This window comes from Cnephaeus nilssonii, assembly GCF_951640355.1.
Source record: "Cnephaeus nilssonii genome assembly, chromosome: 1".
Lineage (NCBI taxonomy): Eukaryota > Metazoa > Chordata > Mammalia > Chiroptera > Vespertilionidae > Cnephaeus > Cnephaeus nilssonii.
Genome location: NC_137072.1, coordinates 105,884,777 through 106,028,955, shown reverse-complemented (window position 1 = coordinate 106,028,955; position 144,179 = coordinate 105,884,777). Strand labels below are relative to the sequence as shown.

At 42.6% G+C, this 144,179-nt stretch overlaps 1 protein-coding gene across 2 annotated transcripts; it reads right to left on the bottom strand.

Annotated features, from left to right (window-relative positions):
* Positions 1 to 24,880: 24,880 nt before the first annotated feature.
* On the bottom strand, positions 24,881 to 140,620 carry ADGRA3 (adhesion G protein-coupled receptor A3). Of its 2 annotated transcripts, XM_079775202.1 has the most exons (19): positions 140,106 to 140,620; positions 107,896 to 107,967; positions 100,947 to 101,018; positions 94,114 to 94,185; positions 92,043 to 92,114; positions 88,685 to 88,845; positions 84,604 to 84,817; positions 80,418 to 80,582; positions 76,237 to 76,438; positions 74,947 to 75,102; positions 63,709 to 63,870; positions 62,548 to 62,751; positions 55,843 to 56,056; positions 55,426 to 55,634; positions 45,316 to 45,440; positions 44,053 to 44,176; positions 31,501 to 31,646; positions 26,927 to 27,022; positions 24,881 to 26,800 (listed from the first exon to the last, which is right to left on the bottom strand). In XM_079775202.1, exons 1-19 carry the CDS (start codon positions 140,345 to 140,347, stop codon positions 25,555 to 25,557), a joined length of 3,954 nt encoding a protein of 1,317 aa, XP_079631328.1. In that variant the 5' UTR covers positions 140,348 to 140,620; the 3' UTR covers positions 24,881 to 25,554. The 2 variants fall into 2 exon arrangements, with proteins under 2 accessions (XP_079631328.1, XP_079631329.1); XM_079775203.1 differs by lacking the exons at positions 100,947 to 101,018; positions 107,896 to 107,967.
* Positions 140,621 to 144,179: the final 3,559 nt, after the last annotated feature.

The window sequence follows — 144,179 nt, the reverse complement described above, 5'->3', positions numbered from 1 at the left end:
TATCTCTTGAGCTTGGGAATCAGCAGAATTTCCCATGTGCAGTGTGTGCTCCTCTGTAGGTGTGCCGGTGTATGAATCACAGCCTCAGTTATTACAGAGAAACTGCCAAGGATAAATGTCAGACTTTTCAAAATTTTACTCTGAGTGGGCCCAGTGCCCAGGAAAGCAGGTTAAAGCATTTATAACATTCCTTCGATGCGAAAAGACATTTCCAAACAATAAGGTCACCAAATAAATTTTGTAATAAAATTGATTTATAATTTGGGACTTGCCTATAATACTAGAGACTTAAAGTTTTCAACACAAGGCTAATCACTGGCAAAGCCCTGTTCTGACAGGTATACTAGGCAATTTATGGGCTGTTTACCTGGGTTTTATAGAAATATGGGCAAAAGAGGAAAGTACCTGCTCGTGCTTGCCAGTGCATAGTAAGAGCCCTGGCAACAGGAGCTATAATTTAGGAATGACAAAGGCCAAAGACTGTGGGTGATGTCGAAAACCTAAGCTAACGATGGTGGTTTTAGGAACTGCACTCAATAAAGATTTCAAATTGTTGCCCCTTTCGGTTACTTACTAGGTAGGTGTATTTTTCTTCTATGCTTTCAATCTCCTTTTTGGTCTTAACTGTGGCCTCCTATGAATCTGTATTCTCATCCACATTTCTGAAGGGATTCTGAGGTCGCCTACGATGTCTTTCCAGGTATGTTATTTGCACAAAAGAGAAGAGGTTTTCTCCACGCCCTCAAGTCTTCAGCCATAATAAACACATCAGATATTGTCCTTGCTGCCCAGTCTTAGAGCTGGAGGCCCCCACCCTGGGAACTGGTGAGGTGCAGAGTGACTGAAGGGTCCGAACCAAAACTATGAGCTGATCTTACTCCCCTCTCCCCCATAGTGGATGTTTACACCTCATCGTAATCACAGGGCCCCACAAGACCCTTCTCGACTTAAGTTCCCCTTCCCTCCCCTTCCTCTGATTCCTGCATCTCTAATGTGCATGTCTGTTCCCTTGTAACATTAGAAAGGTTGCTTTATGTGAACACTAGGGACCCAGTGCACGAATCCATTTAACCTTGAAAGGAACTGTGGCCCGCAAGGCTGTGGTAGGCACAGGGGTGGGTTTCAGCCCATCCTCTGCACCCCCACCCATCTAAGCAGTATAAGGAATTATCTCATTACTGTTTTAATTTACATTTCTCTGATCATTATTGAGGATAAGAAACTCTCATATGTATTAAGACATTTAGGTTTTCTTGTTTGTGAATTGCTACTTCGCATCTGTTAATTATTTTCTATTGTTTCATTTTAATTGCAGATCACCAGATATTTCTATTTTGGTGTAGATAATAACCTCTTGGTTTGTTGTAGGTGGTGGCCCCCAACTTCTCAGTTGTTTTGTTACTTTCCATGTCCTTTACTGACAACAATCCTTAATTTTGTGTAGTCAAAATCCAACTCACTTTTTAAAATGAGATCTCGTATATACTTTTTTACATTATACATTTGCATCATAGAAAGATGTCCACAATGTATTGTTTAAGGAAAAAGGAAAGTTATAAAACAACATGTACACTATGGTTTTATTTAATGTAAAATGATTCATGAGATCAATAATAAGTCTGCCCTCTTCATTTGACTTGGTATAAAATTGTCATATTTCTTTTACTGTTCAAATTATAATAACTCCAATCCTATTCTGCTCAGTTAAGCAGAAAATATGGTTTTCCTTCTTGGGACTCCTGCCCCAAGATTCCTCAATGACATTCCTCAATGTCTGTTTTATTGCTTTACAGAACCAACTCTTGATTTTGTTCATTTTTTTCCTCGACTGTTTTCTTTGTTGAACTTATCACTGCTTTATCTTTATTATTTTCTTCTCTTTGTTAGCTTTGTTCAACCTACTTTTGACTTTTAAGGTATGTGCTTTAGGGTTTTATCTAAAAATAATATATTTAACATTTAAATTTCTAATTGGTGTAGACTTTAAAATTCCAAATTTAATTTTTCCCACATAATAAAACAATTTCTTCAGCAACATTGACTTAAAAGTCCTTCCTTTCCCCATGGTTTTTTGTGCAACTTACATCATTTAAAAATAACTAGATTCTGAGTTCTCTAATATATTTCATGGTCCTTCTGAATTTAATTATTCTATTACCAATTAATTCATTTAACAAATATTTATTGAGCACCTACTATAACTTAGACATTATTTTATGTGATGGGAAAACAAAATTTCCTGACTACCACAAAGCTTACCTTAGAGGCAGATAGTGTAGAACATTAAAGGCCAGTATAAGAATTTTAGTTTTTCTAAAATAACAATATCAGCTGACATATATATTTTATTACTATTTGCTAGACACTGTTCTAAGGGCTTTCTTTATACATGTTAAATTCTCAAGTCCTCTGAATAACCTTTTGAGATACCACTATTATTCCTATCCTACAGATGAAGAAACCATGACACAGATGGCTTACGTAACTTGCCCGAGATCATACAGGTGATGAGGGATAAAACTGGATTTCAAACGCAGTTAGTCTGATTCTAAAGCCTTTGTTCACACACAGTGCCCTGTACTGCCTCTGAGTGGGATGGGAAACCACATGATGTTGGCAGATGTTAGGTTTACTCAGGAAGCTATGTTGAAATTGGGCTGTAGATAGGGCAAGAGTAAGAGAGAGAGAGGTGGGGGGTGGGGAGGAACTCCTTAAGGAATATTCCCATAGTTTAAATAAGAGATGATGGTGATTTGGACTAATTAGTAGCCATGGATGAGGGGATGAGGAAAGGACTCAAATTCTGATTTGTTGACAACTAGACAGTGGAGTATGGGAGAGAAAGAAGGATCATTGATAATTTCAGAGTTTTTATCTTGAATGACTTGAAGAATGAAACAGCCATTTACCAAATGGGGAAGACTACCTAAAGAATAAATTAAGGGAAGAAAACTCCCTCCATCTTTTAGATGTCATTTTCAAAAGGTATCTAAAAGATCCCTTTTAAATGTCATTAGATGCTCAAGTGAGATTTGAATAGACAATTGTGTATGTCAGTCTGGAGTGCAGAGGCAAGATCTGTCCAGAAGGTATACATTTAAGCAATATTATAATATAAACTTAAAAGACTGGAATAAATCACCAAGAAAAAGAGAATAGGGGCAAAAAGTGGTTCAAAGACTGATACTGGTATACTCCAACATTTCTCCAGAGATGCTGAGAAAATGAACAACAACAACAACAAAAGATTAAGGAGAGGAGCCAGGGAAGGTGGACTAGACCTAGGAGGACACAACTGTATGGAAGCCAAGTGAATAGAGGTTTGGAGGAGGACGTAGTCTACTTTATCAACTACCAATGATAGGTCAAGACAGAAAAGACTTGAGAACAAACTACTGGAGGACAATAATCATCCTGGAAGGAATGGTGAGAGATTGTGGGATCCAGAGACAACTATAGGAGAGTAATTGGCGACAATCAAAACTGACACTCTATCGAGGAGCTTTGCTCTTAAGAGTGACAACAAAATAGGGTAGGAGCCAAAGGTGGCTGTGCCATCAATAAATAGAGGATTCTCCTTAAGACCTATAAAATGTTTGAGTGCTGATGGGAAATATTCCAGAATGAATAAAAATGAAGAATTCTAATCTGTTTGAATAGGTGAGAAAGATTAGAATCTGGTTCTGAAGTGATAAGAAGCATAAAAATTTCACCCGAAATAACAGGAGAAAAGGCAATGGACATGAACACAGGTGATGTTTAGTGCTACTGTTTGTTTTTATAAACCGATAATGTATTCACCAAGATTGCTACAAGATCTTATTAGGTATAATAATGTGGCTGTTGCTTTTTTGTATTTCTTGTTCATTTAGGGAAATACTCATAAATCCACAAAGAAGAAAAGTTTTGTGTCTTATCTTCTGTTCCAATTAATATGCTTCTGCGGTCGTCATTAGTAATGCCCACCAATATTTCCACATCTTCCCCTTTCTGGGTCCATATTAAGATCTGACTTCCTAGCCCGGCCAGTGTTGCTCAGTGGTTCAACATCAACCCATGAACCAGGAGGTCACAGTTCAATTCCTGCCAGGGTTGCAGGCTGGATCCCAATTGGGGGCATGCAGGAGACAGCCAATCAATAATTCTCTCTCATCATTGATGTTTCTTTTACTCTCTCCCTCTCCCTTCCTCTCTGAAATCAATAAAATATATTAAAAAAAAAAAAAAGATTTGACTTCCTAGCTTCCCTGTTCTTGGGTAGACTATGTGACTATTTCAGGTCAATGGAGTTTTATGTCAAGTGACATGTATCATTTTTGAAACCAGCGGATGCCAGGCCCTCCCAGCTTGTCATTTTCCCTTAGACACAATAATTAGCAATGCTGAGGATGGCGGCTACTCCACTAGCCTACCTCTCTGAGTGATAGTGAGTCCAGTCCCTCTGCCAAACCATGAAGAACGGTTAACATGAGCCAGGAAATAAACTCTTGTGGTTGAGCAACTAAAATGTTTAGTTTTTTATGAACTGCAGCATAAGCTGGCTCATCCTGACTGATATGTCTCTTATTTGTTTTTCTTATCTGGTTGCATTGGTCAGGATTTCCAACACCATGATTAAGAATAATGATGGGAGTGGGGTTCCTTACATTATTAAATGGCATTAAGTAATGTTTGGACTAGATTTTTTTTATCAAGTTAAGTAATTTTCCATTTATTTCTAGTTTTATGCACATATACAATATATCTCAAATACATTTTCTACTTCTATTTAGATGACACATAGTTTTTCTCTAATTTATTGGTGTAGTGAATCTTTGTGATTAAATGATACTTGAATTCCTGGGGTAAACCCTACTTATTCTTAACATGTTACATGGTAGGATTTTATTATTTGCATTTTAGCAGTTCTATTTTAAGTACAAAGGGCCTAAATTTCCTTTCTCATATCTTCTTCATGTTTGGAAGAATGATTTTTCTAGCTTCATAAAATGAAGTAGACATATGTCTCTCTGTTTCCTGGAAAAAAAATTAGTTTGGTAGGGATTATCGGTTTTATGATGATTTTATAGAACTTAGAAAAAACGTCTTATTTATTTTAATTTATTATTTTAAAATAATTATTTTAACTTTTGGTTTGATTAATGTTCTCTATTATTTTTACTCAATTTCATTGAACTCTTCATTTATCTTTATTATTGTGGATCATGTGAGTTAAGTATTAACAATGCCTGGGCCAATAAAATTACATATATTTTAATTTTCTTCCTTATTTCTTATTTGCTCTTAACTCTTGTTCATTGTTAATTATTTTGTTAATTGAATAACTGGTTCAATTGACTTCAGTTTTTATTAGAGTAAATGTCTTTAATGCTATATATTTTCACTGAATACTGCTTTAGCTATAGTTCATAAATTTTATGTAATAATTTCCTACATCAGTTCTAATTATTACATAATTTTAGTATTATTTATGTTTTTACCCACAAGGTTTTTAATAGTATGATTTTAGTTTCCAAATAGGTTACAGTTTTCTAGCTTTCCTTTTGTCATTGATTTCTAATTTTATTGAATTATTCTGTGTGATGTTGATTCTTTTATTTATGAATATTCTTTATCACAAAGTATTTGTTCAGTTTTATGAATGTTTTATGGGCATTCAACAATACTCAAAATTTTCTATGTATATATTACATATCAAGTTCTGTAAAAACCTATTATCCTGAGGATATTAATTATGTTATTCAAATTTCCTATTTTGCTTAAAGTCTGTTTGATCAATATGCCTCTGAGAAACATGTGCTAAAACACTACTGGTCTTCTTACATGCAGTGTGGCTGCTGGAACTGACCCCTTGGCCCGCTTCTGATGGTCAATGCTCCCAAACTGACTTTCAGCCCCACTTAAACTTGACTCCATGAACTCTGGCCAAAGCTGAGCTGAATCTGTGGGTTTGGGGCCACACATTGATTCAGGCATAGACAAGCCACCAAAATTAAAAGTAGAAACTGAAGAGATTCCCCAGGCTCTTTCCCTTGCATATTACCCTTTAGTTTCGCTTCTGTCTCCCAGGTCACATGGTCATTAATCTGGTCACGTACGGCTCCTGGCCCTCCATCTGAAAGCAGGTGATTTGAGAGCAGTTTAGTGTAGACCCTGAAACCAGATTTCCTGGGGTCGGAATCGTGGCTCCACCCCCTACCTGCTGAGGGACACGCAGCAAAGCATTCCACCTTGTTGTGCTTCTGATTCCTCATCCATGAGATGGGGGTTAGAATGGTAACACCTGGAACACAGGAACACAGAAAACGAATGGTAATGCCTCAGAGTTGTTATAAGGAGTTAATAACTGCGAAGCCTCAGAAAAGTATCTGGCGTACAACCCACAGCGTACAAGCAAGCCCTGTGTAGGTGCCAGCTATTTTATGACTGTTATTATCACAATGATGATCATTATCATCATTATTATTATTTGTAACTGCATAATGCAATGCCCCTCAATTAAAGAGAATGAGTCAATCTTAAGTATTACATAACAGGATTTTAATACAGCACTTGTTCACCTGATTCTATAGTTTTAACATGGATCAAACCACGAAGACATGAGAGCCATGATCACCTCAGCTCAGAATACTGTAAGTCCCCAATCCTCCTCTCTCATGCTTGCTTCTCCCTTCCCCTTCCCCTCCATCCCCACCTGTCCTTAGTTTTTGCCCTTTGAGCTTCATCTCTCATGCCCAGCATCCAAGAAGCCATAGAACTGATTAGAGTTCTCCTGGGTCATTTTGGGGGGTCAGTTCTCTGTCTCTCACCTGCCTCTCCATCTTATGGTAGTTTCTCTGCATTATCACATCCTGGACTTTTATACTAGGGGATCAACTACTAATCAATACAGTACAAGAGCATCTACTACACAGTAATACTATAGAGCTACAATCAGGATTCACAATGTAACCCCAAGACACAGGATGTGTCTACTACTGTATTTCAAAAAGACTAAGAATGAGAATATAACTTCTCTTCAACTGAAATCCTCTCTCCCCATGTCTGTTTTCCTACGAGTTCAAGGAATTTTTCCAGGTAAGGTACCCCCATTCCATGCCAGCGATAGTGAGTCACATAAGTAGGATTAGGATACTGACTTGCTATCTAAGGAAGGTGGCTAGAGGGAGGAGGGAACAGTTGGTTTGCAAATCATAAGGCTTACTGAACTCTATTTATAGAATACAAGACATATGTATGACCTGGCCATTTGTGGGGGTTCCACACCATCACCCATCTGGATGCAGAAGAAACAGCCATCATTCAGAATGTTACCTGAAACAAAATGTGGGATGTGTTTAGCAGAAGGCATGGAACCCGGAAAAATAATCAGGATTTAAACATGAGACATTTCTGATGTGCTAAAGGTGGAATGATGTGCTTACCCATGGTCCTGCTGGAAGAGATGAAATGCTGGGAAATGAAAGAAGGAAACTTCAATGTTTTTCTCATAACATACAGCATGGTAACTAATAATACCGTTTTTGCATATTTGAAAGTAGCTAGGGGAATAAATCTTAAAAGTTCTCATCACAAGAAAAAAAACTTGTAACTGTGTATGGTGACAGGATACCTGGATTTATTGTGGTGATCATTTTGCATTATAAACAAATCTTAAATTATTACATTATATACCTGAAAGGAATACAATCTTATGTCAGTTATATCTCAATTACAAAGAATCCTCAAGGTACTATTGAGAGCAAAAGGAGGTAGGAAAATACACTGAAAACAAATTTATTAATGACAAATTAGAGGCCTGGTGCACATAATTTGTGCACGGGAGGGGGGTGTCCCTCAGCCCAGCCTGCACCCCTCCAATCTGGGACCCCCTGAGGGATGTCCAAACTGCCCTCTCACAATCCAGGACTGCTGGCTCCCAACTGCTTGCCTGCCTACCTGCCTGATTACCCCTAACCGCTTCTGCCTGCCAGCCTGATCACCCCCTAACTATTCCCCTGCCAGCCTGATCAAAGCCTAACTGCTCCTCTGCTGGCCCAATTGCCCCTAACTGCCCTCCCTTGCCATCCTGGTCACCCCCAACTGCCCTCCCCTGCAGGCCTGGTCAACCCCAACTGCCCTTCCCTGCAGGCCTGGTCACCCCTAACTGCCCTCCCCTGCCAGCCCGATTGCCTCTAACTGTCCTCCCCTGCAGGCCTCGTCACCCACAACTGCTCTCCCCTGCAGGCCTGGTCCCCCCAACTGCCCTCACCTGCAGGCCTGGTTACCCCTAACTACCCTCCCCTGCCATCCCGATTGCCTCTAACTGTCCTCCCCTGTTGGCCTGGTTGCCCCCAACTGCCCTCCCCTGCAGGCCTGGTCCAACTGCCCTCCCCTGCTGGCCATCTTGTGGCCAACCCCAACTGCCCTCCCCTGCTGGCCATCTTGTGGCGGCCATCTTTAACCACATGGGGGCAGCTATCTTATGTGTTGGAGTGATGGTCAATTTGCATATTACAGCTTTATTAGATAGGATAGTGGCTAACTGTATTGAGTGCTTACCATGTGCTAGACATTAGTCTCAGCCTGTATATATATAATTTATGTAATCATCACAACAAACCCATGAGAGAGGTGCAATAATTTTTGCCATTTACACTAATAAAAGAGAAATATGCAAATTGACCGTACCTTCACGATGCCCACCAGCCAATCAGGAGTGAGTATGCAAATTAACCTCATTGCCTCCATGGAGACTGACAGCAGGGAGGAGGCAGCTCCCAGCATGGCCTCCTTGGCCATTGCTGCAGCAACCCGGGAGCAGGGAAGCGTGGCCTGCAGGTAGCTCCCAGCACGGCCTGCTTGGCCTTCACCACGGTGACTGGGGAGCAGGAAAGCACGGTTGCAGGCAGCACCCAGCACAGTCTGCTTGGCAGTCGCCAAGGTGTGGAGCAGGCAGGCCCTGCAGAGAGCAGAGAACCACGGGGAGTGGGCCTGTCAGTAGGACATCCCCTGAGGGCTCCCGGTTTGGAGAGGGTGCAGATCAGGCTGAAGGACACACACCCCCCATGCACGAATTTCATGCACTGGGTCTCTATTTTTACAGATAAAAACCCTGAAGCACAGATAAGTTAAATATTTTGCTGAAGGTTACTCAGCTAAGAATGGAAAATTTTAATCTGGACTGTCCAGTTAGTTCCAGAGTTTACACTCTTAATCATTACACCGTACTACAGGGATATAATGGCTTTAGTTTTGCTAAATTACCTTTTCTCCGAATCACAACAATGTTTTTGGGTGATATTTCAAAAATAGATATTATTTTTAAATTATTACCATACAGAGAATGATTTTTTTCATGCAAGTCAGGAGATTAAAAATCAAGATTTTTTGGCTCCTATATTGGTCTGGCCACAAAAGTACAAAGTCTAGCTGTTGATGTCTAGTAAATGCAGTCATGCTGAGAATATTTTTTGTTAGAGTCTGAGTGGAGCAACAGTAATTAGTTACATTCATTACACTGATTTACAAAACCACCTATAACTTACTGTGAAAGTCTCTAGGTGGTTGGATCTATATGGAGAAATTTGGAAATTGACAAAATAGATTTGTCTGTTATATAATTTCAATCAAGATTTTAAATAAGTACACATTATGTGAGCAATTTGAAAATCATTTGCATATATATATATATAGCCTGGCTATGTCATATGAGTTCCCAGATAGGCAATCATAGTTACCTCCATAAGTATACTATAAATATCTCAATGTCCAAATGAAGCCTTCCTGAGAACATCTTTTATGGATAAAAATAAAAGAGTTACCGAGGAAATATTAAAAACTGGTAATTATCCATCGGTTTCCCAGAGAAATTCTCTATAGAATTAATTCCCCTTAATGTTGGCAGTAGCTGAAGCAGTAGATCTCAACCTCTAGCTTAAGCATTCAAAGCAGCTAATAGTGTCTTTAGAAAACAGATTCCTGGACACCATTCACTCATTAACTCTGAGTGGGGACCCAGAGTCTGTATTTTAAACAAGTCCCTCTGAGAATTCTGATGCAGATGCAGTTGGCACCTGGACAGAAGGCTGTTTATTTGGCTTTGTTCACTCTTCAAACCAGCCATTGCCTGATGTGCAGTTTGTGATTGAACAGGTGATGTTTTCTTTTTAACCATTGCTGAAGGTTTCAATGACTTGAGATTTTGAAAATCAACATAAGGATTAGTTAAGAAGAACTGAACTTGGAATATAGCACAAAGTATTTTCCATTTATTCAATAGTTAATATAAGCAAACAAGTACAGAACCAATTTTTAGGAAGTGTTGCTAATATCTAATCATTCCTCATTTGAGGACTAAGGAAACTTATATCTAGATAAGGTAAGGGGTAACAGTTTTGTCCTATTACTGCATAATTCATCTCCTTTTAAAGTCTTACTTTAATGAATCTGCTGATTCTCATCGTTTCCACAGGTGTTGATGTTGATCCTGCCACTTGGTAATTTAAAAATAACTTTAGACTATCATGTTCATTCATTAATGTCTTCACCAATTATGCATCTATAACTTCGATTTTTCATGTTTTTCTTAGCTAGTGCACAGATCTGTGTAGAATTAAAAATGTTCTCCTCCAACTTGGTTTGACATGTCCAGTTGTGACAGCATGGGGACAAATATAATCTTTATTATGACCACGTGAAGATGACAGAGAGAGCCCTGTTTTGTCACAGGAAAAGTGGGTTGCCAAGCTGAGTGATGTCTGAGAAAGTTCCCATGGATGGGTAGAAGGTTTTACTTTTTTTAGTGTGTGTCACATAATCCAGCATCCCAAATGGATGCTATTGAAACATTCCATTGCCCTCCTCTGTGGTTTTCATGAGCTTAATGTTACTATGTTGGTTCTATTGTGACAGAGATAGAGGTGAATAAAAATCTACTTGGAGTTGCAGATTGGGGTCGAAAAAACATTTTAAGTATTTTGGAAAAGTTTGGGGTTTTACAGATTAGACTTTTTAGGTGAGGGTATACCATCACATAGGATAGGTCTTTCATGCCAAGACATGTAGAGAGACAGTTGAAAATGTTTCTCAATCACTTCTTCCAGTGATAACATTCTTAGGAAAATGAACAGGTGTCAAGTTCTTTCCATATAGGAACCATTTATTTTTTATTTTTTTAATTTCTTTATTGATTAAGGTACCACATTTCCTCACAACAGCCTTATTTAAAATGTTCCATTAGTATAGTGTTTGTTTTCTAGACAATTAAAATGATACTGCAAATGGTTAAACAAGTTCTAGTTATCACAGGATAAAGAAGGCAATGTTAGCATTTTAATGAGCTAGTTATTCATAATAGGAAGGAGCGAAAGAGAGGCCAGACATTACAAGCATGGTCATTTGGGAAGCTTCACCAGGAAGCCGCAATTTCACACTCCCCAGGGAACCACCAGCCCCTTCCCTGCAGGTCCTGGGGGAAGCGGGAGATGGATGCGTGCCCAGGAAAGTCTGGGTGATGTAGGGAAGTTGCCTGTTAGTCTAACCTGGAAACAAAAAATAATTGGCTAGGGGGTAGAGAGCCACTGCAAGCATGCTCAAATCCTGAAGGCTGAATGGGTTATGCTCCTAGTTTTCATCCTGAGACAAAGGAATTCTCTCTCTCTAGCTCCTCTCTTGTTCCTCTTGGTTTTGCTCCTGCTTCCTCGCATTTGCCCTAGTTCCTGGAAGCAGCATGGCTCACAGCCATTTGGACTCCACATGCACTGGACTGATGGACTACAGCTGGAAACACAAGCTAAACTAGGCTGCTGCAAATATGGAACGGAAACAGGGCAAGGTCTTTATGCCTAGCTCTACTAAGGACACAGCTGGACTTCTTCCATGGCGGGACAGAGGGTTAGGGGACTGTGGAAACTCAGGGATTTAATCCCACACAAATAAATGCCATTCGTTCTCCTGTGTGAGTCTCAGAAAATTCATTTTCTTGTGACATCGCAAAAAGCCCAATTCCACCAGCAACTCGTGGGGACGTGGAGAGCTCCCCACCAATAACAGAAGGATTCCAGAAGTTCAGGATCTCCCAGTCCAGTCTGAGGCTGTGACAGTTATGTTATTGGTCTGGACCTTGACTGATACACTCATGAAGAGTTCCCTGAATTTGGAGCTCACCAGAAGCAGACCACATGGTGTATACAGAGGGGAAACAGGTAGAAAAAGAAAATAATAAAAAAATAAAGAAAGGGTATAAGAAAGGTACCAATAAATTATATCCCCCAATAAGATACATTGAAATCCCATCCCCAGTACCTGTGAACATGACCTTATTTAGAAATGCAAAAGGATCTTTTCCGATGTAATCAAGTTGAGGTCATACTCAATTAGATGCCCATTCTAGCAGCAAAGAAGGCAGCAAATGTAGTTTCTAGATAAATGGCCATGGACCTAGCTAAACTCGTAGTTGCTGCCCTAGACAAGTGGCTCCATTGGTTGAAGTGTCATCCCATATACCAAAAGGTTGCGGGTTCGATTCCCAGTCAGGGCATGTATGGGAGGTCACCTATTGATGTTTCTCTCTCACATACATGTTTCTCTAACCCACTCTCTCTCTCCCTTCCTCTCTCTCTAAAAATCAATAGAAAGATATTCTTGGATAAGGATTTTAAAAAATAGTAAAATGCAAATAAACTCATAGGTTCTTCTACTAAAAGGAGAAATAAGAAGATGGATACCAAAGGACAATTAGCAATCTCTAATTAGCAATCACCAATCTCTAATTAGCTTCTTTCAGTGCTAATTCGCTTCTTTCAGTGCTATTCTCTTCCCAGGTAGGTAAGGGTTGAGAAAATAGGCAAATATTTACTAAATATTTACCGAATAATGCCACAGTCTTGTTTTCAGGGCTTACTGGTACATTATGTAGGCAAATCCTACACTAACAATTCATTCATTCCAAATATTTACAAATGTTGAAGTTTCTTGTTTATTGAACTGAGATTTGCATGAGCACAACCTCATGATCATCCAGGGAAAAATAAGGCCCAGATGCCTCGGAGTAATAGCTCTGCCCACATACCCCTCTTCTTCCTGGATACTTGCATTCATTAGCTTTAGCTAAGGAAGAAATCATCCTCACACTTAATAGCTTATGATTATTTTTCATGATTCCTGGGTTTGCTGGGGAGTGCCTCAGTGCTGTGCTGGCACAGCTGGGGCTGGGTAGTGTAGGGTGGCTTCATTCATTTACCTAGTGGTTGGCAGGCTGGTTGGTATGGCAGAGACCCCAGCTGGGACAGCTTGTGTCTGGTCCCCAGGATCTCTCCTCCTCCATATGCTAGCCCATGCTTCTCTCCATGGTGGTCTAGGGTTCCAAAGAGAAGCAACATCAAGTAGCTTTTAAACCTCTGCTTCTGCCATTTTGCTAATTTCTCATTGACTAAAGCGAGTCACGTTGGTAAGCTTAAATTTAAGAGGTAGAGAAATAACTCCACCTCTTGATGAAAAAGGCTTTGAAACATCATTATTTTTGCAATCTACCACTGTTTATTCTCTAGCCAAAATCACTTTAAATTTTCCCAAAAAGAAAATTATATAAATCCACATCCCTGGGCCCTGCAAAGTCTCCATCAATTACGGCATTAGGCTCGAAGCCCAGGATCTGGAGACCTGCTTCAAGAGCAGATGCAGATGAGGCTCCCTGAGTGCCAATAACCAAGACCAGGTGTTCTGGATCCAGAGACCTGATGAACTCAAAAGAGAAGTTATTGACATCCACCAAAGAACGTGCATTAGTGAGAGCAGGACAGGATGCCCACTATGGACACTCGCATTCAACAAGAAACAATCAGGAGGCAAATAGCCACTGGTGTATAGCAACTCTGAAGTCCAGCCCAGCGTACATTGTCAGGGAGCGGTAAACAGTGCTTTCTTGGGGCCCAGTTCTCTTCTCCCTGGCAGTGGTTACTCTTTGTTCCTCCTTCTGAACTGTCTTCTCCCTCTGAAATAGTCTTACCTTTCCATTAGAAATGTTCCATGTTCACAGATGATCCCATTTCTCAGGCTTCTTCCTGAGAAAGTGAAAATCCCATAGGCCTTTTTTCATTTTCAACCCCCTGTCCTTTTTAGCCCAAGCTGGCTGTACTTTTCCTAGCACAGTTTTCTTTAAAATTCTGTGCACATCCTATGAGAATTACTTGAATTCACTCCATCCCCTAAAAACCACATCCGTCCACAATTCTTCCGGAGAGGCTGCTGTATATTGGGCCACCTGTGAAATGATTGAGTGATTAAACAGTGCTCTGTCTGACTGGGGTAAATTTGCTTCCTGTTCTGATTTTTATTGTTCCTGGATGACTGTGTCCACACTAGTGGCAATAGTGTAAGAGGTGGGCTTTATTATTATGGTCACTCCTTTAAGAAATTTATATTAGGTTTAAGGTGTCGAGAATGGGTATGGCAGTAAGTACAGAATCTGGTGCACTTATTAGCCTTTATTTTGGTTTGTATTTGCTTTGTATCTGTAGCAATATGAGCTCCTTTAACTGAAGTTTCTCCTTGCTCCATCCAAAACTCTGTAGTCTTTTATATTTTCACTTATTATGTGTCTGATATTTTCAAAATCTGTGGAAATTGAATTTCTATACTAAAGATGAAAAGAACCTACATCTTTATCTGGCTTTCTTTGATTTCTCGAAATGACTGACTAATTCCAAATTAATGTTCCCTCAGGGTCTCTAGATAATTTCAAATTAGACAAATTGGTGCAGAAAAATAAGGGTTTCTAAAAGCCATGTAAACAAGAATTAATGGTTCCTCAAAATATAATCAGGTTCAGCCTTTAAAAATGATGAAAATCAATGACATTATTATTAGGCATATGAACAATGGAAAAAATGTTCTTCCAAATTCGTAAGAGGTTAACAAAATTGCACACAGATCCTCAATAAGGATGCTTCCTCAGTCCAACTAACTAATGGTGCTTAATTATGTGGTTTTTGTCTTGTTAACTTAGAAAAACAATTAATAGCAACTGACACCTCCATTTCTACCTTAAGGTCTGTAGTTATCACAATTAGCTCCTCTAATTAACTGAAGAGTTGATAAAATGTTCATTTTATGAATAGGAAATACATTTTGAGCAAACAGTTTTGATATACCTTGGTTATCAAAACTGGAGTAAATTAAGAAACCACATTATAAGTTGTCTTAAAATATAATGGAATAGGGAACTTCACATTCAGCTATTCTAGAGTATCTGAATCAGACTTGTCCACCCATCATAAAGAATGAGAAAAATGGCCGAAACCGGTTTGGCTCAGTAGATAGAGCATTGGCCTGCGGACTGAAAGGTCCCAGGTTCAATTCCGGTCAAGGGCATGTACCTTGGTTGCGGGCACAACCCCAGTAGGGGGTGTGCAGGAGGCAGCTGATCGATGTTTCTCTCTCATCGATGTTTCTAACTCTCTATCCCTCTCCCTTCCTCTCTGTAAAAAATCAATAAAATATATTTTAAAAAAAAAGAATGAGAAAAATGGACAAAATATGTGAAACAACTGTTTTTGGACATTATTGTACATGCAGCAAAGAACTGTGATCCCTAAGAGAGGAGAAACAAGCATTACTAGACAATACAATACCACAGCTTTCTGCCTGGAGGCTCTTACTGACCACGCTGAGAGGGAGAGAGAGAGAGAGAGAGAGAGAGAGAGAGAGAGAGAGAGAGAGAGAGAGAGAGAGAGAGAGAGAATGCATGCAGAGCATAGGCCTGTCACTGAGTCCACAAAGGAAATATTGAAATTCAGGGATGCTCAGATATTTGGAATTTGCAGGAAAGAATCAGAGGTGAGATCAGAGATGAGGAAGCTTTAAAAATAAAGAGCTTCCGAACTATGCACTGGGATCTACTCCAAACTATACTGAATACTAAGTTGTGCACACGTAGGGTGAAGAATAGAGAAATTATAAGAGCTCACATAGGACTGACAGATGTTTGAGACTTAACCAGCCAGTGAGGAGAGGCTGTGTTGCCACCTAGAGTAGAGACCTGAGAAGTATTATTGCTAAGTAGTAGGGTAATCTAGCCTTATAACAAAAGCTACATGAGACAAGACCTCAAAAACAAGCCTATAACATATCAAGCAAATCCCCAAGTAACTTTATTGTCTCCCAGATAAAACATCAAAGCTCCTTAAGAAAGACAACAAACACTAACAACATAAGAATCACAATGCCCAATCTTCAATTAAAATTAATAGACTGAGAAGCTGAAAAATGTGATCCATTTACTAGGCGGGAAAAAATAAATCAGTCAATAGGAAAGAACACTAAAAATGACTTACATGTCAAAATTATCAGACCGGAACTTAAAAAGAGCTATTATAAATGTGATCAATATTTTTTAAAGAAAAATATACACATAATAGAAAATTTAAAGAAGAACCAAAATATGTTTTGGAAATGAAAAAATAAATATCTAAAATGAAAAATTCACTCGATGGTCTTCATAGAGATAAGACTTTGTAGAAAAGATTAGTAAACTTAAAAATATAGCAATATAAATTACCTGAACTGAAGAACAGAGAGAAAAACAGACCAAAAATGAACAGAACTTCAGTGATTTGGAGCAGTATCAGGCTGTCTGACTTATGTGAAAAGAAGAGAAAAATATTCAAAAAAATACAGCTGCAAATTTTATAATTTTAATAAAAACAATAAACTCACAGATCCAAGAAATATATACAGAAAGAAAACCACACCAAACAAAATGTCATAATGAAATTGCTAAAAACCAATAATAAAGAGAAAATTCTTAAAAATAATCAGAATAAAATAAAACTTTTTATAATAAAATTATCAATTCATTAACAGACGTAAGAGTCCTAAGTTTTTATGTTCGCTATTACAGTTTCAGATACAGGAAGAAAAAAACTGATAGAACAGAACGAAGTAGACAGATTCAAAATTATGGTTGGAAATTTTAATACTCTTCTCTCAGCAAGTATTAGAACAAGTAGACATAAATTAGTAAGAGTAACATCTTCGATAAAAGCACCAACCTAATTTGTCTAATTTACACTTATAGAACATTCAATCCAACAATAGCATAATGCACACTTTAAAAAAAAATCATCACCTGAAGATATTTTTTCCATTGATTTTTTTAGAGAGAGTGAAGGGGAAGGGAGAAGGTGGGGAGGAGAGAGTGAAACATGAATGTGAGAGAGACACATCTATTGGTTGCCTCTCGTTTGCATTGTGACTGGGGCTGGGGATTGAGTCTGCAACCGAGGTAGGTACCCTTGACTAGGAATTAAACCCCTGTCCCTTCGGTCTGCAGGCCAATGCTTTAACCACTGAACAAACTGGCCAGGGGTCATAATGAAAATTCTTTATACATGCTCATAAAAGATACAACAAGATAGATCATATGCTGGGCACAAAATCGGTCTCAAATTTGAAAGGATTGAAGACATATAAAGTATATCCACTGATGACAAAGGAATTAAATTAGGAATCAATAACAAAGATATATGGAAAATCTAACACACTTCTAATCAAGACATGTTAGAAAATATATTTAAGTGACCGAAAATGAAACAAAATGGGGATGCAGCCAAAGCAGGATTTAGAAGAAAATTTATAGCTCTAAATTAGGTCTAATGAACAAAGTTTCCACTATAAGAATAGAAGGGAAGCCTGGCTGGTGTTGCTCAGTGGTTGAGTATCTACCTACGAACTACGAGGTTACAGTTTAATTCCAAGTCAGGGCACATGCCTGGGTCGAGGGCTTGGTCCCAGGTGGGGATGTGCAGGAGGCAGCCAATCAATATCTCTCTCTCCCTCTTCCTTCCTGTCTGAAATCAATAAAAATATATTTTAAAAAAAGAGCCCTAACTTGTTTGGCTCAGTGGATAGAGTGTCGGCCTGCAGACTGAAAGGTCCCAGATTCGATTCCAGTCAAGGGCATGTACCTTGGTTGCAGGCACATCCCCAGTAGGAGGTGTGCAGGAGGCAGCTGATCGATGTTTCTCTTTCACCGATGTTTCTATCTCTCTCCCTTCCTCTCTGTAAAAAAATCAATAAAATAATTTTTTAAAAAAGAATAGAAAGGAATAGCTTCAACCTGATAAAGGGCACCTACAAATACCTTATACAGTACCTAACTCATATTTAATGATGGAAGACTAAATGTTTTTTCTCTAAGATTGGAAATGAAGCAAGAAAAACTAAATGAAACACAGAAATTAGAATTAAACCTGTCTTTAATTGCAGGCAACATGACCACATGCAGAGAAAATCCTAAGGAATCTACAAAAAAGTTACCACAATTAAGTAAATTTAAAAGCCTATTGTCTTTCTATATACATATTTTCTACATATAAACAATTAGACTTTTCTCTTTTCTTGTTGATCTTGTTTTGCTTTGTTTCACTGCCAATTGTCAACCATTAATTTATTATCCAGCCTCCTCATATACTTACTATTCAAAACAAAATCTTCCATTAATCATAGCTCAGGAAGAGCCTCAAATTACCTATAGCAGATTGCAAAAATGGCCACTAACTCTTCCCATCCTATATGCACACTCCCTTGAAATACAACTTTGAAGTTCTTCTCATTAAGAGCTGGAGTCTATTCTCTTTCCCTTGATTTTGGGTGTGGCCATGTGACTTACTTCAGCAGACCCATTTAACAGATTAGTAAATGTGTCAGAAACAAAGGCTTCAAAAGCACATGTGCATTAGAGTTAATTTTCTCTTCATGCTCTTTGAAACTCTGTGACCATTATATGAAGAATCCAGATCTAGTCTATTGATGGAAGAGCACATGGGGCTAAGAGGTCATCCCAACTGGGGTCCTCCTGTACCATCCAGCCACAACCAAGCTGCCAGTGGACCACAGAGATAAGCCAACTTGTCTCAGACCAAAAGGAATGTCCACCCAACCCAGATTGTGAGAAACAATGCTTGTGTTGCGCTACTGAATTTTGGAGTGGTTTATTACATAGTAGTAGCTAACTGATACACATTATTACTGTTCTCATTTCAGTGGTGAAAGAAAATAAGGTGCCCATAATTCACTTCAACTTCCAGTATACACAGCAGGTTTTGGAAGGGAGACCGTAATGAATAGTAATGATGTATGCATCAGGTTAGGTTTTAAAAGATGCATCATCTTTGTTCTTTAGGAATATATGTAGATATATTTAGAAGTGAAACTCACATGATGTTTAATTTTGATATAAATTTGGCAATGTAGCAGGATACAAAATTCACACCCAGAAATCTATGGCCTTTTAATACACCAATAATGAGCTCACAGAAAGAGAAACGAAAAAAACAATCCCATTTACCACTTCACCAAAAGATTAAGATACCTAGGAATACACTTAACTAAGGACATAAAAGACTTGTACTCTGAAAACTACAGGACATTGAAAAAAGATAAAGGAAAACATAAACAAATGGAAGAACACACCGTGTTCATTGATTGGTAGAATCAACATCATTAAAATGTCCATACTACCCAAAGCAATCTACATATTCAATGCAATCCCCATTAAAATAACAATGGCATATTTCAAAGATCTAGAACTCTCCAAAAATTCATCTGGAATAAAAAAGACCCTGAATAGTCACAGCTATCCTGAGAAAGACGAACAAAATTGGAGGGATCACAATACCAGATATCAAGCTATATCACCAAGCCACGGTTCTCAAAACTGCCTGGTATTGGCACAAGAACAGAAATATAGACCAATGGAACAGAACAGAAAAACCAGAAATTGATATAAGCCATTATGCCCAATTAATATTTGACAATGGAGGCAAGAGCATACTATGGAGTCAAGACAGTCTCTTCAATAAATGGTGTTGGGAAATTTGGTCAGATACATGCAAAAAAATGAAACTAGATCACCAACTTACGCTATACACAAAAACAAACTCAAAATGGCTAAAGGACTTAAATGTAAGACAGGAAACCATAAAAAGCCTACAAGACTCAATAGGCAGCAAAATAGCAGACATATGTCATAGCAATATCTTTACAGACACAGCTCCTAGGACAATGGAGACTAAGGAGAAAATAAACAAATGGGACTACATTAAAATAAAAAGCTTCTGCACAGCAAAGAAAACCATCAACAAAACAATAAGAAAGCCCACTGCATGGGAGAACATATTTGCCAATGATATTTCAGATAATGGTATAATCTCCAATATTTCCAGAGAACTCATACAACTTAACAAAAGGGAGATAAATGATCCAATCAAAAAATGGGCAAAGGATCTCAATAGACACTTTTCCAAAGAGGACTTACAGAAGGCCCAGAGACATATGAAAATATGCTTAATGTCACTAATCATCTGAGAGATGCAAATCAAAGCAACAATGAGATACCATCTCACACCTGTCAGAATGGCCATCATCAACAAACGACAAGTGCTGGCGAGGATGTGGAGAAAAAGGAACCCTCATGCACTGCTGGTGAGAATGCAGACTGGTGCAGCCATTGTGGAAGATAGTGTGGAATTTCCTCAAAAAGTTAAAAATGGAACTCCCATTTGACCCAGTGATCCCACTTCTAGGACTATATCCCAAGAAACCAGGAACACCAATCATAAAGGACATATGCACCCCTATGTTCATAGCAGCACAATTTACAATAGCTAAGATTTGGAAACAGCCTAAGTGCCCATCAGCAGATGAGCGGATTAAAAAACTGTGGTATGTCAACACAATGGAATACTATGCCGCTATAAAAAAGAAGGAACTGTTACCATTTGCAACAGCATGGATGGAACTGTAGAGCATTATGCTAAGCGAAAAAAGCCAGTCAGAGAAAGATAAATATCACATGATCTCACTCATATGTGGGATATAATGATCAACATAATTTGATGAACAAGAATAGATCCAGAGACAAATGGTAGGGGAGGGGGTGGTTAGAGAGCAACCAAAGGACTTGTATGAATGCATATTAGCATAACCAATAGACACAGACACTGGGGCAGTGGGGGCTTGCCCGGAGTGGGAATGGCTGGGGGGGGGGGGGGGGAAAGGGTCAACTGGGGGAAAAGGAGACATATGTAAAACTTTAGACAATAATAAAAAAAAAATAGATGAAGAATGACATAATGTTGATAATTATTGAATATGGTGTATGGATAGGCTGCCATAACAAAACACCAGAGTGGGTGGCTTAAATAAAATATAATTATTTTCTCACAGTTCTGAAGGCCAGAAGTCTGAGATCAGGTGCCAGCCTGGTAGATTTCTGGTGCGAGCTCTCTTCCTGGCCTGCAGATGGCTGCTTGCTGACTGTGTCCTTACATGGCCTTCCCTGGTGTGTGCCTGTAGAGAAAGATTTCTCTCTTCCTCCCAAACAATCTTAAGGCATTAAGATTCCATCCTTAGGAACTCATATAACCTGAATCACCTCTGACAAGCTCTAATCCCAAATACACAGTGACATTGGGGATCATGGCTTCACATATGAATTCAGGGTGGGGGAACAACCCAATTCAGACCATGAGAGGGGGAATTCATACTATAATTTCTCAAATTTTACACTTGAAAATGATCATAAAATTTAAAAGATGCAACTTTATTTTGTCCCTATTGTCTGTTTATACTTTATTCAGTGAGAGACACAAGTACTCCCAAGAAGAAAATTCTGGAAGGCTCTATGGCCCCTTTACACCATTAAAAATTCTTAATTAGAAGTTCCAGTTCAAGATCGTAAAGCTGTAAACTTGCTTTAATGTCCAATCTTCTACTCTCTTCCCAGAACAACTATGCTTCAAAGCCTGAAATAGGAAAGTGGTGATGGTCAGCTCTCCATTTCTGCATATTGTTCCCCTCATGTATCTGAAGGACAAGTTCTATCCAAATGGACAAGCTGGAGAAAAAAATAAGACACATTTTCCTTGAATTGGAACTGTCATATGTTGGTCTTGAGCTATCTGGGTCCTACTCTGCTGCACCTACTCTGCTATGTCTACTCTGCTTGACATAGATGGATGCTCATCCTTAACAACAGGAAGTCAATGGCAAACCTCTAGAGTCGCGACCCACAGGTTGAGAAGCGCTGCTGCAGAGCCTAAGTCCATCGGAAAACACAGATATTTACATCACGATTCATTAACAGTAGCAAAATCAGTTATGAAGTAGCAATGAAAATAATTTTATGGTTGGGGGTCACCACAACATGAGGAACTGTATTAAAGAGTCATGGCATTAGAAAGGTGGAGAACCACTGGTAGAGGAAGATTCTGCACATGGCTCTGACCTCTGTTCCACCACATCTCTGATTCTGACCCTCCTGCTTTCCTTTCAAAAAGATCCTTGTGATTTCATTGGGCCCACCTGTTTACTCACGATAACCTCCTCATCTCAAGATCCTTAACTTAATCACATTTGCAAAGTCCTGTTTGCCATGTGAGGTAACATAGTCACGGGTTCCAGGGATTAGCAGGCATCTTTGGAGGACCATTGTTTTATCTATTACATCCTGTCTTTTCCTACATTTCTTGAGGGTTAGGGTGAATTGGACCCCCAGTCTCCTTAGGAGCATCCCTGCCACCACAATGGAGAAAAAGGAAGTGAATTCCACTCCTTTCCCATGGATGGCAACAGCTGCTCCTAAGGTCCCTCTTCTCCAGGTTCTTTCGCAAGTCTATCTGACCTCTTCTTTGACCCTGAGCATGTCAGGTGGACATAGGGTTGTAGAACAGGTTCCTCTACGTTTATTTTATAAAATTGGCATCTGATGCTTTCATTCTGTTTGGTATCCGATTATTCATAGAATTGGCACCTTAGTTGAAATTGAGGCAGGGGAGTTCCATTCTAACACCCTGTCTATAACTATTTCCTTAAAGTATAAATATGAAATTATAAAAAGATCTTCATGAATTATTAACTTAAGTATGTCTTCTATTTTGTGACAGAAAAAAAGTATTTGATGAGTCAAAAAGAACTTCACTACAAATATAAATGGATAGTATTCAACGGAATATGAAAATATTTTAAGAATATTTTTGCCTCTGAAAAGCTTTTCAGTCAGTTATGGTATACTGCTGCTTCTTGAATAACTGCCACTCAACCAATCTTCTGTTCATATCAAAAAGAGTAATTTTGGCTGAAGAGCAAACCTCACCTGCAAAATATTAAATATGGCATGTGATTTTGGCATACTATTTACTGCCCCCCAAAATGTCCTTTTCTTTTTAAACTCTCTCTCTAGTAGTGCGATGGTTAAAATCACTTATAAAACCAACAAAATAACGGTGCCAAAATTGTATTTACATTATCAGATATTTTCACTCAAATCATGAGAATTAGAATGTTTATCCAAAAATGGATCAATAGCATTTACTTGTCAGAAGTGATCTATTTCTTCCATCAAAACAAAGATGTCTAATCTCTGAGAACATGCAAAAAAAAAAAATGAGATGAAGGCTCTACTGGCATATTTATTTGAACTCTTGGTATGTAAGTAACAGAAAACATCAGCTTTCACCAAAAAAAAAAAAAAAAAAAAAGTGGGTGATTGGGGGAGATTCAATGATAGGATATATGTCACAGAATTCAGAGGTAGAAAATGTAAGAAGACTTCAGAAATTTCTAAACCCAGGCACTCAAAAGCATTTAGCATTGTTTCTTGTCTCCACTCCCTCTGGTTTTCTACATCCTTCTCTCTGGCTGTAGAGTTACATGGCAGAATACATGACAGGCCTAAGGATCCCGAGTCTTTAAATTACCAATCAAGTGACTAAAAGAGACTGCTTAGTTCAAATTCTGAGGGAACATTTTCAGGAAGCGAAATTTATTACTTCCTATGGAGAAGTAGGAAAAAAAACATATAGGAAGATGTTATTTCCTTATGAGGTATTGACCTATGGGTCAAGAAACAGGTTCAACATTGGAACGATGCATTGCAAAATAACAGAGCAAAATTAAGTAGCAACAAAATAATTATACACTCCACTTCCAATTAGTTTTTCTTCCTCATTAGTAACCATCATCCTGCACATATGCATCGACTCACCAGGGACTCCTGGCCAGGCAGTGGTCCAGGGTACAAGGGGCACATCCATCCATCTGGTCGCCTTGCTTCCCCCACCAAAAAGAATGTCTCTAAAACGAACACCTGATGAAAGCCTTAACTAGAACTACCAGTTTTCTGATTTCAAAGCACGATTTATTCCTAATGCAGTAACCTAATGAAAAGAACCTTTATACTCCAATGGGTGATCCTGTGGTGTCTGTGAGAATCACTCTGGGAAAATAAGCAGTAAATCAGATTTTGAGGTTTATCCAGGTAAGCTTGACTCTTAGCATTTCTTGAATGTAAATTTTTGAATCTGATCCGATTTAAAACTGCAGACTGTTGCCAATAACACATTTACCTGCAATGTAAATAATACGTGATGTATTATAGAATCTTACATTTGAAACCCATATGATTTTATTAACCAATGTCACCCCAATAAATAAATTTAAAAAAGCCAACAGATCTAAGCTGTCCAATCTTTTCAGGCATATCAGAGGGACGGGATGCACAAAGGAGTCAGGGCAGACCCCATCCACCTTTCCGGAGAGTTCCAGGAATGGACCGCAGTGAGACGGGACTGCAGATGGACAAGGACTGTCCTGCACTGATGATCAATGTTAACGTTTGGATGAGACCTGCTTTTATCTTTGCAATGGAATTTAAAAATCAGTACATGAGCATGAACCTAAGGAACTTCCTCTCTTTAAGAACAAAATAATAATCAACTTAACAACAGTATTAAAGAATCCAGAATAAGTGAATGGGAACCTTGTATGGCAGCTCTGAATTTACATTCAAAAATCATATGCTGAGAAAATGAAAAAAAAAAAAAAGATTAAATAAGAAACTTAAGCCCGAACATAAACCATGGAAAAGCCACAAGAGTGGTAATAATATTAATAGGATCCAATTAATATGGCAAAAGTAATGAAATTTAGGAAGACCTTTTTAGAAACATTCTGTGAGCTTTTAAAAAACTTGTAGCATTCACAATAATATTTATAAAACAGCAATCCAAGAGCCCTTTGACTTATATGCCATAATCGGTGGAGCTAATCATGTAAACATCTGATAACCAACCCAAGTATATATCTCATTAAACTATCCCAATGTATAAAAACATCATTAAAAAAAGAATTCCATGCTTCTATCGTAAAATATAAAAATGGAAGATTGACACAATGACCAACACCTATTTATTGTATTAAATACACATCTGAAATGTTAAGTCGTTACTACAGATTCCAAGAAATTACATTTCGGATCAAAATGTCCTGCTCGTAGTCTGACAACTAAAACAATGCTTTTGAGGTTTTCTTCCTTTTCTTTTTCTTTTTTATTCATAAAAAAGCAACAACCGGGGCATATACAATAACTAAAATCCAAAACTTGGAAGTTGATTCAGAATTCTTTAGAAGCCCTAAGGTGGCTGTAAACAGTGTGTTTCCACGCGTCCATAGCTCCAAGGAATGTGACTCCCGGCGTGGGCAGGGCTCTCTCTCGGCCCAGCAGGCCCGGCACGGCTACACGGTGGTTTCGTGCTTCCACAGCCCGGTCCTCACATTGCCGGTGGGGTCCGCCCCCAGCGAGGGCCCCTCCTGCCCGCTGCTCTTGACGGGTCCGTTCTGAGTGGCCAAGTTGAGGCCGTAAGACTTCTGCTGACTTTCAAGTTCAACTGCAGCCGGCTTCCTGAGTGCCTCTCTCCTGCTGCCCCCGGGCGCGGTCTTCTCCCCGTTCCGGCTGCTTTTGGGAAGCGTGCTGGCCGCGTCGCTGCTGTCCTGCTGCGGCGGGTTGTACTGTCGCTCTCTGTAGGCGAGGTAAGCCCGGCGGCTCCTCGAGTGGCCCTCGCCGCTGGCCCCCCGACTCTTGGGCAGGCCGTTCTGCACGCTGCCCTCCACGCTCGTGGGGACGTCGTAGGCGTACTCTCGGAGGACGGTCAGCCGGCTGGCCCGGTGCCCTTTGCTTCGGTTCTTGTGATGGCGGCCCGGGTGCACGTTGGCTCGGAACTGGACCTCCAAGGGCGCCACGTGCATCTTGATGTCGTTGTCCACGGAATGCTCCGTCAGGCTGTTGTCCAGCTGCGGCGCGGCGCTGGCGGGGGGGAGCGCGTTGGCCTGGCACTGGGCCGCCGCGGCCTGCAGGTTGGTGAGCTTGCAGCCCTGGGAGGAGTTTTTGAAGCTGGACGCACTCTTGTTGGTGCACGAGGACTCGGCGCTGCTGTTGGTGCACTTGGGGGCCTCCCCGTTCGTGCCGCTGGAGTTGGGGGGCTGCACGTTGACCTGCACCGAGTAGGAGCTGCGGCCCGGGCAGCAGGTCATGATCCACGCGAGCCGCACATCCTCGCGGTTGACGCAGTGGTGCACCACGAGGAACGCGCTGAGGCTTAAGCACGTGGCCCCGAAAAAGAAGCTGAACACCAAGTCCAAAGGGTAATCCAGGGCGACCGCCAAGGCCCCGAACATCCACAGGGCGACGTAGAGCAGCAGGGTGAGGCCGGCGCCCAGCAGCTGCGCCTGGAACGTGTGCTCGTTTTCCAGCGCCGACGTGGAGGTCAGAGACAAGGACATGGAGTCCTGCTGGGCCACTTCGCCGTTCTCGTTGGCCGCCAACCTCTGCTGCTCCTCGGCGGGCTCCTTCAGCTCGTACTTGCGCTCAGGGTGTCTTTTCAACTGAATAAATATGCTGAGAAAGTACATGCAGTTTACGAAAGCGATGAAGCTGGCAGGCCCGTAGAAGGCTCCCAAGGACGGTTCCCACGCCATCCAGCAACTAGGAGAGAAAAGGGTGAGCCCGCTCAGATGCTACATTATGTCAGCAAAGCGTTGGCGAAATTGCAATAAACTTTAGTGAAACCACTGGGCAGGGTCAGGTGCACAGAGGGCGCAAACTACTCACTAGGGCGCGCTTGGCCGGCTGCCGTAGTTCTTGATGTTTGCTGCCGCCGTGATCCCACAGACGATGATGGGGATACCGCCCCCAATCAGGTAAAACCTGGGAGGAGGAATCAAAGAAGTCACAGGTCATCAATCCCGTTAATTAAGGGGGACACATCTCATCACTGCACCAGCCATTCCTTAAAGACTGTTATTCCTATTACACAGTAAGCTGAAGGTTAACTTTCAGAGGCTGCTGTGTGAGCAATAATGTTTTTTTGTTTTTTGTTTTTTTAAATTTTGTTTTGATTTCCATTTTTCAAAGCACACCAAGTTTTCCAGTGGAGGAAAGCTGGTCATCTTCTGCCACCTTGTGGAAAGACATGGTAACACAGCTACAGCAGGGAGGGTTTTAGTCCATACTTTTTCTTTTAGGGGGAACCTTTGTGTTTTTTTGTTATTGTTGTTTTGTTTTTTAGATTCAGCTGGTGAACTGGAGAGTTAGTCCATTAAAAAATGGACATGAAGATCTCACTGTGCCATAGTGCAGCCAAAACACAGAATGACAAATTATTTATTTATTTTAAATATATTTTTATTTATTTCAGAGAGGAAGGAAGAGATTGGAAACATTAATGATGAGAATCATTGAGTGGCTGCCTCCTGCATGCCCCACACTGGGGATGCCCCACACTGGGGATGGAGCCCACAACCCGGGCATGTGTCCTGACCTGGAATCAAACCGTGACCTCCTGGTTCATAGGCCGACCACTGAGCCACGCTGGCTGGGCTAAATTATTTATTAACTAGAGGCCCAGTGCATGAAATTCGTGCACTGGTAGGTCCCTAGTGCCTGCCGGCCAGGGCCTCCCTCCCTTCCCCTGGCTGGCCCTGCCCCATGGTCGAACTCCCAGACAACTCCCGGTTGAGGAGACAATTTTCATACTATGCTTTTATTATACAGGATGTCCAGCTAAGCCTGTGTTTCCAGGACGTTCCAGTGCTGTGCATGCTTATTCCCGGTCAACTGAGAGTAGGCTAGGAGGGTCCCTGGATCCCAGCAGCCCCGTCTGGCCCCTCCTGGCCCCCTCCCTCAGACTAGCTGGGCAAGACAGATGATGGTGCACTAAGAACTGAGGGGGACAGTGTTGCTGAGCCTAGGTGCACACCTTCTTTTTATGGTCTGAGCTTCTGTGAGCTCTCTGAAAAGAGAAACGGGCAACTTTCCGCCCTGGCTGGATACCCCTGGGCACAGTCAGAGTCTTAATTCTGCACTGGCCACTTCCTGGACACAGCCCCAAAACCGAATTGGCTGGATAAAGGCAATAGTCATGATCCATTTCTCTGTTTCCTGGTCATGCTCACAGGTACTAAAACCCTTCAATATGATATTAAGTAGTGTTGCTGAAAAAGACAGCTAATTATGCTATAAAACCATAACCCTGTCTTCTACTTCACACATTAGAGGGAGGCCAACATTGGAGATCCTCTCCCTTCCTGCTATGCTAATTCCCATCAATTCTTCCCTGAGAAGGAGGCGTCATTTCCCACATAATCATAGGTCTGCCCTTCCCTCTCCCACCACCAGGACTTCCTGTTATCAACTAACCCTTATTTTGCAGCTTTAAATATTCTCCACTGCCTCCTACTTCAGCCTAAACATTTATGTTCACGTTTTCTCCTCTCTTCTAAAACTTGCCTTGGTCTACCACCTTCTTTCTCTCTCCCTTCAGTGACAAACTCCTGGAAATAATACCATCATCATTTGCTTCACCTCTCACCTTATTGTGAGGCTGTTCCCACGTATATGCTACTGAAACTGCCACCTCAGGAGCCAGGAGAGACTCAGGGACCTCTGGCCCACCCTCTAGTGGCCAGGTTGCTGGGGCTACCTCAGGCTCAAGGTCATGGGGAAGGAGGAGCTTGCACTGTCTAAAGGTAAAGAGGTACCTCTGGGTCATTTAGGGACCACATCAGGTTTAGAGGCCAAGCTACCTTTTACTTACAGAGGCAACAGCTGCTTGAGGACAGGATCCCTGTCTCTTAGCCAAACACCTTTGCACAGTTCTTGTAATGCAAGTGACAGAGACGCTAGAGCCCTCACTCCCTAATCTGACTCTGGCTGGGCATGCTGCTGCCCTCATTGTCCTGGGCCACTCTTCCTGAATCGTCTATGCTCTTAGGTGCTCTTTTCAATTCTTTCTTTTTTTTTTTAATTTTTAGAGATTGAAACATCAATGACGAGAGAGACATCAATTGCTGCCTCCTGCATACCCCCCAACTGGGGATCGAATCCGCAACCCGGGCTTGTGCCCTGACTGGGAATCGAACTGGACGCTCAACCACTGAGCCACACTGGCCGGACCTTTTTTTAACACCTCCCCCCCCCACCCGGGCCCATCAGAATACTTTTATTTATTTTTCACATTTTCTTTTTTAATTACATTTATCGGGGTGACGTTGATTAATAACATTATATAGGTTTCAAGTGTCCATTTCCACAATAGATGACTCTTCACCCTTTTATTTCCCAGGGTCTGTCTATTAAACTGGCCTGGCCCGGGAATCATTCTCTTCTCAGCTAACTTCTCCCTGGGGGTCCCATCACAGGACCACACAGGTAAACTTCCCCGTCCCATCTACAGCACGTCCAGCTCCTCTTCTCTGCTGAGCACCAGACTTCCAGAAACGTCACGTTCCAGGAGAAAGCAGCGGTGAGCCACCTTCCCTCGCTTACCACCCCACCCGTCACACCCCTCCCCCATTTACTCTCTTTCATGACTTCCTCACTTGATGGAAGTGCCACCTGTTGGCAGCCTCGCTCACTGAAGTAGACATTAGCAGCCATCTTTGTCGTCTCCCCCTCCCACACCTCTCAAATCTAGAAAGTCATCAACCCTAGAGAAGCTGCCTGGAGTCTCTTGAACAGGTGACCTCTCTAATTTCAATGTCACTGTTGTCACCATTCTTGTTTCAGCCCCCAGGGAACCCCCTAATGCCCTTGGCGGACTACTTCATTCTCAGGCATTCCAATTTACACTGAGTGGCCAGATTATTATGATTTCTGAACGCATAATAATCTGGCCACTCAGTGTATATCCTATATAATTCCTATATAATAAAAGGCTAATATGCAAATTGCCCCCTCGACCAGGACCAGCAGGCAAGCCAGCCAACCGCTCATGTCCCCTCCCCCTGGCTAGGCTGGCCAGACCCCACCCATGCATGAATTCATGCACCGGGCCTCTAATATACAGTGTGTGTGTGTGTATACACACACACACACACACACACACATATATATATATATATATATATATATATATATATATATATATATATGTATGTGTATACACACACACACACAGAGTGGCCAGATTATTATGCGTTCAGAGGTCATAATAATCTGGCCACTCAGTGTATATTCCAGACCAATACATGGTCCTTCCAAAAAGTCACCTAGTCAGGCTCTAATCCCTTAGTTTAAAATCCTCAGTGCTGCCCACATGTCACCAGGGCAGCCAGAGGCCTGAAGCTCAGCATCACCCTGAACTCCTGCTCCTCTCCACCATTCACCAGGGCTGCAGCCACAGTGCATTTCTCAAGTCCCTCGGCTCACCACCGAATCCTGTATCTGAAGTGCCACCTCCACCCTCTGCTCTAGTCACTCCTGAAGGTTCATGCCAGCGGTCTAACAATAATAGCCCCCCAGGCCCCCGCTCATAGCTGCTTGGTTTGCAATTTCAGAAAGTACATCTCCAAGGCAGGTTTTTTGTTGTTGCTGTTAATCCTCACCTGAGGATATATTTTTCCATTGAGAAAGAGTGGAAGGGAGGGAGGGGGAGAGAAAGAAACATCAATGTGAGAGAGATACATTGATTGGTTACCTCCTGCACACTCTCTGACCAGGGCCGGGGAGCAAACCCACAACCTAGGTACGTGTCCTTGACCAGGAATCGAACCAGCGACCCTTCAGTTTTCAGGCCAACGCTCTAACCACTGAGAACACCGGCACACGGGCCAGGGCTCCGCAGCCGTTCTTAGCAGTCACCAGTCAGTCCCTCCCATGCCTGTCACCTCCAAGACTATAAGCTCCTTGAGGCGGGAGGGTTTCTCTCAGTCACATACAAACCCGGCACTTAACAATCTCAGAGACATGGATCAATTTTTACTCATCAAGCACGATGACCCACTGACAACTTTTTTATGATAATGAGTAATAAGGGCGTAACTCCAACACTATCTTGTCTTTTGCAGAGAATATTAAAACGGATGCATACTTGAGCGGAGTAAAATCTGTGACCTGACCCAGGAAAAGAAAACCAGCTGCCATTTACCCATTAACTCATTTCTTCCGCACAACAGCTCTCTCTCTGCAATCATCCCCACCTCACAGATGAGCCAGAAAGGCCCGGGAAGGGTGAGAACCTCACGAAGGACTCCCGGCTGGAAGGAGCCCAGCCCCTACTCAAACTCAGGAAGCCCAGCCTCCAAGTCCATTCTTCCACTTTCCAAACTTCACTCAGCCACGTTGTTATGACGATGCTTCATTAAACGTAATGGTTAACGCTGTTCAGTAAACTGAGGTGTCGGTACCTGAGCATCGGTCTGGGTGGCGGAGGCAGCTCATCGGGATCCTGGCATCTTTTCGCTTTCCTAGTGACCTGCTTGTAGATATTGCGAGCTGTCACTCCCACCCACAGCACTGTGGCCAGGGTGGAATAATGAAGGAGAATTCCAACCTAGAAAGGAGATTGAAACACACACATAAACTAAAAGAAAAAAAAAATAATCCCCCATTCAGTCATAAAGCATAGTAGCTGCTAGCAAGATTTATCAAAATGATTGGTGAGTAGCTTCCAAAAATCTGGTTCAAAAACAGTATGAAGGTGAGTTCTAATGGCCGACTCCTTTGCCTGCTAATGAAACTAAGAAAGCCCTCTAACTGCCTATAGGAGAGGATTGGGTCTGACAACATTCTAAGACTGGATCGAGGATGCCACAGACCACTCCTGATACCCAAGGTGACCCTTAATACACCCCGGAATTGGTTACCAGACAACTATAAATCAAAGGCATGCTTGTCAGAGATGCAATGTTATAGAGTTCGGTGTCTGAAGCCCATTTTAAGGAGTAATAGAGAGGGCAAGGTCACTAACTAGAGGGCAAGGTCACAGCACACAAAATAAGCTTTCGAGTAAGTAGACCCCCGTTCTTATTCAGAGCTTTTGTACACAACCGTGGTGGGAGAGCCGTATTGCATACTGCTGGTTAGGAGGATGAGGTCTAGAGTCAAAATGTTTTGCCCGATCCTCCCCTTGTCTGCCTGACACCGTAGTAAGTCACATGACATCTCAAGCATTGTTTTCCTCATTTGTAAACTGAGAATAACATGAAAGTACTGTGAGGTTTCCATTCAATGCGACAGAAAGCATTTAACACACTGCCGGGCACATGAGGAGCAACCAGAAAAGATCTGTATTTGTATTATTATTTATTAGGGGTGTGTCTTTAAGAAGATGCTACGTGTCTGAAAGTAACTTCCTTCTCTTGAACAGTGGGGGGATTATCAAAACCATCTCTAGGGTTTTTGTAGGGATTGAATGGGCAATTATCTAGAACATAAGTGTTCAATAAAGAGTGGGTAACTGGCCCAGCCGATGTGGCTCAGTAACTGAGCACTGACCTAAGAACCAGAAGGTCACAGTTCGAATCCCAGTCAGGGCACATGCCTGGGTTGCAGACCCGCTCCTCAGTAAGGCGAGTGCAGGAGGCAGTGGATCGATGATTCTCTCTCATCATTGATATTTCTATCTCTCTCTCCCTCTCCCTTTTTCTCTTATATCAATAAAAAAGACATATTTTTAAAAAGAGTGGATAAAACATGTAAATTATTACACTGAGTTTCTTCAAGGGAGATAATGTGGGGCATGTTTATCATATGACCTGTGTTTGAACCAACCCTGGTTAAGGATACAATTCTAAATGAAGATTTATATGAGGCTAAGAGAGTTTTAAAATCTATTTTAAGAAAAATAAATGCATGTGTCACTGAAGCATCAAGGACATAATTCAGCTTTCTTATCAGACTAATTACTTACTATCTCTTTGATCATTTCTTCTCATATAACTATTATAGATAAAATCCTATTACTAACAATCTCCAAGGAAAAAAATATTTCATTCCAAAAGGATGGCTCTCCAATCTCAAGAAAATCAACTTGATTGACGTTATCGAACCTCGGTTAATAATAGGAGCATTTAGACAGCTGCCCAAAGTTCCTTCTAATGAGAACCCTCTGCAGGTGAAACTTGGAGACATGCGAGCTCAGGGATTATTTTTCAGGGCAACAAACTAGGGTTGTCAGTGTCCTTGTGAGGACTGTGTAAGTGCTGAGGGTGGGTCCAGCGTGGCCAGAGGAGAAAAGTCAGATATAGTCCTCCTTAGGAGCAAAGTGGCTCCTTGGTGCACGTTGGCTTCACTGATTGCATTGTAAAAGCAAAACTTACAGACAGAAGTGGAATGAAAAGCATAACATGGCTCTCTGAGTTATCGGGAGCACCCCCCCCCCCCCCCGATATTGCAAGTAAAAACAGTGTAAGTGAATTTGGTCCACAGGAACCAACACCTTCAAGACAAATCGCTGACACTGACGGAATGACAGGAGCTACTATTGCTGGAGTTTTCTCTGGTGCAGAGGTCGGAAGAATGAGACTGTCAAGTAATAAGGGATGTGAAGTAATAAAGGGTGTAAAGTAGTAAGTTAAAAAACAGAAGTTAAAAAGATCTTCAACCCAGTGGGTGCAAGATGGGAACCTCCTTTTTACTGACGTATAATTGACATACAATATCCTATTTGTTTCAGGTGTACATTCCAGTGATTTGATAATGTATACACATTAGTAAATGATCCCCACGATAAGTCTAGTTAGCATATTCTTCCGTACAGAGTTATTATAGCATTCACTACATTCTCTGTACTGTATGCTACATCCCCATGGCTTACTTATTTGATACCTGAATGTTTGTACCTCTTCATCCCCTTCACCTATTTTGACTGCCACCAAACCCCTCCCTCTCTGGTAACTACCAGTTTGTTTCCTAAAAATTTCTTAAATTTGTATGGAAGCATAAAAGACCCTGAATAGCCATAGCAATCTTGAGAAAGACGAGCAAACCTGGAGGTATCACTAGGCCTGATTTCAAACTATACTACAATGCTAGAGTAATCAAAACAGCATGGTACTGGGATGGAAACCAACATACAGATCAATGGAACTGAACAGAGAGCCCAGGGATAAACCTATGTCTATCTGGTCAATTAATCTATGACAACAGAGGCAAAAATATACTGTGGGGAAGACAGTCTATTTAGCGAATGGTGTTAGAAAAACTGAACAGCTTCATGCAAAATAATTAAGCCTGGCCATTATCTTATACCACATACAGAACTTCAAAACGGAGTAAAGTCCTGGATGCAAGACCTGAACCCACAAACCTTCTAAGAGAAAATATAGGCTGCAAGCAGTTCCATATCGGTCTTAGCAACCAGTCTTCTCAGCCAAGAGCAACAAAAGCAAAACTGCACAAATGAGACTACACCAAACTAAACAGCCTTTGCACAGGAGGCAAACCATCAACAAAACACAAGGCACCTCCTCAACGGGAGAAGATATGTGCAAGTCCTACATTAATCAGGGGTTCATTGCCGAACTATATAAAGAACTCACACAATTTAGTATCAAAAAATAACCAACCAACCAATTAAAAAATGGGCAGACGACTTGAACAGACCTTTCCCCAAAGAAGACATGCAGACAGCCAATGGGCACATGACAAGATGCTCCGCATCACTAATCGCCGGGGAAATGTAAATCAAAATCACAGTGAGATAGCATCTCACACCTGTGAAAAATGGCTGTTCTTAAAAAGACAATAAAATAACAAGTGCTGGATGTGGAGAAGTAAAACCTTCAGACACTGTTAGTGGGAATACAGACTGGTGCAACCACTGTGGAAAACAGTATGCGTTTCCTCAAAAAAATTAAAACTACTATACTACTCTAAACTACTATACCTCAAAACTACTATACTATATGATCCAACAATTCCACTTCCGGGTGTTTATTCAATGAAAATGAAAGCACGAATTTGAAGAGATTTATGCACCCCTGTGTTCACTTTACATTACTTACAATAGCCAAGATATGGAAGTAACCCAAGTGTCCATCAATAGATGAATGGATAAAGATGTGGGGGGGGGAGGGAGGGAGAATATTATTGTACTCTAATAATATTGAAATATATACAACTCAATATATACATATACATATATACAATGTAATATTCCTCAGCCACAGAAAAAAAGTTAAACCTTGTTATTTGCTACATGGGCAGACCTAGAGGGTATTCTGTTAAGTAAAATAAGTCAGAGAAAGACAAATACTGTATGATTTCACTGATATGTGGAATCTAAAAAATAAAATAAACTTGTCCTTGTTCCCTCTGCCCCCAGTGTCAAGTGCTGGGAGGTAGGGGAGGCCAGGGGGAGATCAGTGGTGGTGGCGGGGGGTGTGAGAGAGGTGGTGGGGGGGGGGGTGAGAGAGACATATGTACTACTATTTGTAATACCTTAAACAATAAAATTTTAAAAAATACAAAAATAAAAATAAAGAAATAAATAAAACAAAAACAAAAACCAGACTTACCGACACAGGAGAATTTTAGATCTAAGAGGGAAAACTCAACCTTTAGATTTTTGAAGTGTTTTCTAAAACATTTCAAAATTTCTAGATACTTGTTCATATCTGAAAGATACCAAGCCTTTCAGTTAAACAATTATGACCAATAGTGGAATTTTAGTCATTTGATGTCATCAGCCAAGTAAGCAAATCACCAAACATTCCACAGGAACCAGAAGAGAATAAGAAGTGAGATCTAGTAAAGAGGGCATTCTTAAGCTTTTGGAATGAGGTGCTTCTTATTGTATTCCCCATCAGATATCCACCTACACTTCAAATGCAACTATCATATTCTCTTCCAAATAAGCCAGAAATACAAATGAAAAGTTTGTAAATGCTTTGGCAATAGGTAATCTTAATTCATAGACATGTAAATGATATTAAATGCAACAGATGATCACTTAAGTCACCTTACCTCAGGACATCAATTTCTAAAGCTGCAAAATGGATATTAATTCATTATCCTAAAGAACTGTACTGAATATATAGGTATGTAACCATAAACTCTCCTATACTGGATATCAGGAATTATAACAATCATTCTTTTAACCACCAAAAACCCTAAGATATTGCAGCGTGCATAGCCAAGTGTGCAAAAGCGATGTTTAATATTCACATAATCATATATGAATACATACAAAAATTAAAATACTAACAACTTCCACTATTGAATTATTTCTATGTGCCCAACAATGTATTAGACAATTATGTACATGCTTCCATTTTATACTCCCAGCACCACCATTCAGTTAGTCATAATGACCTTGAGTTACAGACAAGGAGGCCGAGTCTGAAAGAAGTTCAATCATTTACCCACCAGAGGTCACAGGGTCAGAGGCAGGGCCACAATTCAAACCCAAGCCTGGTAGTATCCAAAGCCCGCACCCCTGCCAATATGCCGAGCTGGTCCTCACTGAACAGGAAGCACAGTGATGGGAGTGAGGGATGCCTGGAATCAGAGACTGGCATTTAAATTATGCTTCTGCCACCCAATAGCCCCAGTGATTTGGGGCAAGTTAGTTCAATCTCTTAAGACTTTACTTCTGTACTTATAAAATACTAGTGGCCCGGTGCACGAAATTAGTGCACATTAAAAGGGGATTAATTAGAGGAAATAATTTAATATTGCTATTTGCCCTTTTTCTATAATGGAAGTGTCAGAGATGAAAGAAAATTAGTAAAATGTATATGAAAACCTTCCTCCTGTCAGAGTCTGGGGCACACCATGGGACCCAGAGTCAAGTCCCCGCCCACTCACATGCACCTCAAAATCGTGTGAGATCCAGACCTGGCCGCCCCCCCCCCCACCCCATTCAGCTAGATCCAGACCCAGCCAGTCCCACCCTTGTTAAGCCCCACCAGGCAGGGGGCATAGCCTCAGGTCCCCTGGCCCAGCACCAGGACAGGGGGCGTGGCCTGAGGTCCCCCAACCCATACCAGGGCGGGGGGTGTGCGTTGAGGTCCCCTGTCAAGCCCCTCTGGGTGGGGGGCATGGCTTGAGGTCCTCCATCAAGCCCTGACAGGTGGGGGGGGCGCAGCCTCAGGTCCCCCAGGCCAGCACCGGCAGGGGGGCGCAGCCTCAGGTCCCCTGTCAGGGGGTGTGTGGCCTGAGTTCTCCCGACCCAGCAATGGGGGTGCACCTTGAGATCCCCCGTCAAGCCCCGGTGAATGGGGGGCACGGCTTGAGGTCCCCTGTCAAGCCCCACCTGGTGGGGGGCACAGCCTGAGTTCCCCCGACCCAGCACTGGGGGTGCACCTTGAGGTCCCCTGTCGAGCCCCATGGGGGCGGGGGAGGGCATAGCCTCAGGTCCCTGCTGATTGCTCGTTAAGGCTCCTTATGGGAACTTGGCCTCAGCTGTGGGTGCAGCCATCTTTGTGATGGAGTGATGGTCAATTAGCATATTCCCTCTTTATTAGATAGGATAATAGAGGCCCGATGCACAAAATTCGAGCAAGAGTAGGCCTTCCTTCCCCTGGCTGCCAGCACTGGCTTCCCTCTGCAACCCAGGACCTGGGCTTCCCTCCGGCCACGGCAGGTACCCGGGACCTGGGCTTCCCTCACAGCCCTGGCTTTGTCCAGAAGGTCGTCCGGAAGGACGTCTGCTCTAATTAGCATATTATGCTTTTATTATTATAGGTGAGCAATAAGTGTGTTCTAGGGTTAATATCTGAAAGTTAAGATAACACATTTGCAGCAGTTGGCAAGTTGAAAGCTCGTACTATTCCCTGACTAAACTTCTCCCAATGCACCGCCCATGCCATTGCAGCAGTCTGCTGGATAACAGATAGAAAAGGACACCTAGAAGGTCAGCTGGCACTATATTTAGTTGATTAAATCATGAAGTGGTAGAGCAACAAGGTCACTTAAATGAGCCCCAGCCAAATCCTTTCACTGCAAGCTAAGGAAACCAGGGACCAGAAAATTAACGATGCAGCAATTATTTGGTGGTAGATCATGACCCAGAACCTCGATCCCTTCCAACCTCCAGTCAACAGCCCCTGCTAGTCTATCATCACTCATTCGGCTCCTCTGGCAAAAGAGAGTTACAGGTTCTAGTAAGTACCCAAGGTACCACCTGGAACCACAGTGGGAAATAGCTGATTGTTTTCAATCCTTGCGGGGTGGGAACTGTATTAGAACCTGCTCACACTGTCCATAAAATAGGTGAGCTCTAAAAGGCAGACAAGGAAGACAAGACTACACCGATTATGTGCACATATCAAACATGTGAAATACACTAAGTGGCCAGATTATTATGATCTCTGAATGCATAATAATAATCTGGCCACTCAGTGTGTGTGTGTGTGTGTGTGTGTGTGTGTGTGTGTGTGTGTGTGTATATATATACATACACACACACACACATACATACACACTAGAGGGGCCCGGTGCACGAAATTCATGCACGGGAAGGGGGTTCCCTCAGTTCGGCCTGCACTCTCTCCAATCTGGGACCCCTCAGGACCTCTGGCTCCTAACTGCTCACCTGCCTGCCAGCCTGATCCTCCTAACTGCTCTCCCCTGACAGCCTGTTTGCCCTAACTGCTCTCCCCTGCTGGCCTGGTCCTCCTAACTGCTCTCCCCTGCCTGCCTGATCGCCTCTAACCTCCTCTGCCTTGGCCCTGCCAACATGGCTTTGTCGGGAAGGATCTCTGGAAGGACATCCGGAAGGTTGTCCAGAAGATGTTCAGTCTAATTAGCATATTACCCTTTTATTAGTATAGATATTAGAGGCCCGGTGCATGAATTCGTGCATGGGTGGGGTCCGGCCAGCCTGGCCAAGGGGAGGGGACATGGGCAGTTGGCTGCCTGCCTGCTGGTAGAACTCCTGGTGGAGGGGACAATTTGCATATTAGCCTTTTATTATATAGGATATACACTGAGTGGCCAGATTATTACGTGTTCAGAGATCATAATAATCTGGCCACTCAGTGTATGTCCACGTTAGAGTTCAGTTTTAGAGACTGAAGAACCTTAATGCTCATTTCACTTAACTAGCCCAATCCATTGTGTTCGAGAAGAAACATAAAGCCCCTACTGGGTTAAGTGACTAGCCATACTGGCTGTTCTGGAAGACACAGCATTAGAACCTACCTGCTCCTTTATGCGTTTACCACTCCCCTCTCACCAGGCTACCAACTGAATTCAGTACGGATTGCATTAGGAAAGTGCAGCAAGTCATGTCTGAGTCAGAAACAAGGGGGGCTATGTCTTTCAGGAAAGGGGAGGACTTTGTGAGAACAGAAGGACATGTGGAAACATAGACAGACTTGCCTTTCCCTTTTCACGCAAATCTTTAACAAACGGGCACTGGCCAGCAATTCTTCTCCTTTTCTTTCTACAAATGGTAGGAAATACCCTTCAGGACAATGAATGGCAGCCATGTTTACAATGGTTTTTTTTCTATTACCGTCCTTAGGGAACTCAATGTATGTGCCTGCTTCAAGAAAATGACTATTTTTCAATAATGTTGAGACGATTACTATCATGGTGTGCTAAGTACTCTCCTAATAGTTCATGCTCAAAACAGCTCCAGGGGTGAACGATTTCTACTATTTGCAAGCAGAGGCCTTTTCTTCACTCACCCAACAAATATTTGCTAAGCACCTACTGTGGTCAGGTCTCTGGCTGATCCTTAGGTCAAATCAATGTGAGTCCTGCCCCTGCAGAGCTCAGAGGCCAGGACAATGAGTGGGCAAACACCAGCCAGTTACAGGGTTTTGTAGGCACCTTGGAATTTTAATAAGCTCCACAGGAGGATGAGGGAGGTGAAGAAAGTGCCTCTGGACCAGTAACAGTAAACTGAGACCTGGAGGGTAAGTGGAGTGAGCCTGTGAGGAGGGACAGGCTAAGTTGTACTATTGACCTGAGTGACTTCTTACGGGTGCCAAATAAGGTTGTTTTCAAGTGTACAGTAACAGCCTAAAACAGGGAAAGGTTCTGCACAGCTGAGAGGCAATTTCATCAATAATAACAGTAATAGTAACCACTAGCATCTACTGAGCACTTACTGTATGCCCTGTACTCTCTAGTCATTGAATCCTCTCAACACTTCTTACATTGTCCAGACTCACATTTTTTTAAAAAATATGCTATTATTGATTTTAGAGAGAAAGGGAGAGGGAGAGAGATAGAAACATTAATGATGAGAGAGAATCATTGATCGGCTGCCTCCTGCACACCCCACACTGGGGATCGAGCCCACAATCCGGGCATATGCCCTGACTTGGAATCAAACCGTGACCTCTTGGTTCATAGGTTGATGCTCAACCACTGAGCCACAATGGCCAGGCTACACTTACATTTTAAATGACATCTCAGATATACACGATTGGATAAATCATCTGTCTTAGGTTCATGGCACCTGTTAATGATTGGACCAAGCATCGCCTGCCTTCATTTAGTTACTAGAGGCCCAGTGCATGAAATTCGTGCACAGGTAGGGTCCCTAGCCTGGCCAGGGATCAGGGCTGATCGGGGCCTTCCTTCTGGCTGCTGGAAGGGGCCTTCCTTCATTCCGCACTGCCCCCTGGTGGTCAGCACACATCATAGCGAGCAATTGGTCTCCCGGTCGAACTCCCGCAGGTACAATTTGCATATTAGGCTTTTATATAGATACATAGATTATTAACACATTGCGGACCAATAGTTTTATTGCTAGCTTTACCGCATGGCCAGATAAGTTTCTACTGAACGAGTACAAAAAAACGTTTTACATGAATGTTAAAGGCATGCTTTAAAATTAAATACCCAATGCATTTTGAAGTTATTTATTACGTGTTTTTACAAGCTAATATCTTTTTAAAGTATGATACTTTATAAAACACTGTGTAATATGAAGCAAGAATTCTCGTGATCCGTCTGCAATGTGTTAATAAGTATTCAACAATCTACCAGCAAGACAAAAGGTTAAGACCTGGACAAAAACCCGTATCAAAACAGGATCCCCATCACCCAAGGTAACCACCACCTGACATCGTATGTTTATCATCCCCTTGCTTTCCTTTTATGACAGTTTTATTGCACACTTCATTAAAAGTGTAGTTTCATTTTAGTTACCTTATCTTTATAAAAAAAGATAACAGGAAATGTAATTTATGGTACTATGACATATTCATAGTTACACATTGCTGTAATCCATTAGTTTTGACTCTTGTATAATATCACGGTTTATTCATTCACTCTCTCAGTGATGGGCATTTGGGTTGCTTCCAGGTTTCTGCTACTGTGTATAGGGCTGCTATGAATATTCATATGCACATGCATACTCAGATGCACACCAAAGTTACATATGGGCAAGCTTAGTCTCTCAGCCCAGGGATGGGATTGCCATGTCCCAGGGTATGTGAATGCCTAGCTTGAGAAGGTAAAGCCTCCCAGAGTCACCCAGGGACATTCCCACACACAATGGATAAAAAGAGCCTGCGGATCCACATGCGCAATGCCTGGCAGTGTCAGGCTTGATTTTTGCCCCCAGAAAAGGCTAAAATGTTAACTAAGTGTGATCTGAATTTGCATGTCCGTGACCACCAATGGTGTTGAACTTCTCTCTATGTGCATGTTGGCCCTGGGCATTTACAGTTTTACGAAATGCCTGCCTACTCTCCTGTCATTTTGTACTATTGGGCTTTCAGTGTTGGCCTTCTCACTGATTTTAATACATTTTTTATTCTAATGCTGTCTGTGGTATGTATTGAGAACACTGTCTTGTGTTTTCACTTTTGTTAAGGAATCTTAACCAAAAAAGATCTTATTTTTAATTTAGTCAAATTTATCTCTTTTCCAATGTCTTCTTAGTGTCATATTTAAGAAATTCCTCCTTATCCCCCAAATTGTGATATCATCGAATGTGAATTTTAACATTTTGGCTTGGGCATGTAAGTTTTTGATACTCAAGAGTTGAGGTTGTTATTTGTTTGTTTTAAATATGGCAGGAGGTATAGATCCAGGTCCACCTTTTTCTAACTAAACTTTCCCAGCACCCTTTACTGAACAGTGGTCTCTCTTCACCCAACTGAAGAAGCTCGCAACTCTGTCTTCTACAAAGTTCCACACGGGTCTGCTTCAGATCTGTCTCTTCCATAGCATAGGTCAAGTTAATGATCGCTAAACCAAATGCTACAGTTTCATTACAATAGCCTGCTTAGCTCTGATGACTAGAAGGACAGACAACCTCCCCACTCTACTCTTCTACTTCAGAAGTGTCCTGGCTATCTTTGATCCTTTACTTTTTAAAAATGTTTTTATACTATGCTGAGGTAAAAAAGGAGTTATTACCATTTGCAACAGCATGGATGGAACTGGAGAGCATTATGCTAAGTGAAAGAAGACAGTCAGAGAAAGATAAATATCACATGATCTCACTCATTTATGGAATATAATGAACAATATAAACTAATGAACAAAAACAGATTCAGAGACAGAGAAACATCGATCAGACCATCAAACCTCAGAGGGAAGGTAGGGGAGGGTGGGGGTATGGGGGAGAGATCAACCAAAGGACTTGTATGCATGCATATAAGCCTAACCAATGGACACAGACAACAGGGGTTGAAGGCATGAGTGGGAAGGATAGGGGGGGTAATGGGGGATAAGGACACATATGTAACACCTTAATCAATAAAGAAATTTAAAAAAATAAAATAAAATGTTTTTATTGATTTCTTAAAAATATAAAATAAATAGTTTTTATTGATTTCAGAGACAGGAAGGGAGAGGAGAGGGAGAGGACAGAAACATCAATAATGAGAGAGAATCACTGATTGGCTGCAGGTGAGCCCGAAACCCAGGAATGTGCCCTGACCGGGAACTGAACCATGATCTCCTGGCTCAACCACTGAGCAATACCAGCCCAGCTGATCCTTTACTCTTATATAAATCTTACAACCATTTGTGGAGGAGAAACTGGTCCAGATGTGACTGCTGCTGGACCCACGAGCTAAACTGGGGCCAGGATAGAGATTATTTCCTGTTACACCCTCGGAGACTGTGGGATCCTTCCTGGATGCTCTTCTTCTCACATAAACCAGTACCTCTCCTAAGTGTCCCACAGCGTGCTGGTGCCTAGAATAGGCCACTGTCCTGGCCGGGTCATGCATATAAGGCATGTTCCTGTACCTGGTTCTGGTCAAACACCAACACCCCTGCCCATCCTGCCCTGTTCTATATAATTCTTTGGCTACATATATAACTATTTATTTAAAATTAAGAGTTGAATACTTTTTAATTCTTCATATTTACCACACCTCAGAGGCATCTTGTTTTATCTTACAGTTAAATCATTTTCTAACTCCTACTGTTTTCATCAACAAATAAAATAAAATTTTTAAATATATATTTTTATTGATTTCAGAGAAGAAGGGAGAGAGAGAGAGAGAGAGAGAGAGAGAGAAATATCAATGATGAGAATCATTGATTGGCTGCCTCCTGCACGCCCGCTACTGGGGATCGAGCCTACAACACGGGCATGTGCCCTTAACTGGAATTGAACCCGTGACCCTTCAGTCCGCAGGCTGACGCTCTATCCACTGAGCCAAACCAGCTAGGGCCAAATAAAATAATTTTAAAAATCCTACTGTCAGAAAATGTTGACTTCAGTCAAAGTCAGGATTTGGTAAAATTTTTAAATGAAATGCTCAGCATTATAACAGATACAACAAGTAGCACTGAATTCCTAAAGCTACAGAGACAAGACCCTTCAGTCATTTACTCCTTAGGAAATGACAAGTGAAACCTAAAGCATGCTGGCAACTGTTGAAGGGACAGACATTCCGTTCCACTTAAATTAGCTAAAGAAAAAAGAAAACTTTAAGGGAACATTTTCCCTATTATAGTTCATGAAACACATGAAATCACTGTCTAATAGCAGCACTTCTTTTCCATTTCAGATTTTTGCTCGGACTTACCGCTTGGCAAACACTGGCATTTCTGGTTTGGGTTATGCCTCCCACAAAGACCACACAAGTTAGAAAAATATGGAAGCACAAGTTCACAAGCATGTGCCAGCCCTTGAGACTGATTCTGATCAAACTGTTAAAAGAAAAAGGAAAATATCAATATTCAGGCTAGTACATTTGAAGCAGGACACTGCAGTACCTGCCTTCAAAACTTGAGCTTAAAACACCAAATTTCATGTGCTATCAGACAGACAGACACACACACACACACACACACACACACACACACACACACACACACACTCTTTGAGAACTCATTCAACTCAATATCGTTTCTTAACATTTAACTTTACGCACTAAAAAAAGACAAGTCATAAATGAAACGACTGCCCCCACTAAAGGCTAAAGAAATTCTCCATAATGAGAAACATGTGGGCTTTTGTTATTGCCGATGTCTGTGACAGGTGAATGACTTGTTTGCTTCCTAGCGATTTCTGCAAGGTGCCGATCTCCACTTCCCTGACCTACCCCTGCCCAGTGCTTTTCTTCTTGGCCTTTCCTAATAAACGCTGAAGTCTTTCTTTCTTTCTTTTATTTTAATATCAAAACCGCCTTTTGTTTCTTAACTAAATGTCAAGAAATGCCATGCAGGCCCGGCTTGAATAGGAAAGTACATTCTATCAAAACCTCTTCTGAGTGGCTGCTTAGCAAATCCCTTCAGCGCACTGTTTCCTACCATCCAAGTTTCTGTAGCTCTGCCCCCAATGAACAAAAACCATACCTCGTGCTTAAATGCCACAAACGTTCTTAAAAATGCCATCTATAAAATAAAGAATATCGGAACGGAGAAAAAGCCATAAGCCAGAAATAAAGCCCCCATTCTGGTTCTGGAAGACTCGGCTCCAGGGAACAACCTGCACCTGACCTCACCCCTGGTGGCTGCCCCGCCCCACCTCCCAGCCTCCCTCCACATTCTCTCCCAGATACAACTGACCGGAAGCTGTAAAAGCTACACTGACCATCGCATGTACTAATTACGTCGCAGACTACATGAAATGAACACAGCTTGCATGTGTTCTAAAATAATTGTTCTTACTCTGGAAAGATGGCAAAAAACACACAAAAAAACTATATAAACTTTACAACCATTTGTGGAGGAGAAACTGGACCAGATGTGACTGACTGGTCCAGAGGTGACTGTGTTATCCTAGTGCAATGTAAAATAATCTCCTCTCCATCAAAGTCCTACGCGCACCAGGCTTTATGTCTCACCTGTGATGGTACATGTAACTGACGATGACCGCTAAGAGGCACAGGAGAAGAATGACGGCGGTGGTGTAGATCACGGGGTGCAGGAGGCTGGCGGCCTGGGTGTAGAGCTCAGATCCCGTCAGATCCTGAGGGGAAAGAAAGCATCACTGTAGCTGAGCTCTTCTGGACACGTAACCTCTACTGTGAAAACACATTGATTACAAAACTCTAGTCCCTGCAGTTGGCCTCTAGGCTCCTTCCGGGCACTGGCTGCTTCACCTTCCACTAGGACCTGTTCAACACACGTCACCACTTTCTTGCCGGCTGTATAATCTGGGGGCAGTTACAAGTGGAGATGCCACCGATGTCTGGCAGGTTTGGGGTAAGAGCAAGAGGAGGGTGTGAACGTGCCTTCCACAGCCCCTGGCAGAGAGTAACAACACAGGTAGCTGGATATTATCTGATAAGGCAGCGGTTCTCAACCTGTGGGTCGCAGGTTGAGAACCGCTAGCAGGGTCGCCTAAGACCATCAGAAAACACAGATATTTACATTATGATTCATTAACAGTAGCAAAATTACAGTTATGAAGTAGCAACGAAAATAATTTTATGGTTGGGGGTTACCAAACATGAGGAACTGTATTAAAGGGTCGCGGCATTAGAAAGGTTGAGAACCACTGTGATAAGGCATTGGACAAAGCACCAATCGAGTTCCCAAAATATATTATAGATTGTAATATTTACATTGAAAAGAAATGAGTATTTCTCAAAACCAAATGAATGTGACATAGTACACGAAAGTGACGATTCTGAAACAGAGGGCAGTGACTCCTAATTCAAAGTTACCAATGGAGAAAAACACGAGGACTATGTCACTGGTCACTGAGAGCACGGCTCCCACAGGCCATTCCTGGGGGCCACAGCACACCAGCCTGCCCAAATGCCAGGGAAGCCCTGCGGAGACGCAGACCAGGGGGAGGTACAAAGGGCCAGACAGTGAATGTTGGGGGCTTTGCGTGCCACGAGGCAAACCGAGGCCATTGTGTGGGCACTTAAAACCACTAACCATTTAACAATTTTCAAATCACTCTTAGCTTTCCAGCAGTTATTAGGTGTACCAGTTAATAATGCAGATTTTTTAAATAGATGGAGTTACACATATGTTGATATATATGCAATTTGATGTGTATGCTATTTTGTTGTATGGACAGCAAGCTTCAAAACTTCATATGTCAAATTTGCCGAAGGTATTAACAACATAGATATTTTTACGCTTAAAAATGTCGAATATCGTGCCAAAAAAAGAGCATTTGCGGGAAGTTTTAATTCATTACTTTATTTTGAAGAAAAAGTTATCGTATGCTTCAGGAAGCTTATGGTGAACATGCTCCATCTCAAGATACTTGTGAACGCTGGTTTAAACACTTTAAAAGTGATGATTTCGATGTGAAAGACAAAGAATGTCCAGGTCAACTGAAAAAGTTTGAAGACTAACAATTACAAGCATTATTGGATGAAGATGCGTGTCAAACTCAAAAACAACTTGCATAAAGATTAAACGTTGCTCAGCAAACAATTTCTGATCGTTTACAAGCAATGGGAAAGATTTTAAAGGAAGGAAAATGTGTGGCACATCAACTGAACAGAAGACAAATGGAAAACCGAAAAGTCATCAGTAAAATGTTGCTTCAACGGCATGAAAGTCTTTTTTGCATCGAGTTGTGACTGGCGATGCAAAGTGGGATTATTTTGAGAATTCCAAATGCACAAAATCATGGATTGATCCAGGTCAACCATCAACATCGACTGCAAGGCCAAATCGGTTTGGAAAGAAGACAATGCTCTGCGTTTGGTGGGATCAGGAAGGTGTGGTGTATTATGAGGTTCTAAAACCAGGTGAAACCGTTAATACTGATCGCTACCGACAACAAATAATCAATTTGAACCACGCTTTGATCGTGAAACGACCAGAATATGCCAGAAGACATGGCAAAGTAATTTTGCTTCATGATGACGCACCATCACATACTGCAAAACCAGTTAAAGACACGGTAAAAGATCTTGCCTGGGAAGTATTAACCCACCCGCCGTATTCACCAGACCTTGCTCCTTCAGGTTACCACTTGTTCCCATCGATGGCACGTGCACTTTCTGAGCAGCACTTCAAAACGTACGAAGAAGGGAAAATTGGGTCTCTGAATGGTTTGATTCAAAACAAGAAAAGTTCTATTGGGAGGGTATCCACAAATTACCTGAAAGATTGGGGAAATGTGTAGCTAGTGATGGACATTACTTTGAATAAAGAAAGCACTTTTGATGTTTCTCTTGAAATTATCGTGTTTTCTTTGATTACAAAATCTGCATTATTAACTGGTACACATAGTAAAACCAACAGCACCTGACTGAATTGGTGGGTCAAATGCTTGCCAGGGTTTACTGGCCCCTGGTATAGAGAGAACAAACAAAATAAGAAAAGCCTATCCTGATGGCACAAAATTCTTGAGACTATACAACTATTTAAGACAGTTGCGATTAGGATATGAAAGATGTTAAGATCTCAAACAAGAGAAGTCAAGTAGAAATCTGAATCAAAATAATTTTTAATTATACTAGTAAATAAATATAGACTATGATACTAAAAGCAAAACATTTCTAAATACACTGTCCAAAAACGGCCACTAGGAGACACTCGTGAGAAAGAAAAGTGAGACCTTCATTCACACTTGCAACACAGTGATGAGACAGGAAGTCTCCATCTGCCTCCAGTGCTTTCAGGACACAGTCCCTCACCAAAGTGGTGATCGTAGTCACTCTTCTATAGGGTACAAAGTCCAAGAAAAATACTGAGCTCAGAGTGAAAAGTAAAGTTGTCTGCAGACATTAAGCAGTATCAGAACACCCGAAAGTATGTTAAAAATCACAAAGATTATTATTAAGGACACAAATCAATGAAAGAAGTGTTCTTCAAAATCTCTGTTTCCTTGACAGACAAATATTCCTTTATTTTCAAGTTACTTCTAGCCCGAGAATTACTATATAAATTCACTGGCAGTTTTAAAGAGTTCATTAGCATTGGCTCAATAATAAGGATAAGTATAAATCAGCAGTCCTCTAATTTCACCAGGATCTGAACAACGGAAGATAGTAGAGTACATCCTGTCAGAATATAAAGAATTATTTTAAAAAGTTTACCAATACATTCAAATTTAAAAATAGATCTGAAATCAGAAATGTAAAAAAAGACTATGACTTCTCTGATGCTTTTTATATTTCCTCTAAGAAACAAGGCATAATTTAAAGATTTTGCTTCCCTTACATCACACCATACACAGTCCCTTCCAGTCAAACCTTGGACCTAAATGTGAAAGATAAAACACATTAAAGCTTCTTAAAGAAAACAAAGGAGAATATCATTATGATCCTGATATGGGCAAAGATTTCTTAAATAGAACATGAAAAGCTATTAAAAAAACTTCAGAAAAAATTAAGAAACTCCGTCCATAAAAAAGAAAACATTGAGAGAAAAAGAGTAAAGGCATATCCATAGGCTTAATGCTTGCCCCCCGCCCCATTCATATATGTTGAGATCCAACGGCCAATGCGATATTAGGAGGTGGGGCCTTTGGGAGGTGATTAGGTCATGAGAGGGGAGTCCTCACAAATGGGGTTACTGCCCATATAGAGAGACCCCAGAGAGCCCCCTTGTCCCTTCCACCATGTGAGGACAAAAAGAGGGCCCTCACCAGATACTGAACCTTGATCTTGGACCTCCAGCCCCCAGCACTTTGGGGAATAAATTTCTGTTATTTATAAACTACCCAATCTGTGGGATTCTGTTACAGCAGCCTGAATGGATTACATCAGGCACGGAGGAGGAGAAGATATCTGCAACACATAAATCCTACAAAAAGCTCCTGTTCACAGTTCATATCAAGAAGCCCTTCGAGTCAATAAGAAAACAATAGATAACCAGATTAAAAACAGGCCAAGACTTATCCATATATACACAAAGCCAGGAGCTGTTACGAACGAAACAACCAGATGGACGACCGAACAGGCTGCATGGGACGCCCAGGCCGGCAGGGGGGGTAGTGAGGGACGACCAAACAACCGAACATCAGGCTGCATGGGGCGCCCAGGCCCACAGGGGGGTTAGTGAGGGATGACCAAATGACCAAACAGCAGGCTGTGTGGGGCGACCAGGTCCGCAGGGGGGTCAGTTGGGGGCGACCAGGCCAGCGGAGGGGGCAGTTGGGGGCAACCAGGTCGGTGGGGAGGGGCAGTTATGGGAGACCAGGCTGGCAGGGCGGGGGGTTCGCAGTTAGGGGCGATCAGGCTGGCACGCAGAGGCAGTTAGAGGTGATCAGATGGCAGTGGGAGCAGTTAGGGGTGATCAGGCAGGCAGGCAGGTGAGCAGTTAGGAGCCAGTGGCCCAGGGATTGGGCCTAAATCGGCAGTCAGACATCCCCCAAGGGTTCCTTCCCGATTGTAGAGGGTGCAGGCTGGGCTGAGGGGACCCTCCCACCCCCCCATACACGAATTTCATGCACCAGGACTCTAGTCTGTGGAATAAAAAAACAAAAACAAACAAAACCTCATAGAAAAAGAGACTGGAGAAAGAGGGGCAGGAGGTGGGGAATTGGATAAAGGTGGTCAAAAGGTACAACTTCCAGTTATTAAACAAGTAAGTACGGGGGATGTAATGTGTAACATGATGAATATAATTAATACTGCTGAATGGTTTATGTGAAAGTTGCTAAGAGAGTCAATTCTAAAATTTCTTACCACAAGAAAAAAAATTTTTCTTCTTTTTTTTGTTAATCCTCATCTGAGGATATATTTCCACTGATTTTTAGAGAGAATGGAGGAGAGAGGGAAAGAGAGAGAGAAACATCCATGTGAGAAAAACACATCAATTGGTTGCCTCCTGCATGAGCCACAACTAGGGCCAGGGCTGGGGAGGAGCCTGCAACCAAGGCATGTGCCCTTAGCTGGAATCGAACCTGGGACCCTTTGCTCCATAGGTTGACGCTCTAGCCACTGAGCCAAACAGGCCAGAGCAAGTTTTCTTTTTTTTAATCCATATGAGATATTGGATGTTAACTAAGTTTACTGTGGTAATCATATCACAGCACATGCAAGTCAATTCGTTAGGTGGTACACCTTAAATGTATACAGTGCTGTATGTCGATCTTACCTCAATAAAACAAAAAAAGGTCAAAGATAATTTTTAAAAAGTGCAAGATCTGGGCAATAACATCACAAAAGGGAGTCCTGAAACTGACAATAAGAAAAAGAAGAGGTGCTCAGCATCATTAGTCACCGGAGGAAGGCAAAGTAAACCCACAATCATATATCATAATACCACCAAGACTAAAATTAAAGCATTAGAATCCCAAGCACTGGCAAGGATGTGAGCTACTCAAACTCTAATTACGGGTGCGACTGTAAACCAATGCAACCACTTTGGTCAACTGTATGGTATTATCTACTAAAGCTAAAGATAGGGATAGCCTCAATCCAACTATTTCCTTCCGTCCAAAAACATGTACATGAATAATCATAGCAGTGTTTTCTTGATAGCCAGAACCTAGCAACCAAATGTCCATCAACAGAATGCACAAGTCTGAGTATTTTCATACAATGGATTACTATGTAGGAATGCTGCTACATGCAAAAACAAGGATACATTTCACAAATATAAGTAATGAGAAAGACAAGAGACGCACAAAAGTACGTACTATAGGATGCTAATTATACAAGGCAAAACTTCTCTATCATGGTAGTCATCAGAAGGGTGCCTATCCCTTGAGATGGTGAATGAAATTAAATAGAAAGAAACACATGGGAGCTACCAAGTGCTTGATTTTGATGGTAGCTAAATGTGTGTTTTCAATGTAAAAATATCAGCAAGCCATACATTTAAGTGGTGTGCGCTTTGCTCAGTATCTCAATTTAAAGCATTGGTCCCCTTTTCATTGCCAATTCCACTTGAGAACCTATCCTCCAGATTTTCTATTAAATGTGCAAAATAATACTGTATAAGCAAATTACTGGAACCCAACAAAATAGAGGAATATGTAAATAAATTATGGTATGGACATAAAATAATATTCAAAGGTGAAAAAAGGTTGAGGAAGCTCTTTTATACCAATATGAGAAGATTTTAGAAAGATTTAGGAGAGTGATTAAGAACACAAGCTTTTGGCCCAGCCAGCATGGCGCAGTGGTTGAGTGTCAACCTATGAACCAGGAGGTCATGGTTAGATTCCCAGTCAGGGCACATGCATGGGTTGTGAGCTCGATCCTGAGTGTGGGGCGTGCAGGAGGCAGCCGATCAATGATTCTCTCTCATCATTGATGTTTGTATCTCTTTCTCCCTTTCCCTTCCTCTCTGAAGTCAATAAAAAATTTTTTTAAAATATATTTTATTGATTTTTTACAGAGAGGAAGAGAGAGGGATAGAGAGTTAGAAACATCGATGAGAGAGAAACATTGATCAGCTGCCTCTTGCACACTCCCTACTGGGGATGTGCCGGCAACCAAGGTACATGCCCTTGACCGGAATCGAACCTGGGACCCTTCAGTCCGCAGGCCGACGCTCTATCCACTGAGCCAAATCGGTTTCGGCAAAAATGTTTTTTAAAAAATACAAATTTCTGAAGTCTGAATTAAAATCTCAATTCCAACACTAACTAAATTAGTAAACTGGGGCATGGCACTTAAGTGCTCTACGCCCTGGCTCTTCCATCTGCAGACTGGGGGCAATGATAACCGTACTATACTTCATGAGGTTGTTATCATGACCAAATAAATTAATGCATGTATAAAGACTTCAGAAGAGTGCCTAGTACATAAGTGCTTAATGTGAATTAGCCACTGCCATCACCACCATCTCAGTCATTATCACCATCATCATGTCATTAGATGTCATCATCATAAAATCTCTTTTTCCATGGAAACCATCATCATAAAATGTGGTTTCAAGGAAAAAAAAAAAAAAGCAGCACAGTTTAGAACAATGTTTGTAGCTTGGAAGCTTCCTGTAAAAATGGAAGAAAATTTATTCATTTTTGTTTCAATATGCCTGAAAACCTATTCAATAATTGTCAAGAAACTAATTGGTGGTCACATATTTTGTGGAGAATGTGATGGGAGAGAGGGGTGGGAATCAAGGTGTCACTGTACAGTAATGTGCAGATCTAAGTATAACTTTTGATCCATGTGCATGCAGTACCTATTTAAAAATGACATAAACAGAAACATGTTCTCATGTTCAATTACAGAGCAAATGAAACCAAACTTTGCTTTTATTCAGCAAGGTTTATACAAACAATATTTAAAAGCAACACTAGAGTTGTAAGAACAAATGAGTGCTCTCTAGTTTCACATATTTCTAGGTGAAGACAATAACAAAGATAATTCAAGGTACAGAGATTTTATCTTCACTACTCTTACCAATTAAAGTATTAAGCACTACATAAATGGTTTGACCCTAATCATTACCTACTTGGTATTTAAGTTTTGGGTTTTTTTTTTTGTTTCTTACTGGCCCAGCTCCTAGAATTCTTCCTGACCCAACTGGCTTTCTCTGATCATCTAATTCAAACAGACCCAATTTCTGTTTAACTTTTTCTCTGGCTCCCAGAGACCTTATGATATAATGGGTTATGGCAGGATGTCTACTGAACTAAACTACAGTATCTGTTTGAGATTTAAAAACAAATATATTCTTTTTGTCTCATTTTTTAGTACAATATTCTTTAAAATCAGATCAGGAGGAGATTTATGGGCTACCTACAAAAACAGAAATTTAGACTTGGTATAGAAAACAATATATGAAGTTATTTTTCAAGAAAAAGAGGATTTTATCTATTAGTCAAATTAGGATCAGGTAAGGAAAGAAGATATTGAATTCTGATTTTGTTTTTGAATCTTCACCTGAGGATACATTTATTGATTATTTAGAGAGAGAAAGGGGGAGAGGGAGAAAGAAAAAACGAGAATCATCGATGTGAGAGAGAAACATCAATCGGTTGCCCCCTCCATATGTGCCCTGACCAGGGATCAAACTCACAACCTAGGTATGTGCCTAGACTGGGAATTGAACTTGCAACCTTTTGTTGTACGGGAAGATGCTCCAACCAACTAAGCCACCTGGCAAGGACCAACTTCCAATTATTAAAATACATTTCTTCTATTTTAGACATTATTTGAGAATAGGTATAATTTCATTTAATAGCCTTTAATGTTTAATTAGCAGCTCTAAAAATCCCACATACTAATTTTATTATGTATGTTTGTCAACATTTTAGATACATTTCAAGTTGCAGCCTCTAGGTGGCACAATTATATTTAAGAAAAGCAAAAGAACGCATATTCTTTGAAAATAGAACAAAGTCTTAGCACTATATTTTAGCTTTAAAGAATTGTGTATAGCATTTTTTAAAAGATTAAAGTATGAAAGATAAAAGAATAGCTTATTCCTTCTGGAAAGGGATTATACTAATTTAAATAGTTTAGAAGAACAGCTAGGAAGTTCAAAAAAATAGATGCTTAAAACGGGTATTAGATTAAATAAAAATAAAAGTTTCACATGGTACTGGAGCATGTCATTACCAGTGAAGCTTATAAAATGCCTTTTTTGTGTGTGTGTTTTGTGTCTCATTTATTTCCCCCAACATTTTCTACTTAACTATTATATAAATTTCAGACAACGTTGTATCTCTATTGTTTCTCCTCCAGTGCTTCATAGTTTCTGGTTATTTTATAATCAAAACCTGAATGAGAAAATACTTTCAAACTGAAAGGGAAAATGCTTCATACTTTAATCAATGGTTCATGCTTTAATTTGGAAGATTACTAAAAGTTAATAAATTGTGAACTTACAGAAACCAAACTCACACGTACAGAAATGAAACATCCTCTATTTGTGAGGAGATTCCTAAACTGTCAACACAAACTTTACACCCAAAAGGATAAACGACTTATATAAACACAGCTGAGTCTAAACAGGATAGAAGACCCTGCCTCTGGCCCCTGGGATGAATAACACTCGGTAATGGATGTCAGTGGAAAAGGCAAGCCTTATATACTCGCCAAATAATCTATTTACTCTTCCTGTTTGACAGGTGTGCCAGATACTAATGTGAGGGGCAAAGAGACAAATGAAACAAGAGTTGAGGAACATCTATTCTAATTGGAGCTTGCTTTAAGATCATTTCTAGTGGTAAAGGCTCTTTAATTTTTTTCAAGAAAAGAATAAATCACACAAAGCAAAAGGTATCCTATTTCAAGGCTAGTTAAGGCTTTCATAAAATATTGTCTAGATAACAGATTCAGAGCTGGAGACAGAAATAAAACGTGGGCGACCTCACTCCCAGGCTAGCCTGGGGCCGTTCCTGAGAAATGTCTTTCAGGTTCATTAGCCATTCCTTCCACTGCTTTCTAAATACATGTATCGATGCTGCAGGATGTTAGGATCTTATAATAAGTGCAATATAAAATAAAAATTAGCATGATTAATTTAACACTCGCTAGCTCGGGGATCAGATTCACATAAAGAACGCGTTCATGAAAAGACCTGTCCCTATACATTAATAACTAGTCACTTTTCCGAAGATGAATAATGATAAATAACATAAAACATGCGCTCGAGTAGCATTAAAATTGAAGACACGATTTGTGTCAATACTGTTGCTTACAGAGACGAAACTGAAATGATTACTATTCCCCTAAATTCAAAAGGAGACCGAAGGGGAAAAAAATCTCTCACTACTCACTGCTTATCTGTGGGCAAATGAGTCACTTACTGGGTTGAGAGTTGGACTGTATAGACCCCAAGATGTCTCCAGATCTTAAGGTCAAAGTCTACCTAGGTGAACTGATTCACTTACAGAGTTTATTGAAAATTCCTCTATCAAATTCCATCCAAGACGTTGCACTTGGTAGGAACTTGATTTCCCTTTAAAATCAGAATTGCACCAAATGTCACCCGTTACGTAAAGGGAGCAATTTATATTGAAAGTTTTGTGTTTGTTTGTTTGTTAAATCTTCATTTGAGTTTAGTTCTGCATAAGGCAAAAAACGAGGAGACTCGGCGTTTATGCACAAAGCGAGCAGCTGCCATACCATTAACACGGCATAGTTGCTCAGGGAGAAGCACTGGATGGTGGTGATATTTTCATCCGAGTAGAGGATATGGCACCCGTCGGACTTCCAGCCTCCTTGTCCGTTCAGCAGGTCGAAATCCCACTGGGCGGCCACGGCATCTGCTCCGTGCGCGATGCGACGCAGAGTCACATTAACGGGGACGCGGTGGCCGTCCACGCTCACACCATCTGGAGGGAAGGGAAATACAAGCATTTCTGAGACAAACGTCACGAACAATTAAATGTCAACCTATACACAAATGGGTACTGTGCAGTATCTTTCTGCGCTGGTGACTCATTAACACAAGGAGGAACAACAATCAGCATCTGAAGGGGCAGTGAATTAACAAACGCGCGTGGCGCAGCCGCTCCGGGAGAGCATATGCCACGTACAAACCTATTTTGGTGAGAATCACGGGGGTCACCACGGTGCGCCGTTTCCCATCATCAGCCAGGTTCGTGGAGTTCCCGGTGGCTGGAAACAGCTTTCCGTTGCGGAAAGCAATGAGCTGGAGCTTACAGAGAGAGTCATCGGTTGGCCTGACTTCTCTCTTTTGCTTTGGTGAGAAAAGGGACGGTGGGAGCTGAATAGAAGCTTCTACGATAGTGTTCTGAAAGAATATGAACAACAACGGCAAAAAAAGGTTGTGGTATTAGCATGTAGAAACCAGCAAGAGTATTTTACGTAGTTTACAAACGTTTCCCAAATAGATGCTGAATACTTTTTTAAATGTATACATAAAAATGTAATAGCTGAAACAATTTATCAGTTCAGTGAAATGTCTGAACACATATCATCACAGAAGCAAAGACTATAAAATAAAGAGAAAAGAAATTATATTTCAAAGTTAAGGAAGTAAACAAGAAATAATTTCAAACCAGAGTGATTTTTCCCAGGATATCATCTACTGTGGAAGTAGATAGCGTTAAACAGATCAGGAATCTCTGATCACTCTTTATGACAATTTTACGATGACAAAATTTGGTAAATAAGTACAAATGTAGCGTATCACAAATGTGAGTATAATTAATTTGGGTTTATGGGACTTTAAGGTGATTTATGATGAATTCAAACTGTCAAACAGCAAAAGAAAGAAATGGCACAAACATAACAGAAGCTTAGATTCAGCAAATTCGTCTCTTAGACATTTCCCTGAGACTAAGAAACACATAATGTTTAGAAAAACAGAGTAACAAATAGGAACAACAGAAGATGCTGGCTGGTCACTGCATGTTTTTCAGACTGCTTTATTAGGAATTTTAAACTAATAAATTATTCAGCATTCAATAAAAAAATAAATCTATAAACCCAGGAGGCAAATAATAACTATCTCAAACAAAACTCCCTGTTTCAAGAATTCATCACAGTCTTTCCCTTGGCACCAACCAACCTCTCTCTCTCCAATCCAATGTTCATGCTGCCAACGGAATTTCCTCTTAAGAAATAAATCTGATCATGTTCTTAGTTCCCGAATGATTACAGCATACTGCCCCCAAAACCTAACGAAATACACCATATCATTTGGATAAAACCTATGTCTCGAATTCAGCGTTCCACACTCCCTATACCACAACCATAATCTGGCCACACTGAATTTCTCTCTATGTGAGCTCTCCTCCGTTCTGTATGCCCCTGTGAAAAATACTGCCCCGGCCAGTGTCCCTGGCTGAAATGCTCCACTATTCTTCTGTCTGGCAAACTCAAACGTGGCAGATTTGATGTTTTGCAGGATAATTGTGTTGGCAAGGTAAAGGACAGGTCAGGATGAGGAAGGTTGGCAGCCAAGAGAAGGACTTTACAAAGTCCTTTACATAGGGCTCTTTTTTTTTTTTTTTTTGATGATTAATTACCTGAGTCCTCAGTCTACTGCTTTTACCCTTAGTTGCTCCCTCTTCTGGACTCCCGCGCCCTCCTGCACAATCTCCAGCATAACTCACATTGGCAGCCTCACAGGTGACTCACTGTCTGGCCTTCCAGCTAGAGCAGGAGGAATTTTAAGTGCAGATAATCTCACTGGCTTTTCCAGACCCCTCTTCAGGTTAATAATAGCTCCTGGCAGTCGTATTTTATAAAAGTAGCCTATTGTTTATGAAATTAATAGAGCTCCGTGATACATGTTTTTGTTTTAAAAAGGTTCTACTTAGGCAAGTGAATAATTTTGAGAGTTTGTTGTTGACTGCTGTACTTAGAACAATGTTGGAGCACAGCAGATACCCACAAATATCTGTTGACTGAAAGTATTTTGGGAGTTTGAATATTGACAGTTTGAATCTTAGTTTTAAACTGAAGATACCTAGAAAATATTAGAAATATTTCATCTAGGAAAATGCATAAAAAGGTTTCTGCTATTGTCACAAATATAATCTGGAGGGGGGATGAAGTGTATTATAAACTCATTCATTAATCTAATACAGTTCTATTAAGTGTATACATTTCTTTCAAGTATATAATGAGGCATTCAAAAAAGGGAAAAAATATAGAGGGGGGTAAATGGTGATTGGAAAAACAAAATGTTTTTAAAGAAAGGAAAAACATCAACAGATTGATTAAAAGGTTTCTTGAAAAAGTGTTATGCATACAAGATATTTATTAAAATTTAAGTATAAAATTCTTGAATACAAAAAGATTAGAGCTCTGGCTGGGTAGCTAAGTTGGTTAGAGCATCATCTCAACACTCCAAGGTTGCAAGTTTGAACTCCCTTCAGGGCACAGACAAGGATTAACCAATGAATACAGAAATAAGTGGGACAACAAATAATTTTCTCTCTCTCTCTCTTCTCTCCCCCCCCCCTCTAAAAAAGCAATCAATCAATTAAAAAAAATGACTTGAAAATAAAGCATAGTTCTTAGGAAAGTATTACTTAGGATAAATCATTTTTTTAAACAAATCATAGAAATATTTTCTAATAGAGAGCTGAAAAATGAAATGACACCTATAATTCCTAGAACTCCAAAAACTTTTTCTTCACAAGTTTAAACTTGTAAAACCAAACAAACAACTATTTTAAAAACCCAAGTGAATAGACAGGTCAGTGAGAAATGAGAGCTTCCTTCAAGACTGATCCATACTTATGGCTTCTAAAATATCCTGCAGAGTCCAATAAACAATACTACTAAATAATAATTATAAGTTCCTTGTGATGGAGACAGGGTAGCCTGGAGGTGCTAGAAAAGCAAACTTCAGCTATATCAATAACGTTTAGAGGTTTATATTAAGAATTTAATATCTGTATATTTAATTTTTTGAAAGAAGTTTTGATCATTTATTACAGAAAGGTTAAAAATCTAGTTTTTTTAAAAAAAAATCACTGAGACACTTATTTAATTTTTTACATTTATCATGATTATACCTTTTGCCAAATGGCCTGAAGTGAAGAATCACAGAGTTTATAATTTCATTTAAACATATATTAATTTTTGAAAGTATGGATCACAGCAATGGAAATAGATATAAACACATGAATTATAGCTAATAAATGAGGAACATCGCTGTTAGGATCCTTTGGGAAGTACATGTTTTCGGTATCTGATGTTTATTATTAGAAGCTCCTATGCCACCCCAGGGGGAACGAGCACAGGGCCTGAAACAAGAAGCCAGGACTCGGGCCCCAGCTTCACCATGCAGCAGCTGCCCAACACTGCCCAGTTCTGTTGTCCTCTCTGGGACGCATCTCCAAACACAGCTAGGGATCTTTCTAACAAACACACGTGAGGGCCACATGGGATCATGGCCAGGACAAAAACAGAAGGCTAAGGAATTGTGAGTGGGTGGTATTTTTACTATGATTATCATATTTTAAATATATTAGTGTTGATTTCAGAGAGGAAGGGAGAGGGAGAGACAGAAACATCAATAGAGGCATGTGTAGATTGGGAATCGAACCGTAACCTCCTGGTTCATAGGTGGACACTCAACCACTGAGCTACACGAGATGGGCGGTATTTTTATTATTATTAATGCTGCAGTGTGGCGAGTGGTTATCTGGTGGCAGAGGAGAGAGCGAAGAGGGAGGAGCAGACTTCCCACAATAATCTAGAAGCTCATCATGTTTTCACTTTTACAATTCTGGTGTTAATTTCAATACTAAAAATGGACTAAGTATGAACACACATGAAATCAATGTTATCATGGAGCTCTTACAATGGCTTTATTTGCTAAATTGCTAAATTCATATATATTTATCTATTTACAATGACATTAAGGTGAGAAGAAAATGTTATGCTAAGAGATGTTAACTCAAATACTTCTAGACTTTAACATCATTCCTTACAGAACAATCTGGAGTCCCACCACCATGTAATTGATAAATTTCTCTAAAATCCTAATTTGTTTAAGTCTATGGAAGTCTAACATTAAAATTAGAAAGAGTCAAAGAGCTACCTGATTTAAAAGAATAAAAACTAATTTCTCCACGTTTTCTTAATCCTTAACCACACTGGATTTTAAATAGATAGATATGAGGAGGCATCCTAATTGTTTTCTTGTGTCTACTTAGTGTTGAATTGCATACCACCTTTTGATTATTTCACCGCTAAAGATGAACAGGGATTATGTTTGCCTTTAGAATTAATTTTTTAAACTGACTTTCTTTGCTAATTAAGTATGGCTGTTAATTTTCATTCAACATTTACTGAATGTTTCATTGCTCTGTGCTTGGCACTAGAGATACACAATAAAATAAGCCAAGGTTCCAGCCCTCAAATATCCATCACTTAACGAGAGGGACCAAAATTTTAATAAAGCAATAATAAGGGCTAAAATTTATTAGGAGCTTACTCTGTGCCAGGCACTGTTGTAAATGTCTACACATTTACCTCATTTAATCCTCTTAATAATCCTTTGAGTTACGTACCATTTCATGATTCCTGTGTAACAGATGAGGAAGTGACATCAGAGAGGTTAAGTACTTGCCCCAGTTTGCACAGCCATTGACTGGGGGAGCAGAATGTAAATCCAGGCTGCCTGGCTGCAGAAGGCCCACATTCTTAAGTCACCATATGCTATGGCCTCTCTCTGCCCTATAACTCAACTTACCATCACATCGGCTACTAATTATTCTGGAGAATGAACAAGGCACCATGAGACTGGCAGGCAGTGATTAATTCTGAGGAAGAAAGGATGGTGCCATGTGCATGGAGGCTTATGGGGAGAGGAGCAGGGGTGGTGCTGAGGGCACAAAAAAAGGGCAGAAATGAAGGCAGGAAGCAAAATATGTATATAACTGCTCTGGAAAAGTAAAAGGACCTCAGTTGGGCTAAAGCCCCAGATGTCTGAGATGAGGGAAATAGGTGATACATAGATCAAAACTGATTTCTACATTACAGTCAAGAAAGGTTTAAAGAACCAATTCTTTCAAAACACTTGTAGAAAGCAATCAAGGACGGCCCCTACATTGCTAAGGACTGCGTTTTTATGGATTTAACTTCCTATGCTAGCATATTTTCTCACTGTAGGGCAATATACTCAATTATTGGATGTTCGAGTTATCTACTGCTATATGCAAAGCATTCAGGAGAAGAAAAAAAGCACAGGCACAATGAATATAAATTGTCCTGGTATAAAGTTTCTGAATTAGCAAACTAAATGCCAAGTTTTCTGTTAAAGTGCTAAAACATTTTGAGCTGCCGGCATTAAACTGATTTTGTGTCACAAAGGATACATTCCTCTTTTACTCAGTTTGAATCATGTCCATGTATGAAGCTTGGATAATAGTGGAATGTATTCTTGGTTTCTGGACACAAAATGATCATAAAAGGGTAGAACAGTGTGAAATTGACACAATTGAATGTTCACTTGAAGCTTTCTACTTTAGCAAGTAGAAACTCTTCTTACCCAGAGGGGTAGATGGTGTAATTGATGCAATATATAGGGTTTCGCCATTTTTTAACCCCTTTCTACCAACTATGATCTCCTCAGATGGAAAGACTCCTCAATTGTAAGTGCTCCTCAAGGACACACACCTTTCTCTCATGGGCTTGTGTGCGATGCTGTTTCTATTCCTTTTGTGGTTTTTCTTACCAATAAAAAATGCAGTAAGCCAAGGAGCAGGCCTGCAGCAGTATTGCTGGGTACATCACGCATGCTCACAGAGCCCAGAAGAACACATGCATCATGACAACTTCCCTTTGAGTATACAGCACCAAGTAAACAGATGATCATCAGCCATCCTGACCTAGTTGAGAATGTCTCGGGTGGTGGCAGAATTGGCTGTTTCTGAATTTACCTAACTGGCTTGCCCTGTGGAGGTCATCAGGGTAAGGTACGACAAAATACATGAACTCCTCATTCTTTCATTCATTCACTCACCCATTCAATATTTATTGAGTGGCTACAAACCATCAACACCTCACACCTATGTGATCAATTACTATGCAGCCCTCTAAGTGACTGCAATACTGTCTGTGACCTACACTTCAGAAACAAGCCCAAGAAAGTACTTAGTAATCAACATCTACAGAGAACACAGTCACACATGGCCACACCAAGCTAAACAAACAAAAATGTGGTCCCATTAGGGACCTCCACTATTTGCTTCAATGTAGTTTAATGAAACACGTCTAAACCCAAAATTAAAAAAAAATAATAAAATCAATAAAAATGCTTTTGATTTTTCCTGCTGCAAAAAACCACACATTTTCTCAAGACATATCACGTTGTCTTTGCCAAAAATCTTGATATACAGGTTGCCTGATTAACTGCCTTGTCTCACGGCTGATTTCCCATTAGGTCCAGTGGGCCCAAAGCCAAAAGCACATGATACTTTCATGTCTTTAAAATCAGGAGCAATAAAAAAGAAACGTAAGGTCAAAGAAAATGTTTTAATATGTAATATTAATATATTCATCTTTCTACCACTGCAGTCGTAAAAGATTCAACTTTGATATTTTTGTGTGGAGCCAGGAGTCCAAGGGGCGAAAATGCCTGGGCTCTAGGAAGTTATCACATATCCATTCCTGGTCAGAATTTATTTTACAACAACAGCAAAAATTATACCAATATTTCCTCCCCCCAAATAACGTCTAGTAAGGTTATTTTGCAATGCAAACCATTCTGAGTATCTAATGGGAAAGGGTCTGAAATGCTTAGAGGTGATAACGCACCTTCAGTGCCAGACTGGAAAATGTATTGGAAACGTTGCACTTGAAGCTCAGCTGCTTATCCAGGCCTCCGTCGGGGTCCCGCCTCCCATAGTCGGAAAGGCCTGTGCGGTCCGAAGCTGCCACTTTCTGGAACACGGTGCATGTCATTCCAGTGAAGCCAGTCGCCTTGATGACATAAGCTTCCAGAGCAATATTGGGTGAATACTTCAAAAGTCAACCAAAGAGGAGTTATAAGAGATTTATAATGTGGAAAAAAAGCACGTGCAAAGAAATTTCAAATGCAAAACTCACAATGGAATACTACCCAGCTGTAAAAAGGAGGAACATCTTACTTTTACAACAGCATGGATGGACCTGGAGGGTATTGTGCTAAGTGAAATAAACCAGTCAGAGAAACACAAGTACCACATGATTTCACTTCTATATGGAATCTAATGAAAAAATAAACAAACAAAACAAAAACAGACTCACTGATACTGAGAACAGACTGACAGCTGACAGAGGGGAGAGGATTTGGGGGTTGGGTGAAAAAGCTATGGGATTTAGCAAACAAACAAACAAACAAAACCTCATAGGCAGTCAATAGTATGGTGAGTAGCAGAGGGAAAGGAGGGTGGGGGAGATAGAAGAAGGTAAAGGGGGGATACAAGGTGATGGAAGGAGACTTGATTTGGGGTGGTGAACACACAATACAATATACAGAAAGCGGTTCAGAGTTACCTCAAAAAATTTAAAAAATTTCATTAACCAAGGCCACTCCAATAAATTCAATTAAAAAATAAAAGCAAAAAAAGAAAAAAAACAATTTTAAGAACTTCACGAGTGAGACTGAACTCAGGGGTCTGCCAAACGCAGGCCATGTGGATACTACAGCCGCCACCCCTCTTCTGGAGGCCTGCCAGCATCACTCCCATCTCAGAACCACGCAGAGAGGGCACGAGAAGTGACCTGTCTTCCACACCCAGGGAGGTGACAGAACTGACCGTAGAGTCAAAGGACAACACAGAGTCTCTTTCACTCTTAAGGATGGTTAAGTGCATGCCTACTCCATAGGCAAGGCACCATTCTAAGTACCACATGTGGACAAAGTCCCCTTATAAGAAATTTTCTATAAAGCATAGGACTTTTCAGAATGGAATCCTAGAATCACGTTGCACTTACTGTTGAATACACGTGAGCTCCGTTGGCCAGTCGGTACGTGGCGATCCGCTGCAGGCACTGCACGATCCTGCTGCAGGCTTTCGCCTCCCTCTGTGCCAGCCACAGCACTCGCTCGTCGGCCAGCATGATGTTGCTTGCAATGTCGACCATTACATCGCCTAACTGGCAGGCAAGTGGGAGAGAAAAGAAACCTCTTAACAAGCTGTTTTACATCATCCCAATCCTCCTGAGAAACCAAGAGGGGTCTGTAGTCTAAATTTCCCAGAGACAAGCCACCAGGCTCTGTCCTTGTTTCCTATTACTACCTCTCCAGCTAAGAATAGCACATTCGATTATGACCACTGGTGATAGGTAAGTCAAAACAGGGTAACGACATGACCACCAAACCACTGGTGAAAAGATTGACATGTGGCATTCAAATTGAGCGGGGGCGAGGGGGGAGACAAATTAATCAAGAGGAAGGAAAAGACATCACATGATCCACAAATGAAAAGATCTAAAGTCTTTTTCTGGGAAACCACTTAGAAACATGTTTTTTTGTGTGTGAGTGTTAGCTAAGTATTATCATGAAGAAACATTCACTGCCTAGCTTTTTAGTTTCTGGTCACGTTCAAAACCCTAGTCATTTCCAATCACAGGAAGTTCCCGCCTACACCGGGTCATGGAGTGTGTCCTCGCACACGTAGCTTCCTCTACCTCGAATGAACTCGTCCTTCCCTTTCCCAATTCCATGAAATAAACGGATCCGAAGACGTGCTCACTTTTGCATTACTTGCTTTATTGAGTTATGAACAGAGCTAGTGGATTCTTTTTATTCACTCGGTTCATAACTTACAGATGTCAGCATCTGTCAGGCAATGCCAGTGAAATGTCCATTGACTACTGCTGACTTGCATGCCCCATGTCAGAGAATGCATTGGACGTGCAGGGCTAATGAGACACACCGGTGTCCGAGGGGGTGGGGGGGCTGGTATTGAGCAAATTGTTCCTGAGAGGGAGCTCTATGGCAGAAAGAACAACAAAAGCACTCCCGGGGGTGGAATCCGCGGAGTTAGAAGCCGGCTGGCCCTCTAATCAAGACGTAAGCATCAAAGGTGTGAGGTCCCGAAGCCGAGCCAGAGAGCCAAGGCTGCTTGCGGATGTGGATGTCTTTTGATCCCCGCAGAGGGTCCCAGGGGAGCCTTCCAACCCCTTCTGCACCCACCACTCTTCCCAGGATCCATCATTATGAGGGCTGAGGTGGGTTTGGAACAAATTCAGTCTATCCCACCCAGAGTCCACTTCACAAAGACAGGCCTGCGGAAATGCACCAGACACCAAACCCGGGAACAAGGGGTGCAATAACTAGAGTAAGTAGAGGGGTGAAGACCAGGACTTCACATCCTGACCCCTAGCTGCGCTGGCCAGGTAACCTCCAGTTACCTTCCTTTATGTGTATAAGGGGGACAATAACACTCCTGTCTGTTCTGAATGTTGTGAAGATGAAGTTCCGATAATGCACAGAAGGCTCCCAAGGCCATGCCCGGCACATGGCAAACACTCAGAAAGTGTGAGCTCTCCTTGGAATTGTACTGCTCCTGTTTCTAACACTTGGATCCCAATACAGGCTCCCTTTGAAGATGGCAGGCTCTGGAAGAAGTCCTAGGAAGGGCGCATTTTTAAGTCTGCCCATATGCAAACGGGACCCATGTGTTCAACAAAACGGCCTCTTCCTCCTCATCCTGGACCCATGCAATTAAAAAAAAAAAATACTTCAATGGCCTCACACTGCCCTGCACAGAGTGTACCACAGTCTGTCCTTATTTTACTTTCAATGTAAACGCCCCAAGGGCAGGGGCAACTCAATGTCCTACTTACATTTATAGCCTTATTCACGAGGAGTCTAACTCCTGGTATAAAAGCCAATAGCAATACAATATTCACTTGCTCACTGACTAAATATTTACCAAGGACCAAGGTGAGGCGGACACTGTCCTGAGCAATGCAGATAGAGCAGTGAAAGCAACACACTTAGAATCTAGTGAAGAAAATATGAAATAAGTACATTTTTTAAAAGTGCTCTAGGCCCTAGCCAGTTTTGCTCAGTGGTTAGAGTCTCAACCCTCTGATTGAGGGGTCGCAGGTTTCATTCCAGTCAAGGGTATGTGCCTTGCACGCAGGCTCAATCCCTGGCCCCCTGTCGGGGTGTGTGTAGGAGTCAATCAATCGATGTGTCTCTCTCACATCGATGTTTCTCTCTCTGTCTCTCCCTCTCCCTTCCACTCTCTCTAAAAATCAATGGGAAAAATATCCTCTGGTGAGGATTAACAACAACAAAAAAAAGTGCTTTAGGTTACAACTGCAATGAAGGAAATAAGCAGAGTAATATAAGATGAAGAGTAATGGAATTTAATTCAAACACCCTGTTTTAATGGACTCACCCATTCTCATTTTCCCAAAACCCAAGAAATTAACAGCATCAACTGACAGAGAATGAGGAAGAGCTGATACTGAGGCTTTGCAGAATCCCGAGCCTGTTTGCACAATTCATGGACCACTAGCATCCCCAGCACTAATTCCTACTAAACAGGTGGGGGGTGAATTTCATTCTACCAGAAGCCCTGATTTCTAAAGATATGAAGGGTAGTGACTCCCATATGTCAATTACTGAATATGCAGATCTGCTGTTTATACAGCAATTATAATAATTCCCATTCAGAGTAGCTGGAATAATTTGGCTAAGTTTTTGTCTATTATTTTTACCTGCTGTTATTTTAAAATTTCATACAAAAAATAAATAGGATAAAAGAGATGATATGACAAAAAAGGCACTCTGGCTCTCAGAAAAGAAATCCCCACTGGCTGCAAAAACTTAAAAAGAAAAATACACAGGAAAATACTGGTTCTACTCTAAGGAAGTGTTAACGGGTTCTCACAATGACAAATAGACTTATTGTTTTATACTTTTTAAAAGTTTTAAATGTACAAACTTTATAATGACCTAACATGAGGCCTGCTGGCTACTGAAAAACTATGATTATTATATGATCAAAAACCACTGCTATGGCTCACTTGATAACGCCAGTAAAGGAATTTAATCTACACTAATAAAAGAGAAACATGCAAATTGACCATACCTTCACGACGCCCACTAGACAATCAGGAGTAAGTATGCAAATTAACCTGACAAAGATGATGGCGGCTCTGCCCCCCAGCCACTCTGGGCCTCTGAGCAGCAAGCATGCAGGCACAGAGCGGCCGGGCGGGGCTGGACACCTGCTATGAGGGGGAGGGCGGGGGCAGAGGGAGCTACAGGAGCTGCGCTCTGCCCAAAGCAAAGACTGAAGGTGGCAGCCAGAGCGAAGGCCTGGGTCCCGGGTGCCGGAGGAAAACTGGTGCCGGCAGCCAGGGGAAGGACGGCCTATTGCACAAATCTCTTAGTGCAACGGGCCTCTAGTTAATAATTCTAAGACAAGAAATATCTCTAAGAAGGTATGCATGCAGTTAACTCGAGTGACTGCCTCAGTTGAGAAAAACCTATGTTCTTCATTGTCGCATCCTAAATGGCAAAGAACTAAGGAAAAGGATAGGATGCCACATCTTCTCAAGAGCAGGGAATCATAAAATGCCGTAGGCGTGTGTGGCTGGGTTACGGAAGCAGCTCTGAATCCTCCACAGCGGCAAAAAGGGCACCAAAGGGAGAGCAGTGCATAAAGCATTACCCTGGAGTAAAAAGCATTCTTGGAATCTGACACACAGAGAGCTTCAAACCTGCAGCCGGCATGAGGAAGCATTGTACTTCCCCTTGACCTCATTCCCTGAAGGCCACCGCAGCCACAGAAGGGTCAGAAGGCCTCCCGCACCTGCTCCTCCACCTGTCACACTCAGCGGCCGGGATCAGATGGAAATGCGCGTGAACGCACTCCATCACAGATAAAGGCCAAAGGATGAAAATGCCACATTAATAACAATGAAATGTTAAATGTCATCTGTTTTAAGAGACAGAATAGTTCTTGTTCTTCTCGATACAAGGGCTGAGCAAAAGTAGGTTCACAGTTGTTCATGTGGAAAAAGACATGCAGGTTATGATGATTACAACAGCCGAGTAAACTCTGTGTTTCGTGTACTCGCAGCTGTAGACCTATTTTCGCCCACTCCTGTATGTATGTTTGGAACTCTGATCCGAATGAGACCAAAATCATCAGTAAATTTCATGAATTTGATGTGGTAGCATAGGAAACACGGAAGATAACTACATAAACTAAACCTAATGATATTTCATTTCAAGGTAGTAGGAAAGTAATATAACACTGAAGGCAGAATATTTATGTGTCTGGGAGTTAAATTCTCCTGGGTTAAGATTTCAATTCTGTCTCAAGTTAGATGCCCATGAGCAAATTATTAGCCTCTCCAAGACTCAGTTTGCTCATTTGTAAAATGAGGTTGGAAATCCTATGAAAAGTGCTTAGAACATCTCATTCTATAGTAAATTAAGAGAAAAAAATATAACAAAAGATAAATATCTTTATTAAACAATTAATGCTCCCCCCCCCCCTTTTTTTTTTTTAAGAAATGCCAAGTAATCTAGATCCCTCTGGACCAGGCGTCCTCAAACTACGGCCCGCGGGCCACATGCAGGTGTTTTTGCCTTTTTGTTTTTTTACTTCAAAATAAGATATGTGCAGTGTTCATAGTTTTTTTTTTTAAACTATAGTCCGGCCCTCCAACGGTCTGAAGGACAGTGAACTGGCCCCCTGTTTAAAAAGTTTGAGGACCCCTGCTCTGGACTTCTCTCCACACTTTTTCTTTCCAAGCCGAAAGCAGCAGGGGGCACTCTTGTTGATTCTAATCACCAGAAAAGCACGAATTACAGGCACAGCGTGGATGAGGCAGCAAGTGAGGCAGTTGTTTGGGGACAGCTAGGATGGAAATGAGAACTATGGGAACTGACAAGCAGTCCAAACTGGACTAAATAAAAATAACAGCAGCTGATGTTGTTCTTAAAGTCCAAGTATTCTTCAGGATTTCCTCCTAGGTGTGAATTAAGTATACTACTGAGATGATGCCTAACTTAAAGAACGTCATTACCCTGATTGATTTTAATGACTTCAGTGCAAGTCAAGTTGTAAAAGCGTATTTATGTCACTCTTGACTAGCTCCAGTGACCTGCGTGTCTTGGGATCCCACTACTGGCTTTCGGCTTAGTTCAACCGTCAGTATTCAATAGGAGGTCTCATTGAGATAACCATCAGGACCTATGGCAAATATTAAACCTCTGGTTCTACTGTGATATAGAGGTGCTGATAGTGATGATGATGGTGATGATGATGGAACCGGAGAAAGAAGTGAGAAAGGAAGAGGGGAAAGATGCTGAGAATAATGCTGCATTTATTCTTCGTTACCTTCCAGAAAGGATTTGAGGTAGCCCAGCAAAATTTTAAAAATAATTATTTTTAAATAAGAGCACATAAATAAAGAGTGGGAAATGCAGACTTAAGAGAAGAAAAAGAGACAGAGACAAGTTAAAAATATGCATCGAGGGCAGAGCTGCTGTGACTGGGGGAAAGGTGATTCTTGACATGTTTCTAGTCAAGGCGATAAAGGTATCCTTTCAGTTACCAACAGAAAGGTGAACATTTCGTCCAGGTAGACGAAGTTGCTTTTATGACAGATTCTAGGAACTTGGGAGGTACACTCGTCCGGAGACGCAGGATGTAATGGACACCTTAACCACACATGGAAAAGCTTCACTTCTAAGGTTCCTCCAGTTCTCCCAGTGGAAGCAGATTCTGTGTTTTCTGATTACAAAAACGTCTTTCTGGAAGAACAGAGAGCTGAGTACTCTGGACAATTCTCCTGCTGAGAGAGAAAATCGCTGAAGAGAAAAGAGTTGTCTCTTTCTACTTACCCCTGACCAGGCAGAAAACAAAGACTCCTCCAGAGGCCAAGAACAAAACAGCGGGACTGGGAGCTCTGTGGTTGAACTCTGCCCCCAGGGACTGTGCCTGGACGGTGCCTTGACATCCACAAGGGGCCGAGGACCCACCCACACAGGCCTGACAGGAGCAGACCAGTGATGAAGCTGATAACCAAAGAGGACACCTCCTGGGTCAGGGCACACCAGCACCAAATCAGCCTCACAGAAGAAGGACGGCAAGGAACGTGAAACTTGATCTGGATTCAAGGTAGAAGGAGTGAGTTGTCCTCCCTCACACCTTATCAACACAAGTTGACCTTCTCACAGGTCTGAGGTCAGATTTCATAGAACTTCCAAGGTCGGAAAAACCTCTAGCTGAGAATTAATTTCAAAGCAACCGATTACCCTGGTATTGTCCCCAGGCACTTGGCAGAAGCAAACATATCACACTTATTAATAAGGATAAATTAGACCATTATCATTAATATCCTGTATCACCAACACTAATCAACATTGTTCTGAGGTCCTCACCAATGTATAACCGGAAAAAAGCAAAAAAATATTTAATACAGGAACAGAAAAACTAATTGTTATTTGCTGGTGACATAATTGTCTGTCTAAAAAAAAAAAGAAATCCCACATACCAACTGCAAAATTATATGGATGAATTCCATAAGGTAACCAGACATAAGGTCTACATTTTTCAAAAACCATAATCAGCCCTGGCCGGGTAGCTCAGTTGGTTAGAGCATCATCCAGATGGATACTCCAAGGTTGTGGGTTTGATACCCGTTCAGGGCACATACAAGAAGCAACCAATGAATGCATAAATAAGTGGAACAACAAATCAATGTCTGTCTCTCTCTCTCAAATCAATTAAGAAAAAACATAATTAAGGAAAACTGAACATGGTCTAGATATTTCATGATATTAAGGACTTAGAACTCATTTTGGTGACATAATAATATAGTTCTATTTTAAAATTCCTTGTATTGTGGAAAAATTATGGATAAAATACGACAACCAGAGTTCACTATTAAGTGATGCAGCATTGAGAAAGAAAGAGAAGGGGCGGAGGAGAGAAAGAAAGGAAGGAAGGAAATGAATGAACAAGCAGGGAGGAAGAGGAAAAAGGAGAGAGGGATGGAGGGCAAAGGAAATCAATGGGTGAAAGGAATACATCTGGTAAATACTGAAAATTGTTGAAGGTGAAAGTTATAACGTAGGTACTAATAAAGACATTCTCCTATCCAGTGATGGCGAACCTATGACACGCGTGTCAGCACTGAAAGGTTCCAGGTTCAATTCTGAGGCGGCCGCATCCCGAGGATGAAACATTTGCTGCTCCTGAGGATGAAACATTTGCGAAATAATGTTTTTTCCTCAAAGTGACACACTACCCGAGTTATGCTCAGTTTTTTGGCGAAGTTTGACACACCAAGCTCAAAAGGTTGCCCATCACTGTCCTATACTTTTAGAATGTCCCAACAGAAAGTTTCTAAAAACTTTTCAAAAGGTTAGACCCAAAGGGAAAAATGTTAAACAAGTAAGTAGAGAATATGAACACATAATAGTGCAGGGGTCCTCAAACTTTTTAAACAGGGGGCCAGTTCACTGTCCCTCAGACCGCTGGAGGGCCGGACTATAGTTTAAAAAAAAAACTATGAACAAATTCCTATGCACACTGCACATATCTTATTTTGAAGTAAAAAAACAAAACGGCAAAAACACCCGCATGTGGCCCGCGGGCCGTAGTTTGAGGACGCCAGTAATAGTGGTTGTCAAAGCCTGTGCCTTTCTCAGGGACATGCTGTCCAGCATCGCCTGGCACTTAACTAGAAATGCAAACTCTGCTTGGCAAACGCCCCCAGGTGACACAGAGGCAGGGCCGAGTTTGAGAGACAGTGCTCTGGAAAGGACCACAAAGCCAGCAGCTGGGTCTCTGCAAAGCTGAACAATACAGAAACGTCTGACAAGCAAGATCAAGAAGGAAAACCAAAACCTTGGAAATAGTAAAAAGAAAAAAACAACAGCCGATACAGAAGTGACTATGTTTTAAAGTGAATAAGTGGAAGACTTTACATTTTTTAAACCTGTGCATGAAAAAATGTGCCCAGCGAGCTGCGTAGTAAACTAGCGCTAGGAGCTGCCTCACTTCCCCTTTGGAACTAAGGAAGGAGACCGCCACACAACCAGAACAGATCTCTCCCACCTTCTCATCTTCTGAAAGGGACACGCGATGTTTTCATCACGCTCCTAAATATGGAACAGGTGCTTATCTGCCTGACAGGCAGCCTTCAGCTGTTTTTAAGAGACCTCACTGAGCACACCACTTGGACCTGGCCGTTGGGTAGCGTTTAGTATTTGCCCTCACCACAGAGCACCGGCTTGGGTCGGCCAGATCCAATCCCAGGTTACAAAGGCAATTGCCTCACAATATTTCAGCTGTGAAATTATCTAGAGCAGAGCAACTTTTTGGACATAAAACAAAAATCAATTTAATTATTTGTCCAATTAAGCCATATGCATTTTAGGATACCTTAGCATAATTTTATGCTTTCGTAATTAACTTAAAATGATGCTTCCCTTAACCCTCATAATTTCATTTTACTAGACTAATAAACAGTGAAAGCTACAGCCTTCAGTATAACTTTCCAAAGAATCAGGTAGGATGTCTGTCAATGCATCATGAGTACTAGTGCCTTTATACCTCAGTTATTCAATCCTGAATATTTTTCCTGTTTCTCCTATTTACATCATTTTGTTTCAAAGATAATTCAATCTTTACCTCCAAGGTCAACCGGTGAAAGTGACAGGAATATACATCAAACCGAGGTGTTTTTTGTTGTTTTTTTTAAACATATTTTATTGATATTTTTTACAGAGAGGAAGGGAGAGAGATAGAGAGTTTGAAACATCGATGAGAGAGAAACATCGATCAGCCGCCTCCTGCACACCCCTTCTTGGGGATGTGCCCACAACCAAGGTACATGCCCTTGACTGGAATCGAATCTGGGACTCTTCGGCCTTCAGGCCGACACTCTATCCACTGAGCCAAACCGGTTAGGGCCCTTCAAACCAAGGTTTTAAAATCACTAAAGCATTCTGATGATTTTTTTTTTGGAAAGACCTCATTCTTATCTTCTGAGATCATAAGAATGTTAAATTTCTGAAACCTTCAAAATCACATCCTAGCTTTGCAACTACTGCACAAAACAGTTTCACCTATATTTTCTCACTTTTTAGTGCACACATTTTGAAGTTAAGCAGGGCAAGTGTCATCCCCATTTTAAAAATAAAGGGCCCACGATTAATGAATAACTCATGAAACCAAGTTCACTTTCTGTCATCAACAGGACACTTTCCCTACGCACATTCCAAAGCGGCAGACCAGTCACACCACACACGGGCAAACACGGTGAAATGCACACTTCTGGGCACCACATTGCTCTTCAGGAGCGGGGAGGTGAGCAAAGGTCCCCGACATCAAAACAGGGAGGCATTGGAATACATATATATGATGGCAAATCTTTTCAATGTCCACATTCCAAATGTCATTTCTATTACTCCAGTGACTGGAAACATCCCACTTCCATGAATAGCTTGTAATCATGTGGGCAGCTAAACTGTGATTATAATCAAGAATGGAGAGCAGTATTATTACCACAGAGCCAGATCCAGATAGCTTCTCCCAGGGTTGAGAAAACTTATACAGGGAGCAGGTTGTGGCCCAGAGACACAATCAAAGTGCAAGACAGCTCACTACAAAACTGTGGTCTGAAGTTCAGATAACAACACTGAAACGTTTACCCGAGTCCCATTTACACACACATATCTATGTTCCTTCCCCCTTTTTTAGGATTTATTGATTTCAGAGAGAAAGGGAGGAGAGAGATACAAACATCAATGATGAAAGAATCATTGACTGGCTACCTCCTGCATGCCTGCTACTGGGGATCGAGCCCGAAACCCAGGCATGTGCCCTGACCAGGAATCAAACCTGGACCTCCTGGTTCATAGGTAGATGCTCAACCACTGAGCCATGCTGGCTGAGCTATTTTCCTTCCTTTAATAGCTACATCCTATCCAGTAGAGTGCCCGATGTACTGAGGCTGCACTTTCAAAACTTACCTCCAAAATGCAAGATATTAACAGATATTCTACCAAAAATTTTCCTTGCTTAAATGATTTAGGAAAACAAGGCTTATTTTTTTTCTTTCAATATATATGAATCTGAGAGGCCCACATATAGACTTTGTTTAGCACAGTATTTTCCCTACCACTGTATGCTGAGTACTTCTGGAATAGTACGACAGGGCAACATTGTGCTAGAAAGTAAATGTGAACCTGCAGGAAACTTCTGGATTAGACAGCAAGGCTCTGGCTCCTGTTTCCAGCCCTGCCCTACCCCAGCTGGATAACCTTGGCTAAATGATTTCATTTTCTTTGGGCTTCAGTTTATGACTTGATCCAGGTTTATTCTACTTCTAAAATTCATGATTCCATCAAAAAAGAAACAGTAAATATGCCCAGCCAGTGTGGCTGTTGGATGAGTCCCACCCCATGAACCAGGAGGTCACGGTTCTATTCCCGGTCAGGGGGTGTTTCTATCTTTCTCTCCCTCCCTCTCTCTCTAAAATCAATAAAAAACTTAATTTTAAAAAATGAAACAGTCTCAATCTATATAAAGTTCCCGTGTAGCTGGAAACTTAAATCTGCATCTTCAAATTCATTCAAAGCATGATTTGCTGCTCATTCATTCTGAAAACTTCTGTAGTCAATGTTTTCCCCCACAGGATATCATGTGGACAAGCATATCATAGTTTTAATATGGTCCCGTTAAAATGCACTCATTTTCAAAGCCACAGAATTTTCATAACTTCTCTATTTCAATAATTTGAAATGTCAAGCAAGTCCCTAGAACAGTCTTGCATTTCTCCAGGACATTACCAAAGGAATTAAGCAACTTAACACACAATCTGGGTGACTACACCTTATGCAGAAGAATGAACAGAGGACTGTGTGGGGAAGAAAAATCTGGAAAGCCAGCCACCGGCAGCCCTGGCTAACCCTAAAGGATAGCATGTAGAGCAAAGGTTTCTTCTCACAGGAAGGCTACGCTCTATCATGTCCCTTCGCTTCCAAGAACTGACCGTTCACCTCCAGATCCCCCAATGAAAGGTCACTAACAGAGTGTAAGTTTCTCAATGACAATTTTCGACACGGAAAGTGTATTTATTTAGTTCAAATACAGCCAACCTAAACAGGTGTTCAAAATAAAGATTCAAGTCTATCACGTGACCACTTGTTGACTTGCTAACAACTTGGAACTAGAAAAATACCTCTTTTGATTTTTCCTCTTTGGTAAATCTTCCAAATTTCTCTATCATTTCAGCCACAAATATAACATCCATCTTGTCAGAGAAGTTGGCTGCTTCCACGGTGTAAGCCAGTAACTGCCTGGCTGTGGCCACGGCGTTGGTGATATTGAGAGGCATCTACATCGAAAAGGTAAGAAGCGGCACTCAGCAAATGGATGAACAAAATTTTGGACATTTTTCTTTGCACTTCATGACATTGCAAGGCAGTCACATTACATCATTTGCTCACCATGACCTCCTTCACATGCTTTTACAAACTTTAGAAAATGCAGTTCTAGTGGAAACGAACCTGAGTGCAATGTTTTGAAAACATGGAATGAAATATAATAATGCATAAAACTCCACCAGGTAAACATGCTGCACCGGCTCTGGGTCTCTGCTTATCCAAACCCCAATTGCTTAGTGAACGCTTTCCTGAGAACTCCAGCTGGGAGGACCAATGCCGCCCCGCACGGGAGAATGAACCACTGACTTACTTGTCGGTATCTCCAAGCGCTCACTGCCAGTGACCTTTTACATTTATTTATTTATTTATTGACTTACACATGACTCAGCACCAACCACTGCAAAAAGGGTATACCCGGTGCTAAGGATCATAAGAACGTATGTAACAAAAACTATCTTCCAGCAGCTGATAACCTGGTTTGGTTTAAAAAGACACATAGAACCCTGGTTGGGTGGCTCAGCTGGTTGGAGCATCGTCCAGTACACCAAAGGGTTGCAGGTTCAATCCCCAGTTGGGGAGCAAACGGGAGGCAACCAATCAAAGTTTCTCTATAGCATTGATTCACCCCCCCCCCTTCCTCTCTCTCTCTAATCAATAAAAACATATTCTCAGGAGAGGATAAAAAAGAAAGGTGCATAGAAGTAAAGACAGGAAAAGGCACCTGAGTGGTACAGGTATGACAAGGGGTCACTTGTGACAAAGGGACTATAGAAAGGAACCCAAGAGTTGGCCACCCAGGTGGATGTGAAGGATGGTTGGGATTCTGTCTGGTGGACAGAGATGATAAAGGCATCCAAACAAAGGCACCATGTCAGGTAGTAACAGGAAAGAAAGAGTGACGCCACAGAGGGCCTTGATCACTGGTTGGGAAGACGAGACCTTATTCCAAAAAACAGATCAGTCAACTGAAGTATTATCACCAAGTCCATATGATTTATTCACACATAAAAAAAGAGATCTTATGTAAATGGTTTGAACACCATGCTTCATCAGCAACCTCAGCAAACTGAAGGCTTTCTCGTTACCTGGTTAAACATATAAAGGACTCTAGTGACATCATTTGCATACTGGCAGCGAGAATAATCGTCATCTGCCCAAAAGCCACCTCGGTCACATCTGCGCCAAGCCTTCCTCTCATCCTGCGGGTTCCCCGGATAGATCCCACTGCCATGGGTATTCCGCGTGCACTGCAGGTAGGCAGTGATGCCCGCCAACGTCCTGGGCCACCTGGGCACATGAGGGCAAAACAGTGTAAGAAACCCACACAGCCATAGAGGAGGAAAACCCAGGATGAGAACACGCCACATACAGTCATAGGGGGAAAAATCAAGAAGAAGAAACAAACAAAACTCCTTTAAGATTAAAGATCCAGTCCAGCCAGTGTGCCTCAGTGACTGAGTGTCAACCTATGAACCAGGAGGTCACAGTTCAATTCCTGGCCAGAGCACATGCCCGGATTGCGGGCTCGGTCCCCAGAGAGGGGCGTGCAGGAGGCAGCCGATCAATGATTCTCTCTCATCATTGATGTTTCTATCTCTCTCTCCCTCGCCCTTCCCCTCTGAAATCAATAAAAATATTTATTTTTTAAAAAGAATAAAGACCCAAATTATTTTTTTAAAGGTAAACATGGCCTAAACAGTTTAAAGCTAATAGCCAAGTATATTTTAATAGCGTAACAGAATAGGATATTTTCATAAAATATTCTAAATGTTGCTATAAACACAGGGAAATTGTATCTTGTGCAGCAAAAAAGAAAAATGGTGCAACAAAGGGTTTTGCGTTTGTTTTTAATTACTGTTCAGATACTGTGGGCTGATATCACCATGAGGTATATGAGGTCAGAATCTTCTCCAGGATAATGAGAACACGGCTTTTGCAGGAGCAGAGCTAGTATATGCTCAGAACAGAGTTCCCATGGCAGGGCCAGGACTGCCGCCCCTAATAAGGCCGCCTCAGTGGCATCTAGGAATTTGGAACTGGGAGAGTGCCCGGGAACCGTTAGCTGGTGAGGGCGGCTCACTGTGGCCAGACTGCTGGCACGAGTGGATAGGTTACGCGGAACACCTGCTTTCTTCCTGGGAGTCTGAAACTTTCTGTGCCTACATGACCGGCAGTGAGAACTCTGGGTGCTGAGCCTCCAATGGGCCTCCCCGGGCGGAAACACTGCTAGAAGTTGTTGCCTTTTCATGGCTGGAGAAGGAGAAGGCTCTGCGTGAGCCCCATGGGACAGAGAGAGCATGGAGGAGCCTGCACGTGGGTCTCTTTGTGACACAGCTGTGTACCTTCCTACATCACCACGATACCCCTGAGCTGTCACTGCAACGACACGCTGAGTCCTGCAGTCCTTCTAGCAAACGTCTGCACTTGGGGTGAGGGGTCTTGAAGGCCCCCAACACAGTATGAAACCGAATTTGTCTGGGAGAAGCCCCTCCCTATGCAAGTGACTAGGTCCTCATGACCTGGGCTGGGAGAATCTTTGTTATCTGAGCTCCATTTCTCTAAAACTGGCAATGAAATTGAACACAATTAATAAAAGTTAGAGCTGACGGGCCACACAGGAACTGCTAAATTATACCCGTCACAACAAAATATAATTCATCACCAAAATTTGCATAAATAGATCAAGCAACACTAAACTAAATTCTTACGAATGCAGTGGAAGTTTAAGTGCATAATACCGTAAGGCATGTCAAAAGATGAGTAATTCATTAATCAGCTGAATGATTAGATTCCTCTTCTATTTTTAAAAATATAAAACACTCAAACACTATAAGTAAAAATAGAAAATCCACCATAAACAGAAATATATTGTAATTATTTAATGAAATATTTGGGATATAACAAAATTAACAAATGTTACCTATTTTACTTTAAGGTACACAATATAAGTATTTTAGATTAACAGTTAATCCACATAAAAGACTAATCCACTAGCAATAATAAATGCTGACTTCCACATATTCATGTCAAGGATAATTAAAAAAAGATAATTTTTAAAAAAGCAATGAAGAACTAGCGGAGCTAAAGATGTTGCTTGGACTTGAAAGACTAACACCAAGGGGATTTTCTTATCCTTAAAAATTGGGCTGTACACCCACGAGACCGCAATGGCACCAATCACAAACAATACAAACTGGCATTCACAATCTTCACATACTTTTAAAAGCAACAAACTTCCCTGCATTTATATCAACTACAAACTCATTATTAAAATCCTGAACATAAAGGACATTGAGTAAATAATAAATTTAAGGATTTTTCAAGCAACTTTTTTAAAGTTAAGAGAGTCTAAGGTAAACGTTGTTACCTCTTACAAATTCTGAACTTTCTAAAAAAAAAAAAAACTAACACAATGGTTATCAGGAAATTTAATTTGCAGTCTTTCAGTCATTCTGCTTATGTTAACTGAGTCCAATACCAATGGCTCCCAAGTTTAAGGCCACCCAATAGCTTTCATTTCCAAAGATGTACCTATTGGCAATCATGAATGCCAATTGCCATATACTCAGGTCAAGAAAAATTAAAAAAAAAAAAAAAAGGAACAATAAATAAACACAAATCCAATTTCCACCCCATTTCATTCTTCTGGCAGCTAAGCAAGAAGAACCAAATGGGGGAGGGAAATTTAGATGTGTTTCTCCTAATTATGGTTCCACTTAACTACCAGTAGTTAAAAGTGACTCAGTAATATAAAACCTTCCCAAGTTTGGCGGGGGTCGGGGGGGAGATACTATTAGTTTGAATACTGTATTTTAGAATTTCCAAAATGTTTCTCTACCATAGTAATAGTTCTTAACTTTTTCAATAAAAACACCTGTTAAAAATGAACATTTCTGGCTCTACCTTTAGGACTCATAAATCAACAGATTTAAGAAAAAGTTCAGGCTGTTTGTATTTTTGTTTATCTCTATAAATGATTCTTAAATCATTGTTCTTCTAAAGTGCAGTCTGTAGATATACAAGGATATATATAGGTACTAGTAGCCCTGCGCACGAATCCATGTGCCAGTAGCTCTCCAGTAGCTCCTTGCTGCCCTCCAGTAGCTCTCTGCCCGCTGCCCCACCCTCCTGTAGCTCCTCCCACCCCTCCTCCCGCACCCCCTTCCCCAATAGCTTGCTGTCCTGCCTTCTCCTGTAGCTCTCCACGGCCCGCTTGTAGCCAGTAGCTCTCTGCTGCCCTCCTGTAGCTCTCCGTACGCTGCCCCACCCTCCTGTAGCTCTCTTCGCCCCCCCATAGCTTGCTTCCCTGCCCCCTCCTGTAGCTCTCACCGCCCACTTGTAGCTCGCTGCCCCGCCCTCCTGCTGATCCCTGATCCGGTCGTTACAAGGTCGGTCGTTACGCTTCATGGCGTAATGACCATTTGCATATTACATCTTTATTATATAGGATATATATATGTATAGGTATAGGTATAGGTAGATATAGATATACGAGGGGCCTGGTGCATGAAATTCGTGCACTGGGGAGGGGTCCCTCAGCCCAGCCAGCCCCCTCTCACATACTGGGAGCCCTCAGGGAATGTCCTACTGATGGCTTAGGCTCGCTCCCCATTGGGAGCGGACCTAAGCCACAGTTTGGCCTCCCTTTGCGGGAGGCCACCAGGCTGATCAGGGGAAGGTGCCAGCCCCATCACCCTGCTGCTGCAGCCACTACCAGTCACTGCAGCCGCCAAGGTATTTTCATCAACACGGACTCCAGTCCCTTCACCATGAAAAAATGACAACTTTCTTTTGGCATTTTTAAGATGTGTCTTTCATAGGATATGACATTTCTTTCTTTCTTTTTCTTTTTATCCTCACCTGAGGATATGTTTCCATTGACTTTTTCCCCGCCCATCCGATGGCAGGCTCGGCCCCTTCCCAAGCCTAAAGCCTCCGCCCCAGGCTTTAGGCTTGGGAAGGGGGACCTCTGCCCCTCCAATGGCTGGCTGGGAGTGACCTGGGTGCCAAGGAGGTTCTTGGGACCCAGGTATGTATGCAAATTAACCGCCATATTTGTTGGGTTAATTTGCATACTCACTCTGATTGGCTGTGGGCATAGCAGAGGTACGGTCAATTTACATGTTTCTCTATTATTAGGTAAGATTCCCCATTTATATATATGAATACATATACATTTCTCCAACATTCTTACTGAGAATAGGAGACAAATCATGTGCCTTTGAGGATAAAAAGGGACATGGGGCACGTCACTTCACCCACTGACCTGAAGTCACCTTTGTTGTTTACCACCCTCTCGGGAGGACAGTACTGTGCAGAGCTTTCTAACACGACAATATCCACAGTTCGTGTGTTGTTTCCGCGCTTGGTCTGGACGTGACAGCCCCAATTTCCAGTTGATCCAGCCTGAATATTAGAAATGGTTAGGGCACTGCATGAAGAAAGATGTTAAAAAGAGAGAAAATATGGTCAGGCAAAAAGGGCAACAACCTGGGCTCCTATCACTCATTTAGCAAATATGCCTGAACGCACATTGTGGGCCACGCGCTCGTTAGATTAAAACCAATTTTAAAAATGTCCCTCCACTGAAGTACTTGAGCAGCAAGTCAGGACAAGCAGGTTAAGAGACTTAAATACGATGGCAAGGGTGAGAACAGAAGCAGGAATAGAGTGCAACGGTATATAATGCCCGAGACTTCTTCCAGAGAAAGGGAGAGCAGGGCACAGCAGGGAGGGGGAACAGCACGCGCAAAGGCAGAAACATCACGGCACATTCCAAAGCAAAACCAACATCTACCTTCTCACCGGTTCTAAAGGAAAGATTCAAGCATGAACAAAGAAGATTTGTATTTTAAAGTATGTAATTAAGAAAACATTTAAGGTAAAATATTCTCTGGAAAAAGGGTTACACAAGAAATAACTTGCTATGTCTCTAAAAAGAGGTAGTAAATCACTAACTAATGGTTTCACAAAAGGAGTTTCCACATAAAAGTCTAATTTCCAAAACGGCTATATATCTCAACAGTTATCAGGAAATTTGATTTGCAAGATGAAGTCACAATTCTCTAATATAAAACCTATTCATTAAAGAGCAAATGTCAGAACATTTAATTAACCTTTACTCCCCACCCCCACAGGACAAATTAGGCTTTGCTTCTAAGTAGATACAAATGATAAGTAATTAGACATAAAGTATCATTGAAGTAACTTACAAAATTATGTCTTGGAGTTTAACACACATTTTTCCAGTCTCCTAAGTCATCAATGGCTACACAACAACAAATGTTCTAATGAAGACTTTGAGGCACTATTATTCTGAATCAAAGACAATGTTGATCCTCTTTACTGTCAGTAAATAAATCAATACACTGTAATTAATAGATTCCCAGATAAAGTGACACAAATGAGTCTGGCATTAAATTTAAGTAACCGGAAAGTTTATCAAACTTTCTATTCATGTGACTCTACTGAACTAGGAAAAAGTGTATAAAAAAATGGGCAATGAAAATCATTCTGGGATCCAATAGGTTCCCAAACCTTCTTGGTTCACAGCCCTTTCACCGACTAGATAACTTTCTCATGACGCAGGTTCCAATTACCAAGTTAAATCTCCAAGCTGTGCATCTAGGTCCTAACAATGTAGTAGCCACTTGAAAAAATACTTCACATCAATTTGCAAGAAACATTTCATTCTTAAATAACAACTATATCTAATGGCTGTGTGTACCTGTTGGGCATTACACAATTAATCAAACATCAGATACAGATCGGAGAATGATATACTTATTTGTTGTTTCACAATGATTTTTCACTTGGTACTTGCTTTGTAGCAAAGTAATCGACAAAAACCCTACATCCCAAAGGATGACACTAGCAAAAGGAACTCAGCATGACTTAATGGTGACACCATAACTGCCTAGAGCTTGTAACTGTGTGGTGTCTGACAAATGTCGAGTATCGCTATTCTTCCTCAGAAACCTACCTCTGGCACCCCTGTAAACTCATATGGTGTCCTGGGTACCTTACACCCCTGCTGGGAGCTATGGTACTAATATATTTTGTAAGTTCTTCTTAAGATAACTTTTAGCCGTAACTTCAATGTCTAAAACCAATTACCAGAATAAAATTTTCAGGCATTCTCAAGGTAGCACACTTGGAATGTAAGAAAAGAAAAAAAAAAAAAAGGCAGCTTCAATTTCATCTTTGAGGAAAACTAGAAATTCTCAGTCTTACCAATCAAGGATCAATAACATGAGGAGACCAATGAAGAATGAACAGGTGTCTCAGGGACCAATTCAATAACCCTATTTCCTTTTCCTACAACTCCTATTCTTCTGAGCTAACCCTGGGTAAAGAAGTTTTCAGTCTTCATACGAAAGATTTTCACTTTAGTCAAGTGTCCCTGCCAACAAAAATACTAGGCAAGGCTGCTATCCTTAGCATATTTCTGTACTTCCAGAAAGAATTTCAATTAAGGTATGATTTGTAAAAATAAATTGGTCATATGAATCTCGATACTTTACAGTCATCAAAATTAAGGTTCCACATTTATCAAAGTTCTTTTCTTTAGAAAAGGGGCCCCTGTATTTTTAAAGCTCTACTGTTGTATGCCAATTTTGGTCCATTCATATAATCACTGCTTAAAATGCACAACTGATGCCTTTGAACATATGTATACACGTATGAAATTATCAGCACAGTAAAAACAACGTGACAGCCAGTCTTCTCACTGGGACTAACGTACTGCTTCTAACAAAGGAACTCTGCTTCTGCGGAAGACAGCTCCTATCAGACCACCCTCCCTGAAGTTTAGTTACAAGCTCTCGACAAACAACAAAATGACAACTCTCTGAATACACTGACTGATGCAAAGCAAGCGGAAACCAGAGAGGAGCCCACACTAGGAAGAAGGGATTGGCCCTAGGGAGTAATCATAAAATTGTTTTTAATGGCTTCTGTCCAAGGACATGCCCTCCTCAAATAGAAATTCACAATCTGACGTGTTGAAAAATCACAGGATGAAGGTAGAAAGGAGCCTGGCTAGAAGCCCAAATGTCTGCATATAAAATCTACCCAGATCTCTAACTGACCCCTCACCTACACACAGATAGGGCCGATGCACGCAGATATCAGCTGCTGCCTAGCACAGAAAGGAGTTTGAATTCAGCCAAGCTAACTGCTTGAGGACACAAAAAATCAGCTCCCTTCACATGAACAGAACAAAATTCAGAGTCAGGGGTCAAACTTCTTCTTCAAAGGCCAAGAATCAAAAGTGAGGATATTATATATGTACTTATGTAACAATTAAAAATATAAGCATTTAAAATTATTCTTAGATCACAGGCCCAGCAGGCCAGACTTAGCCCAGAGGTTATATGTGACTGACTTCTCTACAGTGAATCATTCGCAATGTCCAGGAAATAATCCAACATTACTAGATATATAAATAATATATATTTTTAAATAGAAAAATATAAGCCATAGTCAAAAGAAAAGTAGTCAGTGATGATCCCAAGACGACCCAGATGTTAGAACTGCCTGGCAAGGATTTAAAAGCATCTGCTAGAAATATGTTAAAAGACATAAATGAAAATATGCTTCTAATAATCAGATAGGAAATCTCAGTGGAGAACCAAATTATAAAATACAATAGTCTACCCCACAATTCCAAGGCATGAATTTCAACTAAGAGAACCTTCAGTTTCTGATATAATGTTTTCATGTCACTTCTGTGGGTCTGTTGTGATACTACCCTCCGGTGACCCAGCAGAGTTTGGAAACTGCAGATCTACTCTTTAAAATTCAAGCAGAATTCTAAAATTCCTACTAAGAAATTGGAAGGAAGGAAAGAAGGAGTCAGAGAGAAAGAAAATCCAATGTCTACAGATAAAGATTTTACTAAAGTAAAATATATGGTGAGCAATAATATCATATATATGTTTACTCTGCTTTTTACACTTAAAAAAGCTCATTTGAATTAAGTATTTTGGTGCTCACACCAGCCATGGGGTTAATAAGACAGGTGATATATTCTTTTATACCAGTGGGGTAGAGAAAGGAAGTATCTTAAAATGTAGCGTCATAAAACAGTGAAAATTAGGTGATTCCTAAAAGTGGAACTCTGAGCTTAGCAGCAGGAATTGGGTAGAAATTAAGTTTGACACTTAAAGTTTACAGCATTCCTCCTAAAACTTTAAACAAAATGTCTCTAATTTTTCAACAGTGTTTCTCTTTTATCTTATACCCTCCTCACCCCCCACCCCCCCAAAAAATGAAACTGGATGGAAAGGCAGCTATTTAATTTTACAAGATGAGTAACAATCAGGAAACCAGATGTCTGCATTTTTAAATGCACGAAGACAAAATATTGATTCAAACTCCAACTAAACATTACAATTCTCAAACAATAAATCAAATTCACAGAAACAGTTTCTGACTTTAAAAAAGTTTACCTTGCAATCAACGAGCAGTTGTGAATCATGTTCTTCTCAACAAAGATACCTTGCGATTCATCAGTTTCAACGATCCGCCCATCCTGATACCATAACACTTGCATGTCCTGGTCAATATACGAAGCCATACACTGGAAGGGAAGGCTGTCCCCTTCAAACACGACTTGACGGTGAGATGGAGTCATGTAGAAAGAGGGTAATTCAAGGGGAGGATCTAGAGATAGTAAAACAAACTCAGTAAACAAACACAATACTATATGCAGGCTCCAGAATGGAAAGGTATGGAAATTCTAATTAAAACTTTAAGAATGGAAAACCAAACATTCCTCAACAATGACACTTTAATACTAGCACAAACAAGGCTACTCCTGAGATAAGTGGGTCCCAGATGAAAACAAATTTGGCAAAATTAAAATGAAACCATTTTGTAATCAGTTCTGACATTTAGAGTGGTTCCTTTTTGGTGGTATCACATGACTATGAAATGACCACAGAAGCAGTTTTAAAAGAACAAACTGTAGCCCTAGCCGGGTTGGCTCAGTGGATAGTGTTGGCCCTCAGACTGAAGGGTCCTGGGTTCGAGTCTATTCAAGGACACGTACCTAGGTTGCAGTGTACTCCCTGGCCCTGGTCGGGGTGTTTGCAGGAGGCAATGTGTCTCTCTCACATCAATGTTTTTCTCTGTCTCTCTCCCTCCCTTTCACTGTCTCTAAAAATCAACGGAAAAATATCCTCGGGTGAAGATTAACAAAAATCCTATCTAATAAAAGAGTAATATGCAAATTGACCTTCACTCCAACACACAAGATGGCTGCCCCCATGTGGTCAAAGATGGCTGCCTCCATGTGGACACAAGATGGCCACCACAAGATGGCCAACAGGGGAGGGCAGTTAGGAGGGACACGGCCTGCAAGGGAGGGCAGTTGTGGGAGGCGATCAAGCCTGCAGGGGAGTGCAGTTAGGGGTGACCAGGCCAGCAGAGGAGGGAAGTTGGGGGCGACTGGGCCTGCAGGGAATGGCAGTTGGGGGGGACCCAGGCCTGCAGGGGAGGGCAGTTGGGGGGGATCAGGCCTGCAGGGGAGGGCAGTTAGGGGTGACCAGGCCTGCAGGGGAGGACAGTTAGGGGCAATCAGGCTGGCAGGGGAGCAGTTAGGCATCAATCAGGCTGGCAGGGGAGTGGTTAGGGGGTGGTCAGGCTGGCAGGCAGAAGCGGTTAGGGGCAACCAGGAAGGCAGGCAGGCGAGCAGTTGGGAGCCAGCAGTCCTGAATTGTGAGAGGATGTCCGATCTCACCAGTGGGATCGGGCCTAAATGGACAGTCGGACATCCCTCGAGGGGTCCCAGATTGAAGAGGGTGCAGGCTGGGCTGAGGGACACACACCGCCCCCCACCCCCGCATGAATTTCGTGCACTGGGCCTCTAGTAATTAAATAAATAAGTAAATAAATAATCTATATATATAAAAGCCTAAGCAACCTGCCGAATGACCAGTAGCTATGAAGCTATGACGCGCACTGCCAGGCTGCGGTGACTTGGCAGTTGCGGTCGTCAGGTGACACACGGAACCAGAGAGGAGGAAGTCTGATTCTGGGGTGTATCACCCAAGAACCACACTCTCACAATCCAGGACCCCTTGGGGGATGTTGGAGAGCCGGTTTCGGCCCGATCACCACAGGCCAGGCCAAGGGACCCCACCAGTACACGATCAGTGCACTGGGCCTCTAGTCTTACCTAATAATAGACAAACATGCAAATTGACCGCACCTTTGTTACGCCCACAGCCAATCAGAGCGAACAAGATGTTGGTTAATTTGCATATGCAGGCACTGAGCGGCCTGGGTCCCGTAAACATCCTCCGGACCCAGGTCGCTCAGAGCCTGTAGGCCCGCACTTAGGTCCTGAGCGGCAGGGGTCCCAGAATGCCCCCTGGCCACTTCGAGCCTATAGGTGCAGGCGCCAAGGGGCTGGGGGTGGGGCGGGAACATCCCGTGTCACCATAGTGCCCCCAGCAGCTTGGGAATGCTCCAGCACCAAGAGGCAGTTTGGGTCCACGCCCCCAGACAAGCACCCACGATGGGGGGCTGGCTGCTGGCCTCTGGGGTGTGTGGAGACCCCGGCGGCCACCGCTGCGTGCGGCCCAGGGGTCCCTGCATGCCCCCCAGCCTGGCGCCCATGGTCAGGGCTCATACAGGAGGCAACCAATCAAAGTGTCCCTCTCACATTGATGTTTCTCTCTGTCTCTCCCTCTCTCTTCCACACTCTGTAAAAATCAATGGGAACATATCCTCAGGTGAGGATTAAAAAAAGAAAAGAAATGCATATCCTAGGAAAGACACATCTTGAAAATGCCTAAAGAAAGTTGTCATTTTTTCTTGGTGAAGGGACTGGAGTCCGTGTTGATGAAAACACCTTGGTGGCTGCGGTGACTGGCAGTGGCTGCAGCAGTGGGGTGATGGGGCTGGTGCCTTCCCCGGATCAGCCCCGTTGCCTCCCACAAAGGGAGGCCAGACTGCGCCTTAGGCCCGCTCTCCAGGGGGAGCGGGCCTAAGCCATCAGTAGGACATCCCCTGAGGGCACCCAGTCTGTGAGAGGGGGCAGGTTGGGCTGAGGGAGTGCACGAACCCCAGTGCACGAATTTCGTGCACCGGGCCCCTAGTAATAAATAAAAGAACAAACTGTAAAATGATACTTAAATATGGAGAAGGGAAATGGTGATAAAAAACTGCTGATATAGATACAATTTAAAAATACTTTTTGGAGACTGTATTACCTTTGATTAAACCACTGGTTTCTGGTTATAAAAGTAATGCATACTCATTGCAGAAAATTTAGAACATTTAAAGAAAAAGGAGGGAAAATCTTTTAAGATTCCACATATTATAATCACATTTTAAGAGCTGATATATTTCCTTTCATTCAGAAAAACAAAAGGGAGAAATTTTAATTATATATGAAAAAAATGTATGCAAAAATCATGGGCTCATTAAAAGCCTTTAAAATACTTGGTCCATTGTCTGACACAATTGTACTTATAGTAGTCTCCCCAAAAGAAAAATTGCATGTATGCAAAAATGTATGGAAGGAAATTAATCCTTGTACTGTTTATGGAGTGAGAAATTATTAACAAACTAAATATGCAGTAATAAGGAAGTTGTCAAGTTATAGCTACATTTATATAATGGAGTGGTATGCATCTATTTTATATGATGGGGAAATAAGTTTATATGATTTCAAGTTAAAAAAGGTTACAAGAGCATGAAAATATGCTATTTTGGTCAAAGCCTAGGAAAAAGGTGCAGAAGATAATACACCAACGTATCTCTGGGAGTGATAAAATGTAGCATGGGTTTGATTCTTTTCGTTTTTTTCTTTATTGAGGTATAATTAACAAATAAAGTTATAAAATATTTGAAGTGTACATCATGATGATTTGACACACATATACATTATTTATTTTCATTAAATCTTAATGTTTTTCCAATGAGCACATTTCATCTGTGAAACAACAATAAAAATGATCATAAAGAGAAAATGAAAAAAAAAAATGACAGGATTGTTTGTTTCCAAACACAAAGACTAAGTCGAAATCTCCTCCTACCATCTTAAGGACTGTTTTTTGTTTGATGTGTGTTTTTGTGTTTTCATTTAACACACATTTCTTAGGAATAAACCTTTACATACAGAATTACTGGATGAAAATGTATCAACTACTTAAGAACACTGATATGTTTTGCCAAACTATACTTTAAAAGGCTGTATCAATTCACGCCCCCACCAACAAACAGTGATTCCTGAGGTTTTATTACTACCAACAAATCCCTAATTTGTCAACTGACAGAAAATCTGAAGGTCTCTGCTATTCTTTGAAATTGGTTTTCACAAAGCTGTTCAGAGCCTAAGAACCTTAAATACCAACTGATCTGACTTAATTGTTGGCATCAACGAAATATTATTGAATCCATGAAGATTAACGGTGGCATTCAGTTCCATCAACATGTAAAGGGAATTTCACGGGTTGTCAAGGAATACATGGTGGCAGGTAAGTTACAGTAATTGCTCTCTGTGTTTTCTTCCCCGCTTACCGCATGTCAGCAGCTCCTGCTTCACGCCCGTGACCGGCTGGGCCTGCAGGGACTTGGGGTAAACGCACCGCGTGTCCCGCACGGTGATGTTCCTCTCCTTCACCCAGCGATGCATCCACAGGATGTTGCAATCACACAGAAGATACTCGGTCTGAAATTCTCTGTAGCAACCATAACACAGATTAGAGATTACGGTGACTAAAAGGAAACAGCACTTTGGTTTTACGTTGGCTTAGGCTCTGGGCGGTGTGTTCCCCTTCACGGCACCGGTGACCTCCGCCATCCACTAGATATGGTCTCCTCTCCAGGGATATGACGTGCGGAGGGTCTGGGGACTCACACTGCTTTCAACCCAAATTGCCACTTGAACAAAATCTATGCATCAGCCCTCACCTATGCAATAAGCTCCATAAACCCAGGGTTTTGGAATACCAAAGCCCCATCCTTTTTGCCTATCAAAGGCTTACCAATTCATCTTAAAACATGTAGCACTGCCCTGACTGGTTTGGCTCAGTGGATAGAGCGTCGGCCTGCAGACTGAAGGGTCCCAGGTTCGATTCCGGTCAAGGGCTTGTACCTTGGTTGCGGGCACATCCCCAGTGGGAGGTGTGCAGGAGGCAGCTGATCGATGTTTCTCTCTCATTGATGTTTCTAACTCTCTATCCCTCTCCCTTCCTCTCTGTAAAAAATCAATAAAACATATTAAAAAACAAACAAACAAACAAACAAAATGTAGCACTAATATTGCTTCTTGAAGCTGCTCCAATTTTCCCAGCCATCACCTCCACGTTCTTGGCTAAATGCCTGCCAACTGTCCTGTTAATTTGGGCAACACAAAGCAATGTATGATTGTTTCACATGGTCACATACTCATCTGCTGACTGGAGAGTAAGCCCCTCAAGGATGGGGTATATTTCTGACACTTTCGGCTATGTGCCAAGGGATACCGTAATCATTTACAAACGTGAGGGATTCACACTCAAACCCATCAAAAAGATAAGACGTCATACTTGATATGAAAGGAAAAAGAAAATTATCTTTTTTTAAAAAATACGTTTTTATTGATTTCAGAGAAGGGAGAGGGAAAGAGAGATAAAAAAAACATCAATGATGGGAGAGAATCATTGATTGGCTGCCTCCTGCACATCCCCCTGGGGATGGAGCCTGCAACCTGGGCATGTGCCCTGACCTTGAATCGAACTGTGACCTGCAGGTACATTGGTTGACGCTTAACCACTGAGCCTCGCCGGCCAGGCAAGAATTATCTTCAAATGTGGTAAGAAAGTGTTATAATTTGGCATTTGGATGTAAGAAACCAAGAGAGGACATATATAGCTTGTACATTAGTGCAATAATTTCTTGAGTACTTTTATACAAAGCACTAGATATTCATGAGCCATGAGTCTCACTAAGTCCAGCTAATAAAAGTTGTCCCCTGCTAACGTGGAGGGCATTATGTAACAGGAAACAAAATGTAAATATATGTAACAGGGAACAAAATGTAAATATAACTAAAAGAGTGTGCCACGTGGTCTGTACAAATAAACCGACACAGTGCAAAGAGCAAATATAACCACTTGTGCTTCTAACACAGACTGTGCGCTGGCACAGGCTGCATCTCAGGGCTGGCAATAAAAAAGAGGGGTGGAGGTGGGGGGAGTTGGGACAACAAAAGCAAAGAGAAAGTAACTTTAAAAAAAGTACCCAAAGGATGACTGGACTGATTTCTAATTCCTAAGTGCCAGCCTCTGGTCACTTTCTGAAACAACCAAGTGAAAACACTGGCGATTTAACCCACTTTGGGGATGAAAAGACTCCCCACATTCCTGCTACCCAGGGCCTCAAGAGCCAGATTATCCTTTGCAGTCTTTCTTATTTCCCAAACGTCACAGTAATGACTGACTGGAACATCACTAACGATGCCCAAAGGAGATGTTTTCCTTAAAAAGCAGCTCTGGATGAGAAGAGACCCTATGGAGTCTGATCCAATGTGACCCAAAGAGGACCCACCTATGACCGCCATGGGAGGAGGGGCCAGATGGATGGCTCACCTGCTAGCTGCACCCCAGTGAAGGTACTACGTGAGGTTTAAATGATAGCTTTAGGCAAACAAAGGTGAGGAGAAGGGAAGGGTAGAAGTGGGGAAAGAAAAAAGGGAGGAGAGGAGCCATATCCGGTTTGGCTCAGGGGATAGAGTGTAGTCCTGGGGACCGAAGGGTCCCTCCCGGTTTTTGATTCCGGTTAAGGGCACATACCTCAGTTGCAGGCTCCTCCCTGGCCCGGGCCCTGGTCAGGACTCATGCAGGAGGCAACCAATCAATGTGGATGCATGTCTCTCACGTTGATGTTTCTCTCTGTCTTTCCCTCTCTCTTCCACCCTCTCTCTAAAAATCAATGGAAAAACATCCTCGAGTGAGGATTAAAATAAGAAAAAAGGGAAGAGAGAAGAAGGGAAGGGAGAAAAAGAAAAGAATTCAGCATATATACTAGAATTCAGCATATATAGAACAGAGGCGATGGGTAGGGAAGACGATGGAGCATGGAAAAAGAGACTCAATCTCATGAGCTACACATAACAAAAACTTGAAAAACATTACATTTAACTGTAATTCTGACAGAAATTAGCATAACTGAATGTTTAAAACATATTAAGATTTATCTTGAAATACAGTTACTTTCAAAAGTAATATTTGTATTATCTCGCAGTTAAAACACTTTTTTTGGGGGAAAATCAATTCTAAAGATACAGAGAACTATGTAAATATGATCTTACATTGACTTCATAAAGCAGATAGATATTCTACATAAACACTCCTAGAAATGTAATATGATGTGAATTCCGTAGGTGAAGAGGTTATAGGATCAAATTAAATCTCTGAAGTACAAAAGATTCTGAAGCACAAATCCTTCTGAGGGAAGAATACTTTGCACTTAGGGGATTTAATTAGTCAAAGAACAAAATGTTTTCTAATTTGAAAACAAAGTCAAAGAGAAAGAATAACCAATGTATTAGCTTGAAATACAGATTTCACATATAATAATCTAAAGAGAAAATGGTTACCCCCATCTGAAATGTATTATATTAAGGTTTACAGTATGTTTTTCAATGTGAATACAAGCTCTCAAAAAATATTCTAATTTCTGCAAATATCACAAGGTTTTCCCATGAACTCTTTTAAGCCATATAACTGTTTTAATTTTCAAACCTAAGATATATATACATATACATAAGTGTGTGTGTGTGTGTGGGTGTATATATATATATATATATATATATATATATATAGAGAGAGAGAGAGAGAGAGAGAGAGAGAGAGAGAGAGAGAGAGAGAGAGAGGAGAAAAAAATTCTTACTTACAAAGATCGTAATGAGCCAAGATAATCAAAAGTCCCTTGAGATAATGAAGAAAACAAATTCCCGGAAAGGTTTCTGGGGAAAAAAAGGAAATAATTTCACTCTTAAAAATACTAACAAAGATATCTTTGTATACTATTTCATATTTCTTAAAGTGAAATATTACAAAGAATGTATAAAAGTTGTTTCAAATCTTATAAAGAGGGAACAATTAGCAAATATTTCTCCTAGGCTGTAAGAGAAAATTGCTCTTAACCTCATATAAAGCAGTAAAGTATTTAAACATTATTTCTGCTAGACAAGGATTTTTCTAACAAATATCAGGTGAGCCTGGAGGTTACCTCACTAAACCAGATCTTTAGTCAGGCTGTCATTGCAGCTAGAATTATTCCTCAGCTGTTCACTCTGTATCATTTAAGAAAGCAAAAATTCTAGCCCTAACCGGTTTGGCTCAGAGGATAGAGCGTCGGCCTATGGACTAAAGGGTCCCAGGTTCGATTCCGGTCAAGGGCATGTACCTTGGTTGCAGGCACATTCCCAGTATGTGCAGGAGGCAGCTGATCGATGTTTCTCTCTCATTGCTGTTTCTAGCTCTCTATCCCTCTCCCTTCCTCTCTGTAAAAAATCAATAAAAAATATAAAAAAACAAAAAGCAAAAATTCTAAAAAACATAAGAAAGAGCATGGCTGGAGCGATCAGCAGCAACTCGCAGTAACCGAGTAAGAACATCAGCAAAGTGGAAAGAGTCCAGGGTTTAAAATGAAAGAGTCCGTGTTGGCCTTTTCTCTTGCTTTTGCTTGTATCAGATGGCTTTCATGACTGTCTTCACCCTTGCAGCATTTTATATGGATTAAAACCCAAACACCCCATGCTACAATCTGAGTATAGTATGCTACACCCACCATGATTTGACGGAAGTAATTCTTCCATGTTTGACTATGAACCCCAGGAGGGGAGGGCATCAGTGTTTTATTTATTGGGGTACCTCTGGCAGCGAGTAACATGCTGAGGTATACAGTAGGTGCTCATTGGTGGTGGCTGACTGCTCAGGAGGTGGAGCCCCCATGCAGAAGGTTTCTGACACTCAAGGGGACCGAGGGCTCTGGGAGAACGGCAGCATGACCCGCCGACCACACAATCTGTTCTGTGTCTGTTGTGGTATCCACAACAGGTACAACTTGGACCTGGAGTTCTCAAGGAAGAAGTCCTCGGACCTCCCAGGAGGCCTTCAGAGTCTGGGGTGACTGTGTCAGGTGGGGGAGAAGGTGATGATGGGGCACGCGGATTCCCCAGTGGGGAGAGGAAAGAATTGATCTGGGAGAGATCAGCTGTTCCCATACACGTGCAGCAATGAGTTCCTGCTGACTTGCTATTCCACAAATGCCAATCCTTGGCCAAAGAATATGTAACAAACTTTAATCGGAACCTCACTGGATGGGGTTTTATAAATGTCTCGATATAAAAAGTTGGATAAAATGATTCTGATCCTCACAGAATTGCCTAGGAACCAAACAAAGCAAGCAACTAAAAAAAGAATACCTGCAAATTAAAGAACAATAAAATACGCCTTTTTCCTTTCGGGCCTATAAGAGTGGATACCGAATGGGAATTCTGCAGGTCACAGGCATGACTCAAATGGTCATTTTACTCCTAATACCACTCGCCTTCTCCTTAACAAATAGACCTCGCTCTTATTTCCTTCTCCAACCATCATTTGCTCGGCTTCTTTTCCTTTCTAAAAATCCAAATCTCTCCAACCTTTGGGTCATAAACTGAAGTTTTACCTCTTCCAAAAAGTTTCCCCATAACATCTCCATGCTAACATGTTCCTTGGAGCATACAGTACACCATGTGTCTGTGTGTGTCCCTGCGTGTGCAGTAACGTGATATTATGTTCTGATGGCATTATAAAGTACCTCCATGACTCAATTCCAAGCTCCTTATTCCCTACCTACTTCTGTTTTTACTGTACAGTTACTTTTTGAATATTAAACATGGCACAGGTATTTATAAATACTTGGATACTGATTCAAATGTTTCCTTAGATCTTAATAGAGAAGAAAGATGTACTTACAATCTAACCAGATTGGTAAGTCCTCGAAATATGTCTGCATTCAGACATCCTATCCGATTATTTGTCAGATCCCTAAGGAGAGAGGGGGGGAAAATGTCTTCAATCAGTTCTCTTAGTTAATGAAGGTTTCATACATTTCATATTCAAAAAACAGCAGCCAGGTATCAGACAAAACCTTTCCTTTCAGCATCTCAGAGATACCTACCTACCTCAAGAGAGATACTAGGGCACGGGAGAGGCAACAATCCTTGCTCTCGCTTACTTCTGACACATGCACACTAACCCTGCTTCCTTACAGTGCCCTTCATATCTCAAAGCACTGACTCCTGTAAAATGGCCCAAGATACAACTGAAGTGTACACATGAGAATCTACCCTACCGTTTGCGATACAAGTCCCTAGCTGACCTACACAGTTAATTATGCTGGGAAAAGGGAGGGAACAGAGCCCCATCACATCTCAACCAACATCCAACACAATGGATAAGCGAGCAAATCATTGCCCTGCCCTGTGTGGTTCAATTGGTTGAGTGTCGTCCCATGTCCTTACAAGAAGTCACAGGTTCAATTCCTGGTCAGGGCACATGGTGGGGCTTTGGGCTCGATCTCCAGTAGGGGGCATGCAGGAGGCAGCTGATCAATGTTTCTCTTTCCTCTCCCTTCCCCTCTCTCTAAAAAATCAATATATATATATTTTAAAGAGGCCAAATTATCAAAATAAATGCTAGAACTTTTATCTCCTCAAAAACATCTGAAGCTTGATGCTTTCTAACTTCATTCCTTAAATACTTAGAAGTTTTCAAAGTAAAGAAAACACAACTGGGTGAGCTTTTACTTCAGAGATCTACCATTTAGGATCCATAAAAAGCAATTGGGTCATTACCTAGATATCCTTTAACAGTATCTATATAATGGCTTGATTATTTTTTTTCCCATTACTCCAAAATCTTAGCTAATATTCCCATCAAATGTTACTTTCTCAATATTTTCTCTTCTCAATCCATAAACCCTTTTCCTTTCCATCTATGTAAAAAGTTTAGTGAATACAGGGGTGGGAAACAGTATGTTTATAGGTATAATCCTATCTAATAAAGAGGGAACATGCTAATTGACCCTCATGCCATCACAAAGATGGTGGCACCCACAGCCAATAAGGAGGGAGTATGCTAATTGGCTGCCCCATCTTCAAAGATGGTGGTGCCCACAGCCAATGAGGGAATATGCTAATTGACTGCCCCACCCTTAAATATGGCGGCACCCACAGCCAATAAGAAGGGAATATGCTAATTGACTGCCACACCCTGAAAGATGGAGGCACCCATAGTCACAAGATGGCAGTGCCCAGTCCCCTCAGCCCTGCCGGAGCGGCAGGCGCATGGCAAGGCTCCACTCGCCTGCCTCTGGATTCCCCCAGTCCCCTCAACCCCCTAGCCGCCCAGGGCCGCCCGAGGCTCAGGTAACCAGGACCGGCTGAGGCTTGCACTGCAGGCAGTGGCAGCAGCAGAGGTGTGACGGGCGTCGCCTTCCCCTGATCGCCGGGTCGCCTCCTGTCCCTGAGGGCTCCTGGACTGTGAGAGGGGGCAGGCTGGGCTGACGGACCTCCCCTCCAGTGTATGAATTTTCATGCACCGGTCTCTAGTACAAATAAATAATAATATAAGAATAAAATCTGTTTTGAGTACTCACAACTGTAAACCTACTTTTGCCTTCCCACTGTATTTTATTCTTTCTTCACTATTTTTCTTCATACCAAGGATAATGAACACAACTTTACATCTTAATCTGGAGATTAAATTTTAATTGGGACATAACTGATAATTTCTATAACCATCAAAAAAGATGGCATGATTTTCATCCTTTACCAGATGACGTAAATTATATTGCAAGAAAACCCTAAAACAATGAATCTTTACTTTTATCAGTTGTTAGATTTGGATCAATTCACTGCTTTAAATTTTGATAAAAGAATGAGAACACATTTTCTAAACCAAACTTTCAAAACTATTTTTATCACATTTTCTTTAACGCCCATTTTATTCCCTATAGTGGAGAATTTACACCTTCTTTTTTAAAAAAAATGTATTTTTATTGATTTCAGAGAGGAAGGGAGAGGGAGAGATAGAAACATCAATGATGAGAGAGAATCATTGATTGGCTGCCTCCTGCATGCCCCCTACTGGGGATTGAGCCTGCAACCTGGGCATGTGCCTGACTGGGAATCGAACCCTGATATCCTGGTTCATAGGTCTATGCTCAACCACCGAGCCATGCCAGCTGGGCTACCCTTCTTTTAGAGAAGCGACTTGTGCTCCCACTTCTAAACTAAAATGGTTGGACTTTAAATTGTACACTTGATAATGGAAGAAAAAGTTATCAATCTGATGAGAAATGATAAGGCCACAGAACCAAAACCCACTAGCTAGGTTTTTCACTTAGACATTCCGGGACTTGGGTAATCCTGGGGTTCTGTAGTCTCACAGTTCTGTCTCCCCTTTCTTATTGTCAACTTTTGATAAAAGAATCTTAAGCAATACAAATCTTTATCCGTGCCTGCTAATCTCCAGCTCCTCAGACTATTAAAGCTAAATGTTTAATCTTGGAGGGCTTTAAAAAAAAAAGTTCTAGCTGATTTTCCTTTTATTTCTAGGTTTTCCCTGTTTAAGAAAATGAGGCATCATCTTGTGAGTTGTTGCTTAAACAAGCATTTCTGGGCTCTATTCATTCTCTTGTCTCAATTCTGAGCTTTAAATGGTGCAATTACCACCAATTCTTTGGGAAACAATTTCATTATAGCTATATCTATTTAAAATGGTATTTAGGTACTGATAATGGGTGTTCATTTAGATTGAGAATTGGCTTGAATTTGTTGATAAAGCGAAAAGGGACATTGGATGGGGCTCGGTTTTACCTACTTCTGGTAGTTTATTCTGCAGAAAGCCACTTAATATTCCCGATTCAAAGTATCTACAAGATAAAGGCAAGGGCATGGTACACCTCCAAAAATACTGATCACGTGCCTGTCGAGGGAGATGCACAATTGAAATGAATGATTTAAGGTCCCTAAAAAAAAGTGCACATATCTATAAGCAACTATGAACCGTCCCTACTGCAGAGTATCTTTATATTTCACTGAGTTTACATCTAAGACTCTCTCAGCTTGCAAGCTGTACACTGTACATTCAATTACAAGTCAGCTGTGTGGAATTAAAAATATATTTTCTAATGGGAAGAACATTACAAATGGCAATTACCTTCCTCAGCAAGAACACAAGAGACTACTTAATGGGTAATGCAATGAAAAATGCTAAGGCAATGCCTGCACGATATTAGTCATGAAATTCAATGCTATGGAACAAGAAACTTATATATTTATTTTGGATGGCAGTAATTGAGAAATTATTTACTGAAGGATAAAGAACTCAGTGGAGAACCCGAGATATTTTTGCAGTGTCCTTAAAACATCCTAATGAAACTGCATTTTATTAACAGTCCAGTTTCCTTCAACCTCCATCTCGACATGGGAGATATTTTTAGGATTAATCTTCCTTTTAAAAAAATAAGCTTCCTTCCAAAAAAGCTGTGACTATAGTGTGTCAATCATGGAAGGTAAAAATAAGTGATCTTGCCTGGCAGTATGACATAACACTCCTCCCCTTGGATAAAAAAGTTGGAGGGTAATGATTCAAATATTCTAGAATTTTTCACATTTCAGTGTCAGAATCACTGGGAGGGACAGTTAAAACAAAGATGGTCCAGCCTGGGTGGCTCAGTGGTTGATCACTGACCTATGAACCAGGAGGTCACGGTTCGATTCCCTGACAGGGCACACCCCCTGGTTTTGGGCTCAATCCCCAATGGGGGGCATGCAGGAGGCAGCCGATCAATGATTCTCTCTCATCGATGTTTCTCTCTCTGAAATCAATAAAAATATATTTATACTAGAGGCCCAGTGCACGAAATTCGTGCACTGGGTGGGGGGGCCCTCAGCCCAGCCTGCACCCTCTCCAATCCAGGACCCCTCAGGGGATGTCCGACTGCCGGTTTAGGCCCAATCCCACAGGACATCCCTCTCACAATCTGGGACTGCTGGCTCCTAACTGCTCACCTGCCTGCCTGCCTGATCACCCCTAACTGCCCCACATGATGGCCTGGTCACCCCAAGTACCCTCCCTGCCGGCCTGGTTGCCCCTAACTCCCACCCTGCCAGCCTGGTCACCCCCAACTGCCCCCCTCCTCCCGCCAGCCTGATAGCCCCTTGACCCCAGTGTCTGCCATAGGGTACGTCTAGCACCTACACTCTTGTTCCTACTTTAGGACTCATGTTCACAGGCATAGGTTTGAAATGACCCATCCAAACACGGGGCCAGTGTGCCCCTAGTAAGAAGCACAGAGACAGTGAGCTGCTGTTATAAATCAGGCTCACTTAGCCGCTGCCCTCCGCTCCCTAAGGACTCTGTTTCTGGGGAGGTGTGCTGCCTGCCCATGCCTGCGTCCGTCTGGCTGAATCCTAACAGCTTCCAAGACTCTTAGCAGCTAGACTCTGGCCATGGCTCCCCTCTTGGTAAGCAGACTCCAAGTCCATATCTAGGCTGTAGGTTTGTGCGTGTGATTCCACCCCACCGCAGATTCCCCAGCTACCTTGTATCTCTGGAGCCTGGCTCCCTGTTAGTCTGTTGTGCAACTGAACTGATGCTGGTCTCTGCCTTACCGCTTTATGCTGCTAAGCCTGCTGGTACTGCTGGTACTGAAGGCTACTGACCCACTGCAACTCTGATGCCTACCTGGCGCTTCCCACACTCCAACTCCGATCTTCCCTTGCTAGAATTCCGGTCTCCATGCCCCACTGACCTACCCCAGACAGGCCAGTTTTTCTGAGTTGTTTCATTAAGAAGCCTTTACTGGGAAACAGTGAAGAGCAGCGCAAATGGGGAAGAAGAAAACCCGTCTCCTCCACACATCCCCGAGTGTCTTCCCCCAGTGCACACAGAGCCAGACGGACACCATGAATGACTGCCCCCACCTGCAACAAAGGCCATGGCAATAAATTCCCTCCACAGAGTCGGCCTGAAATTTTAAATTTCACAAGACTAAGAGAATCCTTCAACTCCTACTGCTCTTAATCTTCCAATACTGTCCAAGAGGGGGAACTGAGAGGAGACCTGGAGAGAATAAATTTTGGGTGAAAGATAATTTTACTTGCAAATGTAACTGGGGAAAAAAATAACCTGGAAAATTAGCATGGCCAACTCTTACAACTGGATCTGACTAAAAATGACCTGACTAGGAATGAGCAGGTTTTGAATGACAGAATAAGAGCCACAAGATGTCCAAAGTATTAGGATGGAAGGTCAGTGTCAACATTTAAGTATATCATGCCATGATTAAACCAAGAGCAAGCATAGCCGGCTTTAACATACAGATACTATGGAAAACAAATAAAACATGAATAATACTCAGGCTCCTTGAATGTTTAAAAAAACTTAATAAGAAAGTATGATAGAACCAAAGAGAGACAGAGATAGACAGGGGCTGAAAGAGTGACTATGAAAAAGAAGGAAAGCATGGAGCTGGCCTCTCTCCACTTTATCTTTTGTCCCTGATTCTCTGCACTTAACTGGTTTCTCCTTACTGCCATCAGGGTAGAAGGAGGTGGGCAAAGGTGGAGGCAGGGGTGGGGATAGAAAGAGATTTTGCTTGGGTCGGTGGGCACAAGATGCAGTGTGTAGATGATGTTTTGTTGAGTTGTACACTTGAAAAAGGTATGGTTTTGCAAACCAATGCCCCAATATAGTCAATTAAAAAAAAGATATTCTAAAACACAAAACACAAATCTGATCATATCAATTTCATATTCATAAAGTTATGCTAACCCCCCCCCCATCTAAACAATGGATTTGTATTTTTTTTTTTCACATGGCAAGAAATTATCAAAGCCTACAAAAGCCTAGTCTTGCCTTGACCAGCCTAACCTCCTAATATTCTTTTCCCCCTTCCACTTTAGACTGGGGCCAAAGAGCTAAACTACTGTCCCAAGAGACATGGTTTCATCCTTAGGCCCACTCTTCAGGTATTCTTCCATACGAAGAGCAAGCCCAAAGCTAAATGTTGGCTGCTCCTGTGGCAGGCCATTCCCTCAGGGGGTCCCTCCTTTCCCTGCAGATTATTATTGTGCTATCTGTTACAGCACATCTGCAGGGTTTATTTTCATTATCCACCCATTTGCCCCCCAAGAGTCTGCGAGCTATCCCAGAGAAGCCAGAGTATGGCAAGCAGCCAGCACACAATAAATGCCTTTCGAAGGAATAAAGGATGATGGACAGACAGTTCTACTTGGCTTGAATGCAGGGTTACTTCTCAACAATTGTGAAACAGCATAAGGGGAGGATGGGGAGAGGAGTTTTCAGCTTTAGACTAAAAATTGGCCCTAAGTTTTAAAAATAATAATAATACATAAAGTATACATGAAAATGGCAGGACCTTAAATAATTAATAGAAAGGCACCTCAACTGATAGAGCATTTCCAACAGATGCGATTTGAATGCACTCACAGCTTGAAAGTTAGCTGCAGATGAATGGTAACAGACAAAGCCAATACAGCAATGATTTTATTAACATAGGAGGGATACAACTAGCAAACAAATCAAATAGCTACACAAACTAATTCCTTCTAAGCTACTTATATTAAATCTCTCTGTTTTCTATCATGGATCTGGCCAGGGAAACTTATCAAAATTGTTAAAAACCCATCTTTTATCGTGTGAAAGCTTAAAGTCGATGAACGGTTACTTATACAAGAAACAGTTCAAACTCATAAGCAAGCAAATCAAACACTTACAGTCTTTTTAGCGATGACAGTCCCCAAAAGGCACCGGGATCTATACTACTAATAAGATTATTTCGGAGGTCCCTGTTAAAAATAAAATAAAATAAGTTATTTACATATGAACACTGTAACAATTATTGTGGCACATTGCACTTAACTACCATGCAGAAAACAATGCCAAAAATAATGGGAGGAAACTGAAGCCCAAAAAATTAAGCCAAGATCACTCCAGTAGAAGTGCCAGAGCCAGAACTCAAGTTCGAGGAATCTGGCCCTAAAGCCATTTGTGTTGGTCAATAGAAGAATCAAGGTTTATGTCAAAAAAGATATGTGTGTCCATATGTTATTCAAAATCAAAGGTATCATTAAACTACAGTCCTAGAAAATATTTTAACTATAAAAGTTTCCAGAATTTGACAATGATAACTGCTATAATGGCTATCAATTATGTAATGTTAAGTCACTGTGTTAAGCAGTTTTTGTTTTTTGCAGCCTTCTCCCTTGTTTTCCCTACTTTCCCATAGCATATGGTACACTCCAGACAGTGCCTGGATTTCCCAACACCACCCCTGTGGCACCTGATCAACCCCTGTCCTTATTTTTCAAATACTCTGGCCCTAGTCATTGGCTTGATTACATGACATTGGTCTAACTAACCCTAGAACCTGGGGCGAGGAGACAGACAGAGGTCAAGGAGTAGCCATGTCCATTGGTTTGACTAGAGGTCAAGATGCAAGTCTAAAACTGTCAGTGACCCTCTTGCTATCATTGAGAGATAAAGCCAACAGACAAGAAAAGAGAGTAAATCCTTAGCCCCTGGATACATCCAAGCCTGAAGTCCAGCTTTCGCTCTGGGCTCAGTTACACAAATCACTAAAATCAGTGAGTTAGTATCTGTCTCTTATCATCCCTTTAAGATCTTACAATCAATCCCAAAGGTATTACACTTGCTTCAGACAAGGAAATTCATGTGCAGCGAGATGACATCTGGCCAAAGTCTTGGTGTTAATATGTGGCCAAGCCAGACATCAGGCTGTAAACACATCTTTCTGACTGACACAGTGAAGATTTACTAAAGAAACTGAGCAAATGTATACCTAGAGCAAGAGGGAGACAGATAAAGTAAGAATTCCAAAAGTTGACCATAATTAAATCATGGTACTAGAGATACTGTTCTTTCAGTTTCTTTATATGTTTAAAAGATTTTATAAAAAACTAGAGGCCCAGTGCACAAAATTCATGCATGGGGGGGGGGGTAGGAGGGGGTGTCCCTCAGCCCAGCCTGCACCCTCTCCAATCTGGGACCCCTCTCACAATCCGGGACTGCTGGCTCCCAACCACTCATCTGCGTGCCTGCCTGATTGCCCCTAACCGTTTCTGCCTGCCAGTTTGATCACCCCCTAACCACTCCCCTGCCAGCCTGATTGATGCCTAACTGCTCCCCTGCTGGCCTGATTGCCCCCAACTGCCCTCCGCTGCTGCTCTGATCGCCCACAACTACCCTTCCCTGCCGGCCATCTTGTGGCGGCCATCTTTGACCACATGGGGGCGGCCATCTTGTGCGAGGGTGTGAGGGTCAATTTGCATATTACCACTTTATTATATAGGATAGAAAAACTATAGTATGTGCTATCGTCCAGCACCCTCATGGTCATCACTCTAGCCCAAGTTATATATCACAGTTCCCACTTGTGTCCTTGCTTCTCTCATCAGTTCTCCATTTACATCTTTTTTCTTTAACCTTTTGCACTCGGATGTTGAGTGTGACTCGACACGGTTAGCATCGGTAGCAGCTCGTATGTCGAATTGTATTGAATGTATCAATAATTTGAAATATAAAAAAATCCAAATAAGTAAGTTTGTATGAAAAGAAACTCGTTTTTTATTCTACTGCCGCGCTTTGTAAAATCTGGGGTATTTAAAAAATTAAATCGCGAGTAGAATAAAGGAATCGAGAAAAAAGCAAGCGAGTGCAAAGGTTAATTGATCTTTTGTTTTTTAAAGAGAGAGAGGAAGGGAGAGAGAGATAGAAACATTGATGAGAGAGAGATAGGGAATCAGCTGCCTCCTGCTACTAGGGATTGAGTCTGCAACCTGGGAATGTGCCCTGACCGGGAATCAAATCAGTGAACTCTTGGTTCATGGGTCTATGCTCAACCACTGAGCAACACTGGCCGGGCTCCATTTATATCTTTATAAACATGAATCTGATCCTGTCTCTGTGCCAGCTAAACCCTCCAAAAGCGCCACCATCCCCTCAGGAGAAAGTTCAGACTCTTCTCGGTAACTTAAGGCTACCCATGGCCCTGATCTTGCCCATCTTCCTCCTCCAACTCTCATTTCCTAATCTGCTCCAACACCCTCCCTTAACACTCACTCAGTCCCTCGCTCTTCAAATATGCTAGTCATATTTCTAGATGTTTCTAGAAAGAGTCATATTTCTCTCACCTGTCTGTTCAGTGAGAGAGAGACTGAGACTCCTTATGTAGAGGGTGGATGGACAGTGCTATGGTCTAAATGTTTGTCTTCCTCCCCCAAAATCACACATTGAAAACCTAACTCCCAAGGTGATGGAAATAGGAGGGGGGGGGGCCCTTTGGGAGGTGACTAGGTCATGAGAACAGAGACCTAATGAACGTGATTAATGACTTTACAAAGGAGGCCCCAGACAGCTCCCTCTCTCCCTTCCATCACGTGAGGTTTTGGCAAAAAGATGGCCAAGTAGGATGTGGTATCTCACTGGACACCAATCAGCCGGTGCCTTGATCCTAGACTTCCCAGCCTCCAGAAGTGTGAGAAATAAGCGTTTGTCTTTATAAGCTACCCAGTTTCTGGTGTTGTTATAGAAGCCAGAACAGACTGAGATGGATGATAAATGGATGAAATCCTGGCTCAGAGACAGAATTACATTTACCTAAATTTCACTATAAAAATATTTTCAATAAATTATGGTTAGCCACTAAATCATTAGAATATTCATCAAGCCAGACAATGTAGAGACTACCGAATGTAATTCATAACATAAGTCCACTTCGCGCACTTATACCTCCATAAAGGTGGAAGGTAGTGATGCCTGCACCTGACCAAATAATTTAGCAAATGTGTGAATGTAAGCAAATTCCAATGCAAAGAAAAATAATACCGCAGATTGTTAATGATTATTTAATCTGGGTAAGTAAACTGGTGATATGGGAGATTACTATATTATTCTTTTAATTTTTCTGTATGTTTGAAAATTTTCGTAATAAAAATTAGTTTCTGTCTCCCACTTTTTAGTCCCAGGAAGTACAAATTCATCATCAGGCCCAATGTACGAGTTTCTACCCCCCCACCCCCCCTCCATACCCGATCCCAACCCTGTACCTCAAAGAAGATTTCTGGAGAAAATTCAATCAGAATGTGTTTGATTTATATTGCATAAGTTAAAAATTTCAGCAAATGAAAATATAATGTCCGTTCCATTTTTTTAAAAAACACACTTCACTTCTCTGATTTTAAAAAGCATCTACAACAGGGAATGACTTAGCTAAAGTACTACATAAATTTGTTGTCCATGATGTACTGCATGTGTTTCTAGAAAATACCTATCATGAATAACTAAGTAGTGTAATATGATTTAAAGATACACTTTTTATTTAATAATAAAGAAATGCTTGACATGTTATATAGCATTTAATGATAGCCATATTAATCAGGCATTGCCAAAGGATATTTGTAGTCAGAGTCTCTCATTTACCATTCCCTTCTCCAACCCACAGCTTCCCTCATGAACACAAGTCTAATGTTAAGATGTGCAGCTGAATCTGAATGGGTTGGGTCATTAAAACAGAAATGCAAAAAGGTGCACAAAAGTTGCTTAAATAAAATTATAGAAGTATTTAAATAGTTGTTAGGAAAAGAGCTAGCTCTTTTAGGCAAGACTACAAAGTAGTATATAAGAAAAAAACACATTTTAAGTACAATTATCAGAAACCTCTACTTGAAACAGCTTCCACAATAAACAATAATAATTCCCTAGTGTTACAGGAAACCAAGAAGTAAGGCACCCTTAGCTGGTGCCATCTATCTCTCAGATCCCCATGCTCAGAAAGTCAAGTTTACCTCCAGGCTAAACATCGATCATGAAATCATATCTCAGGTCCAAAAATCACTTCCAAGAAAATAGTCATGAAAAGGAATGGAGATTTTCTTCTTTTCTTAGGAACTGGGAAATCTTTCTCTGAAACCTCAAAGCTAACCATCCCTCATCTTTTATTGGCTAAGACTGGCTCTGTCAATCACTAGAAAGATGCTTTGGTGGCCTAGACCCATCACTTGAGGGGTGGGGAGGAGGAGATGAATATGTACATTAAAGAGTCAGACACATTGACCAATATGCAATTCCATTCTAGTGTCAGTAATTAGAGTATAGGAGAGTGTCACTAAATTCTGACCCATGTATAACACAACACAAAAATGATCTATACATATAAAAGCCTAAGCAACCGAACGACCGGACGAGCAGATGACCGGCCAGTAGCTATGATGCACACTGACCACCAGGGAGCAGACGCTCAATGCAGGAGCTGCCCCCTGGTGGTCAGTACACTCCCACAGCAGGAACACCGCTCAGCTGACAGAGAGGTGGCAGAAGCCGGGCTGATGGCTGGTGAGCGTGGTGCCCAGGCTCGGGGTCCTCCCAGACCGCCTGCCACTTCGTGCAATACTTTGTGCTGTGTGGGATCAATGTGGACAGGGGGCTGGAGCCCGATGAGCTGGCGGGTAAGGCCGGGCTGCGGCGGCATGGAGGTCCACTGATCCCCACAGGCCAGGCCTAGGGACCCCACTGGTGCACGGATCCGTGCACTGGGCCTCTAGTAATATTATAAAATGAAGAGGGAAGATGGACGGGAGGAGGAAGGGATGAATGGATAAATCAGAGTTCTCAATTATAAACAGTCTTAAAAATCTAAAAAAAAAAATATTTACCAAAAAAGGGAGGGGAAAAAGTGTATAAGAAGTATACATTTTAGAGAATTCTTTTAGTAACAATATACAGTTCACCCTTAAACAACCCAATCTGAACTTTAAAGCTGAATTGTGGCCGCCACCCCAATTCCTATGTGGAAGTTCGAACCCCTAATCCCTTAAAATGTGGCTGTATTTGGAGACAGGGTGAAACACTATAGAGGGCCGATGCTTAAATAAGATCTCAGTGATGGAAGCAATAAAGGCCTGTGGGAGTTTCCGTTGTGGGAGAAGCCAGTAGGTGAAATGGTCAAGGAAAGGTCACCTTGAAGTAGAGAAAAGTGAAGCAGCACAGAGAGAGCTAAGAAAATGAGGAAAGCTTGATTTTCAGCAGCAAAGACGTTCCAACCTGTGCGGCTCCCTGAAGCACTCTGAATGGTTATCCTAAGTGTGTGGGTGACATGGGAATTTGAAACACGATCCTAGAACAGCATTTGGAAAGCAAGCAAATTAAACATCCATTGTGTGAAACTCACCAAGGCTAAATAATGAGCGCTACCTGTCACACATCTGATCATAAGCAAAACTAGACCTAATTGCTAAGCCAAACACAATGATCGCATTCAGAGATATCTGGGTAAAAACATGAAAGTTTATCCAAACATTTTCCACCGTGTGTGTGTGTGTGTGTGTGTGTGTGTGTGTGTGTGTGTGTTTAAATTCTGGGCTTCCTTTCTGGGCTTTGTAACCATGCAACTTTGGCAGCTTGTTCCTTTTATGAGGCATTCCTGTCGTGACTGAACTTCAAAACAGCATCTACACTTTAAAAGCCAGTGGCCCGCAACCTATGGTCCATGGCCTGTTTTGTAAATAGAGTCACCTCCACATTGATTCAGTTATTTGTTGTCTACTGCTGCTCTCTCACTGCAATGGCGGAATCGAGCCACTGTGACAAAGATCATATGGCCCACAAAGCCTAAAATATTCCCTATCTAGTCCTTTACAGAAAGTTCACTGGCCTCTGGTCTAACTCAGTGGTCGGCAAACCGCGGCTCGCGAGCCACATGCGGCTCTTTGGCCCCTTGAGTGTGGCTCTTCCACAAAATACCACGGCCTGGGCAAGTCTATTTTGAAGAAGTGGCGTTAGAAGAAGTTTAAGTTTAAAAAATGTGGCTCTCAAAAGAAATTTCAATCGTTGTACTGTTGATATTTGGCTCTGTTGACTAATGAGTTTCCCGACCACTGGTATAACTAGTTGTTTGTTATCTAAAATTTATTTTTCAATTACAGTTCACATTATGTTAGTTACAGGTGTACAACTAATCAATATACCTTACAAAGTTACATTTATATACCTTACAAAGTTACCACCCCAATAAATCTGGTCCCCATCTTACACCATACATAGTTATGACAATAATACTGACTATATTTCCTATGCTATACTTTACATCCCCATGACTGTTTTTACAACTGACCATTTGTACTTCTTAATCTCTTTCAACCTCCTCACTCATCCCCTCAACCCCCCTCTAATCTAACAACCATCAACTTGTTCTCTGTATCTCTGAGTTTGTTGCTGTTTATTTAGGTTGTTAATCTGTTGTGTTTGTCTAATTCCATATATAAGTGAAATCATGACTAGCTGTTTTTAAAATTCAATTCTTAAAATTTCTCCTAATAAAGCATTGGTAAAACTAAATTTTTATTTTGAAAAGTTGGGATTGTAGAACTAGATTAACAATAAGAAATATTTTAAGTAAAACGACAATAACAGATGATAACAAAAGTATACCCATTGCCCTGTTCCCCGTAGCTCAGCTGCTTAGAGCATTATCTTGATACGCAACGGTTTAGGGTTTGATCCCCAATCAGCACATACAAGAATCAACCAATGAATGAATAGTAAGTGGAAGAACAAATGGATGTTTTTTTTTCTCTCTCTCCCCCTTCTTCTCTCTCTCTAAAATCAATCAATAAAAAAAATGTTTAAGAAACTAAAAAGAATACTCACAATCTTTCAAGGAGACTTAGCCCAGAAAATGAACCATTCTTCAGCTCAGATATTTTATTGTTACTCAGAATCCTAAAAATGACAGAAAAATAAAATGTAAGTTGCCTAATATATATGCACCATCAATATCAAAATAATTTAGCTCATTGTATTTAAATCTATGAGAAATTCTAAGAAGTCCTTTATCACCCTCCTTCCCCAAATTTTGAGATGCCTTACCAAAAAAAAGTTTGTCTCTCTTTGAAAAACTACTTAAAAGAGCTTACACATCTGTCACTTCTTAAATTGATCCTGTCACATTGAACCAAAAATTTAAAATAGAGAAGTCATCATAAAATAGCTCTCAGTTCAATATAAGAATAAAGAATGCCACATACATTTATATAATTATTCAACTTACTAAGTTGAGTACTTATTTAAAAATTGGAAACTTAATAGAAAATTATGTAAGCACTCTATGAAATAATGGCCTTACAAAGAAATAAAATACCCCCTAGATATCTTTGCAATATTATTTTTAATCTGACAGATACAAATCTACGTGTCTACATGTGAAAAGATACTTGCCACACACACTCACATACAGAGATAGGAGCTGAATCACAAAAGAATACCACGTGTACAAAGACAATGTTCTTAAAAAAATAAACTGAAAACAAAATTTACCAGAAGTCACCATGCAGCCACCCCCATGGTAGGGCTTGCCTAAGAGCCTGTGTATGCAGGATCTAGCTTCCTCTCTGAGCTCTGTAACCATGCTCCTTTGGCAACTTGAATAACAGTAAGTTTCTATTGATAAGGCGAAATGCTCAAGCTACCCGATTTGGGGAAGTGAGAATATCCAGATAAGAAAACCAAGGCTTAGAAAAGTTATGTTAATGGAAGATTACACTAGCAAATGACAGAGCCCAATGGCTAACCCAGGACATTTCTGCTCCAAACCCCATGTTCTCCAACTACTTACTCCACACGGGTCAAGAGAGGCACTACTGGTATCTCAGGCAGAAAATTCTCCATCACACTCAGGGTTGCACAACTTCCGGGGCACCCTTCATAGTGGGTCCAAGGTGGAGTGGTGACCCCTCCCTCCCAGACAGGACAACACACAAGTCTACTTACATATACACATGTAGCACAATGCCTGCGCCCTAACATTTCAGGTACATTTTCACATCCTCTACTTTTTTTTTTTAATGTATTTTTAATTGATTTTTTACAGAGAGGAAGGGAGAGGGATAGAGAGTCAGAAACATTGATGAGAGAGAAACATCCATCAGCTGCCTCCTGCACACCTTCGACTGGGGATGTGCCCGCAACCAAGGTACATGCCCTTGACCAGAATCGAACCTGGGACCTTTCAGTCCGCAGGCTGACGCTCTATCCACTGAGCCAAACCAGTCAGGGCATCCTCTACTTTCATTATTCTAAAAATGTATTAAAACAAAAACACCCATTTGACATCTAATTTTCTTTAGATATAAATGTGTTGTTTTTTAAAAATTCCTACTCATGCAGATTCACATTTCAGAGCCTGCTACGTGGGATGATCATTAGGAGCTTCTTGGGTCAAGTACACCTGTGTTTGGAACCCAGCTCTCCAATCCTTCTCAAGTGACACTGATTTTGGGCAAGTCACTCCAGCTCTCTGTAACAGAGTTCTCCCATTCATAAAACAGGAAGGATAATACCTGCCACGTAAACTCTGGAAGGAAACTAGTGAATGCATGACATACCCAATGAGCATTCCTTAGCAGTCAGATTCGTTTCCTTGGTTCCAAGACTCATACCCTCCCATTTTAATGTTTCTTGCAATCAAAGTCTATTACTGTGTAGTGTTTGGCCTCTTCCCAAAGCTGTTACTAATGCAACAACCAGGGGACCAAGAACACATGGTCATCAAGTGTTCCAATTAAAACACAATACAATGTTCTCTAATCAAAATTGCAAAGGTTTTTGAAAGTGAGGTAGTTGGCAAGGGCAAAGCAAACTCAGAGGGACACGTGGCCACCAAAATCCCTGAAGCAAAGCTTCACTGAACAGCCTGCGGGTGCACACCCAGGAGCCTCCATCCTGCTGTCCAGGCATCAGCCCTAAGCTAACAAGTCACCCAGTCTGACAAGTAGTATACCTATTTCAGTGACCTATTTCAGCACGATTTATAGCAAAGTTAGAAACTCCCAAAGAGGTCAGTAAGAGGAGATAAACACATTGTGATATATCCAAACAAAATGTGACACGCCATTAAAAATGATTCTTTTAAAGAAACTTGATGAAAAGGAAATTGCTTACAATCAGTTATAACAACAAAACCTATACCATTGATTGAAGAAAATCCAGGCAGAGACACCCCCCCAAAAAAATACTTGGAAGAAATACATCAAAATGATGAGACTTCTATTAGTTTCTCTTTTCTTCTTTTTTTTAAAATATATTTTATTGATTTTTTACAGAGAGGAAGAGAGAGGGACAGAGAGTCAGAAACATCGATGAGAGAGAAACATCCGTCAGCTGCCTCCTGCACACCCCCCACTGGGGATGTGCCCGCAACCAAGGTACATGCCCTTGACCGGAATCGAACCCGGGACCCTCGAGTCCGCAGGCCGACGCTCTATCCACTGAGCCAACCGGTTTCGGCATCTCTTTTATTCTTTATAATCTTGCAGTATTTTTTAAAATATCTAGACTATGATTCTGATTTTTAAAATATTTTCTCAATAACTACTAAGCACAGCTCAAAACTGAGTTATTTTTGAATACAATTATATCTGAGCAATAAAATAACATAAAGAACATTTTATTGATGCTTTGAGATTAAAGACTCACATTTATTTATACTCCAAAAATGTTTATGTCACTTACTAGACACTAACAGCAGGGCAGACAACAGTGGGGACAACAGCCAGCGTCCAGGGCCTGAGCCGAGACCCCACCAGTAATGAATGATTTAGTCTGTGACAGTCACTTCTCCAGGGAGAATTCAATGTCATCATTTGAAAGACGGAAAACATTAGACCAGAATGATCGTCAACGCTCTCTTCTAGCTTCTTTAATTTTCTATAATTATTCGTGTATTAATAAGCGAAGCTGTTGAACTTCACAGTGACCAAGAATTTATAACCAATAAACCAAAGAGAAGGACAACTGCACAGTCTACTTCCTAAGCTCCGTGACATGAGAGCCCTGTTGCTGAGTGAAGAATGAAACCCAAATATGGAAGTGGCCTGGGAAACACTGTCAGGGCAGTGACCATGATACCGTGCGCACTGCGCTCAGCATTATTTCATTCAGCCAAAGGACCGTCATTTGCTCGGTCATAAAGGCTGTGGTCCAATAAATGACAGATTTTATTGAGGAGAGTAAAAAGACATTTCATCACACTTAAAAAGTTATAACTGTAACCTTAAAAATATATTTACAACCTCATGTTAATATATTCAGTCTCCGCATTACTTGCCGTGTTTAAGGATTCTGTGCAAGAAAACGGGATCCGTAGGAATAAATCTACCCCGCAGACAGTTTTTATACTCCATTCTGAAACGGGGGACTGCGGAACTAGAAAACGCATAATGTCATGTATCATTATAAACCTAACACCCATTCATGATCAATATTTTTGCTGACATCTTGGAAATTTCAAACTTCCTAGGAGGTACCTAAGTGAAAAATATAAAACTTGACTAAAGTTATAAAGTGTAGATATACCCACTTCTGTTCTATACGAATGGTGATAACCCCACGTGATGCATAGACAATGCTTAGGGGCGCTGTGCCGGGCTCAGGGCCTCTTGAATTTTAGCACTGTAATACAAGCTCCATGTCCACGGCTGTCACTCACAATCCCAAGCGGGTCAGTATGTCATTTATGCTGAAAATGAAAGAAGGAGTGAAACGATATAAACATGTTTGTGGTTTTGTTTTGTTTTGTTTTTTTTTGTTTTGTTTTGTTTTATTGTTTTGTTTTGTTTTTGTTAATCAAAGCTTATGGAACAGAAAGAAAGAAAAATTAAGTATTACATGCTCTCAGTTGCTTGCTATTGCAGGTCCTGGAATGGAATGCTGTTAATGACACCCACACCCTGCACGGCAGAAGGTAGGGAGTAATTTTCCTTTTGAGAGGAAATGAAAATATATAATTCAAGAGCATTAAATATTCAGAGCAAATGTTAGGAATGTAGTTATTAATGAAAACCACGGGAGGGAAACACAATCAAACAGGGTCACTGCTGTGGGTGGCATGGGCGATCCTCCAAAAGATGTCCTGTGACTGTGATCTTAACGCAAAAAAGGCTATTTGTGATGCAATTAAGGGTTTCGAGATGAGATCATCTGGATCAGGGTGGGACCGAAATCCAAGGACAAGTGTCCTTAGAAGAGGCGGGCAGGAGACTCCCAGAAGGTCTGATGAAAGGAAGGCAGACTCAGAAAGAGAAAATAGAAAGAAAAAAAAAGGAAAGTGGGCAGATTTGGAAGCCGCAATAACTGGAGGTTTTCAAGACCTAAGGAAAGGAGCAAATAGGACTACACTTTAAGCTGTAGTACATTTTATAAACTTCCTGAAAATTTAAACCCATAAGCAATGTTAAAAGATAAACAACAGCTCTGGCTAGTGTGCTCAATGGTTAGAGCGCTGGCCCAACCACCTAAGGGTCTCGGGTTTGATTCCTGGTCAAGGTCAAATACCTGGTTGTAGGTTTGCTCCCAGCCCTGGGTCAGGGTTCATGTGGGAGGCAATCAGTAGATGTGTCTCTTTCACATGGATGTTTTTCCCTCTCTCTCCCTCTCCCTCCCTTCCACTCTTTGAAAAGCAATGGGGAAAAAAAGAAACCACACACAGGTATAACTACTATCAAAAACAAATGACTAATTTTTCAAATATATAAAGAGCTCTTTTTTAAAAATCCCTAATAAACTAGCAAAGGCCATGACCAGATGAAAGTAGATATTAATAAATCATAATCATATGACGGGATATACAATCCCAATCATGAGAGAAATGTAAATTAAAACGAAAACAAGATACCATAAATCACTAAGGGTTGATAAAAATATGCTGTTTTTTTCAGAGGGAAACAGTCACTCATATTTTGCTATAAATCAGTAAAATCACTATGGAGGGCAAAACTAAAAATGCATATATAATATCTGATCCAGTAATTCCTCTTTGTAAATACATCCTAAAGATATACTTGTACATTTGCAAGATACATTGCATTAAATGTTGTGTAATTATCCTATCTAATAAAAGGGTAATATGCAAATTGACTATCACTCCAACACACAAGATGGCCGCCCCCAGGTGGACACAACATGGCTGCCACAAGATGGCCAGTAGGGGAGGGCAATTGTGGGTGATCAGGCCTGCAGGGGAGGGCTGTTGGGAGGGACCAGGACTGAAAGGGAGAGCAGTTGGGGCGGACCAGGCCTGCAGGGGAGGACAGTTGGGGGGGACCAGGCCTGAAGGGGAGGGCCTTTGAGGGGGACCAGGCCTGCAGGGGAGGGCAGTTGGTGGTGACCAGGCCAGCAGAGGGGGGCAGTTAGGGGTGACCAGGCCAGCAGGGGAGGGCAGTTGGGGGCAATCAGGCAGGCAGGCGAGCGGTTGGGAGCCAGCAGTCCTGGATTGTGAAAGGGATGTCTGTCTGCCCTCGAGGGGTCCCTGATTGGAGAGGGTGCAGGCTGGGCTGAGGGACACATACACACACCACCACCACCACCACCCCCCAGCACAAATTTTGTGCACCGGGCCTCTAGTATACTTATATAAGAAAATTACTCGTTGTGCTATTGTTTGTAAAAGCCAATGACTGGATATTTAGGTTGGTTCCCGTACTATGGGATAGGTGCAAGTGGTCCACAAAACGGTACCCCATGCAGATGGGGGCTGCAGAATTGGGGAGAGGGAGCTCTTCAGGTATTCATACAGAAAGATCAATGACATACTGAGGAAAGAAGGCATGCATTTGAATATTAAAAGTTTCCTTCCCTTGGTACTTCCGATTTGCTCAAGGAATACAAATTGTAGTAATGCAATCTGATTTTGTGTATTAGATTCATCATGCAGACTAACACTTGTTATTGCTACATCGTCCTCAAGTACAAGGGAAATGGACAACAGAGCTAAGCGATGCTTTTGAGTCACTCACCTATTGGACATATGGCCTCCAAGCACGTCAAACTCGCGGCTGGCGAACATGCTCAGGGCCCTAAACCTTTAGAACCACCTCTGATATGCTAAAACGAGGAATGGGAACTCCCCAAAAGTAAAGTTTCAGTGCTTTGCTTCCTTTACCCCTGGAATGAAAACCAGTTCCTCCACAAGTTCTTCGAAGTTCTAGTCCAGGGGCAGCCAACTCCAGCATTCCACCTGGTCTCCCAACAGACCATCGTCTCTAGCAATGGTTTTTTTATATTTTTAAATGGTTAAAAGGAAATATCAAAGAATAATATTCTGTGATACATGAAAATTATATGAAATTCTAATGTCAATGCTCTGAAAGTTTGAGTGGAACACAGCCATGCCCATTTGCTGACATACTGTCTATGGCGGCTTTCATGTTATGATGGCAGAGTTGAGTAGCATCAACAGACTGGCTGGCCCCCAGAGCCTAAAACATTTACTATCTGGCCCTTCAGAGGAAAAATCTGTCCACTCGTTTTAGCATACTCTGTCCCATTTTATTCTCCCTTTCCAGGCAAATGAACATCAAGTGCTGATTTCTAAATGAATTCTTTTTTTTTAATCTTTATTGTTGAAAGTATTACATATGTTCCCACTTTTTTCCCCCATTGACTCCTTCTATCCCACACCCACCTCCTACCCCCGCCCCAGGTCTTCACCACACTACTGTCTGTGTCCATGGGTTATGCATATATGCATACAAGTTCTTTGGTTAATCTCTTCCCAGCCCACCCATCCCGCAATTCTTCCAAGCAAATAAGAATAAGAGAGCATCTACTGGACTCTAAAACTCCCCATCAATCTGAATCATCTTTATTTTAAAAATCACACTAAACTCCACATGACATCAGCAATTACACACATTTTGTTCTAAGTATTATTTGATTACTCACCAATGTATCCTCCTCTTAATGGCATTCATTCATTCACTCATTCATCATCCATTCACTCATTTATTCATTCGGGCAAAAAAAAAAATTCTGGGTGGTATACTTTAGTTCTCGTATGTCAAAAATGTTTTGCCCTCACTCTGTCCTATCATCTTGTTTTAACAGCACTACTTACTATCTGAAATAACTGTTCAGGGGTTTGTGTATTTACCATGTTTTCCACGAAAAGGTCAAACTCGTGAAGTGTAGAGCCCTTGACCATCACTGCATCCCCATGAAAAGAACATACGCTGGGGATATGCAGGGCACTGTTCAGATCTCCTGCAGCTCCACTCACTTTGCAGGCAATGCCATCCGAGGACTGAGCACAGCACTGGTAAGAGGCGCTCCACTCCTGGCCAGTGAAGACTCCCTGATGGCAATCTCTGCACTGAGCTTCTCATGGGCTGGCCAAAACTTTCCTGTAACTGAACCTTAGTCTGAGGCCCCTCCTACCCGCTCATCCTTCCTTCCCCCTTTCCTTTCACAGGTGCTAGACCTGCATCCCAGTCCGAAGGCTTCCATGCCCACTTCTGCCTCATGTCCCTTTGTCTTCCAGTTGTTTCCCCAATAACAATATTGCACGTCTAACCGCATCCTGCCATGCGCTTCCCAGAAGGTCCCGTTGACAAGATGCCCACAGAATCTGTTCAATAAATGAATGAAATAAAATTATGGCTGGATTTAAGTTTCTATGTTTGGTCAAAGATCCCTCTCTAGCCCAGCCGGGGTGGTTCAGTGGCTGAGCATCAACCTATGAACCAGGAGGTCATGGTTCGATTCCCAGTCAGGGTACATGCCTGGGTTATGGGCTCGACCCCCCAGTGGGGGACATGCAGGAGGCAGCCGATCAATGATTCTCTTTCATCATTGATGTTTCTATCTCTCTCTCTCCCTCTCCCTTCCTCTCTGAAATAAAAATATTTTTTAAAGATACCTCTCTAGGGAATTAATGATACAAAAATCTGTAATGCCCTGGCATTCACAGGAACAGATGAGAAGCACAAATATCAGTCCCCTTTCTTCTATCTGAGGCTTAAGAACATTTGGGGGAGGGGGTGGTCAAAAATTCTACCACAGTATGTCTAGTTTTCTTTTAATATTGCAATAAAAGTATTCTAAGATAATTTTTCCAACATTATACCTCTCCTAAAATTAGGACCATCTTAACATCGATATCAAAAGAAAATTTCCAGCTGCTAGGAGAAAGAATAAGTTATAAATTAAACCGTGGCTGTCAATGTTGGCGCATACACAAACTGTGGTTGAATTTTGAAGTTGGGATCCCTAATTATGGCTTAAAATTTATACATTAAGGTTTCATATGATACATCCCTGACATAAAAAGTTGTCTAGTAGGAGATTGCATATTCTGTGGCAAGCAGCATAATGAAAGGCGGCAGAAATGTTAAACCTCTCAGAATGTAACGCTCAGGAGGGGCTGGTGGGATTCCTTCATGTGCCATGGACAGCAATCACTCAAGCAGCTCACATCTCAGCTGCCAGTTAATGTCTAAGGAAAACAGTTAAACTTCCAGGGATGCATGATTAGAATACAATAAGGAAGAAAAAAAAATAGTTTGTTAAATTAACCAAGTAAAAAGTACAAGCAACACCCTATCTACACAAATATCCAAATTATATTATCAAGACTAAAGATGCAAAAAAATAAAAAAAAAATGGAAGTCAGGGTCACCTTTATAAAAAGCTCAGTGGCTTAGGAAGTATGCATCACACTGCCAAATGATTGAAGACATATGTATCACACATTCATAGGCAGAAAAGCAACGGAGAAAGCAGAGGCATAAAAGTGAGTAACAACCAAATCTGTACAGGGCTTCTGCTTATTATTCTGATTCTTTTAACCTTCACATAAGTTTAAAATTACTTTCAAATAAACACCGTGTTAAAATGATACTGTGCATTAAGGAGAATGGTCCAGTGACTCTGAAGAGCTCTAAATGAGAAGGCTGGGTGTCAACTTACGTACCGAAGAATTGGTATTTCATGGTGTGGGAAAAAGAAATACACATATTTAGAGAAACCAGCTCATAAAAGGACTCTCCGCTCCCTCACTGATAACCTGTTTGGAAACAGGCATCTGATCTTTGATGGAATCGTAGAATCAAAGAAATACCAGCCGAGTCTTCCTTCTCCATGAGCTTCTTAGTTGGGGACTGGTCTCCTGGACTCATCCTCCACGTTTAATTCTGCTTCATAGTTCTCAGCTTCAACCTATTGCTTTGAATTCTGGAAGAAATTCCCTGCTCAATTTTCCAAAGGACTATTTTCTTTCTTTCTTTTTTCAATATATGTTTGTATTGATTTCAGAGAGGAAGGGAGAGGGAGAGAGGGATAGAAACATCGATGAGAGAGAATCACTGATCGGCTGCCTCCTGCACGCCCCACACTGGGGATCTAGCCCACAATCAGGGCATATGCCCTTGTCTGGGAATCGAACCCTGACCTCCTGGTTCATTGGCAGATGCTCAACCATTGAGCCACGCCGGCTGGGCCAGACTACTATTCTCTGAGGCCTAAGCAGTTCCCACTTTCCTCTTGATCCCATCTCCTGCCCCAGCCAGAGCTTCCTAACATCACCACCTCACTGTTCACCTCTCAGACCTCCTCTTCTCACACCCCTCACCCATGGGTGCTCTTGCTTTATAAAGTTGTTCTCTTAGGTCTGAGACTAGGAATGACAACTGTCCTGTCCTAACTTTGCGCAGATCATCCTGTTGACTTCCTCTCAAGTATCTGATGACCCCTGGTTGCTTGCTCACACTTACAAAGGGGGGTCTGGATTGATGAGAGTCCCTTACAGCGGAGGGCTGCTAAATGATTAACAAGACAATAGAAGCGAATGGGTAGGAAAAGGAGGTGGAACAAAAGTGCCTTTATTTCAAGGTTCAGAAGTCACATATCCTTGGAAAGTAGGGACACAAAGGAAACCTGGGGTCCCCTAGGACTTCTCCTTCTGGCCACAACACCCCACCAGTATTCGACCTTGGCAAGTCTCCCAGTTCATTGAAAACGAAGCTGAAGGGCTCTCTCACGGAGGCATACCCTGCCACCAAGCCTCTGAGCCAAACTCCCCGAAAGCAGAGTGAGAGCAGCTGTTCTAGGCTGCAAATTCTGGGCCAGCTCTCCGCTCACCCACTTCTGTTGCCACTCCCTATAGATTCGATTCTTGGAAATCTTCCAGGATCCTGACAGGAAAATTCATTTTTCTAGCTCTCCCCGCTCTCATCTCTACTGGGCTGTAAGTCCCTGTGCTGTGGAATGTCACCATCAATCGGATCCCATCTGTTTTATTTATACTACGTTGTCCTCAATGCTTCTACGCCCCTGGAACACCTTTCTCGTTCCCCAGCCCCGTTCCGTTAGTTATGGGTCTGCTCATAGTGTGTGTGTGTGTGTGTGTGTGTGTGTGTGTGTGTGTGTGTGTGTGTGTGTTTTCTGTCATTTTCAACAGAGTTTTGGAAGGAAAGGGGGAAAAGGAAACAACCGTGGTTCAGTGCATATCCACTTAGGGGGTTGGGAGGGGTCTTTTCCTAAAAGTCGAGGACCATCTCTTCCTCGACCTCCTCTCTGGATGCTAAATGACTAGAGGGCAGGCATGGTTTCCCCCCCAAGCAGGTTGGCTGACATTTTCCTTGACACATTTTGCCAAAACCTCAAGTACCTTTCCCTTAACAGAATGATGACTGTTCATCACCAGCGTGCCTGTTAAACAGGACACTTCATATGTCAACCCGAGTTAGAGCCCCAGGTCCCCTGTAAACCGGTCAGGTTGCCCCAAGCCAGCCCACTCCTCAGTGCCACAGCCATCCTGGCCCAGCCAGCATCCCAGTGCCCAGCGCAAAGCAAGGGGGTCAGATGCTGGGCCTGGGGGAGCGTGGGAGGCTCTGTTCCCTGACCTGGTGACTCTCACCAATTTCTGGTTTGGGATCAGGTTCCAGCCTCTGCTCTGTCCTAAGGATTATTGAGCATGAGAGACAATGACAGAGGGTAGACTGTGGATTACAAAGGACCTGAATTTGAACCTCAACTCGAGGATCTGGCTTCATGACTTTAGACAAGATCCTTCCTCTCAGTCACTTAATTTCTCATCTCCAAGCCATCCTGGGCATTTCTGAGAGGAAATACAGGGCTTTTGTGAAGGGTGCATGTGGCGGAGCACTTAAAGCACGCGCTGGAAAGTGGCAAGCAATGGGACATCACAACCAGAAAACGGTAAAGCTGAGGCCCAGACTTTTCCATTCAGCTGTATCTGCTGCTGACCAACCACCCAGGCCACTACGTCGCCTTCTGACAAACTCTATAGCACCTGCTCTCCCATCCAAAACTGTTCAGTATACAGAGTGGGGCAAAAGTAGGTTTACAGTTGTTCCTATAGAAAATAACACAATAATTAATAGGGATAATACAAGAATAAACTGTTTCACATACTCACAACTGTAAGCCTACTTTGTCCTCCTACCCTCCCCCGCCCCATTTTTTTCTATAGATCTGGTGAATTGGGGGAAGAGTTCCGTATACCCACCTGCCCTCTTGGAGCTGTATGCAATAATATTTCCAACTTCTCTCTTCGCAAGGTGATCAGTTATTCAAAATGAGACAGCAAGTCAAAGATATCGACAGCTAACATACTACTTGAGTGTCACAATATAGTTTACCATCAAACGAACACCTGAGACTAAAAGGAGGTACCATTAGTGTTTACACTAAGACAACAGGTGTCAACCTGGGCCTGTGTACACCCTTAACTACTCAAGTGGGTCATTGAATAACCTTTCAAGTCCCCAGGCATTTTTATTAAAGACCTGACATTGTTTTAAGGTCTGGTTTTTTTTTGTAATTATTTCAGATTCTTTATTCAGTAGTTTCATAAATAAAAAGAAAATAATCTATATTTTCTGCTTTAGCATTAAACAGTACGTTTACATGTAATTGAATAGCATTCGGGTGATAAAGAAAAACTAGACAGCTTTCAAAACTGCCTCAAAACGAAAAGCTGTTTATTAAATAACACTTCATCTTATCTTATGAACAAATCAGCACCATGAGAGCAGGGAGCCCATATTTCAAGGTGTGGGTACATCATAAGTAACACTGGATGCTTCATATTTATGAATACAATAAAAGCAAATGTATTTGGCATGTTAAATGAATAGAAAGCTTTCTACTGAGACCACAGAGGTTCTTCTAGGATCTTTGATTTTTAAGCTGAAATTTCACAACTACTCATTAACTGAGGATAGATCTGAGCACCTACTGTGTGCTGGGAGTGACACTAAGGACACAAACATGGACCTCAAGGACTCACAGCACACATGTGAACAGTGTCAATGTTGCAAGTGAACAGTGTCAATGTTGCAGAAAAGCACAATGATTAGGGGAAATGTTTCTGAACTTTTTTATTTTTATTTTTATTTTTATTTTTGTTGTTGTTGTTTGAATTTTTTTTTCCAATTTTTTTATTAAGGTATTATATGTTTACATATCTTACCATTGCCCCCCCCACCCCACTCCCATATATGCCCTCACCCCCCAGAGTTTTGCATCCATTGGTTATGCTTATATGCATGCATACAAGTCCTTTGATTGATCTCTTATCTCCCCCACCTCTCCCTAACCTTCCCCCTGTAATTTGATAGTCTGTTTGATGCTTTACTGTCTCTGTATCTATCTTTTTGTTCAAGTTTATAATATTCTTTATTATCCATAAATGAGTGAGATCATGTGGTATTTTTCTTTCATTGACTGACTTATTTCACTTAACATAATGTTCTCCAATTCCATCCAGGTTGCTGCAAATGATGAGAATTCCTTCTTTTTTATGGCAGCATAGTATTCCATTGTGTAGATGTACCACAGTTTTCTGATCCAGTCATCTGCTGATGGGCACCTAGGCTGTTTCCAAATCTTAGCTATGGTGAATTGTGCTGAACCTTTTTTTTTTTTAAAGTAGAAGTTCAAATGGCATAAGTCAGGAAGAGAACATTTTTTTCAAAGGACTGTATGAGTCTTCGGTATTGCTGCGTAACAAATTACCTTAACCTGCATGCTTTACATCAACACCTATTTCCTGGCTCCCAGCTCTGCAGGCCAGGAGTCCAGGCACTGAGTGAGTGGGCCCTCTGCTGGGTGGAGCTGGCTGCAAAGAACCTGGTCTCCAATAAGAGGATGCTCCTAAGCTAATGAATGGGGTTGGGAGGTGTTGGGGGGCCGGAGATGGAATAAATGTACCGCCTATGCAGCATGCTGGTCAGAGTCTCACTTGAATCGGAGTAGTGAAAAGTGGGTCCTCACAATTTTAATTTGCATTTTCCATTGTGAATTGCTGTTCCCTTCCTGGGACGGTCTGGAAACGTCCTTTGATCGTTACAACATACTGGTTATAAGTATGGACTCTGGAGTCACACTGCCTGGGGTCAAATCCTGGTTGCATCACTTACTGCCTGGGTGACCTCTGGGAATTCATGAGCTTCTATGCCCTACTCCCTCAGGCACAGGAGGGATCATACTAATGATGATCTCATTAGGGAAATATGAGAATTGACTACTACAAGACTTAAAGCACTCCGTCAGATCTGACACACTCAGCAAACATTACCTGGCCCATATTTCTAACGGATCACCTGTCTTTTTCGACTAATTTGTAGGAGTTTAATATGGAAACCAGTATTTTATACCAATACAATCTCCCAGTAATTTAATATATGGGAACCAGCATTTTACTCCAATACAATCTCCCAGAGATCCCCTGGCAAATGGTCCAAACCCTGGGAGCCACTCTCCATAAAATACTTGGAGAGCACATTTTGGAAACTATAGCTGAGGAGTGAAATCGGTTGTTTTTAAAGGGGGAGAGCTTCCTGCTAAGTATAGAATCTAAATAATTCTACTGGTAAGAAGCCTCTTGAGACTATTTGTAAATTTCAGGGGCTGAGCCACTGTTTTAAAGTAGCTGTTGAAACTCTCAAAGAGTGAACAACCTTGCTATGAACAAAAAAGCCCTGTGATCCTAAGATTATAAAACCAAAGAAACGCTTAATCTAGTCATTTACAGAGTTCTGGGCTTCCAGGGCCCCTGGCCAACAATGGCCCGTGTGCCACCACCTTCTTGTCCACCAATCACGAGTCCCTGTATTTCCCGGATAAGCTCACACTCCTTCCTGACAGCCACTGCAGATGGGTGCAGACCTCCGAGAAATCTATTCGCCACACGGGTGGTTCTACTACAGAAGTGACATCATAGCCAACTCTGACCCCAAATGTAACTTTCACAACTTGCTGGTGGGGTCATGACCAAGAACTGGCCTGTTCACCTAGAGGGAGGGAGTTAGGAGTAAAGGGTCAACAGGAAACTGCTGTGAGACAGAATTAGCCAGAAGGTTGGTGCTGGAGGAAACTTGGAAGGGGCGGGGGGATACAGGCAAGCAAAAATCACCGTGTGATACAGAATCTGCAAGATGTCTCTAAAGCCTAGAAATAAAAGGAAAAAATTGTGCATGTGTGTGTGTCAAGTCATGTAGGGTATCTTCACCAGGCTAACAATATGTCTGTTTCCAAACACTGTGGACACCCTACACGTTCTTTCGGCACTCAGCAATCCTGACAAGCAGGCTGGTTGACTCAGTGAGCTGTGGTTTAAACATCTCTATTCCTGTGAAGAATATGTCCTAAAAATCTATACCCAGAGGACGAAATAGGGACATGCAAAGCGACAACCAGAGTTGCTAAAACAGCTCAAGTGTTCAGGTCTTAAAGACGAGAACTCAGGGACAACAACAACAACAAACAAAAAGAATTTAAAAAAAAATGCAGTTAACAGGAGAGCACAAGGCCCCCAGTGTGTATTGCCCTGGGGACTGAGGGCAGGTCTCAGCAGGTGAGTGGGGGCAATCAGGGCTTTGGGTGGTGAGAAAAGGCATGCAAGGCTCAGGCAGGATCCCAGCAGGCCAGGAGGTTAGGACGAAACAGACCCAACACCAACCTCTTACCCCCAAGAAAGCAGCCCCTGCATTTACTTTCCACTCCAATGCGTACAATGAATGAGTTCTAATAACATGATCTGAGCTTCATGCAGTGTGCCTGTAAAGTACAGGATTTCAAAAATACCTCGGTCATCTTATCAGGTTTGGTTTGCTTTTGTGGGATATGTAAAATCCTAGAATTTCAGCCAAGAGACAGACCTTAGAGACGGTCTAGTTTAAAACCTCCTGTCACTATCGGGAAAGAGAGGGCAAGAGAGGAGTCGCTAAGGGTCATGATTCCTCCGTGCAGCAGAGCCAATGGGAGGCCCTGTATCCATCCACTCTCCTTGCTGTTTCCTCTGTGTCCTCCCTCCTGGTCGCCTTTATCAAGTAAGAGGCTAGCGTGCCAGTTCTCTGCTCACCCAGCAGGAAGCTGACATGTAGAAGTGAACTCCCCCCTAAAAAGAGAGTTAGTGTTCTTTTCCCTTCAGATGAAGACCTACCAAAAATGCAACTACACTCTCCCGATGATGTTAGTACTGCTTTCATCTTCACGTGGCAGCTAGGTGTGAGAGCGGGTCATTTATTACTCTAGGATAAAATTTTCCATCTCAAGCATACAGATAAGAGAAGGACTGATTATTTAATAATCTATAATACTACACTGCAGACTTCAGTATGACCGCCCGAGGTCACTCCCATAACCACTCGACAATAGTAAAAAAAGGATGTTAAAATTCTTTCCTTCAGCAATTAGTTCCTAGGACATCAAATGTGCTAGGTGGAAATTCTCAGTTACTGTTTTCCCACCAGTCAGCCACCTTTAAAGAAAAGGCGCAGCATAAACAAACAAACCCCTGTATCTTTTGTTTTAAAAAGGCTTATCCCAACCCTACTGCTACAGTGAGCAATGAGGGTGCCTGTGACTTTTATGGATAGAAAACAACAGTGAGAATTACAGGCCAAGGGGGTCACAATCCTGGGCCAGAAGCCTTCAAAGCATGTAAATAAACTGGGAGGAGCAACTTACCTGTTCACACTCAGTTGGCACACCTGTAACATGGGGCAGTACCAACCTCATTAAGTCGTTTGAAGTTGTGATGCTGTATTTGGCATAGTACCCGGCACATGATACATATCTGAATGCCGGTTGTTATTAGAGCATTTAAACCAGTAAAGGCCACTTACATATAAAGTTCTGAAGGCCAAAAAGTTTTATAGACACCTTAGGTTTCTCTCCTCATGGTAATTCAAAATACTTATTAGACCATTTTAGGCAAAAGTCAAACTAACATCTGAAAGACATAGTTTTTAACTGTGTAGCTCAATCATGGTGCCTTTTAAATCTATTTTTTATTGATTTCAGAGAGGAAGGGAGAAGGCGAGAGAGAGAGAGAAACATCAATGATAAGAGAGAATCATTGACTGGCTGCCTCCTGCACACCCCCTACTGGGGAGTGAGCCTGCAACCCAGGCATGTGCCTTGACCGGAATTGAACCAAACCGGGGACCCTTCAGTTCACAGGCTGACACTCTATCCACTGAGCCAAACTGGTTAGGGCTCAATCATGGTGCCTTTAAGGTTACCCCAAAACTAGGAACAGCAGGTCTGTCAAATTCATTTCCTCAGAAAGCTAGGAAGTGTTTTCTGAAATATTCTCTTGAAAGAGAACAATGAGAAGAAGACCAAGATCTTTAGCTTCTCTTTACCTTCCTGTGGCATCCCAACAGAAAAATAAATGCACCGCTGGAATAGAAACTCAGCTGGAATAAAACTCAACCACATTCTTTCTTAGACTAGCTGCACATCAATGAAATTAAAAAGGAACGAGAGAGAACATGAGTGAAGCATGTTATGGTCGCCTCCCAGAAATGCTTTCCCAGGCACCGAGGGGCCTATTAGCTGTTGACTAAAGACCTAGGGCTGCCCACACTTTCCTTCCCATTAAACAGCTGCCACATCTACTCGCGCTCTGGACATACGAAGACAGTGCAGAGGTCTCCAAAACCGCCCTCCATCTGTTGCAGGCAGTGACACAGGACAACGGCAACTTACAGGGTTTTATAATCGCTAAAATGGGAAAAGGTGGACACACTAACACAAGGACCTGAGGACGTTACAAAGGTTAACCCTGGAAGCTAAAGAACAAAATAAACGAACAAACAGAACAGAAACAGATTCAGGTACAGAGAACAAAACTGATCGTTGCCAGAGGGGCGGGGGTGGGGGGGGGGGGGAATGGGTGAAAAGGTGAAGGGATTAAGAAACACAGATTGGCAGTTACAAAATAGTCACAGGGATGTAAAGTACAGCATGGGGAACACAGTCCATAATACTATAATCACTATGTGTGGGGCCAGGTGGGTACTACACTTACCGGGAGCTCCCTTTGTAAATTATATAAAACTCTAACCACTATGCAGTCCACCTGAAGCTAATCCTATCTAATAAAAGAGTAATATGCAAATTAACCATCACTCCACGACAAAATGGCGGCGCCCATAGACACAAGATGGCGGCACCCAGTCCTCTCAGGCCCGCAGGAGTCCCCCAGTCCCAGGGAAGGCTGCTGCTGAGAGCAGGCAGCGAGCAGCCCAGCCTGTTGGCCTAGGACAGTGATGGCGAACCTATGACACTCATGTCAGCACTGACACGCGTAGCCATTTCTGATGACACGCGGCCACATGCTCAGTTTTTTGGCGAAGTTTGACACACCAAGCTCAAAAGGTTGCCTATCACTGGCCTAGGAGGTGGCTTTGCCCTCCGGCCAGATCCTCTCCTAGCCCGGAACCTGGCCATGGGTCTGGGAGGCGCCCTTGCACAGCCGCCTCGATCAGCTGCCTGCCCCGACCCGGGCCGTGGGTCTGGGAGGCGCCCGCGCACGGCCACCTGGATCAGCTGCCCTCTGCCACCCGGGCCGTGGGTCTGGGAGGCGCCCGCGCATGGCCACCTCGATCAGCTGCTCTCCGCAACCCGGGCCGTGGGTCTGGGAGGCGCCCGCACACGGCCGCCTCGATCAGCTGCCCTCCGGGACCTGGGCCGTGGGTCTGGGAGGGCCGTGGGTCTGGGAGGCGCCAGTACTGGGCCGAGGAGATCAGCTGTCCAGGGATGCCTGGGCTGTGGGTCTGGGAGGGGCTTGCACATGGCCGCCTCCATCAGGTTCACTCTGCGACCTGGGCCGTGGGTCTGGGAGGCGCCTGCGCAAGGCGTGCACAATCAGCTGCCTGCCGAGGCCCTGGCCGTGGGTCTGGGAGGCGCCAGTACTGGCCGGCAAGATCAGCTGCCCGTGGAGGCCCGGGCTGTGGGTCTGGGAGGCGACTGCACAAGGCCGGCGCGATCAGCTGCCTACAGTGGCCCGGGCATTGGGCCTGCGAGGTGCCCGTGCAGGGCAGGAGCCATCTGCTGCCTGTCCAGCCTGGGCTGTGGGCCTGGGAGACCCAGGAGCTGCCTATACACCTCCCTCCCCACCCCCCACCCCGCCCCCTGAGATCAGCTCCCATCTGCAGCTGGGGGTGTAGGCCTGGGAGGCAGCCGTGCCCCCCAGAGCTATTCCCTCCAAGAGGCAGCCTGGGGTGTCAGGCTGCACCCCCATGGAGTGATCCCCCACACACACTATAGCCTTGGAACTTCCCTTGCTGCCAGCCGAGTGATTCCAGATGGGCGGTGATATCTGGGCGATGCTGCCCAGCAAACCTCTCCCATTGGGTAGAAACTTCTGACCAGGTTAGGGAGGTAAATGGGTTTTGTTTAAAATCTTTAGGAACCACATGGAAATGTCTGAGGTAGGGTTTCACATGGGAAGTAACTTACAACTAATTTCTGAAGGCAAACCTGGACATTGCAGTTACATTACTGGAGAGTACCCCGAGGTCCGGAGGTTGGCTCTGCAGCGGCGGTGGCGGGTGCTCCCCAACCTGATTCCTCAGCACCTTGGGCAGGGCTTGAGCCCACCCAGGAAGGCCTTTTCCCCTACAGTTTTCACCAAGGCAGGGAGGTTTTGTAGACATGAATAAGAAGTGCCCACGCACAAGTCCTGAAGATGCCGGGGCCGGCAGAAATGACAATCAAACTGGGAAAAGAGCAAAACCAGAAACACCACCGATCCCATCATAGATCATCTTTTTCTTCAGATGACTGTGTGTTTCCCTCTTCTTTGTCTTCTGGAAGCAAGACAGATTCAAGTACTGACAATTCTACCAACGGAAAAGTTAAGAGAAAGAGAGGACAGAAAAAGAATAAAAGGAAAAAAGAAAGAAAGGATAAAAGTTGAAACATCAAGAAAAAGAAAGAAAGAAAAAAGGAAGAAACAACCACATCATATCACCTTTATAAGGTCTCATGAAATTCCTGTTTATTTTATGACACTTTTAGTTTGGGTTTACATTTTTACTGGTTTGTGAAGACCACGGCAGGTACACTGTCCAATATGTTAAAGAAAAAAACCCTATCTACTAAAGAGGTAATATGGAGGGGAGAGCATTTGGGGGTGACCGGGCTGTCAGGGGAAGGCAGTTGGGGACGACTGGGCCGGCAGGGGAACAGTTAGGCATTGATCAGGCTGGCAGGAGAGTGGTTAGGGGGTGATCAGGCTGGCAGGCAGAAGTGGTTAGGGGCAATCAGGAAGGCAGACAGGCAAGCAGTTTGGAGCCAGCAATCCTGGATTGTGAGAGGGATGTCCCAGATTGGAGAGGGTGCAGGCTGGGCTGGTGGGACTCCCCACCCCCGTGCACGAATTTCGTGCACCGGGCCTCTAGTATAAAATAATACTGAATGCCAACTGTAATTGAGAAATAAAAAAGTGAAAAAATAAAATAAAAATGCAAATAGCTATTAAAAAAGAAGAAGCAGAAGAAGAAGAAGAAGAAGAAGAAGAAGAAGAAGCAGCAGCAGCAGCAGCAGCAGCAGCAGCGAAAGTCTGACCAGGATGTTAAGAGTCATGGATAGTCCCAGTTGGTGCCTGCTAACTTCTAGTAAGCTGAGTAAACTGGTAGACTCGGTTTCCAACTTTATTCCTGAGAGAAGACACAAATTCTTTTTTCTTCTTCTCAACAAGGAGCCCTGAGAAATCAAGTCCTAGGAGCTTAATCACAAGGAACAACAACAGCCTGTAATTATTGGAATCGTCAGTGGTTGGCAAACTCATTAGTCAACAGAGCGGCAAACCGCGGCTCGCGAGCCGCAGTTTGCCGACCACTGTCCTAGTCCAGTGGTCGGCAAACTGCAGCTCACGAGCCACATGCGGCTCTTTGGCCCCTTGAGTGTGGCTCTTCCACAAAATACCACGGCCTGGGCGAGTCTATTTTGAAGAAGTGGCGTTAGAAGAAGTTTAAGTTTAAAAATTTTGGCTCTCAAAAGAAATTTCAATCGTTGTACTGTTGATATTTGGCTCTGTTGACTCTCTGATGAGTTTGCCAACCACTAGTCTATCGGCTAACTAGGGTTCTTTAAGCAGGCCATCAGCTCAAGTAGACAATCTCTATTTCTCTAGGCTCAGACTGAGTGACATGTACTCCCAAGAGCCTTCCCTCAAAAGGCAGGCCACCCCTGGGAGGTACTGCACACCCCAGGTTCATCCTGGCAGGGAAACGCTGTGGGAGAGCCAGCCACTTCCTCGTAGGCGCTTCTGAGCCCAGACAACATAAAGTGGCCGAAATTCAATAATTAGTGAGTGTGACAGCAGATGTGGTGACCATGGAGCTAAAGGACCAGAAGCAGACACAGGTAGCGGTGAATGGAAGATGCTTGAATCTAGGCAGACACTGGGCAGCAGAGAGCTAAAAGTGAAATGAGAGGTAAGAAAATGAAATTGATGGATTCAAACTGCTTTCTAAGAAGTTTAATTCTAAAGGGAGGAGTTTATTTTATAGAGGAAAAACAGGGCCATGTAGGCCGAGGAGAAACATCACAAATTTGGGTTAATGTTTACAATGTAGAAAAGATAAGTGGTAATTTCTCAAAGCGTAGGAGGAAAGTGGAACAAGAAGAGGGGAAAAACAAATGCATCTGGGTAAGAGACTGACACTTTTCACTACCAAACGGAGAGTGGGAGTTTAAGCCTGGACCTTGAAGGTTGAGCATTGTGCTTTGAAGACACACGGCTTACCCAGGATAGACAGATGCATGAGGCATCCCATGTTAAGAATAAGGCAAGATTCTTCCCCCAGTCCTACTTGGGGAAAAGAATAATAATAAAGCGGGGGAAATGGGACTTCTTTAAACAAGGACTTCCTGAGTGTTTCTGTGGTTTAGGCTGAGGACACAGAGAAAAATGCCAAGAGTTCACAATCTGGTGAGAGTGAGGACTGTAAGCAGATAACTTCCAACAGTACGACAGCTGTGGTAACACAAGGGGACCTGAGGTAGGAGGGGGGTCACAAGGAATGAAGGGTCAGCCCAGCACTGGAGTCTTGGCCATAAAGGGAGAGTTTTAAATGCTTGACTTTGTTTACAGCAAACAACAAACAAAAGGCAGGTTAAAAAGAAGATTAATCTAACAGAAAGCACATCCGTCTAAAACACGGTCCTGGAGATGCACACACCACCAGTCAATGTCTCTTGGCCTCTTTCGTGAGAAAAGAGTTGGTAAGAATTGCACAATAAAAAACAAAGAATGCTTTTAGGTCTTATCTTGATGGGAAATGAATCAATTTAATTAGATTCCAACAGGCTTAAAGAAAGACAAGTTTAACAATTGCATTGAAAACGTCTGTATTACTGTTACATCTCTAAGGCCACTCTAAGAAGGGTTTCGACCAAAGTATCATCCAACACAATTTACCACCTGCTTTCCGTCTGGTCACAATGTGAGGCTATGGAAGGAGAGCCTGTGAGATGCCTGTCATTATCCTAGGTGCTATGGTTGCAAAACAAAGACTCTGACCTCAACAGCACTGACATTCTAGATGAACCTTGTTTTCTATTTCAGAAAAGTTTTCATATAGGGAGTGAATTTAATCCACAGTTTAATTCACATACCATGCATTATGCCCTGTACTTGGGGGATGAAGGGTGAGGGGGGCATTGGAGAGCTTAGAGTACCCCAGGGATCCTCTCCTCCCCAAGCCCCCCGTAGAGATCTGGCGTATTCCTCACCTTAGCCTGCAAATACAATTCTTGAATAGGTGGTAGCAGCACTTACGAAGTCTAACTACCAACGTGCTAAAAGGATTAATGACAATTCTAAAACACAGATTGTGCAGGTGATGGACAATTCAGCCTTCTTTGTATGGAATATATAATTGTAATTCCACTGACCTGCCCCTCTCCCTCCCATAGCGATTACTCGGGAACAAAAGATTTCAAATACAAGCAACTATTCAAATCTATATATATAAAAGGCTAATATGCTAAGTGTCCTACCGTCTGACCAGTCGCTAGGATGCACACTGACCACCAGGGGCAGACACTCAACGCAGGAGCTGCTGAGCTGACATGGCAGCGGTGGTTCTCGGGTGATGCACCCCGAAACCAGAGAGGAGGGAGGCTGATTCCCCGCAGGGCCACGCGATTCCACCTTCAGCCATGGGTTATATTGTTGCTGGGGCACTGTCAGTCCCGAATCTGGTTAACTGCACACTTGCGTTTGCATTCCACACCCTGTACGCCAACAACTTTGCAGAGTGTCCTCTCGCACTCTGGGAACCCTCGGGGGATGTCACAGAGCCTGTTCTGGCCTGATTCCTGCAGGCCAGGCCAAGGGACCCCACCTGCCAGAGGGAGTTTGGCTCCAGGGTGTGTCCAGCCCATCTCACCCAGTCCCGCCCCACTGGCCCACCTTCTAATTAATTTCCTTTCAATGTGCATGAATCCGTGCACTGGGTCACTAGTATTATATAATTTGAACTTAAGAAGGGAATATGGGAGAAAGAAAAAAGGGGCAAAAGATGGCTGTTTTTGGTTTTATTTAAGCTAAGAACCATGAATGTCAGTCATCTGAATTGATAAAGAGCTGAAAGCAATTAGCAAATGCCTGGTACACGAGCTGATTCAGGCTCACAGCCTAGCAACACAGTGATGTGCCCCGACAGAGGAAAGCCTTGTGTGGTCCGCCCAACATGCCTGTCAATCTTAAAGTCAAGAATATGACAAGGATGCCCACAGTCCCGCCTCCTTAGTCCCACCAAAGCAGCAATAAAACAATGAAAGAAAGACCCTATCCGATAATGACTTGTCTCTAAACATCTCCAAGTGTCATCTGGGGGGAGGGGAGCTATTAGAAACAAAGTTTACAGAGAAGGTTGCCAAATAGAGATGACCTTCTTGCAGGCACATCAAAATACATTCATCTCATACTTACAGTCAGAATGCAAATTAAAATAAGCTCTTTTTACTTATAAAACTCTTTAAGACTAAAAAGAAAAGAAAACCTCCCAGATCAAGTCCATCCTTGGAAAACTGGGCCTCTCATAGTTTCTCTATACTGTTTCATTATTTTGTATTAACTAGAGGCCTGGCGCATGAAATTCATGCACGGGTATGGTCCCTAGGCCTGGCCTGCGATCAGGGCCATCTTCCCCAGCTGCCCGCAGCTGGCCCCACCCCCGCCGCCACCCACCCCCTGTTCCCCATTCACCATTGGGCGATCAGAGCCTGCAGGCCATGGAAAGGGACCGAGAGGTGGTCAGTGCGCCTCATAGTGACTGATTGAGCAGTCGTTCTGGTCATTCCACCGTTAGGGTCATATTACCCTTTTATTATATAGGATGATTTTTTTGCCCCAGAAATGCATCTCTATTTTAAATCAAAATAAGAGAGGCAAGCTATACGTAGGGTGGGTGGGGCCATGTGTTTAGTTGCCTGCTCCCCAAGTTATCAGGCCCTCAGATGCTGGTTTGGACAAATGCTGCTGCTGGCTCACCCTACCAGCTAATTCACTCAGCACCACAACACATCTTTAAACTCTAGCTGTCCTTAACCCTGTGAGCTGGTATTACATCCAGCTTCAGCACCTCACTCCCCACTATACAAAGAGTCATTTTCTTGTCTCCTCTGAAGGCCCGATGCGAACGCTCTCAGCTCTCTGTCCTAAAAATGTCTCTGGACTCGGATCCTTCTCGGCTGCACTCCGAACAGGTCCCTCTGTCCCATGAGAGGCAGCTGCCCTCAATTTGTTCCTCTGCTCTTTCTCCCTTCTTCTGTGGCAGCTCATGACCCCTGGTGACCATGGTTAACCCTTCAGGTCGCTGGGCTACTAAACAAAAGCTTCTCAACCCAGGTGACCTGGGTATCACCTGCAGAGCTCTGAAAAACACCAACATCCAGGCCCCATCCTTAAACAGTAAAATCAGAGCCTGAGGTCCATGGTCCTGGCGTCTGAACTCTTAATGCTCCCAGGTGATGATTCAAGGCTGTAAACCTCCCCGGCAAAGTCACCACCCAGGTTACAGGAAAGTGGAGAGAACTGCTCCCCTGACCCCTGGAGCTGGGATGCAGGGCCTGGGGCAGTGGGACTGGCCCCGGTGCATCCTCCACACAAACGCCATTATTGTCGGCATGAAACGTCTTGGCAAGAACTGCCCTAAGTATTGGAAGTGACTATGTGCTACAGAAAGTCTGAGACATACAAGGCTGGGGAAAGGTTGGTTTGTTTCGTTTTGTTTTAAGTTTATGGGGGTGACAATGGTCAATAAAATTATATAGGGTACAATTCTGTAAAGCATCATCTATACATTGATTGTGTGTTCCCCACCCAAAGTCAAGTCTCCTCCCATCACCATTATCCCCTCTTCTTTTTCCACCCACCCCTCTTTCCCTCAGGAATCACCATACTGTTGTCTGTGTCTAGGAGTTGCTTGTTTGTTGCTTAATCCCTTCACTTTTTTCACCCAGTCGGTGTGTGCCTGGCCCATGAACAGGAGGGGAAAGCAATGATGGTCACTGAACTAAAAGGTCTATCAGCCCCTTTAGCGAGGTTGGTCCTAAACCAGTCTTGAGAATTTCCCCTAAGACAGTGGTCGGCAAACTGCGGCTTTCCAGCCACATGAGGCTCTTTGGCCCCTTGAGTGTGGCTCTTCCACAAAATACCACGGCCTGGGAGAGTCTATTTTGAAGAAGTGGCGTTAGAAGAAGTTAAAGTTTAAAAAATGTGGCTCTCAAAAGAAATGTCAATCGTTGTACTGTTGATATTTGGCTCTGTTGACTAATGAGTTTGCCGACCACTGCCCTAAGAAATCCAGTGTCTTTAATAATTTCTAAATACCCACCAGTCCCTCGCCTACCTCCTGCTGTCTTAGCAGAGGACTCTGTGGAGGAAGACGCAGTTAAACCTCATCAAACAGAGCTGGATATTCAAGCCTAACTGGAGAGACGCCCGACAGATATTGTATAGCTAGAAGGCAAAAGGCAACGTTCCAGAAAGAGATCCTTAGCATGCAAGACTCGGATAAAACTCGTCTAATGAGCACCCTCCCCGCCCAGAGATGAGAAGTCACATAAGCTCACCTGTGTCTACAGCAGGCTGAGTAGGTGACGCATGACTATTTGTGGAATGAATGCAAAAGCAAGCAGCTTAAAAATCTCCAATGCAAATGATCAAGCATACCACTAGAGAAGAGTAAATATCGGAAGTAAATTATGGCCTTTGGACAGCCCCTGCTGTAGGAGGAAGGCACACATTCTAACCTGGGCTTGAAGAGGAAGACAGCCCTGGCCGGGTGGGTCAGTTGGTTGGTGTGTTGTCCTGTACACCAAGAGGTTGCGGGTTCGATCCCCAGTTGGAACACATGTGGGAGGCAGCCGATCAAGGTTTCTCTCTCTCTCCCTCCCTCTCTTTATCTCTCCCTTCCCCTCTCTCTAAAATCAAGTAAAACTCTCTCTTCAGACGAAAATTGCCTGCACTAGAACATAAATGCAAGCTAAACCACACATAATGCGTTAAAATATTAAGTTTTAATATAGAGTCAGGCAACAATGAAAAATTCATTGAACAGTTTTACATCTATAGCTTCCTAATCTTTGCAAAAGTCAAGTTGATAAGGTACTAAAATTTAAAGAACTCTGTATCCTCATTTTTATCTGTTTTGAGAAAAATGTTGACACAACAATGAACTAGTTATGTTCACTGGGTTTTAAGATTCCTCCATAGGAAGACAGTCAACATGGAAAACTACTGACTTTAGAGACCTAGTTGAATGGGGTGGGGGAGGGGGGAGTCACCTTCTACTAATAAAATACTTAACCCTGTGTCATTTTCTGAGTTACTTTGAAGAGCTTTTTACTTTTGTTGTTTGCTTTCTTGTTTTGCTTTTTAAAAGCATCTTTATAGACTCCTGGGAATAGAAGCTGTAACTTGATTGGGGCAACAATTTACAAACGTTCCTACATTCATTGGTTGCTGGCATTTTGATTTCTGGGTTATTGCCAAACCCACCAACTTCCTGCATACATTCCCAATGTTGGAGGACTGTAAGCATGCAAGAAGCAACAGGAGTCCAAGATGGGGCTATGCAAAACTCTCTCATCACATTGGAAAAACTTGGGACTTGCGTTCATCCACCAAATGCTACAGTATTTCTGAGCAACTTGCCCACATACTATTGTACGTGTGTGCTCACCACACACGTAAGATCATGTAGGTGATATGTAACTGTAAATAGAGGTGATATACTTGTTCTTGAATTAGAGATCCCACAGCTATGAAATGCTGACCTAAACTAACTAAATAAATGTTCTCATTTGCCATAATGGGGTAGAAATTTGAATCTGCATCCCTCTTTATCCCTCTACTCGTCCTGATCTTCCACCACACAGCTGTACCTGTGTTAGCCTTACTCTTATCAATACAGATAAATTTCATTCCCATACATACTGCAGGCACCTGCCAAGACAGGCCTCAAGGCCCTTCCCTACCCGGGAATGGGTGTTATGAGAGTAACGTCAGCATCACATAAGTGACACAAGAGCACAGACAATAAGCCCTGCTGGGTTCAGAGAGGGGAAGAGAGACAGCTGAGGTGGATTGTGAAGGACCCAGAATTTACGGGATCGGGGACTCCAGGCAAGAATGACTGACACAGCCAAGGTGCACAAGACACCAAGTACAAACTCTGCTCAGGGACAATTGCAGGCACATTCTGGTAAGCAGAGAGCTTGTGGATAAGCCTGATCCTTGGATGAAAGAATCATGGCTTCTTACCTCCAACCCCCTAGCACTCAGCACTGTGCCTAGAACACAACAGCGCCTCAGTCGATGTGCAGGAAAGGATGTTTGTGCTGAGTGTCTGGAAATAAGGCTACCAAGATTTGTAAGACCTTGAGACCCTGAATTCAAAGATAGAAACCTCACTCTTGACCATGGGAATCCAGGCCCCAGAAGCCTGCCGGGCTATTCAGGACACTCAGCTTGCTCCTCTCTCCCCCTGTGACACTCACCTGACAAAGCAGCAGCCCAGCTGGTCCCAACTATGCGCATCTCTAGGCTGCATGGAGCTGGAGAGAAATACCCATGTGGCCACCTCCGTCTGAATCTGATCACCAGGCAAAAATGGACATGACACCACCCTGTTGCCACTTCTGCAATCCCAGGATGCTCACTGTCCACTTGCCAAAAGGACCAGCCTCCCTGCTCTTTCCAACTGCTTACTCAGTCCTGCCTCACCCAGCCTGTGCGCCTCTAAGAAGGTAACAGCAATGGGGCAGGCAGGAGCTCCCTCTTCACCACACCTGCCCTCCCCCTGCCCGCCCCCTGCCCTTATGCCCATGATTACCACCTTCCCTGTCATGTGGGGATGACATGGCCCTGCGGCCACCAAGAGCCAAACCCTCCACTGGGTGCCAGCTCCCAGCCATCTCACCTCCCATCAACCACTTCTCCCTCACTGAACTACTGCCAACCTCTCAGGTGTGTTCCCACACACAGTCCTTCCTTAGAAACCCCCCTTCACACCAAACTCCATCCTCACCCTGTTCTCCCTTCAAGCCAACCAACTGCCTCCTACGGCCTCTGCTCCGTGGATCCGGCTCATGGAGGACACCGGGCTCCAGGCTGTCAGCCTAGTGGTGAACGCCTTGTTCTTACTGTTCGTGATCTCTCAGCATCTCTCAGCTGGGGCGCCCACCCCTCTCTTCAAGCCTGAACTTCTCTTCGGGTTGCTCCCCACCTCCACCGCTTCTGTGGGGCCACCTCCTCCTCCCTGCTGCACACTCGTCCCTAAGTCACCCTCCCAGACCCAGCTTTTAAATGCCATGTATGACCAACAGTTCCGGAAACCATCCTTCCACTGTAGTAGGGCCAGTCACCACCCCTCACTGTGGGGAATGTCTCTCCCCACAGTTCAGTCCCGTAGTTCCTTTCCCTCAGGCCATGCTCAAGTCCTAACTTCAAAAATAAAAGCTCTCCCAGCACCTCCACAGCCCCAGTCTCTCCCCTTCTCGGATTCCTAATGCGCTGAAACAGGCAGCACAACAGGATTTATTACTTAATGACAGACCATCTGTAATTGTTCCCTAAATGCCTTCTTCTTCGGTGCAAACCCTTGTTCCCCACCGGGGTTACGTTTCTAAACAATCCAAGCATTCCTTTTGTGTACCTGGCACCCAGCAGGACACACCAGTGATGTCCACTGACCAGTTTTTTTTTTATAGAAAACAAACGTAACATTTTATAAAGTCAACAGCAAAACTCATGCACTATTTCAGTCTGTTCAAAAACCTGGACTTTGTCCCTAAGTTACCTGACAAATCATAAGTAATTTCTGTTAAATCCTTTGTCTACAATCACCATGCAGCATCCTGAAGAAGAACTTCACATTTAAAAAGCAAGCACTAAATGCGTACAACTTTCTATCACTGAAGTCCTCAGAATTTTTAAGACTGAAAAGAACTGAGCAGCGTTTCACATAAAACATGGACATTTAAAAAATTGTTACAGTACTCCTAACAAAAACGTTCAATGCAGTGTGGTTACGTTTTCATTCCATGTGTGCGCAAAAATAATGAATGCAATTTAATCCTTTAATCCAAAAGGCTGCATGAGATACAGAGAGCAAGTGTGGTCATGCCAAGAATTCCTGCTAGAACTCTCTGTGAATGTGGCTTTGGGAGTGAGTGCTGTTCACGAAGACGGTTGAAAAGACTGCACTTCGGGCTACGTTTAAGTCCAGTTCATCCACTCTGTGGAAATAGTCGTATTTTTTCATTATGAAAACACGTAAATTAATTCTATCTCATCCTTGCCATCCTCTCAATTCCCATTCATTTTCCATTGAAAACAGCTGGCCACAACTAAGAGATTAAAACAGGAACCAGAGAGCCGACCTGGTCTCTCACTGGCCCCTCTGGCCTCCCCTCTGACCAGTGGGCAGTGGACACTTGCCACTGACATTCCAGCAACATCAAGGGCACAGCATCCATAGCATCACAAGCCACACTGCTCTCTCCCAGCAGGTGGGCATGCTGGGGTCCCCAACCTCCCATGCCCTCATTTCCTCCCCACACCAGTTCCCCTACAATTATCTTTCTCATCTTCCTCAGATTGGATCAGGATTGTCAGATCCTCCATCCCATCCCACAAGGAGGCCTTGGCTGCCCTGCCCTGCCCTGGATTTCTTTTGCTACATGTGCACCCCAATAGTAGAGCATTTACCATATGTTCTGAGACTTCTTCATGTGTCTTTCTCCTCAAATACCTCCCCAAGTTCCTGGTGAAGAAAGACTATGTTGATATTTATATTCTGCGCTGACTTGTACAGTGTACACCAAAAAGTCCTAACTTCTGGTACCTTCGAAAGTGACCTCATTTGGAAACAGAGTCTTTGCAGATGTAACTACGTTCCGAATCTTGAGATGAGATCATCCTGGTCTTAGGGTGGACCCTGAATTCAGTAACTGGCGGCCTTATAAGAGAAAGGATCGTATTTGAGACAGAGAGGGAAGAAGGCCACCTGGGGACAGAGGCGGAGACTGGGGTGGATTTGCCCAAATCCAAGGAGGGTCTGAAGCTGGAAGAAGCAAGGATCCTCACAGGGGTTTTGGAATCCTCACATGGCCCTGCTGACACCTTGATTTCCGACTTCGGGCCTCCAGAACCATGAGAAGAAATTTATTTTAAGCTAGGAGTTCGGGGTAATTTACCACCGCCCAACTGGGAAACTAACACCTAGTCCAAACCTCATCATGATGCCTGCTGCCCCAGGAACCACTCAACAAGAAGTGTACTTCACTAAGAAGGAACATGAAGGCAAAGGGGGAAGACAATAAGCCTGGGAGCTGCAGGAGGAGCACCTGGGACATAAACACCCCCACCCCTCAATGTTCATTCACTGTGAGCACCTGGGCAAGTGAGTTATCCACAGGTACTCTGATGGATTCCCTAGTCTAGTGGAAATGAAGGAACTGTCCCTGAAGACCTTCAACCAGCTCCAGAACACCTTGAACCAACTTCATCCAGAACACCCGCTTTATTTGATCCTTAAATAAATTACAAGTCCTTGCCATTCACTAAAAAACTGTATGAATTTCAATTTCATCTAAAGAACTTTCAGGTGTAAAAAATAAAATTTTTATTAAAATGACATTTGAAAGGTACTTATATTTTCAACAGCTCTTAAGAAATTCAGTGAAACAGCTGAACTGATACTATGCTGCAAAGTGATTTTCTACATTATCTTTTCTTTTTTTCTTTCTGCAAAGCAAAATCAACAATTCACAAATAGCGAATCGTTCCAGCTGGAACTACTGACATTTCAGGAAAACTCGACTTAAACTCAAATCAGCTTAAGTAACACTGATCCACAACCCAAATGTAGGATGACTGGGGTTTTCTCCAGTTGGCTAGAGACTGTAATTAAGGCCCCATACCCCGAAAAATTTCCATTTCAAAGAATCGGGCTAAGAAATAAATACAGCTGCTGCCACTACCAAATGGTCAAGTGTTGGTAAAGGAGTCAAACAAAACAAAAACTATTTTACCCACTTTTATGCCTCCATAAACACACACACACACACACACTTATCATTGTTAAACCTTTCCTAATCCAAACAGAAATGAAGACCAAAGGTGTTTGTGATGCAATTTATACTTATCTTACCTATTCTACTGAATTTGGGCTACATTAAAAACCATATTTTAAGTTTTTCATGGGTCATGCTGCTCCCCTGGCCTTCATGTTTTTATAGTGGCAGCTTTGGTTTTGTGTTTTGTTTTGTTTTGTTTTGTTTTCAAAAGACCATCTGAAACCATATAGGGGGACACAGAGCTGAGAAAACTCCTATTTCCCTCCAATCAAAGATCCCCTGGGAACGCTTGAAAGCTTTCCCAAACCAATGCACGGTTCGGAAAATACAATCAAGAGGACTGTTCCACTGGAATCCGCAGAACCACGCTTGCACAACTGGGCCGTGCATCTCAGCACACACTGACTTAGTCAGGAGACCAAAAACGTTTCCTTCCAGGTGGCAACTCAATCCGAAAACCAATCCCTCGAGTTGGAAGGCTAACAAACCCACAGTGTTCAAACCCAAAGTTCTCGGCTTTTAAATCTGAGCTCTCACACACACAAAAAAAAACCGGGGCTGGCCAGGGCAAGACTTCATTTCAAATATGTTCCTAGCCCTCACTAACAACTCCGCTGTAAAAGGTGCTCTTTCACTCTAATGAAACGAAGACAGCTAAAGGCAAGGCAACCGTCTGGGGGTTGAGGGATCACACGCAGAGGCGTCCTGGGTTTGGTGTTGTTTGATGTTTTGTTATGCTGAAAGCTAGCATCTGAGTGTAACCGGTGCACGGAGCGAGCTCTGGCTCTTGGAATCCAGCGCGGTTTTCTGGAAGCCGGAGCACAGGATGAATGAGCGGCAACTCTGCCAACTGCGTGTTTACTCGCATCCTCACGTGGCACCACGACAGGACCGCTGCGCCCCGACCGCGCGGGGCGCGCCGGGGAACCTGAAAACTTTTACTTTGCAAACTAGCGGAGCCAGAAGCCGGCTCCGAGGCACAGGCTCCAGCCTTCCCGCGACAGGCGCCCCAGCCGAGCCCTCCGCCCCGCAGCACCCTCGCTGCAGCTTCATTCACACAAAGGCGCGCGGTGCCGGCGGGTCCCCGCTCCAAAGTTGCGCGGAGAGCGGCGGCGGCGGCGCCGCGACCCGAAAGCCCGCGAGGGCGAGGCCGGGGAGCCGGGGCTACTCACAGGGTGACCGTGCGGTTGGGCAGCGTGTCCGGGGGCAGGACCTGCGCGAGCTCCAGGCTGCTGCACACCACCTTGCCCTCGGCGGCCCCCGCCGCCCTGCCGGCCACTCGCGGCCGCCCGTCGTGCTTGCAGCCCGGGGGCAGCGCCGCGGCGCCGCGGCCGCCTCCCAGCAGCGCCAGCAGCGCGATCGGCAGCAGCAGCGGCGGCGGAGGGCGGCCCCGCCGGCGCCCGGGCGGCTCCATGCTGCGGGCCGGGGCCTGGGGACCGAGCGGGGAGCGCTGGCCTAGCGGGGCCCGGCGCCCGGGATGGCGGGGACGCGGCGCGGGCCCGGCGGCGCCCGGAGCCTCGTGGCGGCCGGAGGACGGGCCCTCCTCGGCGCCGGCATGCTCCTTTGTCCGCTGCGGCCGCGATCGGCCTCCGGGAGCCGCGGGGTCACGGCAGCGCGGGTCCCAGCGCCGCTCGACAGCCCGGCGGGAGCGCCGCTTCCTCCAACGTTGCCGCCGCCGCCGCCAACCCCGGCCGCTGCCCGTGGCGGCCCCTCCCCGCCCGCCTCCTCCGCCGCCGCCGCCTCCCCGCGTCTCCGCCTCTCCCCGCGCCGCCCGCCGCCCGCGGCTCCGGGAAGGAGCGCGCGCTCCCGGCCCGGCCCCGCCCCGCCCACCCGCCCTGGGGCCCGACCCCACCTCGGCCTCGGGGCAGGAGTTGTGGGGGCCCCGCGGGAGCACGGTAACTGGTGGAGAAGGCGGGAGAAAGTTCTAATCCAAACTCCAGCCCGGGGGGGCCACCTTCACACGCTTCCCTCCTCCATCGCCGCCCTCCAGACAAAGCCGCCCTGTGCGCCCCTGGGGGCCGCCCATGAGAGCCCAAGGAGCCGGGGCCTGGCCGGAGTGAGGGCGCGGGGCGGGGCTCAATTTCCTGGGAGAAGTGAGAGGCCAGGAAAAGTGTCCCAAACCAACTATCTCCAAAGGAATCGCCTTCCCACCTCCCTCCCCGGGAAGGGGTTTCAAGCCTTCTCATGCCACACCGTAAGTAGTCTCATTGGTCCCCAATGCACCAGAGCTGGGAACAGGTTCCCCGCCAGGATAGTGCGCGCTCTCACGTCCTGGCCTTCAGCTACTCTGGCTTTGGTCCCTGCAAAGGGTGCATTGGGGTCTCCCTGGAGCAGCAGCTCTTGGAGAGAGCTTTCCCATACAGGTCCAGTGATGTCAGATGTGATCAGTTAGCTTAATAGTGAGCAAACTAGCCAAGCAACCCCAGCTGCCTGACCCGCCTCATCGTTTGCAGACCAGGGCTCACATACCCTGTGTTTAAATATTTACAAGGAGTGTATTAAACTAACAAGTAAAATATAGGGTGTCCTCCACAAATATATACACACACACACTCTGAGTAATTATAAAGACAGTGTATATTAAAATACATTTCGTTTTCAAAATTAAGCTACGAGCTGTTAAAGTGTGTATACGTTTTGGGGGAACACCATGTGTATTCTATTCTCCTGCGTAACAACCTGCTAGGCCAGGTGTGTGTGCAGAGTCCTGGGTACCTTGGACAAGGTCTAGAGGTAGGAAGGGAACAGAGGCTCTTGAAGTACATGTCCCTTGGCCCTGGAGATTTTTCCCCCCCTCGGGAAGGAGAGCTAGGATGCTGCCCTCGGAAATGCGGAGCCCAGGGCAGGGCTTTTCTTGCCCGGTGGGAGTAAGGGTTCAAGGCTAGTACTACCTAAGGCCCCTTCAGCGTTTACCTTAGGGTCCAACTCCCAGGAACCTGTTTATATGACTAGAACTTTCCAGGTAGGAGAAAATGGCCTTCATTTAATGTACACTATGGCATTAACTTTAAATAGCACTCCATCTGACCAACATTTTTAAGATTCCGCTATGTACTGTGTAAACCTAACGGTGTCCTCGCTAATTGTATGTCCTGTGATAAAAATGTTCTAGGTCGGTGCTGTCCAGGATGGCGACTAGGGGTGTCTGTCTAACACTGCAAACGAAGCTTGAGTGAGGTAAGAAGATAACTTCTCATTTTATTTGATTTTCATGAAAGTGCCCATCAGCAGATGAGTGGATTAAAAAAACTGTGGTACATCTACACAATGGGATACTACGCTGCGGTAAAAAAAGGAGGAGTTCTTACCATTTGCAACAACGTGGATGGAGATGGAGAGCATTATGCTAAGTGAAATAAGCCAGGCAGAGAAAGGTAAATATCACATGATCTCACTCATTTGTGGAATATAATGAACAACATAAACTGATGAACAAAAAACAGATCCAGAGACAGAGAAACATGAATCAGACCGTCAAACCTCAGGGAAGGTAAGGGACAGTGGGGGTAAGAGGGAGAGATCAACCAAAGGACTTATATGCATGCATATAAGCCTAATCAATGGACACAGACAACAGGGGGATGGGGGCATGAATGGGGATTGGGGGTAATGGGGGAATAAGGACACATTTGTAATACCTTAATCAATAAAGAAATTTTAAAAAAAATGAATGTAAATTTGAATCTAAATAGCCAAGGTGCCTAGTGGCTACCACGTTTAACATAGTAGGTCTGGGTACTGATGGATAGATGAAAAAGTGGGAGACCATTACCACCATCTATTTTCTTTATAAAGATAAAAGCCTCCTATTGTAGCAATATGGAGATTATAATAGCTATGTTACTATTGTCATGGCCACAAATTCTCATATGAACTTAGAATCTGTGACTATTTCCACAAAGTCTATTCAGCCTATAGTTGAAATAAGCATGCATGTCCCTTTTGAACTTTGTTTACCAAATAACATCAACTTGGTACATAGCATCATTCTACTTCATAGGTGAGAAAATTATCTAAGTACAGAATTATCAGAAAAAGAGTTATCTCAGGTGTTACCATGACTCCAAAGAGAAATATGGTTTTTTTTAATATGGGTAATTTCAGTCATTCTTGCATAGAAATCACTCACTCATACACTCTTTGAAAATAAAAATCATTATAATCACAACAGGTAGTATGTTTAACCTGGAAAGGGCTTTAGTAAGTGTATCTTTCATCACTGTAGTCCTTTGAATGCACATAACCCACAGTTATTATCATTCTGTACAAACGTGGGTTCATAAGGCACGATAAGGCACGGCAAGCAGTCCTTTCTACGCGTACAGAGCTCTCAGAGGACGATACGGTCTGAAGTTTCCTGTCACTTAGGCTGTGTCACACCAAACTTCACTTTAATTAAGCTACCCCAGCCCTGACAGCCTCTTGCAGGGCAGGTCTATCTACTGCTGCTCCTCCCTCAGGCATCAAGAACATTATAGCATTTGAAGTTGCAGGACTTAGCAGGTCCTTTCTAAGTTTTTCTGTATTTGTGATGGCCCCACGTCCCGACACCCTATAGAAAGTGTTTGAGAAGTTGCTGGTTAACCTTCTCCGTGTACACAGGCCAGTAAAGCTGTATTGCATCACCTGTTGCTGCAGGGATGGCAGCTGGGCCACAGTCCAAAGCCTCTGTACAGCAGATCCCGTCTTGCTATGTTGTGTGAGGCTTGTGGGAGATCCCAGGGAAACACTCAGAGTTGCTTTGTTTTTCCTCCTAATACAAACGTTGTATTCACTATGTGCATGAGTAGTCATGTAATAAATGTGTGTGTATATGCACATATGCCACCCTATATCTGAACATATTCTTTTATATGCTAGTGTTCTTTCTTCTCTCTACCAGACTTTGAGCTCCTGGAGGCTTTTCCCGACCCCCTTCTTAAATGACTCCCTCCCACCTTCAGTCAGCCCCTATTACGTTGCTCTAGAATCTAGACCAATTATCTAGACTGAGTTTGGATAACATGACTTGTTCGGACCTGAAGATAGCAGCCTTTTTAAATGTATTCACATCTCCGTGTTGTGGGCCTCCCCCACTGCAATACCAGCTCTATGACACTCTGTCTTGTTTACTTTTTCTGGCAGACACTGTTGGATGCTGCCCAATGGCCATTCCTAAACGTTTTCTCCCTCGGAGACTGAAAAAGCTAATTACCCCCCAGCTTCCCTCCCAACGACCGGTGGCTATAACCTAGTTCTAGCCAAAA

Excerpts from the sequence above, each read along its gene's own strand:
- ADGRA3 (XM_079775202.1), bottom strand. The coding sequence starts at position 140,347 with ATGGAGCCGCCCGGGCGCCGGCGGGGCCGCCCTCCGCCGCCGCTGCTG. Across the intron at positions 63,871-74,946 it reads AAGAGGAAAAATCAAAAGAG|TTAGGCGATGTAATGGTCGA; the intron begins GTATTTTTCTAG and ends CTTGCCTGCCAG. Across the intron at positions 62,752-63,708 it reads GAGCTCACGTGTATTCAACA|TATTCACCCAATATTGCTCT; the intron begins GTAAGTGCAACG and ends TGACTTTTGAAG.